This window comes from Ambystoma mexicanum, chromosome 11, assembly GCF_040938575.1.
Source record: "Ambystoma mexicanum isolate Mex_15411 chromosome 11, UKY_AmexF1_1, whole genome shotgun sequence".
Taxonomy (NCBI): Eukaryota; Metazoa; Chordata; class Amphibia; order Caudata; family Ambystomatidae; genus Ambystoma; species Ambystoma mexicanum.
Genome location: NC_090934.1, coordinates 1201749437 through 1201893615, shown reverse-complemented (window position 1 = coordinate 1201893615; position 144179 = coordinate 1201749437).

Sequence of the window (144179 nt, the reverse complement as noted above, 5' to 3'; positions counted from 1 at the left end):
GAATTCTGGTTGCTGTAGTCATTCAAGTAGCCAGGAACCATCTCACCCTCCAATTACAAAGTGTAAAACCCCAGTTGGGGGGAGGGGGGAAAACCAACAGTGTGGCTCTCCTGAGTAGGGGCATGTGTCACCCCGGTGCCGCCGCCCCTGGAGCCCGGGACTCCCAAAGAACATTTGACAGAAAAGGGTGTGAGGGGCGCACTCTGGGTCCCAGCTAGGTGTACCTTTCCACAGTCCAGATGATGTTCTCCTCCTAGCGCGCTTTCTTGCCTCTTGCAATCATCAGGGAGGCAGTCTGTTCAGGTGTTTGTACAGGTGTTGATGGTTACTACCAGTGATGGCCTCAGGGAATTCTGGTTGCTGTAGTCATTTAAGTAGCCAGGAACCAACTCACCCTCCAATTACAAAGTGTAAAACCCCAGTTGGGGGCAGTGGGGAAAACCAACAGTGTGGCTCTCCTGAGTAGGGGCATGTGTCACACCGGTGCCGCCGCCTCTGGAGCCCGGGACTCCCAAAGAACATTTGACAGAAAAGGGTGTGAGGGGCGCACTCTGGGTCCCACCTAGGTGTACCTTTCCACAGTCCAGATGATGTTCTCCTCCTAGCGCGCTTTCTTGCCTCTTGCAATCATCAGGGAGGCAGTCTGTTCAGGTGTTTGTACAGGTGTTGATGGTTACTACCAGTGATGGCCTCAGGGAATTCTGGTTGCTGTAGTCATTTAAGTAGCCAGGAACCAACTCACCCTCCAATTACAAAGTGTAAAACCCCAGTTGGGGGGAGGGGGGAAAACCAACAGTGTGGCTCTCCTGAGTAGGGGCATGTGTCACCCCGGTGCCGCCGCCCCTGGAGCCCGGGACTCCCAAAGAACATTTGACAGAAAAGGGTGTGAGGGGCGCACTCTGGGTCCCAGCTAGGTGTACCTTTCCACAGTCCAGATGATGTTCTCCTCCTAGCGCGCTTTCTTGCCTCTTGCAATCATCAGGGAGGCAGTCTGTTCAGGTGTTTGTACAGGTGTTGATGGTTACTACCAGTGATGGCCTCAGGGAATTCTGGTTGCTGTAGTCATTCAAGTAGCCAGGAACCAACTCACCCTCCAATTACAAAGTGTAAAACCCCAGTTTGGGGGAGGGGGGAAAACCAACAGTGTGGCTCTCCTGAGTAGGGGCATGTGTCACCCCGGTGCCGCCGCCTCTGGAGCCCGGGACTCCCAAAGAACATTTGACAGAAAAGGGTGTGAGGGGCGCACTCTGGGTCCCACCTAGGTGTACCTTTCCACAGTCCAGATGATGTTCTCCTCCTAGCGCGCTTTCTTGCCTCTTGCAATCATCAGGGAGGCAGTCTGTTCAGGTGTTTGTACAGGTGTTGATGGTTACTACCAGTGATGGCCTCAGGGAATTCTGGTTGCTGTAGTCATTTAAGTAGCCAGGAACCAACTCACCCTCCAATTACAAAGTGTAAAACCCCAGTTGGGGGAGGGGGGAAAACCAACAGTGTGGCTCTCCTGAGTAGGGGCATGTGTCACCCCGGTGCCACCACCTCTGGAGCCCGGGACTCCCAAAGAACATTTGACAGAAAAGGGTGTGAGGGGCGCACTCTGGGTCCCAGCTAGGTGTACCTTTCCACAGTCCAGTTGATGTTCTCCTCCTAGCGCGCTTTCTTGCCTCTTGCAATCATCAGGGAGGCAGTCTGTTCAGGTGTTTGTACAGGTGTTGATGGTTACTTCCAGTGATGGCCTCAGGGAATTCTGGTTGCTGTAGTCATTCAAGTAGCAAGGAACCAACTCACCCTCCAATTACAAAGTGTAAAACCCCAGTTGGGGGGAGGGGGGAAAACCAACAGTGTGGCTCTCCTGAGTAGGGGCATGTGTCACCCTGGTGCCACCACCTCTGGAGCCCGGGACTCCCAAAGAACATTTGACAGAAAAGGGTGTGAGGGACGCACTCTGGGTCCCAGCTAGGTCTACCTTTCCACAGTCCAGTTGATGTTCTCCTCCTAGCACGCTTTCTTGCCTCTTGCAATCATCAGGGAGGCAGTCTGTTCAGGTGTTTGTACAGGTGTTGATGGTTACTACCAGTGATGGCCTCAGGGAATTCTGGTTGCTGTAGTCATTCAAGTAGCCAGGAACCAACTCACCCTCCAATTACAAAGTGTAAAACCCCAGTTGGGGGCAGGGGGGAAAACCAACAGTGTGGCTCTCCTGAGTAGGGGCATGTGTCACCCCGGTGCCACCGCCTCTGGAGCCCGGGACTCCCAAAGAGCATTTGACAGAAAAGGGTGTGAGAGGCGCACTCTGGGTCCTAGCTAGGTGTACGTTTCCACAGTCCAGTTGATGTTCTCCTCATAGCGCGCTTTCTTGCCTCTTGCAATCATCAGGGAGGCAGTCTGTTCAGGTGTTTGTACAGGTGTTGATGGTTACTTCCAGTGATGGCCTCAGGGAATTCTGGTTGCTGTAGTCATTCAAGTAGCCAGGAACCAACTCACCCTCCAATTACAAAGTGTAAAACCCCAGTTGGGGGGAGGGGGAAAACCAACAGTGTGGCTCTCCTGAGTAGGGGCATGTGTCACCCCGGTGCCACCACCTCTGGAGCCCGGGACTCCCAAAGAACATTTGACAGAAAAGGGTGTGAGGGACGCACTCTGGGTCCCAGCTAGGTGTACCTGTCCACAGTCCAGTTGATGTTCTCCTCCTAGCGCGCTTTCTTGCCTCTTGCAATCATCAGGGAGGCAGTCTTTTCAGGTGTTTGTACAGGTGTTGATGGTTACTACCAGTAATGGCCTCAGGGAATTCTGGTTGCTGTAGTCATTCAAGTAGCCAGGAACCAACTCACCCTCCAATTACAAAGTGTAAAACCCCAGTTGGGGCTAGGGGGGAAAACCAACAGTGTGGCTCTCCTGAGTAGGGGCATGTGTCACCCCGGTGCTGCCGCCTCTGGAGCCCGGGACTCCCAAAGAACATTTGACAGAAAAGGGTGTGAGGGGCGCACTCTGGATCCCACCTAGGTGTACCTTTCCACAGTCCAGTTGATGTTCTCCTCCTAGCGGGCTTTCTTGCCTCTTGCAATCATCAGGGAGGCAGTCTGTTCAGGTGTTTGTACAGGTGTTGATGGTTACTTCCAGTGATGGCCTCAGGGAATTCTGGTTGCTGTAGTCATTCAAGTAGCCAGGAACCAACTCACCCTCCAATTACAAAGTGTAAAACCCCAGTTGGGGGGAGGGGGAAAACCAACAGTGTGGCTCTCCTGAGTAGGGGCATGTGTCACCGCGGTGCGGCCACCTCTGGAGCCCGGGACTCCCAAAGAACATTTGACAGAAAAGGGTGTGAGGGACGCACTCTGGGTCCCTGCTAGGTGTACCTTTCCACAGTCCAGTTGATGTTCTCCTCCTAGCGCGCTTTCTTGCCTCTTGCAATCATCAGGGAGGCAGTCTGTTCAGGTGTTTGTACAGGTGTTGATGGTTACTACCAGTGATGGCCTCAGGGAATTCTGGTTGCTGTAGTCATTCAAGTAGCCAGGAACCAACTCACCCTCCAATTACAAAGTGTAAAACCCCAGTTGGGGGAGGGGGGAAAACCAACAGTCTGGCTCTCCTGAGTAGGGGCATGTGTCACCCCGGTGCCGCCGCCTCTGGAGCCCAGGACTCCCAAAGAACATTTGACAGAAAAGGGTTTGAGGGGCGCACTCTGGGTCCCAGCTAGGTGTACCTTTCCACAGTCCAGTTGATGTTCTCCTCCTAGCGCGCTTTCTTGCCTCTTGCAATCATCAGGGAGGCAGTCTGTTCAGGTGTTTGTACAGGTGTTGATGGTTACTACCAGTGATGGCCTCAGGGAATTCTGGTTGCTGTAGTCATTCAAGTAGCCAGGAACCAACTCACCCTCCAATTACAAAGTGTAAAACCCCAGTTGGGGGCAGGGGGGAAAACCAACAGTGTGGCTCTCCTGAGTAGGGGCATGCGTCACCCCGGTGCTGCCGCCTCTGGAGCCCGGGACTCCCAAAGAACATTTGACAGAAAAGGGTGTGAGGGGCGCACTCTGGATCCCACCTAGGTGTACCTTTCCACAGTCCAGTTGATGTTCTCCTCCTAGCGCGCTTTCTTGCCTCTTGCAATCATCAGGGAGGCAGTCTGTTCAGGTGTTTGTACAGGTGTTGATGGTTACTTCCAGTGATGGCCTCAGGGAATCCTGGTTGCTATAGTCATTCAAGTAGCCAGGAACCAACTCACCCTCCAATTACAAAGTGTAAAACCCCAGTTGGGGGGAGGGGGGAAAACCAACAGTGTGGCTCTCCTGAGTAGGGACATGTGTCACCCCGGTGCCACCACCTCTGGAGCCCGGGACTCCCAAAGAACATTTGACAGAAAAGGGTGTGAGGGGCGCACTCTGGGTCCCAGCTAGGTGTACCTTTCCACAGTCCAGTTGATGTTCTCCTCCTAGCGCGCTTTCTTGCCTCTTGCAATCATCAGGGAGGCAGTCTGTTCAGGTGTTTGTACAGGTGTTGATGGTTACTACCAGTGATGGCCTCAGGGAATTCTGGTTGCTGTAGTCATTCAAGTAGCCAGGAACCAACTCACCCTCCAATTACAAAGTGTAAAACCCCAGTTGGGGGGAGGGGTGAAAACCAACAGTGTGGCTCTCCTGAGTAGGGGCATGTGTCACCTCGGTGCCGCCGCCTCTGGAGCCCGGGACTCCCAAAGAACATTTGACAGAAAAGGGTGTGAGGGGCGCACTCTGGGTCCCAGCTAGGTGTACCTTTCCACAGTCCAGTTGATGTTCTCCTCCTAGCGCGCTTTCTTGCCTCTTGCAATCATCAGGGAGGCAGTCTCTTCAGGTGTTTGTACAGGTGTTGATGGTTACTACCAGTGATGGCCTCAGGAATTCTGGTTGCTGTAGTCATTCAAGTAGCCAGGAACCAACTCACCCTCCAATTACAAAGTGTAAAACCCCAGTTGGGGGCAGGGGGGAAAACCAACAGTGTGGCTCTCCTGAGTAGGGGCATGTGTCACCCCGGTGCTGCCGCCTCGGGAGCCCGGGACTCCCAAAGAACATTGGACAGAAAAGGGTGTGAGGGGCGCACTCTGGATCCCACCTAGGTGTACCTTTCCACAGTCCAGTTGATGTTCTCCTCCTAGCGCGCTTTCTTGCCGCTTGCAATCATCAGGGAGGCAGTCTGTTCAGGTGTTTGTACAGGTGTTGATGGTTACTACCAGTGATGTCCTCAGGGAATTCTGGTTGCTGTAGTCATTCAAGTAGCCAGGAACCAACTCACCCTCCAATTACAAAGTGTAAAACCCCAGTTTGGGGGTGGGGGGAAACCAACATTGTGGCTCTCCTGAGTAGGGGCATGTGTCACCCCGGTGCCGCCGCCTCTGGAGCCCGGGACTCCCAAAGAACATTTGACAGAAAAGGGTGTCAGGGGCGCACTCTGGGTCCCAGCTAGGTGTACCTTTCCACAGTCCAGTTGATGTTCTCCTCCTAGCGCGCTTTCTTGCCTCTTGCAATCATCAGGGAGGCAGTCTGTTCAGGTGTTTGTACAGGTGTTGATGGTTACTACCAGTGATGGCCTCAGGGAATTCTGGTTTCTGTAGTCATTCAAGTAGCCAGGAACCAACTCACCCTCCAATTACGAAGTGTAAAACCCCAGTTGGGGGGAGGGAGGAAAACCAAGAGTGTGGCTCTCCTGAGTAGGGGCATGTGTCACCCCGGTGCCGCCGCCTCTGGAGCCCGGGACTCCCAAAGAACATTTGACAGAAAAGGGTGTGAGGGGCGCACTCTGAGTCCCAGCTAGGTGTACCTTTCCACAGTCCAGTTGATGTTCTCCTCCTAGCGCGCTTTCTTGCCTCTTGCAATCATCAGGGAGGCAGTCTGTTCAGGTGTTTGTACAGGTGTTGATGGTTACTTCCAGTGATGGCCTCAGGGAATTCTGGTTGCTGTAGTCATTCAAGTAGCCAGGAACCAACTCACCCTCCAATTACAAAGTGTAAAACCCCAGGTGGGGGGAGGGGGAAAACCAACAGTGTGGCTCTCCTGAGTAGGGGCATGTGTCAGCCCGGTGCCGCCGCCTCTGGAGCCCGGGACTGCCAAAGAACATTTGACAGAAAAGGGTGTGAGGGGCGCACTCTGGGTCCCAGCTAGGTGTACCTTTCCACAGTCCAGTTGATGTTCTCCTCCTAGCGCGCTTTCTTGCCTCTTGCAATCATCAGGGAGGCAGTCTGTTCAGGTGTTTGTACAGGTGTTGAAGGTTACTACCAGTGATGGCCTCAGGGAATTCTGGTTGCTGTAGTCATTCAAGTAGCCAGGCACCAACTCACCCTCCAATTACAAAGTGTAAAACCCCAGTTGGGGAGGGGTGAAAACCAACAGTGTGGCTCTCCTTAGTAGGGGCATGTGTCACCCCGGAGCCGCTGCCTCTGGAGCCTGGAACTCCCAAAGAACATTTGACAGAAAAGGGTGTGAGGGGCGCACTCTGGGTCCCAGCTAGGTGTACCTTTCCACAGTCCAGTTGATGTTCTCCTCCTAGCGCGCTTTCTTGCCTCTTGCAATCATCAGGGAGGCAGTCTGTTCAGGTGTTTGTACAGGTGTTGATGGTTACTTCCAGTGATGGCCTCAGGGAATTCTGGTTGCTATAGTCATTCAAGTAGCCAGGAACCAACTCACCCTCCAATTACAAAGTGTAAAACCCCAGTTGTGGGGAGGGGGGAAAACCAACCGTGTGGCTCTCTTGAGTAGGGGCATGTGTCACCCCGGTGCCACCACCTCTGGAGCCCGGGACTCCCAAAGAACATTTGTCAGAAAAGGGTGTGAGGGGCGCACTCTGGGTCCCAGCTAGGTGTACCTTTCCACAGTCCAGTTGATGTTCTCCTCCTAGCGCGCTTTCTTGCCTCTTGCAATCATCAGGGAGGCAGTCTGTTCAGGTGTTTGTACAGGTGTTGATGGTTACTTCCAGTGATGGCCTCAGGGAATTCTGGTTGCTGTAGTCATTCAAGTAGCCAGGAACCAACTCACCCTCCAATTACAAAGTGTAAAACCCCTGTTGGGGGGAGGGGGGAAAACCAACAGTGTGGCTCTCCTGAGTAGGGGCATGTGTCACCCCGGTGCCACCACCTCTGGAGCCCGGGACTCCCAAAGAACATTTGACAGAAAAGGGTGTGAGGGGCGCACTCTGGGTCCCAGCTAGGTGTACCTTTCCTCAGACCAGTTGATGTTCTCCTCCTAGCGCGCTTTCTTGCCTCTTGCAATCATCAGGGAGGCAGTCTGTTCAGGTGTTTGTACAGGTGTTCATGGTTACTACCAGTGATGGCCTCAGGGAATGCTGGTTGCTGTAGTCATTCAAGTAGCCAGGAACCAACTCACCCTCCAATTACAAAGTGTAAAACCCCAGTTGGGGGGAGGGGTGAAAACCAACAGTGTGGCTCTCCTGAGTAGGGGCATGTGTCACCCTGGTGCCGCTGCCTCTGGAGCCTGGAACTCCCAAAGAACATTTGACAGAAAAGGGTGTGAGGGGCGCACTCTGGGTCCCAGCTAGGTGTACCTTTCCACAGTCCAGTTGATGTTCTCCTCCTAGCGCGCTTTCTTGCCTCTTGCAATCATCAGGGAGGCAGTCTGTTCAGGTGTTTGTACAGGTGTTGATGGTTACTTCTAGTGATGGCCTCAGGGAATTCTGGTTGCTATAGTCATTCAAGTAGCCAGGAACCAACTCACCCTCCAATTACAAAGTGTAAAACCCCAGTTGGGGGAGGGGGGAAAACCAACAGTGTGGCTCTCCTTAGTAGGGGCATGTGTCACCCCGGTGCCGCTGCCTCTGGAGCCTGGAACTCACAAAGAACATTTGACAGAAAAGGGTGTGAGGGGCGCACTCTGGGTCCCAGCTAGGTGTACCTTTCCACAGTCCAGTTGATGTTCTCCTCCTAGCGCGCTTTCTTGCCTCTTGCAATCATCAGGGAGGCAGTCTGTTCAGGTGTTTGTACAGGTGTTGTTGGTTACTTCCAGTGATGGCCTCAGGGAATTCTGGTTGCTATAGCCATTCAAGTAGCCAGGAACCAACTCACCCTCCAATTACAAAGTGTAAAACCCCAGTTGGGGGGAGGGGGGAAAACCAACCGTGTGGCTCTCCTGAGTAGGGGCATGTGTCACCCCGGTGCCACCACCTCTGGAGCCCGGGACTCCCAAAGAACATTTGACAGAAAAGGGTGTGAGGGGCGCACTCTGGGTCCCAGCTAGGTGTACCTTTCCACAGTCCAGATGATGTTCTCCTCCTAGCGCGCTTTCTTGCCTCTTGCAATCATCAGGGAGGCAGTCTGTTCAGGTGTTTGTACAGGTGTTGATGGTTACTACCAGTGATGGCCTCAGGGAATTCTGGTTGCTATAGTCATTCAAGTAGCCAGGAACCAACTCACCCTCCAATTACAAAGTGTAAAACCCCAGTTGGGGCTAGGGGGGAAAACCAACAGTGTGGCTCTCCTGAGTAGGGGCATGTGTCACCCCGGTGCTGCCGCCTCTGGAGCCCGGGACTCCCAAAGAGCATTTGACAGAAAAGGGTGTGAGAGGCGCACTCTGGGTCCTAGCTAGGTGTACGTTTCCACAGTCCAGTTGATGTTCTCCTCATAGCGCGCTTTCTTGCCTCTTGCAATCATCAGGGAGGCAGTCTGTTCAGGTGTTTGTACAGGTGTTGATGGTTACTTCCAGTGATGGCCTCAGGGAATTCTGGTTGCTGTAGTCATTCAAGTAGCCAGGAACCAACTCACCCTCCAATTACAAAGTGTAAAACCCCAGTTGGGGGGAGGGGGAAAACCAACAGTGTGGCTCTCCTGAGTAGGGGCATGTGTCACCCCGGTGCCACCACCTCTGGAGCCCGGGACTCCCAAAGAACATTTGACAGAAAAGGGTGTGAGGGACGCACTCTGGGTCCCAGCTAGGTGTACCTGTCCACAGTCCAGTTGATGTTCTCCTCCTAGCGCGCTTTCTTGCCTCTTGCAATCATCAGGGAGGCAGTCTTTTCAGGTGTTTGTACAGGTGTTGATGGTTACTACCAGTAATGGCCTCAGGGAATTCTGGTTGCTGTAGTCATTCAAGTAGCCAGGAACCAACTCACCCTCCAATTACAAAGTGTAAAACCCCAGTTGGGGCTAGGGGGGAAAACCAACAGTGTGGCTCTCCTGAGTAGGGGCATGTGTCACCCCGGTGCTGCCGCCTCTGGAGCCCGGGACTCCCAAAGAACATTTGACAGAAAAGGGTGTGAGGGGCGCACTCTGGATCCCACCTAGGTGTACCTTTCCACAGTCCAGTTGATGTTCTCCTCCTAGCGGGCTTTCTTGCCTCTTGCAATCATCAGGGAGGCAGTCTGTTCAGGTGTTTGTACAGGTGTTGATGGTTACTTCCAGTGATGGCCTCAGGGAATTCTGGTTGCTGTAGTCATTCAAGTAGCCAGGAACCAACTCACCCTCCAATTACAAAGTGTAAAACCCCAGTTGGGGGGAGGGGGAAAACCAACAGTGTGGCTCTCCTGAGTAGGGGCATGTGTCACCGCGGTGCGGCCACCTCTGGAGCCCGGGACTCCCAAAGAACATTTGACAGAAAAGGGTGTGAGGGACGCACTCTGGGTCCCTGCTAGGTGTACCTTTCCACAGTCCAGTTGATGTTCTCCTCCTAGCGCGCTTTCTTGCCTCTTGCAATCATCAGGGAGGCAGTCTGTTCAGGTGTTTGTACAGGTGTTGATGGTTACTACCAGTGATGGCCTCAGGGAATTCTGGTTGCTGTAGTCATTCAAGTAGCCAGGAACCAACTCACCCTCCAATTACAAAGTGTAAAACCCCAGTTGGGGGAGGGGGGAAAACCAACAGTCTGGCTCTCCTGAGTAGGGGCATGTGTCACCCCGGTGCCGCCGCCTCTGGAGCCCAGGACTCCCAAAGAACATTTGACAGAAAAGGGTTTGAGGGGCGCACTCTGGGTCCCAGCTAGGTGTACCTTTCCACAGTCCAGTTGATGTTCTCCTCCTAGCGCGCTTTCTTGCCTCTTGCAATCATCAGGGAGGCAGTCTGTTCAGGTGTTTGTACAGGTGTTGATGGTTACTACCAGTGATGGCCTCAGGGAATTCTGGTTGCTGTAGTCATTCAAGTAGCCAGGAACCAACTCACCCTCCAATTACAAAGTGTAAAACCCCAGTTGGGGGCAGGGGGGAAAACCAACAGTGTGGCTCTCCTGAGTAGGGGCATGCGTCACCCCGGTGCTGCCGCCTCTGGAGCCCGGGACTCCCAAAGAACATTTGACAGAAAAGGGTGTGAGGGGCGCACTCTGGATCCCACCTAGGTGTACCTTTCCACAGTCCAGTTGATGTTCTCCTCCTAGCGCGCTTTCTTGCCTCTTGCAATCATCAGGGAGGCAGTCTGTTCAGGTGTTTGTACAGGTGTTGATGGTTACTTCCAGTGATGGCCTCAGGGAATCCTGGTTGCTATAGTCATTCAAGTAGCCAGGAACCAACTCACCCTCCAATTACAAAGTGTAAAACCCCAGTTGGGGGGAGGGGGGAAAACCAACAGTGTGGCTCTCCTGAGTAGGGACATGTGTCACCCCGGTGCCACCACCTCTGGAGCCCGGGACTCCCAAAGAACATTTGACAGAAAAGGGTGTGAGGGGCGCACTCTGGGTCCCAGCTAGGTGTACCTTTCCACAGTCCAGTTGATGTTCTCCTCCTAGCGCGCTTTCTTGCCTCTTGCAATCATCAGGGAGGCAGTCTGTTCAGGTGTTTGTACAGGTGTTGATGGTTACTACCAGTGATGGCCTCAGGGAATTCTGGTTGCTGTAGTCATTCAAGTAGCCAGGAACCAACTCACCCTCCAATTACAAAGTGTAAAACCCCAGTTGGGGGGAGGGGTGAAAACCAACAGTGTGGCTCTCCTGAGTAGGGGCATGTGTCACCTCGGTGCCGCCGCCTCTGGAGCCCGGGACTCCCAAAGAACATTTGACAGAAAAGGGTGTGAGGGGCGCACTCTGGGTCCCAGCTAGGTGTACCTTTCCACAGTCCAGTTGATGTTCTCCTCCTAGCGCGCTTTCTTGCCTCTTGCAATCATCAGGGAGGCAGTCTCTTCAGGTGTTTGTACAGGTGTTGATGGTTACTACCAGTGATGGCCTCAGGAATTCTGGTTGCTGTAGTCATTCAAGTAGCCAGGAACCAACTCACCCTCCAATTACAAAGTGTAAAACCCCAGTTGGGGGCAGGGGGGAAAACCAACAGTGTGGCTCTCCTGAGTAGGGGCATGTGTCACCCCGGTGCTGCCGCCTCGGGAGCCCGGGACTCCCAAAGAACATTGGACAGAAAAGGGTGTGAGGGGCGCACTCTGGATCCCACCTAGGTGTACCTTTCCACAGTCCAGTTGATGTTCTCCTCCTAGCGCGCTTTCTTGCCGCTTGCAATCATCAGGGAGGCAGTCTGTTCAGGTGTTTGTACAGGTGTTGATGGTTACTACCAGTGATGTCCTCAGGGAATTCTGGTTGCTGTAGTCATTCAAGTAGCCAGGAACCAACTCACCCTCCAATTACAAAGTGTAAAACCCCAGTTTGGGGGTGGGGGGAAACCAACATTGTGGCTCTCCTGAGTAGGGGCATGTGTCACCCCGGTGCCGCCGCCTCTGGAGCCCGGGACTCCCAAAGAACATTTGACAGAAAAGGGTGTCAGGGGCGCACTCTGGGTCCCAGCTAGGTGTACCTTTCCACAGTCCAGTTGATGTTCTCCTCCTAGCGCGCTTTCTTGCCTCTTGCAATCATCAGGGAGGCAGTCTGTTCAGGTGTTTGTACAGGTGTTGATGGTTACTACCAGTGATGGCCTCAGGGAATTCTGGTTTCTGTAGTCATTCAAGTAGCCAGGAACCAACTCACCCTCCAATTACGAAGTGTAAAACCCCAGTTGGGGGGAGGGAGGAAAACCAAGAGTGTGGCTCTCCTGAGTAGGGGCATGTGTCACCCCGGTGCCGCCGCCTCTGGAGCCCGGGACTCCCAAAGAACATTTGACAGAAAAGGGTGTGAGGGGCGCACTCTGAGTCCCAGCTAGGTGTACCTTTCCACAGTCCAGTTGATGTTCTCCTCCTAGCGCGCTTTCTTGCCTCTTGCAATCATCAGGGAGGCAGTCTGTTCAGGTGTTTGTACAGGTGTTGATGGTTACTTCCAGTGATGGCCTCAGGGAATTCTGGTTGCTGTAGTCATTCAAGTAGCCAGGAACCAACTCACCCTCCAATTACAAAGTGTAAAACCCCAGGTGGGGGGAGGGGGAAAACCAACAGTGTGGCTCTCCTGAGTAGGGGCATGTGTCAGCCCGGTGCCGCCGCCTCTGGAGCCCGGGACTGCCAAAGAACATTTGACAGAAAAGGGTGTGAGGGGCGCACTCTGGGTCCCAGCTAGGTGTACCTTTCCACAGTCCAGTTGATGTTCTCCTCCTAGCGCGCTTTCTTGCCTCTTGCAATCATCAGGGAGGCAGTCTGTTCAGGTGTTTGTACAGGTGTTGAAGGTTACTACCAGTGATGGCCTCAGGGAATTCTGGTTGCTGTAGTCATTCAAGTAGCCAGGCACCAACTCACCCTCCAATTACAAAGTGTAAAACCCCAGTTGGGGAGGGGTGAAAACCAACAGTGTGGCTCTCCTTAGTAGGGGCATGTGTCACCCCGGAGCCGCTGCCTCTGGAGCCTGGAACTCCCAAAGAACATTTGACAGAAAAGGGTGTGAGGGGCGCACTCTGGGTCCCAGCTAGGTGTACCTTTCCACAGTCCAGTTGATGTTCTCCTCCTAGCGCGTTTTCTTGCCTCTTGCAATCATCAGGGAGGCAGTCTGTTCAGGTGTTTGTACAGGTGTTGATGGTTACTTCCAGTGATGGCCTCAGGGAATTCTGGTTGCTATAGTCATTCAAGTAGCCAGGAACCAACTCACCCTCCAATTACAAAGTGTAAAACCCCAGTTGTGGGGAGGGGGGAAAACCAACCGTGTGGCTCTCTTGAGTAGGGGCATGTGTCACCCCGGTGCCACCACCTCTGGAGCCCGGGACTCCCAAAGAACATTTGTCAGAAAAGGGTGTGAGGGGCGCACTCTGGGTCCCAGCTAGGTGTACCTTTCCACAGTCCAGTTGATGTTCTCCTCCTAGCGCGCTTTCTTGCCTCTTGCAATCATCAGGGAGGCAGTCTGTTCAGGTGTTTGTACAGGTGTTGATGGTTACTTCCAGTGATGGCCTCAGGGAATTCTGGTTGCTGTAGTCATTCAAGTAGCCAGGAACCAACTCACCCTCCAATTACAAAGTGTAAAACCCCTGTTGGGGGGAGGGGGGAAAACCAACAGTGTGGCTCTCCTGAGTAGGGGCATGTGTCACCCCGGTGCCACCACCTCTGGAGCCCGGGACTCCCAAAGAACATTTGACAGAAAAGGGTGTGAGGGGCGCACTCTGGGTCCCAGCTAGGTGTACCTTTCCTCAGACCAGTTGATGTTCTCCTCCTAGCGCGCTTTCTTGCCTCTTGCAATCATCAGGGAGGCAGTCTGTTCAGGTGTTTGTACAGGTGTTCATGGTTACTACCAGTGATGGCCTCAGGGAATGCTGGTTGCTGTAGTCATTCAAGTAGCCAGGAACCAACTCACCCTCCAATTACAAAGTGTAAAACCCCAGTTGGGGGGAGGGGTGAAAACCAACAGTGTGGCTCTCCTGAGTAGGGGCATGTGTCACCCTGGTGCCGCTGCCTCTGGAGCCTGGAACTCCCAAAGAACATTTGACAGAAAAGGGTGTGAGGGGCGCACTCTGGGTCCCAGCTAGGTGTACCTTTCCACAGTCCAGTTGATGTTCTCCTCCTAGCGCGCTTTCTTGCCTCTTGCAATCATCAGGGAGGCAGTCTGTTCAGGTGTTTGTACAGGTGTTGATGGTTACTTCTAGTGATGGCCTCAGGGAATTCTGGTTGCTATAGTCATTCAAGTAGCCAGGAACCAACTCACCCTCCAATTACAAAGTGTAAAACCCCAGTTGGGGGAGGGGGGAAAACCAACCGTGTGGCTCTCCTGAGTAGGGGCATGTGTCACCCCGGTGCCACCACCTCTGGAGCCCGGGACTCCCAAAGAACATTTGACAGAAAAGGGTGTGAGGGGCGCACTCTGGGTCCCAGCTAGGTGTACCTTTCCACAGTCCAGATGATGTTCTCCTCCTAGCGTGATTTCTTGCCTCTTGCAATCATCAGGGAGGCAGTCTGTTCAGGTGTTTGTACAGGTGTTGATGGTTACTACCAGTGATGGCCTCAGGGAATTCTGGTTGCTGTAGTCATTCAAGTAGTCAGGAACCAACTCACCCTCCAATTGCAAAGTGTAAAACCCCAGTTGGGGGGAGGGGTGAAAACCAACAGTGTGGCTCTCCTTAGTAGGGGCATGTGTCACCCCGGTGCCACCACCTCTGGAGCCCGGGACTCCCAAAGAACATTTGACAGAAAAGGGTGTGAGGGGCGCACTCTGGGTCCCAGCTAGGTGTACCTTTCCACAGTCCAGATGATGTTCTCCTCCTAGCGCGCTTTCTTGCCTCTTGCAATCATCAGGGAGGCAGTCTGTTCAGGTGTTTGTACAGGTGTTGATGGTTACTACCAGTGATGGCCTCAGGGAATTCTGGTTGCTATAGTCATTCAAGTAGCCAGGAACCAACTCACCCTCCAATTACAAAGTGTAAAACCCCAGTTGGGGGGATGGGGAAAACCAACAGTGTGGCCCTCCTGAGTAGGGGCATGTGTCACCCCGGTGCCACCACCTCTGGAGCCCGGCACTCCCAAAGAACATTTGACAGAAAAGGGTGTGAGGGGCGCACTCTGGATCCCAGCTAGGTGTACCTTTCCACAGTCCAGTTGATGTTCTCCTCCTAGCGTGCTTTCTTGCCTCTTGCAATCATCAGGGAGGCAGTCTGTTCAGGTGTTTGTACAGGTGTTGATGGTTACTACCAGTGATGGCCTCAGGGAATTCTGGTTGCTGTAGTCATTCAAGTAGCCAGGAACCAACTCACCCTCCAATTACAAAGTGTAAAACCCCAGTTTGGGGGAGGGGGGAAAACCAACAGTGTGGCTCTCCTGAGTAGGGGCATGTGTCTCCCAGGTGCCGCCGCCTCTGGAGCCCAGGACTCCCAAAGAACATTTGACAGAAAAGGGTGTGAGGGGCGCACTCTGGGTCCCACCTAGGTGTACCTTTCCACAGTCCAGATGATGTTCTCCTCCTAGCGCGCTTTCTTGCCTCTTGCAATCATCAGGGAGGCAGTCTGTTCAGGTGTTTGTACAGGTGTTGATGGTTACTTCCAGTGATGGCCTCAGGGAATTCTCGTTGCTGTAGTCATTCAAGTAGCCAGGAACCAACTCACCCTCCAATTACAAAGTGTAAAACCCCAGTTGGGGGGAGGGGGGAAAACCAACAGTGTGGCTCTCCTGAGTAGGGGCATGTGTCACCCTGGTGCCACCACGTCTGGAGCCCGGGACTCCCAAAGAACATTTGACAGAAAAGGGTGTGAGGGGCGCACTCTGGGTCCCAGCTAGGTGTACCTTTCCACAGTCCAGTTGATGTTCTCCTCCTAGCGCGCTTTCTTGCATCTTGCAATCATCAGGGAGGCAGTCTGTTCAGGTGTTTGTACAGGTGTTGATGGTTACTTCCAGTGATGGCCTCAGGGAATTCTGGTTGCTGTAGTCATTCAAGTAGCAAGGAACCAACTCACCCTCCAATTACAAAGTGTAAAACCCCAGTTGGGGGGAGGGGGGAAAACCAACAGTGTGGCTCTCCTGAGTAGGGGCATGTGTCACCCTGGTGGCACCACCTCTGGAGCCCGGGACTCCCAAAGAACATTTGACAGAAAAGGGTGTGAGGGACGCACTCTGGGTCCCAGCTAGGTGTACCTTTCCACAGTCCAGTTGATGTTCTCCTCCTAGCGCGCTTTCTTGCCTCTTGCAATCATCGGGGAGGCAGTCTGTTCAGGTGTTTGTACAGGTGTTGATGGTTACTACCAGTGATGGCCTCAGGGAATTCTGGTTGCTACAGTCATTCAAGTAGCCAGGAACCAACTCACCCTCCAATTACAAAGTGTAAAACCCCAGTTGGGGGGAGGGGGGAAAACCAACAGTGTGGCTCTCCTGAGTAGGGGCATGTGTCACCCCGGTGCCGCGGCCTCTGGAACCCGGGACTCCCAAAGAACATTTGACAGAAAAGGGTGTGAGGGGCACACTCTGGGTCCCTCCTAGGTGTACCCTTCCACAGTCCAGATGATGTTCTCCTTCTAGCGCGCTTTTTTGCCTCGTGCAATCATCAGGGAGGCAGTCTGTTCAGGTGTTTGTACAGGTGTTGATGGTTACTACCAGTGATGGCCTCAGGGAATTCTGGTTGCTGTAGTCATTTAAGTTGCCAGGAACCAACTCACCCTCCAATTACAAAGTGTAAAACCCCAGTTGGGGGCAGGGGGGAAAACCAACAGTGTGGCTCTCCTGAGTAGGGGCATGTGTCACCCCGGTGCCGCCGCCTCTGGAGCCCGGGACTCCCAAAGAACATTTGACAGAAATGGGTGTGAGGGGCGCACTCTGGGTCCTAGCTAGGTGTACGTTTCCACAGTCCAGTTGATGTTCTCCTCCTAGCGCGCTTTCTTGCCTCTTGCAATCATCAGGGAGACAGTCTGTTCAGGTGTTTGTACAGGTGTTGATGGTTACTACCAGTGATGGCCTCAGGGAATTCTGGTTGCTGTAGTCATTCAAGTAGCCGGGAACCAACTCACCCTCCAATTACAAAGTGTAAAACCCCAGTTGGGGGTAGGGGGGAAAACCAACAGTGTGGCTCTCCTGAGTAGGGGCATGTGTCACCCCGGTGCTGCCGCCTCTGGAGCCCGGGACTCCCAAAGAACATTTGACAGAAAAGGGTGTGAGGGGCGCACTCTGGATCCCACCTAGGTGTACCTTTCCACAGTCCAGTTGATGTTCTCCTCCTAGCGCGCTTTCTTGCCTCTTGCAATCATCAGGGAGGCAGTCTGTTCAGGTGCTTGTACAGGTGTTGATGGTTACTTCCAGTGATGGCCTCAGGGAATTCTGGTTGCTGTAGTCATTCAAGTAGCCAGGAACCAACTCACCCTCCAATTACAAAGTGTAAAACCCCAGTTGGGGGGAGGGGGAAAACCAACAGTGTGGCTCTCCTGAGTAGGGGCATGTGTCACCCCGGTGCCACCACCTCTGGAGCCCGGGACTCCCAAAGAACATTTGACAGAAAAGGGTGTGAGGGACGCTCTCTGGGTCCCAGCTAGGTGTACCTGTCCACAGTCCAGTTGATGTTCTCCTCCTAGCGCGCTTTCTTGCCTCTTGCAATCATCAGGGAGGCAGTCTGTTCAGGTGTTTGTACAGGTGTTGATGGTTACTACCAGTGATGGCCTCAGGGAATTCTGGTTGCTGTAGTCATTCAAGTAGCCAGGAACCAACTCACCCTCCAATTACAAAGTGTAAAACCCCAGTTGGGGGTAGGGGGGAAAACCAACAGTGTGGCTCTCCTGAGTAGGGGCATGTGTCACCCCGGTGCTGCCGCCTCTGGAGCCCGGGACTCCCAAAGAACATTTGACAGAAAAGGGTGTGAGGGGCGCACTCTGGATCCCACCTAGGTGTACCTTTCCACAGTCCAGTTGATGTTCTCCTCCTAGCGCGCTTTCTTGCCTCTTGCAATCATCAGGGAGGCAGTCTGTTCAGGTGTTTGTACAGGTGTTGATGGTTACTACCAGTGATGGCCTCAGGGAATTCTGGTTGCTGTAGTCATTCAAGTAGCCAGGAACCAACTCACCCTCCAATTACAAAGTGTAAAACCCTAGTTGGGGGAGGGGGGAAAACCAACAGTCTGGCTCTCCTGAGTAGGGGCATGTGTCACCCCGGTGCCGCCGCCTCTGGAGCCCAGGACTCCCAAAGAACATTTGACAGAAAAGGGTTTGAGGGGCGCACTCTGGGTCCCAGCTAGGTGTACCTTTCCACAGTCCAGTTGATGTTCTCCTCCTAGCGCGCTTTCTTGCCTCTTGCAATCATCAGGGAGGCAGTCTGTTCAGGTGTTTGTACAGGTGTTGATGGTTACTACCAGTGATGGCCTCAGGGAATTCTGGTTGCTGTAGTCATTCAAGTAGCCAGGAACCAACTCACCCTCCAATTACAAAGTGTAAAACCCCAGTTGGGGGCAGGGGGGAAAACCAACAGTGTTGCTCTCCTGAGTAGGGGCATGTGTCACCCCGGTGCTGCCGCCTCTGGAGCCCCGGACTCCCAAAGAACATTTGACAGAAAAGGGTGTGAGGGGCGCACTCTGGATCCCACCTAGGTGTACCTTTCCACAGTCCAGTTGATGTTCTCCTCCTAGCGCGCTTTCTTGCCTCTTGCAATCATCAGGGAGGCAGTCTGTTCAGGTGTTTGTACAGGTGTTGATGGTTACTTCCAGTGATGGCCTCAGGGAATCCTGGTTGCTATAGTCATTCAAGTAGCCAGGAACCAACTCACCCTCCAATTACAAAGTGTAAAACCCCAGTTGGGGGGAGGGGGGAAATCCAACAGTGTGGCTCTCCTGAGTAGGGACATGTGTCACCCCGGTGCCACCACCTCTGGAGCCCGGGACTCCCAAAGAACATTTGACAGAAAAGGGTGTGAGGGGCGCACTCTGGGTCCCAGCTAGGTGTACCTTTCCACAGTCCAGTTGATGTTCTCCTCCTAGCGCGCTTTCTTGCCTCTTGCAATCATCAGGGAGGCAGTCTGTTCAAGTGTTTGTACAGGTGTTGATGGTTACTTCCAGTGATGGCCTCAGGGAATTCTGGTTGCTGTAGTCATTCAAGTAGCCAGGAACCAACTCACCCTCCAATTACAAAGTGTAAAACCCCAGGTGGGGGGAGGGGGAAAACCAACAGTGTGGCTCTCCTGAGTAGGGGCATGTGTCACCCCTGTGCCGCCGCCTCTGGAGCCCGGGACTCCCAAAGAACATTTGACAGAAAAGGGTGTGAGGGGCGCACTCTGGGTCCCAGCTAGGTGTACCTTTCCACAGTCCAGTTGATGTTCTCCTCCTAGCGCGCTTTCTTGCCTCTTGCAATCATCAGGGAGGCAGTCTGTTCAGGTGTTTGTACAGGTGTTGATGGTTACTACCAGTGATGGCCTCAGGGAATTCTGGTTGCTGTAGTCATTCAAGTAGCCAGGAACCAACTCACCCTCCAATTACAAAGTGTAAAACCCAAGTTGGGGAGAGGGGGGAAAACCAACATTGTGGCTCTCATGAGTAGGGGCATGTGTCACCCCGGTGCCGCCGCCTCTGGAGCCCGGGACTGCCAAAGGACATTTGACAGAAAAGGGTGTGAGGGGCGCACTCTGGGTCCCAGCTAGGTGTACCTTTCCACAGTCCAGTTGATGTTCTCCTCCTAGCGCGCTTTCTTGCCTCTTGCAATCATCAGGGAGGCAATCTGTTCAGGTGTTTGTACAGGTGTTGAAGGTTACTACCAGTGATGGCCTCAGGGAATTCTGGTTGCTGTAGTCATTCAAGTAGCCAGGCACCAACTCACCCTCCAATTACAAAGTGTAAAACCCCAGTTGGGGGAGGGGTGAAAACCAACAGTGTGGCTCTCCTTAGTAGGGGCATGTGTCACCCCGGAGCCGCTGCCTCTGGAGCCTGGAACTCCCAAAGAACATTTGACAGAAAAGGGTGTGAGGGGCGCACTCTGGGTCCCAGCTAGGTGTACCTTTCCACAGTCCAGTTGATGTTCTCCTCCTAGCGCGCTTTCTTGCCTCTTGCAATCATCAGGGAGGCAGTCTGTTCAGGTGTTTGTACAGGTGTTGATGGTTACTTCCAGTGATGGCCTCAGGGAATTCTGGTTGCTATAGTCATTCAAGTAGCCAGGAACCAACTCACCCTCCAATTACAAAGTGTAAAACCCCAGTTGTGGGGAGGGGGGAAAACCAACCGTGTGGCTCTCTTGAGTAGGGGCATGTGTCACCCCGGTGCCACCACCTCTGGAGCCCGGGACTCCCAAAGAACATTTGACAGAAAAGGGTGTGAGGGGCGCACTCTGGGTCCCAGCTAGGTGTACCTTTCCACAGTCCAGTTGATGTTCTCCTCCTAGCGCGCTTTCTTGCCTCTTGCAATCATCAGGGAGGCAGTCTGTTCAGGTGTTTGTACAGGTGTTGATGGTTACTTCCAGTGATGGCCTCAGGGAATTCTGGTTGCTGTAGTCATTCAAGTAGCCAGGAACCAACTCACCCTCCAATTACAAAGTGTAAAACCCCTGTTGGGGGGAGGGGGGAAAACCAACAGTGTGGCTCTCCTGAGTAGGGGCATGTGTCACCCCGGTGCCACCACCTCTGGAGCCCGGGACTCCCAAAGAACATTTGACAGAAAAGGGTGTGAGGGGCGCACTCTGGGTCCCAGCTAGGTGTACCTTTCCTCAGACCAGTTGATGTTCTCCTCCTAGCGCGCTTTCTTGCCTCTTGCAATCATCAGGGAGGCAGTCTGTTCAGGTGTTTGTACAGGTGTTCATGGTTACTACCAGTGATGGCCTCAGGGAATGCTGGTTGCTGTAGTCATTCAAGTAGCCAGGAACCAACTCACCCTCCAATTACAAAGTGTAAAACCCCAGTTGGGGGGAGGGGTGAAAACCAACAGTGTGGCTCTCCTGAGTAGGGGCATGTGTCACCCTGGTGCCGCTGCCTCTGGAGCCTGGAACTCCCAAAGAACATTTGACAGAAAAGGGTGTGAGGGGCGCACTCTGGGTCCCACCTAGGTGTACCTTTCCACAGTCCAGATGATGTTCTCCTCCTAGCGCGCTTTCTTGCCTCTTGCAATCATCAGGGAGGCAGTCTGTTCAGGTGTTTGTACAGGTGTTGATGGTTACTACCAGTGATGGCCTCAGGGAATTCTGGTTGCTGTAGTCATTTAAGTAGCCAGGAACCAACTCACCCTCCAATTACAAAGTGTAAAACCCCAGTTGGGGGAGGGGGGAAAACCAACAGTGTGGCTCTCCTGAGTAGGGGCATGTGTCACCCCGGTGCCACCACCTCTGGAGCCCGGGACTCCCAAAGAACATTTGACAGAAAAGGGTGTGAGGGGCGCACTCTGGGTCCCAGCTAGGTGTACCTTTCCACAGTCCAGTTGATGTTCTCCTCCTAGCGCGCTTTCTTGCCTCTTGCAATCATCAGGGAGGCAGTCTGTTCAGGTGTTTGTACAGGTGTTGATGGTTACTTCCAGTGATGGCCTCAGGGAATTCTGGTTGCTGTAGTCATTCAAGTAGCAAGGAACCAACTCACCCTCCAATTACAAAGTGTAAAACCCCAGTTGGGGGGAGGGGTGAAAACCAACAGTGTGGCTCTCCTGAGTAGGGGCATGTGTCACCTCGGTGCCGCCGCCTCTGGAGCCCGGGACTCCCAAAGAACATTTGACAGAAAAGGGTGTGAGGGGCGCACTCTGGGTCCCAGCTAGGTGTACCTTTCCACAGTCCAGTTGATGTTCTCCTCCTAGCGCGCTTTCTTGCCTCTTGCAATCATCAGGGAGGCAGTCTCTTCAGGTGTTTGTACAGGTGTTGATGGTTACTACCAGTGATGGCCTCAGGAATTCTGGTTGCTGTAGTCATTCAAGTAGCCAGGAACCAACTCACCCTCCAATTACAAAGTGTAAAACCCCAGTTGGGGGCAGGGGGGAAAACCAACAGTGTGGCTCTCCTGAGTAGGGGCATGTGTCACCCCGGTGCTGCCGCCTCGGGAGCCCGGGACTCCCAAAGAACATTGGACAGAAAAGGGTGTGAGGGGCGCACTCTGGATCCCACCTAGGTGTACCTTTCCACAGTCCAGTTGATGTTCTCCTCCTAGCGCGCTTTCTTGCCGCTTGCAATCATCAGGGAGGCAGTCTGTTCAGGTGTTTGTACAGGTGTTGATGGTTACTACCAGTGATGTCCTCAGGGAATTCTGGTTGCTGTAGTCATTCAAGTAGCCAGGAACCAACTCACCCTCCAATTACAAAGTGTAAAACCCCAGTTTGGGGGTGGGGGGAAACCAACATTGTGGCTCTCCTGAGTAGGGGCATGTGTCACCCCGGTGCCGCCGCCTCTGTAGCCCGGGACTCCCAAAGAACATTTGACAGAAAAGGGTGTCAGGGGCGCACTCTGGGTCCCAGCTAGGTGTACCTTTCCACAGTCCAGTTGATGTTCTCCTCCTAGCGCGCTTTCTTGCCTCTTGCAATCATCAGGGAGGCAGTCTGTTCAGGTGTTTGTACAGGTGTTGATGGTTACTACCAGTGATGGCCTCAGGGAATTCTGGTTTCTGTAGTCATTCAAGTAGCCAGGAACCAACTCACCCTCCAATTACGAAGTGTAAAACCCCAGTTGGGGGGAGGGAGGAAAACCAAGAGTGTGGCTCTCCTGAGTAGGGGCATGTGTCACCCCGGTGCCGCCGCCTCTGGAGCCCGGGACTCCCAAAGAACATTTGACAGAAAAGGGTGTGAGGGGCGCACTCTGAGTCCCAGCTAGGTGTACCTTTCCACAGTCCAGTTGATGTTCTCCTCCTAGCGCGCTTTCTTGCCTCTTGCAATCATCAGGGAGGCAGTCTGTTCAGGTGTTTGTACAGGTGTTGATGGTTACTTCCAGTGATGGCCTCAGGGAATTCTGGTTGCTGTAGTCATTCAAGTAGCCAGGAACCAACTCACCCTCCAATTACAAAGTGTAAAACCCCAGGTGGGGGGAGGGGGAAAACCAACAGTGTGGCTCTCCTGAGTAGGGGCATGTGTCAGCCCGGTGCCGCCGCCTCTGGAGCCCGGGACTGCCAAAGAACATTTGACAGAAAAGGGTGTGAGGGGCGCACTCTGGGTCCCAGCTAGGTGTACCTTTCCACAGTCCAGTTGATGTTCTCCTCCTAGCGCGCTTTCTTGCCTCTTGCAATCATCATGGAGGCAGTCTGTTCAGGTGTTTGTACAGGTGTTGAAGGTTACTACCAGTGATGGCCTCAGGGAATTCTGGTTGCTGTAGTCATTCAAGTAGCCAGGCACCAACTCACCCTCCAATTACAAAGTGTAAAACCCCAGTTGGGGGAGGGGTGAAAACCAACAGTGTGGCTCTCCTTAGTAGGGGCATGTGTCACCCCGGAGCCGCTGCCTCTGGAGCCTGGAACTCCCAAAGAACATTTGACAGAAAAGGGTGTGAGGGGCGCACTCTGGGTCCCAGCTAGGTGTACCTTTCCACAGTCCAGTTGATGTTCTCCTCCTAGCGCGCTTTCTTGCCTCTTGCAATCATCAGGGAGGCAGTCTGTTCAGGTGTTTGTACAGGTGTTGATGGTTACTTCCAGTGATGGCCTCAGGGAATTCTGGTTGCTATAGTCATTCAAGTAGCCAGGAACCAACTCACCCTCCAATTACAAAGTGTAAAACCCCAGTTGTGGGGAGGGGGGAAAACCAACCGTGTGGCTCTCTTGAGTAGGGGCATGTGTCACCCCGGTGCCACCACCTCTGGAGCCCGGGACTCCCAAAGAACATTTGTCAGAAAAGGGTGTGAGGGGCGCACTCTGGGTCCCAGCTAGGTGTACCTTTCCACAGTCCAGTTGATGTTCTCCTCCTAGCGCGCTTTCTTGCCTCTTGCAATCATCAGGGAGGCAGTCTGTTCAGGTGTTTGTACAGGTGTTGATGGTTACTTCCAGTGATGGCCTCAGGGAATTCTGGTTGCTGTAGTCATTCAAGTAGCCAGGAACCAACTCACCCTCCAATTACAAAGTGTAAAACCCCTGTTGGGGGGAGGGGGGAAAACCAACAGTGTGGCTCTCCTGAGTAGGGGCATGTGTCACCCCGGTGCCACCACCTCTGGAGCCCGGGACTCCCAAAGAACATTTGACAGAAAAGGGTGTGAGGGGCGCACTCTGGGTCCCACCTAGGTGTACCTTTCCTCAGACCAGTTGATGTTCTCCTCCTAGCGCGCTTTCTTGCCTCTTGCAATCATCAGGGAGGCAGTCTGTTCAGGTGTTTGTACAGGTGTTCATGGTTACTACCAGTGATGGCCTCAGGGAATGCTGGTTGCTGTAGTCATTCAAGTAGCCAGGAACCAACTCACCCTCCAATTACAAAGTGTAAAACCCCAGTTGGGGGGAGGGGTGAAAACCAACAGTGTGGCTCTCCTGAGTAGGGGCATGTGTCACCCTGGTGCCGCTGCCTCTGGAGCCTGGAACTCCCAAAGAACATTTGACAGAAAAGGGTGTGAGGGGCGCACTCTGGGTCCCAGCTAGGTGTACCTTTCCACAGTCCAGTTGATGTTCTCCTCCTAGCGCGCTTTCTTGCCTCTTGCAATCATCAGGGAGGCAGTCTGTTCAGGTGTTTGTACAGGTGTTGATGGTTACTTCTAGTGATGGCCTCAGGGAATTCTGGTTGCTATAGTCATTCAAGTAGCCAGGAACCAACTCACCCTCCAATTACAAAGTGTAAAACCCAAGTTGGGGGGAGGGGGGAAAACCAACAGTGTGGCTCTCCTGAGTAGGGGCATGTGTCACCCCGGTGCCACCACTTCTGGAGCCCGGGACTCCCAAAGAACATTTGACAGAAAAGGGTGTGAGGGGCGCACTCTGGGTCCCAGCTAGGTGTACCTTTCCACAGTCCAGTTGATGTTCTCCTCCTAGCGCGCTTTCTTGCCTCTTGCAATCATCAGGGAGGCAGTCTGTTCAGGTGTTTGTACAGGTGTTGATGGTTACTACCAGTGATGGCCTCAGGGAATTCTGGTTGCTGTAGTCATTCAAGTAGCCAGGAACCAACTCACCCTCCAATTACAAAGTGTAAAACCCCAGTTGGGGGGAGGGGGGAAAACCAACAGTGTGGCTCTCCTGAGTAGGGGCATGTGTCACCCCGGTGCCGCCGCCTCTGGAGCCCGGGACTCCCAAAGAACATTTGACAGAAAAGGGTGTGAGGGGCGCACTCTGGGTCCCAGCTAAGTGTACCTTTCCACAGTCCAGTTGATGTTCTCCTCCTAGCGCGCTTTCTTGCCTCTTGCAATCATCAGGGAGGCAGTCTGTTCAGGTGTTTGTACAGGTGTTGATGGTTACTACCAGTGATGGCCTCAGGGAATTCTGGTTGCTGTAGTTATTAAAGTAGCCAGGAACCAACTCACCCTCCAATTACAAAGTGTAAAACCCCAGTTGGGGGTAGGGGGGAAAACCAACAGTGTGGCTCTCCTGAGTAGGGGCATGTGTCACCCCGGTGCTGCCGCCTCTGAAGCCCGGGACTCCCAAAGAACATTTGACAGAAAAGGGTGTGAGGGGCGCACTCTGGATCCCACCTAGGTGTACCTTTCCGCAGTCCAGTTGATGTTCTCCTCCTAGCGCGCTTTCTTGCCTCTTGCAATCATCAGGGAGGCAGTCTGTTCAGGTGTTTGTACAGGTGTTGATGGTTACTACCAGTGATGGCCTCAGGGAATTCTCATTGCTATAGTCATTCTAGTAGCCAGGAACCAACTCACCCTCCAATTACAAAGTGTAAAACCCCAGTTGGGGGGAGGGGGGAAAACCAACCCTGTGGCTCTCCTGAGTAGGGGCATGTGTCACCCCGGTGCCGCTGCCTCTGGAGCCCAGGACTCCCAAAGAACATTTGACAGAAAAGGGTGTAAGGGGCGCACTCTGGGTCCCAGCTAGGTGTACCTTTCCACAGTCCAGTTGATGTTCTCCTCCTAGCGCGCTTTCTTGCCTCTTGCAATCATCAGGGAGGCAGTCTGTTCAGGTGTTTGTACAGGTGTTGATGGTTAGTACCAGTGATGGCCTCAGGGAATTCTGGTTGCTGTAGTCATTCAAGTAGCCAGGAACCAACTCACCCTCCAATTACAAAGTGTAAAACCCCAGTTGGGGGCAGGGGGGAAAACCAACAGTGTGGCTCTCCTGAGTAGGGGCATGTGTCACACCGGTGCCGCCGCCTCTGGAGCCCGGGACTCCCAAAGAACATTTGACAGAAAAGGGTGTGAGGGGCGCACTCTGGATCCCAGCTAGGTGTACCTTTCCACAGTCCAGTTGATGTTCTCCTCTTAGCGCGCTTTCTTGCCTCTTGCAATCATCAGGGAGGCAGTCTCTTCAGGTGTTTGTACAGGTGTTGATGGTTACTTCCAGTGATGGCCTCAGGGAATTCTGGTTGCTATAGACATTCAAGTAGCCAGGAACCAACTCACCCTCCAATTACAAAGTGTAAAACCCAAGTTGGGGGGAGGGGGGAAAACCAACAGTGTGGCTCTCCTGAGTAGGGGCATGTGTCACCCCGGTGCCACCACTTCTGGAGCCCGGGACTCCCAAAGAACATTTGACAGAAAAGGGTGTGAGGGGCGCACTCTGGGTCCCAGCTAGGTGTACTTTTCCACAGTCCAGTTGATGTTCTCCTCCTAGCGGGCTTTCTTGCCTCTTGCAATCATCAGGGAGGCAGTCTGTTCAGGTGTTTGTACAGGTGTTGATGGTTACTTCCAGTGATGGCCTCAGGGAATTCTGGTTGCTGTAGTCATTCAAGTAGCCAGGAACCAACTCACCCTCCAATTACAAAGTGTAAAACCCCAGTTGGGGGGAGGGGGAAAACCAACAGTGTGGCTCTCCTGAGTAGGGGCATGTGTCACCGCGGTGCGGCCACCTCTGGAGCCCGGGACTCCCAAAGAACATTTGACAGAAAAGGGTGTGAGGGACGCACTCTGGGTCCCTGCTAGGTGTACCTTTCCACAGTCCAGTTGATGTTCTCCTCCTAGCGCGCTTTCTTGCCTCTTGCAATCATCAGGGAGGCAGTCTGTTCAGGTGTTTGTACAGGTGTTGATGGTTACTACCAGTGATGGCCTCAGGGAATTCTGGTTGCTGTAGTCATTCAAGTAGCCAGGAACCAACTCACCCTCCAATTACAAAGTGTAAAACCCCATTTGGGGGAGGGGGGAAAACCAACAGTCTGGCTCTCCTGAGTAGGGGCATGTGTCACCCCGGTGCCGCCGCCTCTGGAGCCCAGGACTCCCAAAGAACATTTGACAGAAAAGGGTTTGAGGGGCGCACTCTGGGTCCCAGCTAGGTGTACCTTTCCACAGTCCAGTTGATGTTCTCCTCCTAGCGCGCTTTCTTGCCTCTTGCAATCATCAGGGAGGCAGTCTGTTCAGGTGTTTGTACAGGTGTTGATGGTTACTACCAGTGATGGCCTCAGGGAATTCTGGTTGCTGTAGTCATTCAAGTAGCCAGGAACCAACTCACCCTCCAATTACAAAGTGTAAAACCCCAGTTGGGGGCAGGGGGGAAAACCAACAGTGTGGCTCTCCTGAGTAGGGGCATGTGTCACCCCGGTGCTGCCGCCTCTGGAGCCCGGGACTCCCAAAGAACATTTGACAGAAAAGGGTGTGAGGGGCGCACTCTGGATCCCACCTAGGTGTACCTTTCCACAGTCCAGTTGATGTTCTCCTCCTAGCGCGCTTTCTTGCCTCTTGCAATCATCAGGGAGGCAGTCTGTTCAGGTGTTTGTACAGGTGTTGATGGTTACTACCAGTGATGGCCTCAGGGAATTCCGGTTGCTGTAGTCATTCAAGTAGCGAGGAACCAACTCACCCTCCAATTACAAAGTGTAAAACCCCAGTTGGGGGCAGGGGGGAAAACCAACAGTGTGGCTCTCCTGAGTAGGGGCATGTGTCACCCCGGTGCCGCTGCCTCTGGAGCCCGGAACTCCCAAAGAACATTTGACAGAAAAGGGAGTGAGGGGCGCACTCTGGGTCCCAGCTAGGTGTACCTTTCCACAGTCCAGTTGATGTTCTCCTCCTAGCGCGCTTTCTTGCCTCTTGCAATCATCAGGGAGGCAGTCCGTTCAGGTGTTTGTACAGGTGTTGATGGTTACTACCAGTGATGGCCTCAGGGAATTCTGGTTGCTATAGTCATTCAAGTAGCCAGGAACCAACTCACCCTCCAATTACAAAGTGTAAAACCCCAGTTGGGGGGATGGGGAAAACCAACAGTGTGGCTCTCCTGAGTAGGGGCATGTGTCACCCCGGTGCCACCACCTCTGGAGCCCGGGACTCCCAAAGAACATTTGACAGAAAAGGGTGTGAGGAACGCACTCTGGGTCCCAGCTAGGTGTACCTTTCCACAGTCCAGTTGATGTTCTCCTCCTAGCGCGCTTTCTTGCCTCTTGCAATCATCAGGGAGGCAGTCTGTTCAGGTGTTTGTACAGGTGTTGATGGTTACTACCAGTGATGGGCTCAGGGAATTCTGGTTGCTGTAGTCATTCAAGTAGCCAGGAACCATCTCACCCTCCAATTACAAAGTGTAAAACCCCAGTTGGGGGGAGGGGGGAAAACCAACAGTGTGGCTCTCCTGAGTAGGGGCATGTGTCACCCCGGTGCCGCCGCCCCTGGAGCCCGGGACTCCCAAAGAACATTTGACAGAAAAGGGTGTGAGGGGCGCACTCTGGGTCCCAGCTAGGTGTACCTTTCCACAGTCCAGATGATGTTCTCCTCCTAGCGCGCTTTCTTGCCTCTTGCAATCATCAGGGAGGCAGTCTGTTCAGGTGTTTGTACAGGTGTTGATGGTTACTACCAGTGATGGCCTCAGGGAATTCTGGTTGCTGTAGTCATTTAAGTAGCCAGGAACCAACTCACCCTCCAATTACAAAGTGTAAAACCCCAGTTGGGGGCAGTGGGGAAAACCAACAGTGTGGCTCTCCTGAGTAGGGGCATGTGTCACACCGGTGCCGCCGCCTCTGGAGCCCGGGACTCCCAAAGAACATTTGACAGAAAAGGGTGTGAGGGGCGCACTCTGGGTCCCACCTAGGTGTACCTTTCCACAGTCCAGATGATGTTCTCCTCCTAGCGCGCTTTCTTGCCTCTTGCAATCATCAGGGAGGCAGTCTGTTCAGGTGTTTGTACAGGTGTTGATGGTTACTACCAGTGATGGCCTCAGGGAATTCTGGTTGCTGTAGTCATTTAAGTAGCCAGGAACCAACTCACCCTCCAATTACAAAGTGTAAAACCCCAGTTGGGGGGAGGGGGGAAAACCAACAGTGTGGCTCTCCTGAGTAGGGGCATGTGTCACCCCGGTGCCGCCGCCCCTGGAGCCCGGGACTCCCAAAGAACATTTGACAGAAAAGGGTGTGAGGGGCGCACTCTGGGTCCCAGCTAGGTGTACCTTTCCACAGTCCAGATGATGTTCTCCTCCTAGCGCGCTTTCTTGCCTCTTGCAATCATCAGGGAGGCAGTCTGTTCAGGTGTTTGTACAGGTGTTGATGGTTACTACCAGTGATGGCCTCAGGGAATTCTGGTTGCTGTAGTCATTCAAGTAGCCAGGAACCAACTCACCCTCCAATTACAAAGTGTAAAACCCCAGTTTGGGGGAGGGGGGAAAACCAACAGTGTGGCTCTCCTGAGTAGGGGCATGTGTCACCCCGGTGCCGCCGCCTCTGGAGCCCGGGACTCCCAAAGAACATTTGACAGAAAAGGGTGTGAGGGGCGCACTCTGGGTCCCACCTAGGTGTACCTTTCCACAGTCCAGATGATGTTCTCCTCCTAGCGCGCTTTCTTGCCTCTTGCAATCATCAGGGAGGCAGTCTGTTCAGGTGTTTGTACAGGTGTTGATGGTTACTACCAGTGATGGCCTCAGGGAATTCTGTTTGCTGTAGTCATTTAAGTAGCCAGGAACCAACTCACCCTCCAATTACAAAGTGTAAAACCCCAGTTGGGGGAGGGGGGAAAACCAACAGTGTGGCTCTCCTGAGTAGGGGCATGTGTCACCCCGGTGCCACCACCTCTGGAGCCCGGGACTCCCAAAGAACATTTGACAGAAAAGGGTGTGAGGGGCGCACTCTGGGTCCCAGCTAGGTGTACCTTTCCACAGTCCAGTTGATGTTCTCCTCCTAGCGCGCTTTCTTGCCTCTTGCAATCATCAGGGAGGCAGTCTGTTCAGGTGTTTGTACAGGTGTTGATGGTTACTTCCAGTGATGGCCTCAGGGAATTCTGGTTGCTGTAGTCATTCAAGTAGCAAGGAACCAACTCACCCTCCAATTACAAAGTGTAAAACCCCAGTTGGGGGGAGGGGGGAAAACCAACAGTGTGGCTCTCCTGAGTAGGGGCATGTGTCACCCTGGTGCCACCACCTCTGGAGCCCGGGACTCCCAAAGAACATTTGACAGAAAAGGGTGTGAGGGACGCACTCTGGGTCCCAGCTAGGTCTACCTTTCCACAGTCCAGTTGATGTTCTCCTCCTAGCACGCTTTCTTGCCTCTTGCAATCATCAGGGAGGCAGTCTGTTCAGGTGTTTGTACAGGTGTTGATGGTTACTACCAGTGATGGCCTCAGGGAATTCTGGTTGCTGTAGTCATTCAAGTAGCCAGGAACCAACTCACCCTCCAATTACAAAGTGTAAAACCCCAGTTGGGGGCAGGGGGGAAAACCAACAGTGTGGCTCTCCTGAGTAGGGGCATGTGTCACCCCGGTGCCACCGCCTCTGGAGCCCGGGACTCCCAAAGAGCATTTGACAGAAAAGGGTGTGAGAGGCGCACTCTGGGTCCTAGCTAGGTGTACGTTTCCACAGTCCAGTTGATGTTCTCCTCATAGCGCGCTTTCTTGCCTCTTGCAATCATCAGGGAGGCAGTCTGTTCAGGTGTTTGTACAGGTGTTGATGGTTACTTCCAGTGATGGCCTCAGGGAATTCTGGTTGCTGTAGTCATTCAAGTAGCCAGGAACCAACTCACCCTCCAATTACAAAGTGTAAAACCCCAGTTGGGGGGAGGGGGAAAACCAACAGTGTGGCTCTCCTGAGTAGGGGCATGTGTCACCCCGGTGCCACCACCTCTGGAGCCCGGGACTCCCAAAGAACATTTGACAGAAAAGGGTGTGAGGGACGCACTCTGGGTCCCAGCTAGGTGTACCTGTCCACAGTCCAGTTGATGTTCTCCTCCTAGCGCGCTTTCTTGCCTCTTGCAATCATCAGGGAGGCAGTCTTTTCAGGTGTTTGTACAGGTGTTGATGGTTACTACCAGTAATGGCCTCAGGGAATTCTGGTTGCTGTAGTCATTCAAGTAGCCAGGAACCAACTCACCCTCCAATTACAAAGTGTAAAACCCCAGTTGGGGCTAGGGGGGAAAACCAACAGTGTGGCTCTCCTGAGTAGGGGCATGTGTCACCCCGGTGCTGCCGCCTCTGGAGCCCGGGACTCCCAAAGAACATTTGACAGAAAAGGGTGTGAGTGGCGCACTCTGGATCCCACCTAGGTGTACCTTTCCACAGTCCAGTTGATGTTCTCCTCCTAGCGGGCTTTCTTGCCTCTTGCAATCATCAGGGAGGCAGTCTGTTCAGGTGTTTGTACAGGTGTTGATGGTTACTTCCAGTGATGGCCTCAGGGAATTCTGGTTGCTGTAGTCATTCAAGTAGCCAGGAACCAACTCACCCTCCAATTACAAAGTGTAAAACCCCAGTTGGGGGCAGGGGGGAAAACCAACAGTGTGGCTCTCCTGAGTAGGGGCATGCGTCACCCCGGTGCTGCCGCCTCTGGAGCCCGGGACTCCCAAAGAACATTTGACAGAAAAGGCTGTGAGGGGCGCACTCTGGATCCCACCTAGGTGTACCTTTCCACAGTCCAGTTGATGTTCTCCTCCTAGCGCGCTTTCTTGCCTCTTGCAATCATCAGGGAGGCAGTCTGTTCAGGTGTTTGTACAGGTGTTGATGGTTACTTCCAGTGATGGCCTCAGGGAATCCTGGTTGCTATAGTCATTCAAGTAGCCAGGAACCAACTCACCCTCCAATTACAAAGTGTAAAACCCCAGTTGGGGGGAGGGGGGAAAACCAACAGTGTGGCTCTCCTGAGTAGGGACATGTGTCACCCCGGTGCCACCACCTCTGGAGCCCGGGACTCCCAAAGAACATTTGACAGAAAAGGGTGTGAGGGGCGCACTCTGGGTCCCAGCTAGGTGTACCTTTCCACAGTCCAGTTGATGTTCTCCTCCTAGCGCGCTTTCTTGCCTCTTGCAATCATCAGGGAGGCAGTCTGTTCAGGTGTTTGTACAGGTGTTGATGGTTACTACCAGTGATGGCCTCAGGGAATTCTGGTTGCTGTAGTCATTCAAGTAGCCAGGAACCAACTCACCCTCCAATTACAAAGTGTAAAACCCCAGTTGGGGGGAGGGGTGAAAACCAACAGTGTGGCTCTCCTGAGTAGGGGCATGTGTCACCTCGGTGCCGCCGCCTCTGGAGCCCGGGACTCCCAAAGAACATTTGACAGAAAAGGGTGTGAGGGGCGCACTCTGGGTCCCAGCTAGGTGTACCTTTCCACAGTCCAGTTGATGTTCTCCTCCTAGCGCGCTTTCTTGCCTCTTGCAATCATCAGGGAGGCAGTCTCTTCAGGTGTTTGTACAGGTGTTGATGGTTACTACCAGTGATGGCCTCAGGAATTCTGGTTGCTGTAGTCATTCAAGTAGCCAGGAACCAACTCACCCTCCAATTACAAAGTGTAAAACCCCAGTTGGGGGCAGGGGGGAAAACCAACAGTGTGGCTCTCCTGAGTAGGGGCATGTGTCACCCCGGTGCTGCCGCCTCGGGAGCCCGGGACTCCCAAAGAACATTGGACAGAAAAGGGTGTGAGGGGCGCACTCTGGATCCCACCTAGGTGTACCTTTCCACAGTCCAGTTGATGTTCTCCTCTTAGCGCGCTTTCTTGCCGCTTGCAATCATCAGGGAGGCAGTCTGTTCAGGTGTTTGTACAGGTGTTGATGGTTACTACCAGTGATGTCCTCAGGGAATTCTGGTTGCTGTAGTCATTCAAGTAGCCAGGAACCAACTCACCCTCCAATTACAAAGTGTAAAACCCCAGTTTGGGGGTGGGGGGAAACCAACATTGTGGCTCTCCTGAGTAGGGGCATGTGTCACCCCGGTGCCGCCGCCTCTGGAGCCCGGGACTCCCAAAGAACATTTGACAGAAAAGGGTGTCAGGGGCGCACTCTGGGTCCCAGCTAGGTGTACCTTTCCACAGTCCAGTTGATGTTCTCCTCCTAGCGCGCTTTCTTGCCTCTTGCAATCATCAGGGAGGCAGTCTGTTCAGGTGTTTGTACAGGTGTTGATGGTTACTACCAGTGATGGCCTCAGGGAATTCTGGTTTCTGTAGTCATTCAAGTAGCCAGGAACCAACTCACCCTCCAATTACGAAGTGTAAAACCCCAGTTGGGGGGAGGGAGGAAAACCAAGAGTGTGGCTCTCCTGAGTAGGGGCATGTGTCACCCCGGTGCCGCCGCCTCTGGAGCCCGGGACTCCCAAAGAACATTTGACAGAAAAGGGTGTGAGGGGCGCACTCTGAGTCCCAGCTAGGTGTACCTTTCCACAGTCCAGTTGATGTTCTCCTCCTAGCGCGCTTTCTTGCCTCTTGCAATCATCAGGGAGGCAGTCTGTTCAGGTGTTTGTACAGGTGTTGATGGTTACTTCCAGTGATGGCCTCATGGAATTCTGGTTGCTGTAGTCATTCAAGTAGCCAGGAACCAACTCACCCTCCAATTACAAAGTGTAAAACCCCAGCTGGGGGGAGGGGGAAAACCAACAGTGTGGCTCTCCTGAGTAGGGGCATGTGTCAGCCCGGTGCCGCCGCCTCTGGAGCCCGGGACTGCCAAAGAACATTTGACAGAAAAGGGTGTGAGGGGCGCACTCTGGGTCCCAGCTAGGTGTACCTTTCCACAGTCCAGTTGATGTTCTCCTCCTAGCGCGCTTTCTTGCCTCTTGCAATCATCAGGGAGGCAGTCTGTTCAGGTGTTTGTACAGGTGTTGAAGGTTACTACCAGTGATGGCCTCAGGGAATTCTGGTTGCTGTAGTCATTCAAGTAGCCAGGCACCAACTCACCCTCCAATTACAAAGTGCAAAACCCCAGTTGGGGGAGGGGTGAAAACCAACAGTGTGGCTCTCCTTAGTAGGGGCATGTGTCACCCCGGAGCCGCTGCCTCTGGAGCCTGGAACTCCCAAAGAACATTTGACGGAAAAGGGTGTGAGGGGCGCACTCTGGGTCCCAGCTAGGTGTACCTTTCCACAGTCCAGTTGATGTTCTCCTCCTAGCGCGCTTTCTTGCCTCTTGCAATCATCAGGGAGGCAGTCTGTTCAGGTGTTTGTACAGGTGTTGATGGTTACTTCCAGTGATGGCCTCAGGGAATTCTGGTTGCTATAGTCATTCAAGTAGCCAGGAACCAACTCACCCTCCAATTACAAAGTGTAAAACCCCAGTTGTGGGGAGGGGGGAAAACCAACCGTGTGGCTCTCTTGAGTAGGGGCATGTGTCACCCCGGTGCCACCACCTCTGGAGCCCGGGACTCCCAAAGAACATTTGTCAGAAAAGGGTGTGAGGGGCGCACTCTGGGTCCCAGCTAGGTGTACCTTTTCACAGTCCAGTTGATGTTCTCCTCCTAGCGCGCTTTCTTGCCTCTTGCAATCATCAGGGAGGCAGTCTGTTCAGGTGTTTGTACAGGTGTTGATGGTTACTTCCAGTGATGGCCTCAGGGAATTCTGGTTGCTGTAGTCATTCAAGTAGCCAGGAACCAACTCACCCTCCAATTACAAAGTGTAAAACCCCTGTTGGGGGGAGGGGGGAAAACCAACAGTGTGGCTCTCCTGAGTAGGGGCATGTGTCACCCCGGTGCCACCACCTCTGGAGCCCGGGACTCCCAAAGAACATTTGACAGAAAAGGGTGTGAGGGGCGCACTCTGGGTCCCAGCTAGGTGTACCTTTCCTCAGACCAGTTGATGTTCTCCTCCTAGCGCGCTTTCTTGCCTCTTGCAATCATCAGGGAGGCAGTCTGTTCAGGTGTTTGTACAGGTGTTCATGGTTACTACCAGTGATGGCCTCAGGGAATGCTGGTTGCTGTAGTCATTCAAGTAGCCAGGAACCAACTCACCCTCCAATTACAAAGTGTAAAACCCCAGTTGGGGGGAGGGGTGAAAACCAACAGTGTGGCTCTCCTGAGTAGGGGCATGTGTCACCCTGGTGCCGCTGCCTCTGGAGCCTGGAACTCCCAAAGAACATTTGACAGAAAAGGGTGTGAGGGGCGCACTCTGGGTCCCAGCTAGGTGTACCTTTCCACAGTCCAGTTGATGTTCTCCTCCTAGCGCGCTTTCTTGCCTCTTGCAATCATCAGGGAGGCAGTCTGTTCAGGTGTTTGTACAGGTGTTGATGGTTACTTCTAGTGATGGCCTCAGGGAATTCTGGTTGCTATAGTCATTCAAGTAGCCAGGAACCAACTCACCCTCCAATTACAAAGTGTAAAACCCCAGTTGGGGGAGGGGGGAAAACCAACCGTGTGGCTCTCCTGAGTAGGGGCATGTGTCACCCCGGTGCCACCACCTCTGGAGCCCGGGACTCCCAAAGAACATTTGACAGAAAAGGGTGTGAGGGGCGCACTCTGGGTCCCAGCTAGGTGTACCTTTCCACAGTCCAGATGATGTTCTCCTCCTAGCGTGCTTTCTTGCCTCTTGCAATCATCAGGGAGGCAGTCTGTTCAGGTGTTTGTACAGGTGTTGATGGTTACTACCAGTGATGGCCTCAGGGAATTCTGGTTGCTGTAGTCATTCAAGTAGTCAGGAACCAACTCACCCTCCAATTGCAAAGTGTAAAACCCCAGTTGGGGGGAGGGGTGAAAACCAACAGTGTGGCTGTCCTTAGTAGGGGCATGTGTCACCCCGGTGCCGCTGCCTCTGGAGCCTGGAACTCACAAAGAACATTTGACAGAAAAGGGTGTGAGGGGCGCACTCTGGGTCCCAGCTAGGTGTACCTTTCCACAGTCCAGTTGATGTTCTCCTCCTAGCGCGCTTTCTTGCCTCTTGCAATCATCAGGGAGGCAGTCTGTTCAGGTGTTTGTACAGGTGTTGTTGGTTACTTCCAGTGATGGCCTCAGGGAATTCTGGTTGCTATAGTCATTCAAGTAGCCAGGAACCAACTCACCCTCCAATTACAAAGTGTAAAACCCCAGTTGGGGGGAGGGGGGAAAACCAACCGTGTGGCTCTCCTGAGTAGGGGCATGTGTCACCCCGGTGCCACCACCTCTGGAGCCCGGGACTCCCAAAGAACATTTGACAGAAAAGGGTGTGAGGGGCGCACTCTGGGTCCCAGCTAGGTGTACCTTTCCACAGTCCAGATGATGTTCTCCTCCTAGCGCGCTTTCTTGCCTCTTGCAATCATCAGGGAGGCAGTCTGTTCAGGTGTTTGTACAGGTGTTGATGGTTACTACCAGTGATGGCCTCAGTGAATTCTGGTTGCTATAGTCATTCAAGTAGCCAGGAACCAACTCACCCTCCAATTACAAAGTGTAAAACCCCAGTTGGGGGGATGGGGAAAACCAACAGTGTGGCCCTCCTGAGTAGGGGCATGTGTCACCCCGGTGCCACCACCTCTGGAGCCCGGCACTCCCAAAGAACATTTGACAGAAAAGGGTGTGAGGGGCGCACTCTGGATCCCAGCTAGGTGTACCTTTCCACAGTCCAGTTGATGTTCTCCTCCTAGCGTGCTTTCTTGCCTCTTGCAATCATCAGGGAGGCAGTCTGTTCAGGTGTTTGTACAGGTGTTGATGGTTACTACCAGTGATGGCCTCAGGGAATTCTGGTTGCTGTAGTCATTCAAGTAGCCAGGAACCAACTCACCCTCCAATTACAAAGTGTAAAACCCCAGTTTGGGGGAGGGGGGAAAACCAACAGTGTGGCTCTCCTGAGTAGGGGCATGTGTCTCCCAGGTGCCGCCGCCTCTGGAGCCCAGGACTCCCAAAGAACATTTGACAGAAAAGGGTGTGAGGGGCGCACTCTGGGTCCCACCTAGGTGTACCTTTCCACAGTCCAGATGATGTTCTCCTCCTAGCGCGCTTTCTTGCCTCTTGCAATCATCAGGGAGGCAGTCTGTTCAGGTGTTTGTACAGGTGTTGATGGTTACTTCCAGTGATGGCCTCAGGGAATTCTCGTTGCTGTAGTCATTCAAGTAGCCAGGAACCAACTCACCCTCCAATTACAAAGTGTAAAACCCCAGTTGGGGGGAGGGGGGAAAACCAACAGTGTGGCTCTCCTGAGTAGGGGCATATGTCACCCTGGTGCCACCACCTCTGGAGCCCGGGACTCCCAAAGAACATTTGACAGAAAAGGGTGTGAGGGGCGCACTCTGGGTCCCAGCTAGGTGTACCTTTCCACAGTCCAGTTGATGTTCTCCTCCTAGCGCGCTTTCTTGCATCTTGCAATCATCAGGGAGGCAGTCTGTTCAGGTGTTTGTACAGGTGTTGATGGTTACTTCCAGTGATGGCCTCAGGGAATTCTGGTTGCTGTAGTCATTCAAGTAGCAAGGAACCAACTCACCCTCCAATTACAAAGTGTAAAACCCCAGTTGGGGGGAGGGGGGAAAACCAACAGTGTGGCTCTCCTGAGTAGGGGCATGTGTCACCCTGGTGGCACCACCTCTGGAGCCCGGGACTCCCAAAGAACATTTGACAGAAAAGGGTGTGAGGGACGCACTCTGGGTCCCAGCTAGGTGTACCTTTCCACAGTCCAGTTGATGTTCTCCTCCTAGCGCGCTTTCTTGCCTCTTGCAATCATCGGGGAGGCAGTCTGTTCAGGTGTTTGTACAGGTGTTGATGGTTACTACCAGTGATGGCCTCAGGGAATTCTGGTTGCTACAGTCATTCAAGTAGCCAGGAACCAACTCACCCTCCAATTACAAAGTGTAAAACCCCAGTTGGGGGGAGGGGGGAAAACCAACAGTGTGGCTCTCCTGAGTAGGGGCATGTGTCACCCCGGTGCCGCGGCCTCTGGAACCCGGGACTCCCAAAGAACATTTGACAGAAAAGGGTGTGAGGGGCACACTCTGGGTCCCTCCTAGGTGTACCCTTCCACAGTCCAGATGATGTTCTCCTTCTAGCGCGCTTTTTTGCCTCGTGCAATCATCAGGGAGGCAGTCTGTTCAGGTGTTTGTACAGGTGTTGATGGTTACTACCAGTGATGGCCTCAGGGAATTCTGGTTGCTGTAGTCATTTAAGTTGCCAGGAACCAACTCACCCTCCAATTACAAAGTGTAAAACCCCAGTTGGGGGCAGGGGGGAAAACCAACAGTGTGGCTCTCCTGAGTAGGGGCATGTGTCACCCCGGTGCCGCCGCCTCTGGAGCCCGGGACTCCCAAAGAACATTTGACAGAAAAGGGTGTGAGGGGCGCACTCTGGATCCCACCTAGGTGTACCTTTCCACAGTCCAGTTGATGTTCTCCTCCTAGCGCGCTTTCTTGCCTCTTGCAATCATCAGGGAGGCAGTCTGTTCAGGTGCTTGTACAGGTGTTGATGGTTACTTCCAGTGATGGCCTCAGGGAATTCTGGTTGCTGTAGTCATTCAAGTAGCCAGGAACCAACTCACCCTCCAATTACAAAGTGTAAAACCCCAGTTGGGGGGAGGGGGAAAACCAACAGTGTGGCTCTCCTGAGTAGGGGCATGTGTCACCCCGGTGCCACCACCTCTGGAGCCCGGGACTCCCAAAGAACATTTGACAGAAAAGGGTGTGAGGGACGCTCTCTGGGTCCCAGCTAGGTGTACCTGTCCACAGTCCAGTTGATGTTCTCCTCCTAGCGCGCTTTCTTGCCTCTTGCAATCATCAGGGAGGCAGTCTGTTCAGGTGTTTGTACAGGTGTTGATGGTTACTACCAGTGATGGCCTCAGGGAATTCTGGTTGCTGTAGTCATTCAAGTAGCCAGGAACCAACTCACCCTCCAATTACAAAGTGTAAAACCCCAGTTGGGGGTAGGGGGGAAAACCAACAGTGTGGCTCTCCTGAGTAGGGGCATGTGTCACCCCGGTGCTGCCGCCTCTGGAGCCCGGGACTCCCAAAGAACATTTGACAGAAAAGGGTGTGAGGGGCGCACTCTGGATCCCACCTAGGTGTACCTTTCCACAGTCCAGTTGATGTTCTCCTCCTAGCACGCTTTCTTGCCTCTTGCAATCATCAGGGAGGCAGTCTGTTCAGGTGTTTGTACAGGTGTTGATGGTTACTTCCAGTGATGGCCTCAGGGAATTCTGGTTGCTGTAGTTATTCAAGTAGCCAGGAACCAACTCACCCTCCAATTACAAAGTGTAAAACCCCAGTTGGGGGGAGGGGGAAAACCAACAGTGTGGCTCTCCTGAGTAGGGGCATGTGTCACCGCGGTGCCGCCACCTCTGGAGCCCGGGACTCCCAAAGAACATTTGACAGAAAAGGGTGTGAGGGACGCACTCTGGGTCCCTGCTAGGTGTACCTTTCCACAGTCCAGTTGATGTTCTCCTCCTAGCGCGCTTTCTTGCCTCTTGCAATCATCAGGGAGGCAGTCTGTTCAGGTGTTTGTACAGGTGTTGATGGTTACTACCAGTGATGGCCTCAGGGAATTCTGGTTGCTGTAGTCATTCAAGTAGCCAGGAACCAACTCACCCTCCAATTACAAAGTGTAAAACCCTAGTTGGGGGAGGGGGGAAAACCAACAGTCTGGCTCTCCTGAGTAGGGGCATGTGTCACCCCGGTGCCGCCGCCTCTGGAGCCCAGGACTCCCAAAGAACATTTGACAGAAAAGGGTTTGAGGGGCGCACTCTGGGTCCCAGCTAGGTGTACCTTTCCACAGTCCAGTTGATGTTCTCCTCCTAGCGCGCTTTCTTGCCTCTTGCAATCATCAGGGAGGCAGTCTGTTCAGGTGTTTGTACAGGTGTTGATGGTTACTACCAGTGATGGCCTCAGGGAATTCTGGTTGCTGTAGTCATTCAAGTAGCCAGGAACCAACTCACCCTCCAATTACAAAGTGTAAAACCCCAGTTGGGGGGAGGGGGGAAATCCAACAGTGTGGCTCTCCTGAGTAGGGACATGTGTCACCCCGGTGCCACCACCTCTGGAGCCCGGGACTCCCAAAGAACATTTGACAGAAAAGGGTGTGAGGGGCGCACTCTGGGTCCCAGCTAGGTGTACCTTTCCACAGTCCAGTTGATGTTCTCCTCCTAGCGCGCTTTCTTGCCTCTTGCAATCATCAGGGAGGCAGTCTGTTCAAGTGTTTGTACAGGTGTTGATGGTTACTTCCAGTGATGGCCTCAGGGAATTCTGGTTGCTGTAGTCATTCAAGTAGCCAGGAACCAACTCACCCTCCAATTACAAAGTGTAAAACCCCAGGTGGGGGGAGGGGGAAAACCAACAGTGTGGCTCTCCTGAGTAGGGGCATGTGTCACCCCTGTGCCGCCGCCTCTGGAGCCCGGGACTCCCAAAGAACATTTGACAGAAAAGGGTGTGAGGGGCGCACTCTGGGTCCCAGCTAGGTGTACCTTTCCACAGTCCAGTTGATGTTCTCCTCCTAGCGCGCTTTCTTGCCTCTTGCAATCATCAGGGAGGCAGTCTGTTCAGGTGTTTGTACAGGTGTTGATGGTTACTATCAGTGATGGCCTCAGGGAATTCTGGTTGCTGTAGTCATTCAAGTAGCCAGGAACCAACTCACCCTCCAATTACAAAGTGTAAAACCCAAGTTGGGGAGAGGGGGGAAAACCAACATTGTGGCTCTCATGAGTAGGGGCATGTGTCACCCCGGTGCCGCCGCCTCTGGAGCCCGGGACTGCCAAAGGACATTTGACAGAAAAGGGTGTGAGGGGCGCACTCTGGGGCCCAGCTAGGTGTACCTTTCCACAGTCCAGTTGATGTTCTCCTCCTAGCGCGCTTTCTTGCCTCTTGCAATCATCAGGGAGGCAATCTGTTCAGGTGTTTGTACAGGTGTTGAAGGTTACTACCAGTGATGGCCTCAGGGAATTCTGGTTGCTGTAGTCATTCAAGTAGCCAGGCACCAACTCACCCTCCAATTACAAAGTGTAAAACCCCAGTTGGGGGAGGGGTGAAAACCAACAGTGTGGCTCTCCTGAGTAGGGGCATGTGTCACCCCGGTGCTGCCGCCTCTGGAGCCCCGGACTCCCAAAGAACATTTGACAGAAAAGGGTGTGAGGGGCGCACTCTGGATCCCACCTAGGTGTACCTTTCCACAGTCCAGTTGATGTTCTCCTCCTAGCGCGCTTTCTTGCCTCTTGCAATCATCAGGGAGGCAGTCTGTTCAGGTGTTTGTACAGGTGTTGATGGTTACTTCCAGTGATGGCCTCAGGGAATCCTGGTTGCTATAGTCATTCAAGTAGCCAGGAACCAACTCACCCTCCAATTACAAAGTGTAAAACCCCAGTTGGGGGGAGGGGGGAAATCCAACAGTGTGGCTCTCCTGAGTAGGGACATGTGTCACCCCGGTGCCACCACCTCTGGAGCCCGGGACTCCCAAAGAACATTTGACAGAAAAGGGTGTGAGGGGCGCACTCTGGGTCCCAGCTAGGTGTACCTTTCCACAGTCCAGTTGATGTTCTCCTCCTAGCGCGCTTTCTTGCCTCTTGCAATCATCAGGGAGGCAGTCTGTTCAAGTGTTTGTACAGGTGTTGATGGTTACTTCCAGTGATGGCCTCAGGGAATTCTGGTTGCTGTAGTCATTCAAGTAGCCAGGAACCAACTCACCCTCCAATTACAAAGTGTAAAACCCCAGGTGGGGGGAGGGGGAAAACCAACAGTGTGGCTCTCCTGAGTAGGGGCATGTGTCACCCCTGTGCCGCCGCCTCTGGAGCCCGGGACTCCCAAAGAACATTTGACAGAAAAGGGTGTGAGGGGCGCACTCTGGGTCCCAGCTAGGTGTACCTTTCCACAGTCCAGTTGATGTTCTGCTCCTAGCGCGCTTTCTTGCCTCTTGCAATCATCAGGGAGGCAGTCTGTTCAGGTGTTTGTACAGGTGTTGATGGTTACTACCAGTGATGGCCTCAGGGAATTCTGGTTGCTGTAGTCATTCAAGTAGCCAGGAACCAACTCACCCTCCAATTACAAAGTGTAAAACCCAAGTTGGGGAGAGGGGGGAAAACCAACATTGTGGCTCTCATGAGTAGGGGCATGTGTCACCCCGGTGCCGCCGCCTCTGGAGCCCGGGACTGCCAAAGGACATTTGACAGAAAAGGGTGTGAGGGGCGCACTCTGGGTCCCAGCTAGGTGTACCTTTCCACAGTCCAGTTGATGTTCTCCTCCTAGCGCGCTTTCTTGCCTCTTGCAATCATCAGGGAGGCAATCTGTTCAGGTGTTTGTACAGGTGTTGAAGGTTACTACCAGTGATGGCCTCAGGGAATTCTGGTTGCTGTAGTCATTCAAGTAGCCAGGCACCAACTCACCCTCCAATTACAAAGTGTAAAACCCCAGTTGGGGGAGGGGTGAAAACCAACAGTGTGGCTCTCCTGAGTAGGGGCATGTGTCACCCCGGTGCCACCACCTCTGGAGCCCGGGACTCCCAAAGAACATTTGACAGAAAAGGGTGTGAGGGGCGCACTCTGGGTCCCAGCTAGGTGTACCTTTCCTCAGACCAGTTGATGTTCTCCTCCTAGCGCGCTTTCTTGCCTCTTGCAATCATCAGGGAGGCAGTCTGTTCAGGTGTTTGTACAGGTGTTCATGGTTACTACCAGTGATGGCCTCAGGGAATGCTGGTTGCTGTAGTCATTCAAGTAGCCAGGAACCAACTCACCCTCCAATTACAAAGTGTAAAACCCCAGTTGGGGGGAGGGGTGAAAACCAACAGTGTGGCTCTCCTGAGTAGGGGCATGTGTCACCCTGGTGCCGCTGCCTCTGGAGCCTGGAACTCCCAAAGAACATTTGACAGAAAAGGGTGTGAGGGGCGCACTCTGGGTCCCAGCTAGGTGTACCTTTCCACAGTCCAGTTGATGTTCTCCTCCTAGCGCGCTTTCTTGCCTCTTGCAATCATCAGGGAGGCAGTCTGTTCAGGTGTTTGTACAGGTGTTGATGGTTACTTCTAGTGATGGCCTCAGGGAATTCTGGTTGCTATAGTCATTCAAGTAGCCAGGAACCAACTCACCCTCCAATTACAAAGTGTAAAACCCCAGTTGGGGGAGGGGGGAAAACCAACCGTGTGGCTCTCCTGAGTAGGGGCATGTGTCACCCCGGTGCCACCACCTCTGGAGCCCGGGACTCCCAAAGAACATTTGACAGAAAAGGGTGTGAGGGGCGCACTCTGGGTCCCAGCTAGGTGTACCTTTCCACAGTCCAGATGATGTTCTCCTCCTAGCGCGCTTTCTTGCCTCTTGCAATCATCAGGGAGGCAGTCTGTTCAGGTGTTTGTACAGGTGTTGATGGTTACTACCAGTGATGGCCTCAGGGAATTCTGGTTGCTGTAGTCATTCAAGTAGTCAGGAACCAACTCACCCTCCAATTGCAAAGTGTAAAACCCCAGTTGGGGGGAGGGGTGAAAACCAACAGTGTGGCTCTCCTTAGTAGGGGCATGTGTCACCCCGGTGCCGCTGCCTCTGGAGCCTGGAACTCACAAAGAACATTTGACAGAAAAGGGTGTGAGGGGCGCACTCTGGGTCCCAGCTAGGTGTACCTTTCCACAGTCCAGTTGATGTTCTCCTCCTAGCGCGCTTTCTTGCCTCTTGCAATCATCAGGGAGGCAGTCTGTTCAGGTGTTTGTACAGGTGTTGATGGTTACTTCCAGTGATGGCCTCAGGGAATTCTGGTTGCTATAGTCATTCAAGTAGCCAGGAACCAACTCACCCTCCAATTACAAAGTGTAAAACCCCAGTTGGGGGGAGGGGGGAAAACCAACCGTGTGGCTCTCCTGAGTAGGGGCATGTGTCACCCCGGTGCCACCACCTCTGGAGCCCGGGACTCCCAAAGAACATTTGACAGAAAAGGGTGTGAGGGGCGCACTCTGGGTCCCAGCTAGGTGTACCTTTCCACAGTCCAGATGATGTTCTCCTCCTAGCGCGCTTTCTTGCCTCTTGCAATCATCAGGGAGGCAGTCTGTTCAGGTGTTTGTACAGGTTTTGATGGTTACTACCAGTGATGGCCTCAGGGAATTCTGGTTGCTATAGTCATTCAAGTAGCCAGGAACCAACTCACCCTCCAATTACAAAGTGTAAAACCCCAGTTGGGGGGATGGGGAAAACCAACAGTGTGGCCCTCCTGAGTAGGGGCATGTGTCACCCCGGTGCCACCACCTCTGGAGCCCGGCACTCCCAAAGAACATTTGACAGAAAAGGGTGTGAGGGGCGCACTCTGGATCCCAGCTAGGTGTACCTTTCCACAGTCCAGTTGATGTTCTCCTCCTAGCGTGCTTTCTTGCCTCTTGCAATCATCAGGGAGGCAGTCTGTTCAGGTGTTTGTACAGGTGTTGATGGTTACTACCAGTGATGGCCTCAGGGAATTCTGGTTGCTGTAGTCATTCAAGTAGCCAGGAACCAACTCACCCTCCAATTACAAAGTGTAAAACCCCAGTTTGGGGGAGGGGGGTAAACCAACAGTGTGGCTCTCCTGAGTAGGGGCATGTGTCTCCCAGGTGCCGCCGCCTCTGGAGCCCGGGACTCCCAAAGAACATTTGACAGAAAAGGGTGTGAGGGGCGCACTCTGGGTCCCACCTAGGTGTACCTTTCCACAGTCCAGATGATGTTCTCCTCCTAGCGCGCTTTCTTGCCTCTTGCAATCATCAGGGAGGCAGTCTGTTCAGGTGTTTGTACAGGTGTTGATGGTTACTTCCAGTGATGGCCTCAGGGAATTCTGGTTGCTGTAGTCATTCAAGTAGCCAGGAACCAACTCACCCTCCAATTACAAAGTGTAAAACCCCAGTTGGGGGGAGGGGGGAAAACCAACAGTGTGGCTCTCCTGAGTAGGGGCATGTGTCACCCTGGTGGCACCACCTCTGGAGCCCGGGACTCCCAAAGAACATTTGACAGAAAAGGGTGTGAGGGACGCACTCTGGGTCCCAGCTAGGTGTACCTTTCCACAGTCCAGTTGATGTTCTCCTCCTAGCGCGCTTTCTTGCCTCTTGCAATCATCGGGGAGGCAGTCTGTTCAGGTGTTTGTACAGGTGTTGATGGTTACTACCAGTGATGGCCTCAGGGAATTCTGGTTGCTACAGTCATTCAAGTAGCCAGGAACCAACTCACCCTCCAATTACAAAGTGTAAAACCCCAGTTGGGGGGAGGGGGGAAAACCAACAGTGTGGCTCTCCTGAGTAGGGGCATGTGTCACCCCGGTGCCGCGGCCTCTGGAACCCGGGACTCCCAAAGAACATTTGACAGAAAAGGGTGTGAGGGGCACACTCTGGGTCCCTCCTAGGTGTACCCTTCCACAGTCCAGATGATGTTCTCCTCCTAGCGCGCTTTTTTGCCTCGTGCAATCATCAGGGAGGCAGTCTGTTCAGGTGTTTGTACAGGTGTTGATGGTTACTACCAGTGATGGCCTCAGGGATTTCTGGTTGCTGTAGTCATTTAAGTTGCCAGGAACCAACTCACCCTCCAATTACAAAGTGTAAAACCCCAGTTGGGGGCAGGGGGGAAAACCAACAGTGTGGCTCTCCTGAGTAGGGGCATGTGTCACCCCGGTGCCGCCGCCTCTGGAGCCCGGGACTCCCAAAGAACATTTGACAGAAATGGGTGTGAGGGGCGCACTCTGGGTCCTAGCTAGGTGTACGTTTCCACAGTCCAGTTGATGTTCTCCTCCTAGCGCGCTTTCTTGCCTCTTGCAATCATCAGGGAGACAGTCTGTTCAGGTGCTTGTACAGGTGTTGATGGTTACTTCCAGTGATGGCCTCAGGGAATTCTGGTTGCTGTAGTCATTCAAGTAGCCAGGAACCAACTCACCCTCCAATTACAAAGTGTAAAACCCCAGTTGGGGGGAGGGGGGAAAACCAACAGTGTGGCTCTCCTGAGTAGGGGCATGTGTCACCCCGGTGCTGCCGCCTCTGGAGCCCGGGACTCCCAAAGAACATTTGACAGAAAAGGGTGTGAGGGACGCACTCTGGATCCCACCTAGGTGTACCTTTCCACAGTCCAGTTGATGTTCTCCTCCTAGCACGCTTTCTTGCCTCTTGCAATCATCAGGGAGGCAGTCTGTTCAGGTGTTTGTACAGGTGTTGATGGTTACTTCCAGTGATGGCCTCAGGGAATTCTGGTTGCTGTAGTTATTCAAGTAGCCAGGAACCAACTCACCCTCCAATTACAAAGTGTAAAACCCCAGTTGGGGGGAGGGGGAAAACCAACAGTGTGGCTCTCCTGAGTAGGGGCATGTGTCACCGCGGTGCCGCCACCTCTGGAGCCTGGGACTCCCAAAGAACATTTGACAGAAAAGGGTGTGAGGGACGCACTCTGGGTCCCTGCTAGGTGTACCTTTCCACAGTCCAGTTGATGTTCTCCTCCTAGCGCGCTTTCTTGCCTCTTGCAATCATCAGGGAGGCAGTCTGTTCAGGTGTTTGTACAGGTGTTGATGGTTACTACCAGTGATGGCCTCAGGGAATTCTGGTTGCTGTAGTCATTCAAGTAGCCAGGAACCAACTCACCCTCCAATTACAAAGTGTAAAACCCTAGTTGGGGGAGGGGGGAAAACCAACAGTCTGGCTCTCCTGAGTAGGGGCATGTGTCACCCCGGTGCCGCCGCCTCTGGAGCCCAGGACTCCCAAAGAACATTTGACAGAAAAGGGTTTGAGGGGCGCACTCTGGGTCCCAGCTAGGTGTACCTTTCCACAGTCCAGTTGATGTTCTCCTCCTAGCGCGCTTTCTTGCCTCTTGCAATCATCAGGGAGGCAGTCTGTTCAGGTGTTTGTACAGGTGTTGATGGTTACTACCAGTGATGGCCTCAGGGAATTCTGGTTGCTGTAGTCATTCAAGTAGCCAGGAACCAACTCACCCTCCAATTACAAAGTGTAAAACCCCAGTTGGGGGCAGGGGGGAAAACCAACAGTGTTGCTCTCCTGAGTAGGGGCATGTGTCACCCCGGTGCTGCCGCCTCTGGAGCCCCGGACTCCCAAAGAACATTTGACAGAAAAGGGTGTGAGGGGCGCACTCTGGATCCCACCTAGGTGTACCTTTCCACAGTCCAGTTGATGTTCTCCTCCTAGCGCGCTTTCTTGCCTCTTGCAATCATCAGGGAGGCAGTCTGTTCAGGTGTTTGTACAGGTGTTGATGGTTACTTCCAGTGATGGCCTCAGGGAATCCTGGTTGCTATAGTCATTCAAGTAGCCAGGAACCAACTCACCCTCCAATTACAAAGTGTAAAACCCCAGTTGGGGGGAGGGGGGAAATCCAACAGTGTGGCTCTCCTGAGTAGGGACATGTGTCACCCCGGTGCCACCACCTCTGGAGCCCGGGACTCCCAAAGAACATTTGACAGAAAAGGGTGTGAGGGGCGCACTCTGGGTCCCAGCTAGGTGTACCTTTCCACAGTCCAGTTGATGTTCTCCTCCTAGCGCGCTTTCTTGCCTCTTGCAATCATCAGGGAGGCAGTCTGTTCAGGTGTTTGTACAGGTGTTGATGGTTACTACCAGTGATGGCCTCAGGGAATTCTGGTTGCTGTAGTCATTCAAGTAGCCAGGAACCAACTCACCCTCCAATTACAAAGTGTAAAACCCCAGTTGGGGGGAGGGGTGAAAACCAACAGTGTGGCTCTCCTGAGTAGGGGCATGTGTCACCTCTGTGCCGCCGCCTCTGGAGCCCGGGACTCCCAAAGAACATTTGACAGAAAAGGGTGTGAGGGGCGCACTCTGGGTCCCAGCTAGCTAGGTGTACCTTTCCACAGTCCAGTTGATGTTCTCCTCTTAGCGCGCTTTCTTGTCTCTTGCAATCATCAGGGAGGCAGTCTCTTCAGGTGTTTGTACAGGTGTTGATGGTTACTTCCAGTGATGGCCTCAGGGAATTCTGGTTGCTACAGTCATTCAAGTAGCCAGGAACCAACTCATCCTCCAATTACAAAGTGTAAAACCCCAGTTGGGGGGAGGGAGGAAACCAACAGTGTGGCTCTCCTGAGTAGGGGCATGTGTCACCCCGGTGCCACCACCTCTGGAGCCCGGGACTCCCAAAGAATATTTGACAGAAAAGGGTGTGAGGGGCGCACTCTGGGTCCCAGCTTGGTATACCTTTCCACAGTCCAGTTGATGTTCTCCTCCTAGCGCGCTTTCCAGCCTCTTGCAATCATCAGGGAGGCAGTCTGTTCAGGTGTTTGTACAGGTGTTGATGGTTACTACCAGTGATGGCCTCAGGAATTATGGTTGCTGTAGTCATTCAAGTAGCCAGGAACCAACTCACCCTCCAATTACAAAGTGTAAAACCCCAGTTGGGGGCAGGGGGGAAAACCAACAGTGTGGCTCTCCTGAGTAGGGGAATGTGTTACCCCGGTGCTGCCGCCTCTGGAGCCCGGGACTCCCAAAGAACATTGGACAGAAAAGGGTGTGAGGGGCGCACTCTGGATCCCACCTAGGTGTACCTTTCCACAGTCCAGTTGATGTTCTCCTCCTAGCGCGCTTTCTTGGTGCTTGCAATCATCAGGGAGGCAGTCTGTTCAGGTGTTTGTACAGGTGTTGATGGTTACTTCCAGTGATGGCCTCAGGGAATTCTGGTTGCTATAGTCATTCAAGTAGCCAGGAACCAACTCACCCTCCAATTACAAAGTGTAAAACCCCAGTTGGGGGGAGGGGGGAAAACCAACAGTGTGGCTCTCCTGAGTAGGGGCATGTGTCACCCCGGTGCCACCACCTCTGGAGCCCGGGACTCCCAAAGAACATTTGACAGAAAAGGGTGTGAGGGGCGCACTCTGGGTCCCAACTAGGTGTAAATTTCCACAGTCCAGTTGATGTTCTCCTCCTAGCGCGCTTTCTTGCCTCTTGCAATCATCAGGGAGGCAGTCTGTTCAGGTGTTTGTACAGGTGTTGATGCTTACTACCAGTGATGGCCTCAGGGAATTCTGGTTTCTGTAGTCATTCAAGTAGCCAGGAACCAACTCACCCTCCAATTACAAAGTGTAAAACCCCAGTTGGGGGCAGGGGGGAAAACCAACAGTGTGGCTCTCCTGAGTAGGGGCATGTGTCACCCCGGTGCTGCCGCCTCTGGAGCCCGGGACTCCCAAAGAACATTGGACAGAAAAGGGTGTGAGGGGCGCACTCTGGATCCCACCTAGGTGTACCTTTCCACAGTCCAGTTGATGTTCTCCTCCTAGCGCGCTTTCTTGCTGCTTGCAATCATCAGGGAGGCAGTCTGTTCAGGTGTTTGTACAGGTGTTGATGGTTACTTCCAGTGATGGCCTCACGGAATTCTGGTTGCTATAGTCATTCAAGTAGCCAGGAACCAACTCACCCTCCAATTACAAAGTGTAAAACCCCAGTTGGGGGGAGGGGGGAAAACCAACAGTGTGGCTCTCCTGAGTAGGGGCATGTGTCACCCCGGTGCCATCACCTCTGGAGCCCGGGACTCCCAAAGAACATTTGACAGAAAAGGGTGTGAGGGGCGCACTCTGGGTCCCAACTAGGTGTAAATTTCCACAGTCCAGTTGATGTTCTCCTCCTAGCGCGCTTTCTTGCCTCTTGCAATCATCAGGGAGGCAGTCTGTTCAGGTGTTTGTACAGGTGTTGATGGTTACTACCAGTGATGGCCTCAGGGAATTCTGGTTTCTGTAGTCATTCAAGTAGCCAGGAACCAACTCACCCTCCAATTACAAAGTGTAAAACCCCAGATGGGGGGAGGGGGGAAAACCAAGAGTGTGGCTCTCCTGAGTAGGGGCATGTGTCACCCCGGTGCCACCGCCTCTGGAGCCCGGGACTCCCAAAGAACATTTGACAGAAAAGGGTGTGAGGGGCGCACTCTGGGTCCCAGCTAGGTGTACCTTTCCACAGTCCAGTTGATGTTCTCCTCCTAGCGCGCTTTCTTGCCTCTTGCAATCATCAGGGAGGCAGTCTGTTCAGGTGTTTGTACAGGTGTTGATGGTTACTTCCAGTGATGGCCTCAGGGAATTCTGGTTGCTGTAGTCATTCAAGTAGCCAGGAACCAACTCACCCTCCAATTACAAAGTGTAAAACCCCAGTTGGGGGGGAGGGGGAAAACCAACAGTGTGGCTCTCCTGAGTAGGGGCATGTGTCACCCCGGTGCCACCACCTCTGGAGCCCAGGACTCCCAAAGAACATTTGACAGAAAAGGGTGTGAGGGACGCTCTCTGGGTCCCAGCTAGGTGTACCTGTCCACAGTCCAGTTGATGTTCTCCTCCTAGCGCGCTTTCTTGCCTCTTGCAATCATCAGGGAGGCAGTCTGTTCAGGTGTTTGTACAGGTGTTGATGGTTACTACCAGTGATGGCCTCAGGGAATTCTGGTTGCTGTAGTCATTCAAGTAGCCAGGAACCAACTCACCCTCCAATTACAAAGTGTAAAACCCCAGTTGGGGGTAGGGGGGAAAACCAACAGTGTGGCTCTCCTGAGTAGGGGCATGTGTCACCCCGGTGCTGCCGCCTCTGGAGCCCGGGACTCCCAAAGAACATTTGACAGAAAAGGGTGTGAGGGGCGCACTCTGGATCCCACCTAGGTGTACCTTTCCACAGTCCAGTTGATGTTCTCCTCCTAGCGCGCTTTCTTGCCTCTTGCAATCATCAGGGAGGCAGTCTGTTCAGGTGTTTGTACAGGTGTTGATGGTTACTACCAGTGATGGCCTCAGGGAATTCTGGTTGCTGTAGTCATTCAAGTAGCCAGGAACCAACTCACCCTCCAATTACAAAGTGTAAAACCCTAGTTGGGGGAGGGGGGAAAACCAACAGTCTGGCTCTCCTGAGTAGGGGCATGTGTCACCCCGGTGCCGCCGCCTCTGGAGCCCAGGACTCCCAAAGAACATTTGACAGAAAAGGGTTTGAGGGGCGCACTCTGGGTCCCAGCTAGGTGTACCTTTCCACAGTCCAGTTGATGTTCTCCTCCTAGCGCGCTTTCTTGCCTCTTGCAATCATCAGGGAGGCAGTCTGCTCAGGTGTTTGTACAGGTGTTGATGGTTACTACCAGTGATGGCCTCAGGGAATTCTGGTTGCTGTAGTCATTCAAGTAGCCAGGAACAAACTCACCCTCCAAATACAAAGTGTAAAACCCCAGTTGGGGGCAGGGGGGAAAACCAACAGTGTTGCTCTCCTGAGTAGGGGCATGTGTCACCCCGGTGCTGCCGCCTCTGGAGCCCCGGACTCCCAAAGAACATTTGACAGAAAAGGGTGTGAGGGGCGCACTCTGGATCCCACCTAGGTGTACCTTTCCACAGTCCAGTTGATGTTCTCCTCCTAGCGCGCTTTCTTGCCTCTTGCAATCATCAGGGAGGCAGTCTGTTCAGGTGTTTGTACAGGTGTTGATGGTTACTTCCAGTGATGGCCTCAGGGAATCCTGGTTGCTATAGTCATTCAAGTAGCCAGGAACCAACTCACCCTCCAATTACAAAGTGTAAAACCCCAGTTGGGGGGAGGGGGGAAATCCAACAGTGCGGCTCTCCTGAGTAGGGACATGTGTCACCCCGGTGCCACCACCTCTGGAGCCCGGGACTCCCAAAGAACATTTGACAGAAAAGGGTGTGAGGGGCGCACTCTGGGTCCCAGCTAGGTGTACCTTTCCACAGTCCAGTTGATGTTCTCCTCCTAGCGCGCTTTCTTGCCTCTTGCAATCATCAGGGAGGCAGTCTGTTCAGGTGTTTGTACAGGTGTTGATGGTTACTTCCAGTGATGGCCTCAGGGAATTCTGGTTGCTGTAGTCATTCAAGTAGCCAGGAACCAACTCAACCTCCAATTACAAAGTGTAAAACCCCTGTTGGGGGGAGGGGGGAAAACCAACAGTGTGGCTCTCCTGAGTAGGGGCATGTGTCACCCCGGTGCCACCACCTCTGGAGCCCGGGACTCCCAAAGAACATTTGACAGAAAAGGTTGTGAGGGGCGCACTCTGGGTCCCAGCTAGGTGTACCTTTCCACAGTCCAGTTGATGTTCTCCTCCTAGCGCGCTTTCTTGCCTCTTGCAATCATCAGGGAGGCAGTCTCTTCAGGTGTTTGTACAGGTGTTGATGGTTACTTCCAGTGATGGCCTCAGGGAATTCTGGTTGCTACAGTCATTCAAGTAGCCAGGAACCAACTCATCCTCCAATTACAAAGTGTAAAACCCCAGTTGGGGGGAGGGAGGAAACCAACAGTGTGGCTCTCCTGAGTAGGGGCATGTGTCACCCCGGTGCCACCACCTCTGGAGCCCGGGACTCCCAAAGAATATTTGACAGAAAAGGGTGTGAGGGGCGCACTCTGGGTCCCAGCTTGGTATACCTTTCCACAGTCCAGTTGATGTTCTCCTCCTAGCGCGCTTTCTTGCCTCTTGCAATCATCAGGGAGGCAGTCTGTTCAGGTGTTTGTACAGGTGTTGATGGTTACTACCAGTGATGGCCTCAGGAATTATGGTTGCTGTAGTCATTCAAGTAGCCAGGAACCAACTCACCCTCCAATTACAAAGTGTAAAACCCCAGTTGGGGGCAGGGGGGAAAACCAACAGTGTGGCTCTCCTGAGTAGGGGCATGTGTCACCCCGGTGCTGCCGCCTCTGGAGCCCGGGACTCCCAAAGAACATTGGACAGAAAAGGGTGTGAGGGGCGCACTCTGGATCCCACCTAGGTGTACCTTTCCACAGTCCAGTTGATGTTCTCCTCCTAGCGCGCTTTCTTGCCGCTTGCAATCATCAGGGAGGCAGTCTGTTCAGGTGTTTGTACAGGTGTTGATGGTTACTACCAGTGATGGCCTCAGGGAATTCTGGTTTCTGTAGTCATTCAAGTAGCCAGGAACCAACTCACCCTCCAATTACAAAGTGTAAAACCCCAGTTGGGGGGAGGGGGGAAAACCAAGAGTGTGGCTCTCCTGAGTAGGGGCATGTGTCACCCCGGTGCTGCCGCCTCTGGAGCACGGGACTCCCAAAGAACATTGGACAGAAAAGGGTGTGAGGGGCGCACTCTGGATCCCACCTAGGTGTACCTTTCCACAGTCCATTTGATGTTCTCCTCCTAGCACGCTTTCTTGCCTCTTGCAATCATCAGGGAGGCAGTCTGTTCAGGTGTTTGTACAGGTGTTGATGGTTACTTCCAGTGATGGCCTCAGGGAATTCTGGTTGCTGTAGTTATTCAAGTAGCAAGGAACCAACTCACCCTCCAATTACAAAGTGTAAAACCCCAGTTGGGGGGAGGGGGAAAACCAACAGTGTGGCTCTCCTGAGTAGGGGCATGTGTCACCGCGGTGCCGCCACCTCTGGAGCCCGGGACTCCCAAAGAACATTTGACAGAAAAGGGTGTGAGGGACGCACTCTGGGTCCCTGCTAGGTGTACCTTTCCACAGTCCAGTTGATGTTCTCCTCCTAGCGCGCTTTCTTGCCTCTTGCAATCATCAGGGAGGCAGTCTGTTCAGGTGTTTGTACAGGTGTTGATGGTTACTACCAGTGATGGCCTCAGGGAATTCTGGTTGCTGTAGTCATTCAAGTAGCCAGGAACCAACTCACCCTCCAATTACAAAGTGTAAAACCCTAGTTGGGGGAGGGGGGAAAACCAACAGTCTGGCTCTCCTGAGTAGGGGCATGTGTCACCCCGGTGCCGCCGCCTCTGGAGCCCAGGACTCCCAAAGAACATTTGACAGAAAAGGGTTTGAGGGGCGCACTCTGGGTCCCAGCTAGGTGTACCTTTCCACAGTCCAATTGATGTTCTCCTCCTAGCACGCTTTCTTGCCTCTTGCAATCATCAGGGAGGCAGTCTGTTCAGGTGTTTGTACAGGTGTTGATGGTTACTTCCAGTGATGGCCTCAGGGAATTCTGGTTGCTGTAGTTATTCAAGTAGCCAGGAACCAACTCACCCTCCAATTACAAAGTGTAAAACCCCAGTTGGGGGGAGGGGGAAAACCAACAGTGTGGCTCTCCTGAGTAGGGGCATGTGTCACCGCGGTGCCGCCACCTCTGGAGCCCGGGACTCCCAAAGAACATTTGACAGAAAAGGGTGTGAGGGACGCACTCTGGGTCCCTGCTAGGTGTACCTTTCCACAGTCCAGTTGATGTTCTCCTCCTAGCGCGCTTTCTTGCCTCTTGCAATCATCAGGGAGGCAGTCTGTTCAGGTGTTTGTACAGGTGTTGATGGTTACTACCAGTGATGGCCTCAGGGAATTCTGGTTGCTGTAGTCATTCAAGTAGCCAGGAACCAACTCACCCTCCAATTACAAAGTGTAAAACCCTAGTTGGGGGAGGGGGGAAAACCAACAGTCTGGCTCTCCTGAGTAGGGGCATGTGTCACCCCGGTGCCGCCGCCTCTGGAGCCCAGGACTCCCAAAGAACATTTGACAGAAAAGGGTTTGAGGGGCGCACTCTGGGTCCCAGCTAGGTGTACCTTTCCACAGTCCAATTGATGTTCTCCTCCTAGCACGCTTTCTTGCCTCTTGCAATCATCAGGGAGGCAGTCTGTTCAGGTGTTTGTACAGGTGTTGATGGTTACTTCCAGTGATGGCCTCAGGGAATTCTGGTTGCTGTAGTTATTCAAGTAGCCAGGAACCAACTCACCCTCCAATTACAAAGTGTAAAACCCCAGTTGGGGGGAGGGAGGAAACCAACAGTGTGGCTCTCCTGAGTAGGGGCATGTGTCACCCCGGTGCCACCACCTCTGGAGCCCGGGACTCCCAAAGAATATTTGACAGAAAAGGGTGTGAGGGGCGCACTCTGGGTCCCAGCTTGGTATACCTTTCCACAGTCCAGTTGATGTTCTCCTCCTAGCGCGCTTTCTTGCCTCTTGCAATCATCAGGGAGGCAGTCTGTTCAGGTGTTTGTACAGGTGTTGATGGTTACTACCAGTGATGGCCTCAGGAATTATGGTTGCTGTAGTCATTCAAGTAGCCAGGAACCAACTCACCCTCCAATTACAAAGTGTAAAACCCCAGTTGGGGGCAGGGGGGAAAACCAACAGTGTGGCTCTCCTGAGTAGGGGCATGTGTCACCCCGGTGCTGCCGCCTCTGGAGCCCGGGACTCCCAAAGAACATTGGACAGAAAAGGGTGTGAGGGGCGTACTCTGGATCCCACCTAGGTGTACCTTTCCACAGTCCAGTTGATGTTCTCCTCCTAGCGCGCTTTCTTGCCGCTTGCAATCATCAGGGAGGCAGTCTGTTCAGGTGTTTGTACAGGTGTTGATGGTTACTTCCAGTGATGGCCTCAGGGAATTCTGGTTGCTATAGTCATTCAAGTAGCCAGGAACCAACTCACCCTCCAATTACAAAGTGTAAAACCCCAGTTGGGGGGAGGGGGGAAAACCAACAGTGTGGCTCTCCTGAGTAGGGGCATGTGTCACCCCGGTGCCACCACCTCTGGAGCCCGGGACTCCCAAAGAACATTTGACAGAAAAGGGTGTGAGGGGCGCACTCTGGGTCCCAACTAGGTGTAAATTTCCACAGTCCAGTTGATGTTCTCCTCCTAGCGCGCTTTCTTGCCTCTTGCAATCATCAGGGAGGCAGTCTGTTCAGGTGTTTGTACAGGTGTTGATGGTTACTACCAGTGATGGCCTCAGGGAATTCTGGTTTCTGTAGTCATTCAAGTAGCCAGGAACCAACTCACCCTCCAATTACAAAGTGTAAAACCCCAGTTGGGGGGAGGGGGGAAAACCAAGAGTGTGGCTCTCCTGAGTAGGGGCATGTGTCACCCCGGTGCCACCGCCTCTGGAGCCCGGGACTCCCAAAGAACATTTGACAGAAAAGGGTGTGAGGGGCGCACTCTGGGTCCCAGCTAGGTGTACCTTTCCACAGTCCAGTTGATGTTCTCCTCCTAGCGCGCTTTCTTGCATCTTGCAATCATCAGGGAGGCAGTCTGTTCAGGTGTTTGTACAGGTGTTGATGGTTACTTCCAGTGATGGCCTCAGGGAATTCTGGTTGCTGTAGTCATTCAAGTAGCCAGGAACCAACTCACCCTCCAATTACAAAGTGTAAAACCCCAGTTGGGGGGGAGGGGGAAAACCAACAGTGTGGCTCTCCTGAGTAGGGGCATGTGTCACCCCGGTGCCACCACCTCTGGAGCCCGGGACTCCCAAAGAACATTTGACAGAAAAAGGTGTGAAGGACGCACTCTGGGTCCCAGCTAGGTGTACCTTTCCACAGTCCAGTTGATGTTCTCCTCCTAGCGCGCTTTCTTGCCTCTTGCAATCATCAGGGAGGCATTCTGTTCAGGTGTTTGTACAAGTGTTGATGGTTACTACCAGTGATGGCCTCAGGGAATACTGGTTGATTTAGTCATTCAAGTAGCCAGGAACCAACTCACCCTCCAATTACAAAGTGTAAAACCACAGTTGGGGGGAGGGGGGAAAACCAACAATGTGGCTCTGCTGAGTAGGGGCATGTGTCACCCCTGTGCCGCCGCCTCTGGAGCCCGGGACTCCCAAAGAACATTTGACAGAAAAGGGTGTGAGGGGCGCACTCTGGGTCCCAGCTAGGTGTACCTTTCCACAGTCCAGTTGATGTTCTCCTCCTAGCCCGCTTTCTTGCCTCTTGCAATCATCAGGGAGACAGTCTGTTCAGGTGTTTGTACAGGTGTTGATGGTTACTACCGGTGATGGCCTCAGGGAATTCTGGTTGCTGTAGTCATTCAAGTAGCCAGGAACCAACTCACCCTCCAATTACAAAGTGTAAAACCCAAGTTGGGGAGAGGGGGGAAAACCAACATTGTGGCTCTCATGAGTAGGGGCATGTGTCACCCCGGTGCCGCCGCCTATGGAGCCCGGGACTGCCAAAGAACATTTGACAGAAAAGGGTGTGAGGGGCGCACTCTGGGTCCCAGCTAGGTGTACCTTTCCACAGTCCAGTTGATGTTCTCCTCCTAGCGCGCTTTCTTGCCTCTTGCAATCATCAGGGAGGCAGTCTGTTCAGGTGTTTGTACAGGTGTTGATGGTTACTACCAGTGATGGCCTCAGGGAATTCTGGTTGCTGTAGTCATTCAAGTAGCCAGGAACCAACTCACCCTCCAATTACAAAGTGTAAAACCCCAGTTGGGGGGAGGGGTGAAAACCAACAGTGTGGCTCTCCTTAGTAGGGGCATGTGTCACCCCGGTGCCGCTGCCTCTGGAGCCTGGAACTCCCAAAGAACATTTGACAGAAAAGGGTGTGAGGGGCGCACTCTGGGTCCCAGCTAGGTGTACCTTTCCACAGTCCAGTTGATGTTCTCCTCCTAGCGCGCTTTCTTGCCTCTTGTAATCATCAGGGAGGCAGTCTGTTCAGGTGTTTGTACAGGTGTTGATGGTTACTTCCAGTGATGGCCTCAGGGAATTCTGGTTGCTATAGTCATTCAAGTAGCCAGGAACCAACTCACCCTCCAATTACAAAGTGTAAAACCCCAGTTGGGGGGAGGGGGGAAAACCAACAGTGTGGCTCTCCTGAGTAGGGGCATGTGTCACCCCGGTGCCACCACCTCTGGAGCCCGGGACTCCCAAAGAACATTTGACAGAAAAGGGTGTGAGGGACGCACTCTGGGTCCCTGCTAGGTGTACCTTTCCACAGTCCAGTTGATGTTCTCCTCCTAGCGCGCTTTCTTGCCTCTTGTAATCATCAGGGAGGCAGTCTGTTCAGGTGTTTGTACAGGTGTTGATGGTTACTTCCAGTGATGGCCTCAGGGAATTCTGGTTGCTATAGTCATTCAAGTAGCCAGGAACCAACTCACCCTCCAATTACAAAGTGTAAAACCCCAGTTGGGGGGAGGGGGGAAAACCAACAGTGTGGCTCTCCTGAGTAGGGGCATGTGTCACCCCGGTGCCGCCGCCTATGGAGCCCGGGACTGCCAAAGAACATTTGACAGAAAAGGGTGTGAGGGGCGCACTCTGGGTCCCAGCTAGGTGTACCTTTCCACAGTCCAGTTGATGTTCTCCTCCTAGCGCGCTTTCTTGCCTCTTGCAATCATCAGGGAGGCAGTCTGTTCAGGTGTTTGTACAGGTGTTGATGGTTACTACCAGTGATGGCCTCAGGGAATTCTGGTTGCTGTAGTCATTCAAGTAGCCAGGAACCAACTCACCCTCCAATTACAAAGTGTAAAACCCCAGTTGGGGGGAGGGGTGAAAACCAACAGTGTGGCTCTCCTTAGTAGGGGCATGTGTCACCCCGGTGCCGCTGCCTCTGGAGCCTGGAACTCCCAAAGAACATTTGACAGAAAAGGGTGTGAGGGGCGCACTCTGGGTCCCAGCTAGGTGTACCTTTCCACAGTCCAGTTGATGTTCTCCTCCTAGCGCGCTTTCTTGCCTCTTGCAATCATCAGGGAGGCAGTCTGTTCAGGTGTTTGTACAGGTGTTGATGGTTACTTCCAGTGATGGCCTCAGGGAATTCTGGTTGCTGTAGTCATTCAAGTAGCCAGGAACCAACTCACCCTCCAATTACAAAGTGTAAAACCCCAGTTGGGGGGGAGGGGGAAAACCAACAGTGTGGCTCTCCTGAGTAGGGGCATGTGTCACCCCGGTGCCACCACCTCTGGAGCCCGGGACTCCCAAAGAACATTTGACAGAAAAAGGTGTGAAGGACGCACTCTGGGTCCCAGCTAGGTGTACCTTTCCACAGTCCAGTTGATGTTCTCCTCCTAGCGCGCTTTCTTGCCTCTTGCAATCATCAGGGAGGCATTCTGTTCAGGTGTTTGTACAAGTGTTGATGGTTACTACCAGTGATGGCCTCAGGGAATTCTGGTTGATGTAGTCATTCAAGTAGCCAGGAACCAACTCACCCTCCAATTACAAAGTGTAAAACCACAGTTGGGGGGAGGGGGGAAAACCAACAATGTGGCTCTGCTGAGTAGGGGCATGTGTCACCCCTGTGCCGCCGCCTCTGGAGCCCGGGACTCCCAAAGAACATTTGACAGAAAAGGGTGTGAGGGGCGCACTCTGGGTCCCAGCTAGGTGTACCTTTCCACAGTCCAGTTGATGTTCTCCTCCTAGCGCGCTTTCTTGCCTCTTGCAATCATCAGGGAGGCAGTCTGTTCAGGTGTTTGTACAGGTGTTGATGGTTACTACCGGTGATGGCCTCAGGGAATTCTGGTTGCTGTAGTCATTCAAGTAGCCAGGAACCAACTCACCCTCCAATTACAAAGTGTAAAACCCAAGTTGGGGAGAGGGGGGAAAACCAACATTGTGGCTCTCACGAGTAGGGGCATGTGTCACCCCGGTGCCGCCGCCTATGGAGCCCGGGACTGCCAAAGAACATTTGACAGAAAAGGGTGTGAGGGGCGCACTCTGGGTCCCAGCTAGGTGTACCTTTCCACAGTCCAGTTGATGTTCTCCTCCTAGCGCGCTTTCTTGCCTCTTGCAATCATCAGGGAGGCAGTCTGTTCAGGTGTTTGTACAGGTGTTGATGGTTACTACCAGTGATGGCCTCAGGGAATTCTGGTTGCTGTAGTCATTCAAGTAGCCAGGAACCAACTCACCCTCCAATTACAAAGTGTAAAACCCCAGTTGGGGGGAGGGGTGAAAACCAACAGTGTGGCTCTCCTTAGTAGGGGCATGTGTCACCCCGGTGCCGCTGCCTCTGGAGCCTGGAACTCCCAAAGAACATTTGACAGAAAAGGGTGTGAGGGGCGCACTCTGGGTCCCAGCTAGGTGTACCTTTCCACAGTCCAGTTGATGTTCTCCTCCTAGCGCGCTTTCTTGCCTCTTGCAATCATCAGGGAGGCAGTCTGTTCAGGTGTTTGTACAGGTGTTGATGGTTACTACCAGTGATGGCCTCAGGGAATTCTGGTTGCTGTAGTCATTCAAGTAGCCAGGAACCAACTCACCCTCCAATTACAAAGTGTAAAACCCCAGTTGGGGGGAGGGGTGAAAACCAACAGTGTGGCTCTCCTTAGTAGGGACATGTGTCACCCCGGTGCCGCTGCCTCTGGAGCCTGGAACTCCCAAAGAACATTTGACAGAAAAGGGTGTGAGGGGCGCACTCTGGGTCCCAGCTAGGTGTACCTTTCCACAGTCCAGTTGATGTTCTCCTCCTAGCGCGCTTTCTTGCCTCTTGTTATCATCAGGGAGGCAGTCTGTTCAGGTGTTTGTACAGGTGTTGATGGTTAATTCCAGTGATGGCCTCAGGGAATTCTGGTTGCTATAGTCATTCAAGTAGCCAGGAACCAACTCACCCTCCAATTACAAAGTGTAAAACCCCAGTTGGGGGGAGGGGGGAAAACCAACAGTGTGGCTCTCCTGAGTAGGGGCATGTGTCACCCCGGTGCCACCACCTCTGGAGCCCGGGACTCCCAAAGAACATTTGACAGAAAAGGGTGTGAGGGGCGCACTCTGGGTCCCAGCTAGGTGTATCTTTCCACAGTCCAGTTGATGTTCTCCTCCTAGCGCGCTTTCTTGCCTCTTGCAATCATCAGGAAGGCAGTCTGTTCAGGTGTTTGTACAGGTGTTGATGGTTACTACCAGTGATGGCCTCAGGGAATTCTGGTTGCTGTAGTCATTCAAGTAGCCAGGAACCAACTCACCCTCCAATTACAAAGTGTAAAACCCCAGTTGGGGGGAGGGGTGAAAACCAACAGTGTGGCTCTCGTGAGTAGGGGCATGTGTCACCCCGGTGCCGCTGCCTCTGGAGCCTGGAACTCCCAAAGAACATTTGACAGAAAAGGGTGTGAGGGGCGCACTCTGGGTCCCAGCTAGGTGTACCTTTCCACAGTCCAGTTGATGTTCTCCTCCTAGCGCGCTTTCTTGCCTCTTGCAATCATCAGGGAGGCAGTCTGTTCAGGTGTGTGTACAGGTGTTGATGGTTACTACCAGTGATGGCCTCAGGGAATTCTGGTTGCTGTAGTCATTCAAGTAGCCAGGAACCAACTCACCCTCCAATTACAAAGTGTAAAACCCCAGTTGGGGGAATGGGGGAAAACCAACCGTGTGGCTCTCCTGAATAGGGACATGTGTCACCCCGGTGCCACCACCTCTGGAGCCCGGGACTCCCAAAGAACATTTGACAGAAAAGGGTGTGAGGGGCGCACTCTGGGTCCCAGCTAGGTGTACCTTTCCACAGTCCAGTTGATGTTCTCCTCCTAGCGTGCTTTCTTGCCTCTTGCAATCATCAGGGAGGCAGTCTGTTCAAGTGTGTGTACAGGTGTTGATGGTTACTACCAGTGATGGCCTCAGGGAATTCTGGTTGCTGTAGTCATTCAAGTAGCCAGGAACCAACTCACCCTCCAATTACAAAGTGTAAAACCCCAGTTGGGGGGAGGGGTGAAAACCAACAGTGTGGCTCTCCTGAGTAGGGGCATGTGTCACCCCGGTGCCGCTGCCTCTGGAGCCTGGAACTCCCAAAGAACATTTGAAAGAAAAGGGTGTGAGGGGCGCACTCTGGGTCCCAGCTAGGTGTACCTTTCCACAGTCCAGTTGATGTTCTCCTCCTAGCGCGCTTTCTTGCCTCTTGCAATCATCAGGGAGGCAGTCTGTTCAGGTGTTTGTACAGGTGTTGATGGTTACTTCCAGTGATGGCCTCAGGGAATTCTCGTTGCTATAGTCATTCAAGTAGCCAGGAACCAACTCACCCTCCAATTACAAAGTGTAAAACCCCAGTTGGGGGGAGGGGGGAAAACCAACCGTGTGGCTCTCCTGAGTAGGGGCATGTGTCACCCCGGTGCCGCTGCCTCTGGAGCCTGGAACTCCCAAAGAACATTTGAAAGAAAAGGGTGTGAGGGGCACACTCTGGGTCCCAGCTAGGTGTACCTTTCCACAGTCCAGTTGATGTTCTCCTCCTAGCGCGCTTTCTTGCCTCTTGCAATCATCAGGGAGGCAGTCTGTTCAGGTGTTTGTACAGGTGTTGATGGTTACTTCCAGTGATGGCCTCAGGGAATTCTGGTTGCTGTAGTCATTCAAGTAGCCAGGAACCAACTCACCCTCCAATTACAAAGTGTAAAACCCCAGTTGGGGGGAGGGAGGAAACCAACAGTGTGGCTCTCCTGAGTAGGGGCATGTGTCACCCCGGTGCCACCACCTCTGGAGCCCGGGACTCCCAAAGAATATTTGACAGAAAAGGGTGTGAGGGGCGCACTCTGGGTCCCAGCTTGGTATACCTTTCCACAGTCCAGTTGATGTTCTCCTCCTAGCGCGCTTTCTTGCCTCTTGCAATCATCAGGGAGGCAGTCTGTTCAGGTGTTTGTACAGGTGTTGATGGTTACTTCCAGTGATGGCCTCAGGGAATCCTGGTTGCTATAGACATTCAAGTAGCCAGGAACCAACTCACCCTCCAATTACAAAGTGTAAAACCCCAGTTGGGGGGAGGGGGGAAATCCAACAGTGTGGCTCTCCTGAGTAGGGACTTGTGTCACCCCGGTGCCACCACCTCTGGAGCCCGGCACTCCCAAAGAACATTTGACAGAAAAGGGTGTGAGGTGCGCACTCTGGGTCCCAGCTAGGTGTACCTTTCCACAGTCCAGTTGATGTTCTCCTCCTAGCGCGCTTTCTTGCCTCTTGCAATCATCAGGGAGGCAGTCTGTTCAGGTGTTTGTACAGGTGTTGATGGTTACTACCAGTGATGGCCTCAGGGAATTCTGGTTGCTGTAGTCATTCAAGTAGCCAGGGACCAACTCACCCTCCAATTACAAAGTGTAAAACCCCAGTTGGGGGGAGGGGTGAAAACCAACAGTGTGGCTCTCCTGAGTAGGGGCATGTGTCACCTCTGTGCCGCCGCCTCTGGATCCCGGGACTCCCAAAGAACATTTGACAGAAAAGGGTGTGAGGGGCGCACTCTGGGTCCCAGCTAGGTGTACCTTTCCACAGTCCAGTTGATGTTCTCCTCCTAGCGCGCTTTCTTGCCTCTTGCAATCATCAGGGAGGCAGTCTCTTCAGGTGTTTGTACAGGTGTTGATGGTTACTTCCAGTGATGGCCTCAGGGAATTCTGGTTGCTACAGTCATTCAAGTAGCCAGGAACCAACTCATCCTCCAATTACAAAGTGTAAAACCCCAGTTGGGGGGAGGGAGGAAACCAACAGTGTGGCTCTCCTGAGTAGGGGCATGTGTCACCCCGGTGCCACCACCTCTGGAGCCCGGGACTCCCAAAGAATATTTGACAGAAAAGGGTGTGAGGGGCGCACTCTGGGTCCCAGCTTGGTATACCTTTCCACAGTCCAGTTGATGTTCTCCTCCTAGCGCGCTTTCTTGCCTCTTGCAATCATCAGGGAGGCAGTCTGTTCAGGTGTTTGTACAGGTGTTGATGGTTACTACCAGTGATGGCCTCGGGAATTATGGTTGCTGTAGTCATTCAAGTAGCCAGGAACCAACTCACCCTCCAATTACAAAGTGTAAAACCCCAGTTGGGGGCAGGGGGGAAAACCAACAGTGTGGCTCTCCTGAGTAGGGGCATGTGTCACCCCGGTGCTGCCGCCTCTGGAGCCCGGGACTCCCAAAGAACATTGGACAGAAAAGGGTGTGAGGGGCGCACTCTGGATCCCACCTAGGTGTACCTTTCCACAGTCCAGTTGATGTTCTCCTCCTAGCGCGCTTTCTTGCCGCTTGCAATCATCAGGGAGGCAGTCTGTTCAGGTGTTTGTACAGGTGTTGATGGTTACTTCCAGTGATGGCCTCAGGGAATTCTGGTTGCTATAGTCATTCAAGTAGCCAGGAACCAACTCACCCTCCAATTACAAAGTGTAAAACCCCAGTTGGGGGGAGGGGGGAAGACCAACAGTGTGGCTCTCCTGAGTAGGGGCATGTGTCACCCCGGTGCCACCACCTCTGGAGCCCGGGACTCCCAAAGAACATTTGACAGAAAAGGGTGTGAGGGGCGCACTCTGGGTCCCAGCTAGGTGTACCTTTCCACAGTCCAGTTGATGTTCTCCTCCTAGCGCGCTTTCTTGCCTCTTGCAATCATCAGGGAGGCATTCTGTTCAGGTGTTTGTACAAGTGTTGATGGTTACTACCAGTGATGGCCTCAGGGAATTCTGGTTGATGTAGTCATTCAAGTAGCCAGGAACCAACTCACCCTCCAATTACAAAGTGTAAAACCACAGTTGGGGGGAGGAGGGAAAACCAACAGTGTGGCTCTGCTGAGTAGGGGCATGTGTCACCCCTTTGCCGCCGCCTCTGGAGCCTGGAACTCCCAAAGAACATTTGACAGAAAAGGGTGTGAGGGGCGCACTCTGGGTCCCAGCTAGGTGTACCTTTCCACAGTCCAGTTGATGTTCTCCTCCTAGCGCGCTTTCTTGCCTCTTGTAATCATCAGGGAGGCAGTCTGTTCAGGTGTTTGTACAGGTGTTGATGGTTACTTCCAGTGATGGCCTCAGGGAATTCTGGTTGCTATAGTCATTCAAGTAGCCAGGAACCAACTCACCCTCCAATTACAAAGTGTAAAACCCCAGTTGGGGGGAGGGGGGAAAAACAACAGTGTGGCTCTCCTGAGTAGGGGCATGTGTCACCCCGGTGCCACCACCTCTGGAGCCCGGGACTCCCAAAGAACATTTGACAGAAAAGGGTGTGAGGGGCGCACTCTGGGTCCCAGCTAGGTGTACCTTTCCACAGTCCAGTTGATGTTCTCCTCCTAGCGCGCTTTCTTGCCTCTTGCAATCATCAGGGAGGCAGTCTGTTCAGGTGTTTGTACAGGTGTTGATGGTTACTTCCAGTGATGGCCTCAGGGAATTCTGGTTGCTGTAGTCATTCAAGTAGCCAGGAACCAACTCAACCTCCAATTACAAAGTGTAAAACCCCTGTTGGGGGGAGGGGGGAAAACCAACAGTGTGGCTCTCCTGAGTAGGGGCATGTGTCACCCCGGTGCCACCACCTCTGGAGCCCGGGACTCCCAAAGAACATTTGACAGAAAAGGGTGTGAGGGGCGCACTCTAGGTCCCAGCTAGGTGTATCTTTCCACAGTCCAGTTGATGTTCTCCTCCTAGCGCGCTTTCTTGCCTCTTGCAATCATCAGGAAGGCAGTCTGTTCAGGTGTTTGTACAGGTGTTGATGGTTACTACCAGTGATGGCCTCAGGGAATTCTGGTTGCTGTAGTCATTCAAGTAGCCAGGAACCAACTCACCCTCCAATTACAAAGTGTAAAACCCCAGTTGGGGGGAGGGGTGAAAACCAACAGTGTGGCTCTCGTGAGTAGGGGCATGTGTCACCCCGGTGCCGCTGCCTCTGGAGCCTGGAACTCCCAAAGAACATTTGACAGAAAAGGGTGTGAGGGGCGCACTCGGGGTCCCAGCTAGGTGTACCTTTCCACAGTCCAGTTGATGTTCTCCTCCTAGCGCGCTTTCTTGCCTCTTGCAATCATCAGGGAGGCAGTCTGTTCAGGGGTTTGTACAGGTGTTGATGGTTACTTCCAGTGATGGCCTCAGGGAATTCTGGTTGCTATAGTCATTCAAGTAGCCAGGAACCAACTCACCCTCCAATTACAAAGTGTAAAACCCCAGTTGGGGGGAGGGGGAAAACCAACCGTGTGGCTCTCCTGAGTAGGGGCATGTGTCACCCCGGTGCCACCACCTCTGTAGCCCGGGACTCCCAAAGAACATTTGACAGAAAAGGGTGTGAGGGGCGCACTCTGGGTCCCAGCTAGGTGTACCTTTCCACAGTCCAGATGATGTTCTCGTCCTAGCGCGCTTTCTTGCCTCTTGCAATCATCAGGGAGGCAGTCTGTTCAGGTGTTTGTACAGGTGTTGATGGTTACTACCAGTGATGGCCTCAGGGAATTCTGGTTGCTGTAGTCATTCAAGTAGCCAGGAACCAACTCACCCTCCAATTACAAAGTGTAAAACCCCAGTTGGTGGGAGGGGTGAAAACCAACAGTGTGGCTCTCCTTAGTAGGGGCATGTGTCACCCCGGTGCCGCTGCCTCTGGAGCCTGGAACTCCCAAAGAACATTTGACAGAAAAGGGTGTGAGGGGCGCACTCTGGGTCCCAGCTAGGTGTACCTTTCCACAGTCCAGTTGATGTTCTCCTCCTAGCGCGCTTTCTAGCCTCTTGCAATCATCAGGGAGGCAGTCTGTTCAGGTGTTTGTACAGGTGTTGATGGTTACTTCCAGTGATGGCCTCAGGGAATTCTGGTTGCTATAGTCATTCAAGTAGCCAGGAACCAACTCACCCTCCAATTACAAAGTGTAAAACCCCAGTTGGAGGGACGGGGGAAAACCAACCGTGTGGCTCTCCTGAGTAGTGGCATGTGTCACCCCGGTGCCACCACCTCTGGAGCCCGGGACTCCCAAAGAACATTTGACAGAAAAGGGTGTGAGGGGCGCACTCTGGGTCCCAGCTAGGTGTACCTTTCCACAGTCCAGTTGATGTTCTCCTCCTAGCGCGCTTTCTTGCCTCTTGCAGTCATCAGGGAGGCAGTCTGTTCAGGTGTGTGTACAGGTGTTGATGGTTACTTCCAGTGATGGCCTCAGGGAATTCTGGTTGCTGTAGTCATTCAAGTAGCCAGGAACCAACTCACCCTCCAATTACAAAGTGTAAAACCCCAGATGGGGGGAGGGGGGAATACCAACTGTGTGGCTCTCCTGAGTAGGGACATGTGTCACCCCGGTGCCACCACCTCTGGAGCCCGGGACTCCCAAAGAACATTTGACAGAAAAGGGTGTGAGGGGCGCACTCTGGGTCCCAGCTAGGTGTACCTTTCCACAGTCCAGTTGATGTTCTCCTCCTAGCGCGCTTTCTTGCCTCTTGCAATCATCAGGGAGGCAGTCTGTTCAAGTGTGTGTACAGGTGTTGATGGTTACTACCAGTGATGGCCACAGGGAATTCTGGTTGCTGTAGTCATTCAAGTAGCCAGGAACCAACTCACCCTCCAATTACAAAGTGTAAAACCCCAGTTGGGGGGAGGGGTGAAAACCAACAGTGTGGCTCTCCTGAGTAGGGGCATGTGTCACCCCGGTGCCGCTGCCTCTGGAGCCTGGAACTCCCAAAGAACATTTGAAAGAAAAGGGTGTGAGGGGCGCACTCTGGGTCCCAGCTAGGTGTACCTTTCCACAGTCCAGTTGATGTTCTCCTCCTAGCGCGCTTTCTTGCCTCTTGCAATCATCAGGGAGGCAGTCTGTTCAGGGGTTTGTACAGGTGTTGATGGTTACTTCCAGTGATGGCCTCAGGGAATTCTGGTTGCTATTGTCATTCAAGTAGCCAGGAACCAACTCACCCTCCAATTACAAAGTGTAAAACCCCAGTTGGGGGGAGGGGGAAAACCAACCGTGTGGCTCTCCTGAGTAGGGGCATGTGTCACCCCGGTGCCACCACCTCTGTAGCCCGGGACTCCCAAAGAACATTTGACAGAAAAGGGTGTGAGGGGCGCACTCTGGGTCCCAGCTAGGTGTACCTTTCCACAGTCCAGTTGATGTTCTCCTCCTAGCGCGCTTTCTTGTCTCTTGCAATCATCAGGGAGGCAGTCTGTTCAGGTGTTTGTACAGGTGTTGATGGTTACTTCCAGTGATGGCCTCAGGGAATTCTCGTTGCTATAGTCATTCAAGTAGCCAGGAACCAACTCACCCTCCAATTACAAAGTGTAAAACCCCAGTTGGGGGGAGGGGGGAAAACCAACCGTGTGGCTCTCCTGAGTAGGGGCATGTGTCACCCCGGTGCCGCTGCCTCTGGAGCCTGGAACTCCCAAAGAACATTTGAAAGAAAAGGGTGTGAGGGGCGCACTCTGGGTCCCAGCTAGGTGTACCTTTCCACAGTCCAGTTGATGTTCTCCTCCTAGCGCGCTTTCTTGCCTCTTGCAATCATCAGGGAGGCAGTCTGTTCAGGTGTTTGTACAGGTGTTGATGGTTACTTCCAGTGATGGCCTCAGGGAATTCTGGTTGCTGTAGTCATTCAAGTAGCCAGGAACCAACTCACCCTCCAATTACAAAGTGTAAAACCCCAGTTGGGGGGAGGGAGGAAACCAACAGTGTGGCTCTCCTGAGTAGGGGCATGTGTCACCCCGGTGCCACCACCTCTGGAGCCCGGGACTCCCAAAGAATATTTGACAGAAAAGGGTGTGAGGGGCGCACTCTGGGTCCCAGCTTGGTATACCTTTCCACAGTCCAGTTGATGTTCTCCTCCTAGCGCGCTTTCTTGCCTCTTGCAATCATCAGGGAGGCAGTCTGTTCAGGTGTTTGTACAGGTGTTGATGGTTACTACCAGTGATGGCCTCAGGAATTATGGTTGCTGTAGTCATTCAAGTAGCCAGGAACCAACTCACCCTCCAATTACAAAGTGTAAAACCCCAGTTGGGGGCAGGGGGGAAAACCAACAGTGTGGCTCTCCTGAGTAGGGGCATGTGTCACCCCGGTGCTGCCGCCTCTGGAGCCCGGGACTCCCAAAGAACATTGGACAGAAAAGGGTGTGAGGGGCGCACTCTGGATCCCACCTAGGTGTACCTTTCCACAGTCCAGTTGATGTTCTCCTCCTAGCGCGCTTTCTTGCCGCTTGCAATCATCAGGGAGGCAGTCTGTTCAGGTGTTTGTACAGGTGTTGATGGTTACTTTCAGTGATGGCCTCAGGGAATTCTGGTTGCTATAGTCATTCAAGTAGCCAGGAACCAACTCACCCTCCAATTACAAAGTGTAAAACCCCAGTTGGGGGGAGGGGGGAAAACCAACAGTGTGGCTCTCCTGAGTAGGGGCATGTGTCACCCCGGTGCCACCACCTCTGGAGCCCGGGACTCCCAAAGAACATTTGACAGAAAAGGGTGTGAGGGGCGCACTCTGGGTCCCAACTAGGTGTAAATTTCCACAGTCCAGTTGATGTTCTCCTCCTAGCGCGCTTTCTTGCCTCTTGCAATCATCAGGGAGGCAGTCTGTTCAGGTGTTTGTACAGGTGTTGATGGTTACTACCAGTGATGGCCTCAGGGAATTCTGGTTTCTGTAGTCATTCAAGTAGCCAGGAACCAACTCACCCTCCAATTACAAAGTGTAAAACCCCAGTTGGGGGGAGGGGGGAAAACCAAGAGTGTGGCTCTCCTGAGTAGGGGCATGTGTCACCCCGGTGCCACCGCCTCTGGAGCCCGGGACTCCCAAAGAACATTTGACAGAAAAGGGTGTGAGGGGCGCACTCTGGGTCCCAGCTAGGTGTACCTTTCCACAGTCCAGTTGATGTTCTCCTCCTAGCGCGCTTTCTTGCCTCTTGCAATCATCAGGGAGGCAGTCTGTTCAGGTGTTTGTACAGGTGTTGATGGTTACTTCCAGTGATGGCCTCAGGGAATTCTGGTTGCTGTAGTCATTCAAGTAGCCAGGAACCAACTCACCCTCCAATTACAAAGTGTAAAACCCCAGTTGGGGGGGAGGGGGAAAACCAACAGTGTGGCTCTCCTGAGTAGAGGCATGTGTCACCCCGGTGCCACCACCTCTGGAGCCCGGGACTCCCAAAGAACATTTGACAGAAAAAGGTGTGAAGGACGCACTCTGGGTCCCAGCTAGGTGTACCTTTCCACAGTCCAGTTGATGTTCTCCTCCTAGCGCGCTTTCTTGCCTCTTGCAATCATCAGGGAGGCATTCTGTTCAGGTGTTTGTACAGGTGTTGATGGTTACTACCAGTGATGGCCTCAGGGAATTCTGGTTGATGTAGTCATTCAAGTAGCCAGGAACCAACTCACCCTCCAATTACAAAGTGTAAAACCACAGTTGGGGGGAGGGGGGAAAACCAACAGTGTGGCTCTGCTGAGTAGGGGCATGTGTCACCCCTGTGCCGCCGCCTCTGGAGCCCGGGACTCCCAAAGAACATTTGACAGAAAAGGGTGTGAGGGGCGCACTCTGGGTCCCAGCTAGGTGTACCTTTCCACAGTCCAGTTGATGTTCTCCTCCTAGCGCGCTTTCTTGCCTCTTGCAATCATCAGGGAGACAGTCTGTTCAGGTGTTTGTACAGGTGTTGATGGTTACTACCAGTGATGGCCTCAGGGAATTCTGGTTGCTGTAGTCATTCAAGTAGCCAGGAACCAACTCACCCTCCAATTACAAAGTGTAAAACCCAAGTTGGGGAGAGGGGGGAAAACCAACATTGTGGCTCTCATGAGTAGGGGCATGTGTCACCCCGGTGCCGCCGCCTCTGGAGCCCGGGACTGCCAAAGAACATTTGACAGAAAAGGGTGTGAGGGGCGCACTCTGGGTCCCAGCTAGGTGTACCTTTCCACAGTCCAGTTGATGTTCTCCTCCTAGCGCGCTTTCTTGCCTCTTGCAATCATCAGGGAGGCAGTCTGTTCAGGTGTTTGTACAGGTGTTGATGGTTACTACCAGTGATGGCCTCAGGGAATTCCGGTTGCTGTAGTCATTCAGGTAGCCAGGAACCAACTCACCATCCAATTACAAAGTGTAAAACCCCAGTTGGGGGGAGGGGTGAAAACCAACAGTGTGGCTCTCCTTAGTAGGGGCATGTGTCACCCCGGTGCCGCTGCCTCTGGAGCCTGGAACTCCCAAAGAACATTTGACAGAAAAGGGTGTGAGGGGCGCACTCTGGGTCCCAGCTAGGTGTACCTTTCCACAGTCCAGTTGATGTTCTCCTCCTAGCGCGCTTTCTTGCCTCTTGCAATCATCAGGGAGGCAGTCTGTTCAGGTGTTTGTACAGGTGTTGATGTTTACTTCCAGTGATGGCCTCAGGGAATTCTGGTTGCTATAGTCATTCAAGTAGCCAGGAACCAACTCACCCTCCAATTACAAAGTGTAAAACCTCAGTTGGGGGGAGGGGGGAAAACCAACAGTGTGGCTCTCCTGAGTAGGGGCATGTGTCACCCCGGTGCCACCACCTCTGGAGCCCGGGACTCCCAAAGAACATTTGACAGAAAAGGGTGTGAGGGGCGCACTCTGGGTCCCAGCTAGGTGTACCTTTCCACAGTCCAGTTGATGTTCTCCTCCTAGCGCGCTTTCTTGCCTCTTGCAATCATCAGGGAGGCAGTCTGTTCAGGTGTTTGTACAGGTGTTGATGGTTACTTCCAGTGATGGCCTCAGGGAATTCTGGTTGCTGTAGTCATTCAAGTAGCCAGGAACCAACTCAACCTCCAATTACAAAGTGTAAAACCCCTGTTGGGGGGAGGGGGGAAAACCAACAGTGTGGCTCTCCTGAGTAGGGGCATGTGTCACCCCGGTGCCACCACCTCTGGAGCCCGGGACTACCAAAGAACATTTGACAGAAAAGGGTGTGAGGGGCGCACTCTGGGTCCCAGCTAGGTGTATCTTTCCACAGTCCAGTTGATGTTCTCCTCCTAGCGCGCTTTCTTGCCTCTTGCAATCATCAGGAAGGCAGTCTGTTCAGGTGTTTGTACAGGTGTTGATGGTTACTACCAGTGATGGCCTCACTGAATTCTGGTTGCTGTAGTCATTCAAGTAGCCAGGAACCAACTCACCCTCCAATTACAAAGTGTAAAACCCCAGTTGGGGGGAGGGGTGAAAACCAACAGTGTGGCTCTCGTGAGTAGGGGCATGTGTCACCCCGGTGCCGCTGCCTCTGGAGCCTGGAACTCCCAAAGAACATTTGACAGAAAAGGGTGTGAGGGGCGCACTCGGGGTCCCAGCTAGGTGTACCTTTCCACAGTCCAGTTGATGTTCTCCTCCTAGCGCGCTTTCTTGCCTCTTGCAATCATCAGGGAGGCAGTCTGTTCAGGGGTTTGTACAGGTGTTGATGGTTACTTCCAGTGATGGCCTCAGGGAATTCTGGTTGCTATAGTCATTCAAGTAGCCAGGAACCAACTCACCCTCCAATTACAAAGTGTAAAACCCCAGTTGGGGGGAGGAGGGAAAACCAACCGTGTGGCTCTCCTGAGTAGGGGCATGTGTCACCCCGGTGCCACCACCTCTGGAGCCCGGGACTCCCAAAGAACATTTGACAGAAAAGGGTGTGAGGGGCGCACTCTGGGTCCCAGCTAGGTGTACCTTTCCACAGTCCAGATGATGTTCTCGTCCTAGCGCGCTTTCTTGCCTCTTGCAATCATCAGGGAGGCAGTCTGTTCAGGTGTTTGTACAGGTGTTGATGGTTACTACCAGTGATGGCCTCAGGGAATTCTGGTTGCTGTAGTCATTCAAGTAGCCAGGAACCAACTCACCCTCCAATTACAAAGTGTAAAACCCCAGTTGGGGGGAGGGGTGAAAACCAACAGTGTGGCTCTCCTTAGTAGGGGCATGTGTCACCCCGGTGCCGCTGCCTCTGGAGCCTGGAACTCCCAAAGAACATTTGACAGAAAAGGGTGTGAGGGGCGCACTCTGGGTCCCAGCTAGGTGTACCTTTCCACAGTCCAGTTGATGTTCTCCTCCTAGCGCGCTTTCTTGCCTCTTGCAATCATCAGGGAGGCAGTCTGTTCAGGTGTTTGTACAGGTGTTGATGGTTACTTCCAGTGATGGCCTCAGGGAATTCTGGTTGCTATAGTCATTCAAGTAGCCAGGAACCAACTCACCCTCCAATTACAAAGTGTAAAACCCCAGTTGGGGGGAGGGGGGAAAACCAACCGTGTGGCTCTCCTGAGTAGGGGCATGTGTCACCCCGGTGCCACCACCTCTGGAGCCCGGGACTCCCAAAGAACATTTGACAGAAAAGGGTGTGAGGGGCGCACTCTGGGTCCCAGCTAGGTGTACCTTTCCACAGTCCAGTTGATGTTCTCCTCCTAGCGCGCTTTCTTGCCTCTTGCAATCATCAGGGAGGCAGTCTGTTCAGGTGTGTGTACAGGTGTTGATGGTTACTACCAGTGATGGCCTCAGGGAATTCTGGTTGCTGTAGTCATTCAAGTAGCCAGGAACCAACTCACCCTCCAATTACAAAGTGTAAAACCCCAGTTGGGGGGAGGGGGGAAAACCAACCGTGTGGCGCTCCTGAGTAGGGACATGTGTCACCCCGGTGCCACCACCTCTGGAGCCCGGGACTCCCAAAGAACATTTGACAGAAAAGGGTGTGAGGGGCGCACTCTGGGTCCCAGCTAGGTGTACCTTTCCACAGTCCAGTTGATGTTCTCCTCCTAGCGCGCTTTCTTGCCTCTTGCAATCATCAGGGAGGCAGTCTGTTCAAGTGTGTGTACAGGTGTTGATGGTTACTACCAGTGATGGCCTCAGGGAATTCTGGTTGCTGTAGTCATTCAAGTAGCCAGGAACCAACTCACCCTCCAATTACAAAGTGTAAAACCCCAGTTGGGGGGAGGGGTGAAAACCAACAGTGTGGCTCTCCTGAGTAGGGGCATGTGTCACCCCGGTGCCGCTGCCTCTGGAGCCTGGAACTCCCAAAGAACATTTGAAAGAAAAGGGTGTGAGGGGCGCACTCTGGGTCCCAGCTAGGTGTACCTTTCCACAGTCCAGTTGATGTTCTCCTCCTAGCGCGCTTTCTTGCCTCTTGCAATCATCAGGGAGGCAGTCTGTTCAGGTGTTTGTACAGGTGTTGATGGTTACTTCCAGTGATGGCCTCAGGGAATTCTCGTTGCTATAGTCATTCAAGTAGCCAGGAACCAACTCACCCTCCAATTACATCGCATTTTCCTCTTCTTGGGGGTTTCCTGGGCAGATGAGTCACATCAGTGAGGTCAAAGTGGAAGGCACTCTACAGACTATGACAGTGCTGTGGTTCAGGATTATGTCCAACAAAAGAGCGGGTGCCCTAAAACAGCACAGACCCGGCTGGGTGGTCTTGGTTTGTTCAGTGGTCTTGGTGTAGACCCCATGCTGTGTGGTCTTGCACGTGGTGCATACAGCCGGACATTTTGTGGCTGCTTTGCACACCCCTAACAGCCTTTTAATGCTACACCAGTGAGAAATGTATGTATAGTGCTTCTTCAGTGGTTTGGGACTCAAGCACTTCAGCAGTGCCTACCAGCACAGCAGCACCACACCAACAGCAACAGCACAACTGAAGCAACACAACCACCTTCCAGATGTTGCCTCTCAGCAGTAGGGAAATAGTGTGATATAAGCGTGATGTGCAGCTGCACACATAAGGGTCCTACACAGGCCTAATCCTGGTGCCCATCGCCCAGACTGCACACATTCTACTGATATCAAATACCACCCACGCCTAATGCTAGGATGCAGCTACCATCAGGCAATCGCTCCAGCTGCACACATAATCGGTGCACCCAAGCACCCTATGTCACCTTACTCTCTCAACTGACCTGGACTTCGGTCCCTGAGGGCGTTCAACCTACCAGCGCTTTGAGGTCATACCAATGATATGTAGAGTGCTATATATATGGCAAAAAACATAACAACATAAAATATGGACGGCTGCAGTGAGTACCTCATCCTATCAATGTGCAAGTGCTTCATCTGTGCGAGCTTGCTGATAGCAGAGAACTTCAAGAGCAATGCTCTCTCGGTGCTACACCTTCTGCAGTGCTCAGCCAGTAACGTGAGCTTGCTCACAGTTGGGCAAGTGAGCAAGATAAGCGATTGAGCATAGCACCCATACTGAATCACCGTTAGGCATTTGACCAAAGCTTATGCAAACGGAAGGGAATGTTAAGCAGCGCCAATGGATGGAGACTAGATAGGTGGTGTTTCCAAGTACGTTTTAAAGGAAGTAGTTTCACAGTAGATTCGATTTCCAGAGGCGTTGCAGGCACAACTGAGGAGACAATTGAAAAGACGTGGTTCCCAGGCCTCGCAGATTTTGATATGTGTCTGTCTCACCCTGTTATTTGTCTGTCATTACGCAATGTCACGACGGTGAATGGGACAATAAGGGGTTTTGTGAGGCGATATAACATCACACAAACAGTTTTGCGTAATTGCATCACAAGTAAGGAGAGCTATCAGTTACTGTGATGAACTGCCTGTACCCAGTGCCGTGTATAATTAAAGTGGCATTTATTTGTCTGGAACGGCGTCGGGACTATCAAACATTTCAGCTGAAATGGGCCCGGGGCACTAGGGGGCCCAGCACCTGTCCCTTTATGGCAGTTTTATGACATAATTATACTCCTTTAATTCAGGGCATTAAACGTGAACAGCGACCACGTCACAGGCTACCTTTGCTGGTGCCCTCAGGTCATCACCTTCCTATTGTAGTTTCCAGCAAAGTTATCAACCTTGTTCACTTTTGACTCCAGTTTCCTTGCATTAGAATCTAGCTGTCGAAGAGCGATTGATTGCTTTCCAGCGGACATTCAGTTTTTCAGCTCCCTGTTGGCTGCCGGTTCCATGGTAATCTGCAGCTATTAACCCCGTTGCTCTATTCTTTTGCCCTCAGAAGCTGTATGGCAAAGTGGCTTTCAAACATCATTTTGAAATGTGCCACCAACAGCCCTGATAGTGTAGTTACTGCAATGCAGGTAATACAAGGAGGGGTTCCGTGATTCCTCCTGTGGACAAAAAGCCAAAGGCGCAAGGTTGCAGAGTGGATGGAATAATGGGCGTAGTGGTGAGCCACAAAATAACGCCCAGCACAATGACCCGCTACCATGACCCAATCTTGCCACCAGGAATAGTGTAGATTTCATCAAGGTGCTCAAATCCTGCCCGATTCAATGAAGCAATTCAATAAAAAGCAAAGCGGGGGAGTAGCTCTGTCTTAAGAGACATCAACCTAAACAATGGCAGAGAATCTGCTCACTAGAGAAGAGGACAGAGCTGCCCTTTAGCACCCAAGGGGAACATGAGTAACGCTTTCAGTAGCATTTATAGTACTACTGAAACCTTACAACACAAATGTATAAAATTAGAGCGATTGTCCAAAAAAGAAGTAAACAAATATTGGGAACAGGCCTCCATGACTAACTACTTAGAAAATGATAAGATCGCAAGGGGCCTGAGGATCCTCATTTTACCAAACTTTGGAAAGAAGGAGATCAAGTTCTGGCTGACTAGTGGGAAGCCAATCTCAACCACAGGTCTAAGGTCATGATACAGCTTTTGATAGAACATGCAACTAGACAACATACGAGAATTCAGAACCAGATTCAGAATGTAAAAAATGAGATTCAAGAAATGACCAATGCAGAAAGTACTAAACAAAAGAACTATGGTAAAATGTATACTATTCTTAAAGCATATCAAGATAAAATCAAGATTTGGAAATTTAGAAATACTATCGAGATGATCGTGACTATCACAAAGATAGAGTGTACACTTTCCAACCAAAATTTGATGGTTCTTATCGACCCAAATCTAGAGATAGCACCCCAAATACAACCCTGGGTATTGAATCGGGTGGGTCACTAATCAAGGTAGAGGATCTAACACGACCACTGAGACACAGGAACAAAACACAACTAAGAGGAGTTTTTTAGATCAAATAAGAAGATAGAGGAAGATACAGGAAGGGGACACAGAGGAACATCACACAAGTCAGATTTCAAAACCCTCTAGTTACAAACACATCTATTCAGAACACTCCACACGGGGTAGGAGGCGATGAGAAAGGAAGCTCAGATGAGGACCAACGACTAACAAGATCGGGTGCAAAGAAACAAATGGGGAAACACCCATAGATAATCTGGTTACCAATTTATCAGATCGCACAATTACAAATATAAGACAGAGCTGAAGACGACAATTTCAAAGCACACCTAATATGGTTATACCATATGAGAACCATAGCCTTGAAAAAGACGGAAAGTCAAAACATGTGTTGGCTGTTCAATCAATGTTGAATTTGGAGTGAATAAACCCACACATCAAGAATAGCACTAATTACAATAATTCTTCCAGAAATAGTTTGGAACTGAAACTTTGTATGCTATTTGTGGCTATAAATGGAAATATGGCACCCTTTCTAAGAGTGTGTAATTATAACCTTCTACATTTAGGCTAAGCGTGAGGTGCTAGTAGTATTCCTACACTGCCTATATGTATGCCTTCCAAATTTGCACCTGGGCCAAACCCATCAAGCCTGGAGCTTTCTTGTTTAGCAGAGCCTTAGCACCTCTAATCCTCTCAACAACGGTGTTTCCTTTTTCCTGCTCTTCTATTTCAGAAACACCCAGAGAGGAGGGGTGACCTTCTTCATGAAACCGCTTAGAGTCCAAGTTCTCTCTTGTGTATAGAATGGTGTTAAAGTGTATGCATGTGCGTACCGGATTTATAAAGTACAAGCCTAGCTGGGTAGAAACAGAGCACAACAGAAAGCTGTAGAAAGGAATCACCCCCATGGGATTTGAAGTAGTGTGCAGGAGTAGAAGAGGAGCTGGGATGGGAAGGGGATTGGGGGGGACTCTAGAGTAGGACAATAGGACTGACTGGAGGGATCAGTAATCGGAGAAAGGTTCTTTGAAGAGCAGGGTCCTCAGGTCCTTCCTGAAGTGTAGAAAAAAGGCTTTCCAATCCCAATCCTCGCACTGTTTTTTAAATTGTGTTTTGGGTTACAGCAAACTTTTCACATAGATTTTAATAAAATAACTTGACTTTAAAAAAAGAACAGAATAATTAATAATGCAAATTCATATATTACTGCAAAAGCACAGATTTCCATGTTAATAGTAAACATACTTAAGCACAACATTATGACATTTTAAAATCCAATTTAAATGTCTTAATTTACATGTAGATATTAAACACATATAAGACATTATGACATTTTAAAATCCTAAATAAAATATTATCATAGTTCTAGACTTTATATTCTGACCCGCAGATGTGCAAGCTCAGCTAAATCAAAATGATACGATACTTGGAAAGCAGAAAAAGAAAATAAAAAATAAAGGGAAGAAAAAACATATATACTAGAAAACACAGTTAATGAACATAATTTTTTGTTATTTTCTGTGAGACCCACAGTATCTTCTGTACTGGGTAGTGATAGCACTTATGCTTAATGCAACTGTGTCTTTTCCTGATTGACATTCCTCCATATGCCAATACAATTGCATACTCATTCATCTATGGCCCAGGGTCAGTGGCTCTCCGCTTTTGTACTCACTAGTTAGCAGCAGCAGCTAAATCTAATGTGCACCAGGACCCCAACCGGCCCATAGAGCTGGGGGTTACCCAATAGCATTTTAAGATGAGACAGCAGCACCAACGAGATGAATGGGGATGCAGATTAATACTCTCGCATCAAATCAATAATGACAACTCAGTGGTTTGGCAAAGGGGAGTCCGTTTAATGACAAGTACAAAAAACGGGGAGTTAGTGAATATCAGCAATCGCTCGATCTTCCATCTGGCTTCAACTCCAATTAATTTAATAAAAAACACATCATTTATACTAAAAACTCATCATCGCTGACATGTATCGCTTAAAATGTTGCATGCAATTCTACTGGTTCTTCTAGGAAGGTAGCTTGAATATAGGTGCTATTTCTGCATATGGTAACGAAGTGAGAGGATTGGATAAACAGTGTCAGGTGGGGCATCTAAGCCTTTCCTTCAAAATGGCTACTGTAGACGTAACTAAAAGTACAACGTCTCATTGGTTCTACTAACTATAGGACCCTAAATTACTCGGTCCACTATGATTGGGTTGGCATCAAACCCACTCATACTTTTCCACTAGCCTAGCAGCGTGCAGAATAGCCGGCCAGGTGCAGGGAGTTCGTCTGTACCCCCAGCCTCCCTCCAATTATTACAACAATCAATCATCACTCCAGTGGTCATGTGTGAATTATTTCTTTGTATTTTGGCCTCAAGACTGCTTATTGGTCTGGAAAAGTTAAGGCGTCTGGGCATGGCACAAATCCATGCGTAGGTGTGAAAGTTTCATCCCTTCTGCTTGCTCGCTCACGTGATTTCGACACAGTGAAATCGTCTTATTTTCCATGTCATTTGTGTATTTATTTAATTTTGCCAGCCATCTGTCTTCTGTGGCTTATCTTGACCTTTCAGAATAGGATAAGCTGTTCTTCTCTTCATTAATTGTATCCATTTTGGGCTATTTCAGCTCGTACGACCTTGGCTTATGGGCATGACTTGCCTTCATCTGAGTTTCTCTCTGTCTTTAATTCTCGATTTGTTTGCTGCGAAGCTCTACTCTTGAGACCTTAAGTAACCTTGGTTGGTTCTGCTCTTGTGCATAGTGGCAGTATACTTATATAAAGTGCTCCTTTTGAGGTAGATATATATATAAGTGGCGCTTGCCGCAATCTATCTTACTACTAAGCATAGCAAGCCTCATGATTTTATTAGCTTCTTGTGGTTCCTTACATATGTACACGTGTAAACTGGCTGAATATTTTCATCAAGCTCATGGCATACGTTTCTTACATTTGACATCAATTGTTTCACTTTAAACTCAGGATGTCATTTATCCATGGTGTTTCGTCTCTTTTCATCATTCACAGGTCGTCATATCTTCTATATGTGAGTCAGTCCGGGTACTTGTGACTTCACCATTCGTCTTCATTTAGTACCTTCTTGGCTTCTTCGGGTATTGCATTTTGACAATCATCATTCTGTCTCATTTGTCGATATGGTTTTCTCAATGGGTACCTCACTGTCCAGGTTTTCTTAGATGTTGGTACTTCAATAGGTGCTGTCAGTCTGATAGGTACTGTACAGAGCCCCACTGCGGCTCTCTTCTGGTTTATTTGCTCATCATACATCACGTATTTCGGCGTGAACGTTCCTGGTACTTCAAAATGGGTTGTAGGGGTGCAAATCATGCTTGGGACCTTCTCTACAATCCCCCCTCTGAGCAATTCATCGCCCACTTTCACTTCTTCTTTTGTATCCACCTTCCCTTTATCTTCTGGATCCATTTTTTCTTTATCTACTGGGTCCATTGTTCCTTCATCCTCTGGGTCCATACATTGAGGTCTGAAGAAGTGTCTCTTTGGAGTCCATATTTTTATGACTCCCTTTAAGCTTCCTGCTGTTCTCACTTGTTCGTCTTTATTCCATGTTATTAGTTGGCATTGTCCACTTGGGCTGCAATAGATCCATCTTCCCACATAGTTTCTTTGTTTACTTGGATACCGAAACTTTGTTCCTTCTGGTGCATGAATGCTAGCTTTCACAAAGTCTCCTATTTCTTCATCAGTCTGGTCCTTGGGCTTCCATCCTGGTTCGATATAAATCATGATCTTCATCCCTATGGCTTTTCTTGCAGTTTTCTGGCACTATTATCTTGATAACACAGAATCCGAGCAATATCATCACTAGCAGGGCTCGTAGGAATTTAAATGCATCTGCCATCCATTGTGGAACCCATGAAAATAGTAATCCAAACAAGCTGTCATCAACTTTGTCAGCTTCGTCGATCATCTGATTCTGTAACTTTGTCAGCATACCTATGGCCTCTGTTAAAGTTCCATTTTCTTCATTGTGAGATGGTATATAAATGTGCAACATGATTCTCCGATTTTTACACAAACACCTCCATCCATAGCTTTAATCATGTCAAGGACATATCTGTTCTATAGAGTCATTAGTCAAATTGCCTTCCGTTCTTCTCTGATTGCATTGAATCCTTTTATGTTCGTGTTGATGGTCTGCAGTAACTCCAATCTGGTTATCTGCAACCATTTAGTATTTGCTCCAACCTGAATTCTTGGCATGAAAATTGTTGTGAACACGGATGAGGTCTGACTGAACAGTCTATGTTCATATGGGATAGCATCAAAAGCTTCTATAGATTTGTCAGAAAAGTAATTCTCTCGCTTTATTCGGCTCATCAGTTCCACAGATCTCTTCTTCATCAGGTGAGCATCTGCTTCCGGTAAACTGTCAATATTCAGATCACTTTTTGGAATCACCAGTTTTGGAACATGGACATTCACTGTGGTGCATATACCTCCCCAATTCTTCGGCAGCCTGATATATGCTTTGGATCCACATGCCCAATAATGATCCATGATCACTGCAGTACCGTGTACTATTCCTGGAGCGTCAAAGACTCGGCCACAATTCTGATTCTCTCCCATTTTTCTTGTACCATTATTCCAGAAGCAGAATTTTGGATTCTCAAATAGCACTATCTGTAAGGGTCCTCCTCTGTCTTCGACCCATGTCAATAGTTTAGCAGGTTTTGGCCATAATAGCTTGTATCCATTTCGTACTATGTTGATGGTAGGCTCATTGTGACCGAAGACCACCCATGCTCTGCAGATCACTACTCCATTCTCCCATCCGTCTGGTGAAAGCACTGTTACCCAAATTTGCATTTGACCTCTGTTCTTCCACTTTTTAACTTCTTCTGGCGTCTTTCCTTGAACGTTCAGTTTGTGATTTGCTTCTCTTCTGATCTCTGCTCCTTTAATTCCAGGCTTCTCATATCTGATCACAATGGGCCTCATTAGGACCCAGGCGGAGTGGGTTTCCGCCAGCGCTAATCGCGGCGGACCCGTCCGCCGTACTACGAGTTCCCTTAGCGCCATGGAGGTTTTCTCCGCCTGGTTTTACCAGGCGGAGAAAACCATGGCGCTACGGGACCTCGTTGTTAATTACGCCACTGTATTTTACGGTGGCGTAATTAACTCCTTCCCCACTCCCATTATACCCTATGGGGCAAGAATGGGAATGGGGAAGGGCAGAATGGGGATTGGGGATTTACCGCTCCGCCGAGGTCGGAATGGGGCGGTAAATCCGCCAACCCCCATGGCGCTATCGACGGCTTTCCGCCGTGCTTCGCGGTGCATTTAGCACCGCGAAATCCGCCTGGGTCCTAATGAGGCCCAATGTGTTTTGTTTTTCCATAGTTTCTTGACTTTATGTCTTGGACATAATCGTCTTCATTTGGATCCGTTGCTTCTGTTGCCCATTTGAGTGAAGCATCACTTCCCACGAACTGGCCTCTGGTCGTGCACATTGCTACATGTGATAGACAGTGTGCTGTCTGGACATCAATTTCCACAGCTACGAAAATCTTTGACTTCCCCATGCTGTAAGGTAGGAGTGCACAAACAAAGCATTCCCCCTCTGAATTTCGTCGTCCAACTTCTTTGATGTGTTGGTACCATATGTTATTTCCCAAGTGTGCTGTCCTGTCCAGGTAGTCGTTTAGTTTATTGTCCTCTCCTTGTATGCTTCTCTTTATTCTCAAGATTTTCATGCAGTTTGCTATCATCAAATCCTTAATAGCATCCATGTAGCTTCTTCTAACTGGAGGATTCTCAGGTATCTCAATCCATGGTTCAGGCATCTTCACCTGTGCCAGTCGAGTAGACGGAAGTCTGGCAATTCTTTCTTTGTCCTCTTGCATCTTTTTTTCTTCTGGATATAAATGTCCATATCCATTCTGCCACTGGTCCAGTATATGGCTGTATTGTAGAACGTGTACTTGTCCCCTTCATTGGATCAGGTGTGCTTGTCAATGCTGTCTCTGTTGGTTTATTCTCCAACTCCTTTTGTCTCTTTAAAAGTTCAGCTTTCTCCATTTGTCTTTTCACTTCACTTGTAGTAGATCTTCTCATAGTAGGCAGTCCAAACTGTCCCCCTTCTTTGGCCTGTGCTTCTGCAGTTATTGACACTAGACCTGGTGTATGTGCACTCAATGTTTGTGTGTATGTATTTTTCATTAACCTTTTCTCATGCTTGCTCTGCCAACCCTGTCTCCGGCTTTTCAGTTTGCTTGTAACCAAATGTGTGTGTGTGTCATTGCTAATCACACCCATTTCAAGTTCACTCACTATGACTATAAAAGGTCTGGGTGCCTTTGTGGGTGTCATGCGTACATCATTAGGTGGGTGCACTGGAATCAGAACACTTTGTGCACCTATGAAAAATGCAGTTCGAATTATCAATGACAGTAAAACAACGCTGAATACAATGCATAGGTACATGATCACTCCGCAGGTCAGTCGACAGCATTTAGTTCTGGAACAGTATGAGCGCCTCTCCTCTTGAGGGATGACAACGTTACTCCTTAGGTTGACCATCTCTATCATTTTAAGGAAAGAAAACTAATTTTAAATAAATTCTAGGCAATATTATCTCTGGATTCTGCTTTTTCTGCTCGTAGGTTTCAGGTACTGGAACGATTGTCCTTCTTTGCCTGTCGACTAGATTGTCTCTTGTTTCTGGAAACAGTTCTCTTTTCTGTATACGAAAAATGACAACTATTGCAATAAGTTCAGCAAGTCTTTTTTTCTGGGCATGTTCAAAATACATAGGCTCCCAATCGATTCCTCTTATCTGTTTCACTCCAGAAGACATGTTGTGTCCTTGTTAGTATAAACAAGAGTGAAGTCTCCAGCAACACTTTCTCGATCTGTCCCTCGGCGGAAAGTTTACAGTCTCCTCTGGAAATTCTGATGATGATTAGAAAGTTCAAATTGCAGTACAATACCATGCAGGAGCATGCTCATCTGTGTAGAGTTTGCTGGGTCTTTGATGAAAGTGAGGACGTCAACACCGGCAGGCCTCCCCACAAGTTCTGGAAAGTCTTCAATTAGGCGAAAGAAGACATTGCTTGCCAATCTGCTATCTTCTGGTGACAGGGACATTTGTCTAGTCCTTGCTGAATTCTGGAACTGCTTGGTACTTACTGTGAGCAGCTTCTGTGATTTCGATGAGCGTGAAGAACAACCTGAATTATGATTCCGTTCAGGATTATGCTCAAACTTTCTGTGTTTGCTGGATCTCGAAGAAATGTCAAGACAACAGCGTGTCTCCCAGCAAGAACTGGACAGTCTTCAATTAAGTGAAACAATAGCACGCTGACAAGCCTATTTGCTGCTTCCTCTGCTTGGGACATTTGTCTCATCCTCCCTGTATCCCGGAAGCAGGGGGAACTGCTCGGCAATCACGATGAGCAGCCTCCTTATTGCCTTTTCGTTTTCAGGGTCTTGAAGAAATTCAGTGATGTTAGTGAGCCGTCCCACTAACGATGGATACAATCTCAATACTAGTTTGAAGTAAATTAGAACGTCTTTAGTGATGTCGCTGCTGTGGGACACCATAAGTGAGTCCAAATAACGCTCCTGTTTGGAAAGAGTCTGGGTACTGTATTTTCTTCCAGTCTGTGTGTCCTCGATCAACATTTGGCATATCCTTTTTTTATAAGGGCTTCAGTGACCTTCAGTCCAAAGTCAACAGAATATGTTATGGCTTATACGTGCAATTTTCTTCTTCACCCTGCAACTAGGATGCACAGAGTGGCCGTGTTTTATGACCCTATCCTCTTTTTTGCTCACAGGAAATGTCCAATTTTAAGCCACAACTTGCACAAAAGTTATTTATCTTTGTTTTGCTGGTCATGCATCCTTCTTCCTCGTCATGGATCTCGTCTGCACTTGCTGTGGTTCTTCCCTGTCGTCTGTAGCCTCTACGCTTTGGGGTGCGGACAGGGGGCCTCTCTGATGTATGGCTTGATATCACCCAGGAATAGCCAAGCTCTTCTTCCTTCTAGCTTGGCTACAGAGGGAGTAACGTTCTCCACTCTGAATGGACAGTTGAATCTTGGCTCGTCCCACTTCTTTCTCGTGTGGTTTCTCACCAGGACCGTGTCCCCAGGGAAAACTGGTGGTAGATGTAAACTTTGAATCAGGCCTGTTGTAGTTTTTCCTTCTGTGTTCTCTGCTGCCCTGAGCCCTTTTGTAGTTGCTGCAGCTGTCCTGAAATTACAGTAAGACAAGATGTCATGCAATTCAAGTAATTTTGCATTTCAGACCCTAAAACTTCTCCTGTTGGCTAAGCATCACATCTAGCTCTATCTCGGGGTGTCAGTGGCGTGTGCATCCTTCTGCCTGTTATGATCTTGTGAGGCGTAAGGTGATGGTCAGAACGAGGCTGGTTTCTGAGTGCATACAGTGCAAGTGGAAAGCAGTGTAGCCATTGCTTTTTTAGAGTCAGCTTCAGCTTGGTTATCCTTTCCTTTAACAAGCAGTTGAGCTTTTCACATATTCTGTTACCTTGGGGATGATACGCCAAAGAGAACTTGTGCTTTATACCAAGCAACACGCTAATCTGTTCAAAGACTGCATTAACAAAGTGAGGCCTATTATCTGATCTCATGACCTCACACTCTCCCCATCTGGGAAAAACCTCTCTTACCAAAAATGTGGCCGCACGGGTAGAGTCTGGGTGTGTACATGGACCTGCTTCTATCCATCTAGATAATGGACACACCACAATTAGATACCTGTACCCGTTACATACTTGAATCATATCGACATAAGCGACATGCAAGTGCTGAAAAGGTCCATTAGGCCTTGGGATGACTCCTCTAATTACTCTTAGTGTATGCCCACCCGTGAATTGTTGGCAGATTATACAGTTCACCATACAAAATGCAACATGCTCCACTTAGTTCAGTATAAACCAGCCTTCAGTGATCATTGCTGCTAAATTTTCTTTTCACATGTGCGCTGGATAATGCAACTGTTCCATTGCTATCTTCAATAGGGCTATATGCATCACCGGTTTACCAGTGCTTTCTTGTCACCACAAGCTCTCGTAGGGGTTTAAAGAACACCCTTGCTGCTGCCAGAGATTCTTTTCCTCCTGTGGTGCTTCCCCTTGGAGTTCCATTAACTGGGTTTTCTCCACGTTGCTATAACTGTCTGGTTCACTTCGTGCAACAATCATTCTCTCATGCACATCAGTTATTTCCACATCCATTTTGACTTTGGGCCTCATTACACGGAAGGCGGTAATGGTTAACGGCCACCGTTAATGGTAACGGTGACCGTTAACCATTACCGCCTTACTACGAGGTCCCTTAGCGGGTTGGTGCTTTAACGCCTGCTTTTTGCAGGCGTTAAAAACCAACCCGCTAAGGGACCTCGGAGCTAATTACGGCACCGCAAAATTGCGGTGCCGTAATTAGCGCCTTCCCCATTCCCATAGAGCCCTATGGGGCAGAAATGGGAATGGGGAAGGGCAATGGCGGAAGGGGGATTTACCACCCCTCCAACCTTGGAATGGGGCGGTAAATCCCCTTTCCGCCAAGGCGGTGCCGGTATTTTACCGACATGAGCCATGGCGCTTATAGCGCCATGGCTCACTGCCTTCCGTGTAATGAGGCCCTCTGTCTTTTATTGACACACGCTTGGCTTCTGTGTCTGCTGCTTGATTTCCTCGTGAGATAAAATCTGTCCCTTTGGTGTGGGTGGTGCATTTCACGACCTCTCTGCCCACTGGGAGCTGTAGTGCTTTAATCTGTCTGTCCAATAGGGCTGCGTGCTGCACTGGCGTGCCGTCCGCTCTAAGGTAGCCCGTCCTTTTCCAGAGCGCTAGGCCTGTGTGCACTGTCAATGTAACATAGTCGGAGTCGCTGTACACCGTTACTTCCTGGTCTGTGTGATCCTTGAGTGCGAGTATCAACGGCAATAATAATTTAAGCACCCCACTAGTGCCTCAGACTGTTTTCTGAAGCTGTATGGCAAAGTGACTCTCATACATCACGTTGAAATGTGCCCCCAGCAGCCCTGACACATCTTCAGCTGGTCCTGCCTAGTGTAGTTACTTCAATGCACGTAAAACAAGGAGGGGTTTGGTGATTCCTCCTGTGGACAAAAAGCCAAAGGCGCAAGGTTGCAGAGTGAAGGGAATAATGGGCTTAGTGGTGAGCCACAAATGACTGCCCAGCACAATGACATGATACCAGGACCCAATCTTGCCACTAAGAAAAGTGTAGATATCATCAAGGTGCTCACATCCTGCCTGATTCAATGTAGCAATTCAGTAAACAGCGAAGTGGGGGAGTAGCTCTGCCTTAAGAGACATCAACCCAAACAATGTCAGAGTACCTGCTCACTAGAGAAGAGGACAGAGCTGCCCTTTAGCACCCAAAGGGAACATGAGTAATGCTTTCGGTAGCATTTCTAGAACTACTGGAACCTTACAACAGAAATGTATAAAATTAGAGCGATTGTCCAAAAAAGAAGTAAACAAATATTGGGAACAGGCCTCCATGACTAACTACTTAGAAAATGATAAGAACGCAAGGGGCCTGAGGATCCTCATTTTGCCAAACTTTGGAAAGAAGGAGATCAAGTTGTGGCTGACCAGTGGGGGCCAATCTCAACCACAGGTCTAAGGTCATGATACAGCTTTTGATAGAACATGCAACTAGACAACATATGAGAATTCAGAACCAGATTCAGAATGTAAAAAAGGAGAGTCAAGAACTGACCAATGCAGAAAGTACTAAACAAAAGAACTATGGCAAAATGTGTACTATTCTTCTTAAAGCATATCAAGATGAAATCAAGATTTGGAAATTTAGAAAATACTATTGGGACGATCGCGAATATCACGAAGATAGAGTGTACACTTTCCAACCAAAATGTGATGGTTCTTATCGACCCAAATCTAGTGATAGCACTCCAAATACAACCCCAGGTAGCTCAGATACTGAATCTGGTGGGACACTAATCAAGGTAGATAATCTAACATGGCCACTGAGACACAGGGACAAAACACAACTAAGAGGAGTTTTGTAGATCAAATAAGAAGATACAGGAAGGGGACACAGAGGAACATGACACAACAAGTCAGATTTTTCAAAACCCTCTAGTTACAAACACATCTGTTCAGAAGACTCCACAAGGGGTAGGAGGCGATGAGAAAGGAAGCTCAGATGAGGACCAAAGACCAACAGGAAGACTAACAAGATCAGGTACAAAGAAACAAGTGGGGAAACATCCATAGCTAATCTGGTTACCAATTTATCAAAACGCACAATTACAGATATAAGACAGAGCTGAAGACGACAATTTCAAAGCACACCTAATATGGTTATACCATATGAGAACCATAGCCTTGAAAAAGACGGAAAGTCAAAACATGTGTTGGCTGTTCAATCTATGTTGAATTTGGAGTGAATAAACCCACACATCAAGAATACCACTAATTCAAATAATTCTTTCAGAAATAGTTTGCAACTGCAACTTTGTATACTATTTGTGGCTATAAATGGACATATGGCACCCTTTCTAAGAGTGTGTAATTATAACCTTCTACTTTTAGGCTAAGCGTGAGGTGCTAGTAGTATTCCTACACTGCCTATATGTATGCCTTCCAAATTTGCAACTGGGCCAAACCCATCAAGCCTGGAGCTTTCTTGTTTAGCAGAGCCTTAGCACCTCTAATCCTCTCAACAACGGTGTTACCTTTTTCCTGCTCTTCTATTTCAGAAGAACCCAGAGAGGAGGGGTGACCTTCTTCATGAAACCGCTTAGAGTCCAAGTTCTCTCTTGTGTATAGAATGGTGTAAAAGTGTATACATGTGCGTACCGGATTTATAAAGTACAAGCCTAGCTGGGTAGAAACAGAGCACAACAGAGAGCTGTAGAAAGGAAGCACCCGATGGGATTTGAAGTAGTCTGCAGGAGTAGAAGAGGAGCTGGGATGGGAAGGGGATTGGGGGGGGGACTCTAGAGGAGGAACATAGGACTGAGTGAAGGGATCAGTAATCAGAGAAAGTTTCTTTGAAGAGCAGGGTCTTCAGGTCATTCCTGAAGTGTAGGAAAAAAGCTTTCCAATCCCAATCCTCGCACTGTTTTGTAAATTGTGTTTTGGGTTACAGCAAACGTTTCACATAGATTTTAACAAAATAACTCGACTTTAAAAAAAGAACAGAATAATTAATAATGCAAATTCATATATTACTGCAAGAGCACAGATTTCCATGTAAATAGTAAATATATTTATGCACATTATGACATTTTAAAATCCAATTTAAATTTCTTAATTTCCATGTAGATATTAAGACATTATGACATTTTAAAATCCTAAGTAAAATATTAGCATAGTTCTAGACTTTATATTCTGTCCCACACATGTGCAAGCTCAGCTAAATCAAAATGAACGATAGTTGGAAAGTAGAATAAGAAAATAAAAAATAAAGGGAAGAAAAAAACATATATATTAGAATCACAATTAATTAACATTATTTTTGTTCTTAATGTGTGAATGACGTCTTCTCATAGTGCCCAAAACTTGATTTAAGTCCTATATAGAGACTAGAGAGATACAACATTGTTGTAATGTGTATTCTAATGCTTGGTTAAGCAGCATAGGTACCCACACCCGTGATTATTTAAGTGCATCTGTTACACAAGTGTGCTGACACGCTATCATGGGCAGGTGATCAATGTACCCATGAAACATGGTTCCAGGCGTGAAACAGTACCTTTAAATATGAGCTCACAATTGAATTCTCTCCCATGTCGGTATTTGTTTTAAATGACAGATCCCTGAAAAATTATAGACGGTGTCATCTATTATTATCTCATCTATCTAGTATATTGTGTAGTATCTTTAACATGATACCTATGCTACTTAACCAAGCATTATAATACACATTAGAACAATGTTGTATCTCTCTAGTCTCCATTTAGGACTTAAATCAAGTTTTGGGCACTATGAGAAGATTAATGTCATTCACACATTAAGAACAAAAATAATGTTCATTAATTGTGATTCATATATATATGTTTTTTTCTCTTCTCCTGCATTTTCATATCTTCACTCTTCCAAACATCCTCAATGGTAATGTTTTTAATATTTGTATTTGCAATGCTATGATATAATTATGTCATGTATGTTATCTTTGTATATTATATTAAGTTACTAATCCAATGGAATGCCTTGAACATGACCCAAGGTCGAAAGACGTCTCGGCAAATTAAACAAACCTGCATGCATTAAATGACATATTTTGAAATTGGATACAGAATTGATTATATTCTTAGATAAGCACAATATCGGCAAAGTATCTACACCTGTTACTTATCTCGGGAGTCGGGGGTCTAATCCCTACTTTGCACTGGTTTGCAGCTTTCACTTTGCATACTAGATATCCATTACCCAAGCGCATTCACTGTCTAGCCCTTCATATATCTCTCTCTCTTGATAGTTGGAAAGTCTTTCATCAGTCAAACCCTGTAGAGAATGTACAGGGATTGTGATTTTTTTCCTCTGTAAGTGGTGTGGTGCTCACTACATGTTCCTCATCTCCTCAATGTGATTACTTCTCCTTTTTATGCAGATTTGATATTCCTGAAGGCTTTCTGCCATATCCCCGATTTCAGAATATGTCTGTCAGATGTTTCTCAGCTGTGGCAGCCAGGTTTTTGTGCTTAAATTCTAACTCATGGGCTTATTTTTCTGATTCTATTGTGCAGGCTTCATCAGCTGTGTGCGGGGCAGCGTCTGCTCAGTGCTTTTTCTTCCTATCACCACATTTTCCTCATCCATGTTTTGCCCCATGAGAACCCAAGTGTGGTGTTTCATTCAGAGTATTTTTGAATACTCTGTGCTAATTTTTCTTTGAAGACCAGGTCTTAAGGACCTTGTCATTCATTGCCTTTGGATGGTGGAACTGCTCCTCGCTGATCACACGTTAAGTTGCGAACAAAGATCGGTCAAAAAGCATCCTGCTAAGGATGCCTGCGTCTACAAATAACTTCTCCACGCTTTTTGCCACCCATACACAGTCAGATTTTGATAATTCATCATGAACATGGGAGCACAAAGTGTAATCACAGAACTCTGGGGCCAGAATCTGCTGAATTTCAAAAACCTCTGTCTTGAAACAAATTCCCAGAGAGGCCCTCCTTGTTAATGCACTCCTGGGAGATTTTACCAATTTTGGGCCTAACAAAATGGATGTTCCATCCCGAGATCATATTTGCTTATGCTAGGTCTGCTCATGTTTCATTATAAATCTGCTGTTGATAGTCTATAGAAATGTTGTAGGAGAAACAGTGTACCTCATTACGAGTCGGGCAGTCTGGTCAAGATGTGGCGGTATTCGTGGATACCAATACTTTACTGGACCGCACGACTACAGGTTTGCCGGTGGGGCACACCCTAACGGCAAAAAGAGCCCTCCTTACCGGCACAACGGCAAATCCTCTCATGGAGTGCATGAATGGGACTCCATGAACGGGGATTTACGCCATCATTCTGGCACTTGGAATCCAGCAGCAATACCGCCTGGCTAAGTGCCAAAAACGGTATCTCTATTTGCCAGTATCTGGCACCTCTACCGCCAGGATACCATCAATCTCGTAATGAGGCCCACGGTGTCTTCTGTACTGGGCTAGTGATAGGAATTATGCCTAATGCAGCTGTGTCCTTCCCTGATTGGCATTCCTCCATATGCCAATACAATTGCATACTCGTTCATTTATGGCCCGGGGTCGGTGGCTCTCTGCTTTTGTACTCACTAGTTAGCTGCAGCAGCTAAATCTAATGTTTCAAAAAAGAAACTCAAAGCTAAATTCCCAAATGATCGCTACACGTCGGCTGTCATTTATGCACTGCAACTGAATATCTTTGACAACAATCAAGGGTATATTTAAGGGTTGGGGCAATTAATCAGAGGTAGACGTCTTAAAAAATCACAAGTTAATCACTGAATTCAAGAAGTCTATTAGTAACTGGAGAAGGACTTCAGTAACCTATCAGGAAAATAAGAATATGCAGGCACTAAAGCAGGGGCCTGCAACCTGCGGTTCCCCAGATGTTTTGGACTACGATTCCCATGACCCCTCAGCATTGACTATCCTGGCTATTACCTGTGGGATTTGTAGTCCAAGACATCTGGAGAGCCAGAGGTTCCAGACCCCTGCACTATAGGATCGGCAGTACATAGAGACCAATTGTTACGCTCACTTGGCTCCCACAGGGGCGTCGGTCGGACCCGGACTGCTGCAGCCTCCACCCACGTGATGCGTAGTGCAGCAATGACTGACTGGATCCCCCCTCCAATTCTTGTTTGCTTGACTCGAAGAAATATTCTCCTACAAGTGGAGAGATGGATTTAGCTGCTTGTGGATTCAAGTGATAGCACCCCCACTGTCCTCCCCTCTAATCACCACTGAAGTGCCCTCTCAGCAATCTCACCTTATATTCTTGAAGGAAGAGCCCTCCATCCTGCGAAGTACGCAGGGGCACGTTGATGACCAGTTACTTCACTGGCCTGAAGATATTGGAAGAGTTGTAGATGAATCCTGACTCCAAAAGGTCCTGGCGAAGAGCCGTAAATATATAGTTCATAAGAGTTAAAAATGTCTGGAATTCACTCCTGCTTTCTCCTTTTCTCACAGGTGCGGCATAAGAAGAGGTGGCGTGCTGATGAATAATACCTCCGGCCGTAAAATCAGGTAAGCATATGGCGGCTAAAGAGATTGTCTCTGTCTGTTCTCTCTGCTCACCTTGTTGTTTCTTGTCCCCCTTGGGTGCCGGAATTTGGCGATGTAAAGATGGAGACAGTGCCGGATCGAAGAGATGCTGCGTGGAACAGTGAGTATGGCGTGGTGCTGCTGTTGGCGATGCGACGCGTTTAAAACAAAGTCTTTCCTCAGGTTTGAAGATGCGATGAAACCGGGATCAGGTAAGAAATCAGGTAATATTCTTGTTCTAACCTTTGCTTCTTTCCTTCTTTCTAGGTGCTCCAGGTTCGAGGCGGGCGTGGCAGAAGGCTGGATGCTGCTGCTGGCATGGTGAACGTTACACTGCTGGATGCAGAATAACACGAAGCGCGTGCTGCTCTTCGGGAGTGGTTTAAATAGCATCCAAAGTAGTCCCAGGTAGGTGTTCCTCCCCGACCACACCCGAGTAACAAAATAGTCCCTAAGGTAAAGTAGTCCCTTCCAGGCCTCACATGGGCTTGGATCTTCTTGCAGCATGGTCTGCATCAGGTAAGTGTGCACTTATGAGCCTGGCGCCTATGGCACCAGGACTGAACCCAGACAGCCCCTAGCAGGGGTTGCTGGGTTTCCTCAAGGCAACATGATGCCTGCTCCCGGGGCTGATGGACGTGGTCTGGATGCCCGGGGGTATGCATCATGACACCAATTGCATTAGCTTCCAATAACCTATAATGCTGAGCCCACCAAGATGCCAAGGCTCAAAATGTGCACTGGCTACTAGCCAATGGTGGGTGATAATGTATTCTTGGCATGTAAGAAATGGCGTCCGGTGTGAATGTAGAGAATTGAGGAGGAAAGTTACTTTTTATGGTTGGCTAGTATCTCGCAACTTGAAATGTTATCCCCTTGTATCCACTGAGTTTCAGCATCAAAATAGTATTGTACGTCCTGAAGAAGAGCCAGTGCTTGAAACACATGTAGATGGTGTGATATATTAGTACAAAAATGCATGTATTTGTGGCTATACGGTGAAATGAAGATAACAACTTTAGAATTTACCTTGTACAGCAGTTTTTAAAACATTAGATTTAGCTAGTGTAGCTTCTTTCCCCACGTATCACTGCACAGCGCACTTGGCCAGGGATAGGATGGGAATCCCACAGCAAGTAGCACAGAGAAATAAAAAATGAAAAAAGCAGGCCAAGAGACTAGGTTAGGGTCGCAAGGAGTGAAAATAATGGTGTCAGGTCGAACAAGCCCTGCGGAACACAAAAGATGCAGAATTGTGGGCCACCATGAGAGATACCGTGAGGACCAGTTAAGGTGAGTGTAGCGCCGCTTAAGAGACGTCATGTTGTTACACCATCAGTGAACCGCAAAAATAAACTGGCAGGTACGGAAGTGTCACGAAAGTTCAGTAGGGTCAAACACAATACAGACAGGTTGAGACTCTCCCAGGGGCCATCCACGTAAGAACAGGTCAATGAGCCAAGTTTGTGCCGCTAGAGGGACTCCCAGAACCCCCCTTGTTTAGCATATTAAGCTTCTTTGAGTCTCATCCTAAGTTACCAGGGCAATCCAGACATGGACCTCTTTCTCACTGTTCATAGAGAGGCACAGCTCCACCTCTCTGATGAGGGCCGACTAGGCTGAAACACGTGTTGGGAGTTGCTGTTGGTACTCTTGTCCAGTAGGGAGTTGCCTAGCATTTCGGTGCTGGACTGCCCCTTGGCATGACAAAGACTGATATGCTGGGAAAGGTCACCTCTGTGAAAGGGACAGTGAGCTAAAGACTTGGTTGAGACTCTGCCGGGGGTCAACCACACAAGAAGAGGTCAATGGGCTGTGTTCGAGCCAGGAGAGTGACGCCCAGAAATGGGGGGCCTTGTTTTACAATACAGACATCATTTAGTAGGTTTGACCAAAGGTTTATTAGGGCAAGGTACAGAGTTGAGGTAGACTAAATAAATGCAACATAAAACTTCAACTACTACAGGATAGTTTCTCCTTAGTTTCAACAGTTCAAATCTTTAGTTGCCAAATCTCAAGCAGAACTGCCTCTCCAGGGTCGATGAGAGGTTCAAAGTCACTCACAGTGCATGGGGTTTTAAGCATCCCTCTCACTTCTTTCTTGTCTTCTTGGTCTGTAGCTTTTGGTCATCTGCTTCTCATCCGTGGTGCTGAGGAGACCCCTGCCAGATTCTTTGGGCCATTGGCACACGCTCAAAATGGGTGAACAAGGTGAGCGGTTGGGGCAGAATAGTGCTTCCAAAATCCCTGGAGTACTACCAGGGGACTTGTCACCTTAGTTTGGCTAGAAGCTTCACTTCAATTGTGTTGCTTCCTTCCTGTCCCAGAGTCTTACTCTCTATCCCAAAATCCTATCCTCACGTTCTCCCTAAGTGGGTCACCACAAACTCGCGCCAATGGGGACCTTTCTTGTATCCCTTGTAGTCCTCTTTTCACTCTCTACTGAGTATAATATGCAGGTGCTCTTTAAAAGGTTTTTGAACAGTAAAATTGTTATTTTTCTAAACAACTTGGGGCACTCATATTTGAGTCTACATGAACAGTTCTGGGATTTTACAAAATAGACTCAAATATCAATGTAATAAAAATAACACACTTTACAGCCAAGAGCTGAGTAGTGCAAAATACGTTTTCTCCATGCACTTTGACAAAGCGTTCACTCCAAGCTCAAAAGTAACACGCACAAAAAAACAGCAAATAACTGAATGTGGAGCACGACTCAGGATAACAGGAATGATGTATTTCCCTCTCAATGGGCAACTGTTCTAAATTGAGCTATGAAAGAAGAGAACATATAATTTGGGTGCAAGTGGAAAATCCCAGTAGCTTTAATACCAAAACTGACACGGGTGTGAGTTTTATTATTTGGGGAAAGAAGACTTAGAGTCTAAAGATAAAATGCAGCATTTACAAACAAAAAAACGCAAAAACAATTACCTTAAGTAAATAAGTGAATTGTGCACGTCTCCAATGTATATAAAAGAAATATACATCCATCACACGTGGCTCATGTGAGAAGTTTTCTGAGTCAGCCTATCACAGGGATTTACTTCCTTAATTAAATTCTCGCCCAAATATCTACTTAGTTCCGCCCGGGAGGATAGCTCAGCGGAAACGTGCTGGTCTTGGAACCAAGACGGAACCAAGACGACAAAACGATGCAGAGCAATCTACACAGGTTTGATCCCTGAGTCCGCGCTTAGAAATATCTGGGTATTAAGCATGTAATAAATAACCTATGATAGTTGTGACATTAATTAATCGTCTTAAACGATTAGCGCATAAATGCTGCTTTGCTGGATTTGAGCCTCAGGAACTAACTCAATAGAGCTCTCATAAATTTTGCGTGGGGGTAATACTTCTGCTTTTTTCTCTGAAAATCCTGGCACTGTATAGGCAAACCCTGTTCGCTTACCTTACCTACACAATTCTGATTCTATTCTTTTTTCCTCTATCCTAGTTGCAAACAAATCTGACCTGGTTGAGAACAATGCTAAAAAAAGACAAGGCAGCCATTTGTTTTTCCCGGTCTATGTATGCGTTGTGCCTTCCATGATGTTCCTCAGATAACCGGGACATCCAGAGAATGTATAATATGAAACCGGATCTCCTCTGAATGACCGTCCTGTGTCCCCCCAGCAAACATCCCCTCATCCTAAGCGTCTCCTGTCTACTGCTCTTACTGGGTCAGGAAACCTTTTCTGGACCCTGGGAATATTCTGGCAGGCTGCAAAAACTTTGGTTAATAAATTGGCTGAGGCGCCTGAATCTGACACGGCCGCTCTAGCTAGTGCTATGAGCACCAGAGACAGAACACTTGCAAGAAGAAGAGACGTTTATTTGGAATGGGATCAAAATGTTCTATCCTTGCAGCTGAAACATTGGGTAAGCACCTCCGTTATGAGGGAGGGGGTAAGTAGAGGTAGTTGACAGAGTGGGAAAAGGCAATTACAGATGGTGTGACCAATAGAGAGTTTATTTCAACTCTCTGCAAAATCCTGTTTGGTGCGGTCGAGCAAGGTCCGTTGCTGACAAAGGGCAAGTGGGATGCAGATGCAGACAGGCAATTCTCTGACAAAGTGTGGTACCAGGCAGTCGGTGTCACATGTCTCTCCCCTTCTCACCTGTTTTTCCTGTTTGCTTGCGACCTTCTTCAGTGATTTCTTTTGCACGGTCTGGGATTTATATAATTCTGTGTGCTGGTCTTCGGATTCCAGCGTGAAAATGATGTTTCAACTCCAGGATACATTCAGAAGTCGAGGACGGAACCAGGAAAGAACAGTGTCCGAGCTCGGAGGCACGGAATGCCGTGACTCGAGCGCAGGTGAAAATCCAGGAAAGTTCAGAGGTAAGTTTGAGGAAAGGAAGGAAAGAGGAAAAAGCCACGAGCGAACTCCGGCAACACACGTCCAACTACACCGAGCGGTAGCGTTGAGACGCGCAGAGCCGCGGGGGTGTGTCTGTTTAGTAGTACGCAGAACGTGGAGCGCAAAGACTGGCAAGCTGCGTTCCGCATCAGGCGGCCATTTTGGGAGGATTACTGCATTCAACCTCTATGGGTCACGGACCACGAAGTCCAGAATGGATGCAGGTGACGGTTCATGACAGTATGCCACCTCTGAAGCCCAGCTCCTCTGGGTTTGCCTGGATGGATAAAATGGTATCTTCGAATCAACCTGGGGGCGTTCATGTTTGACATGGGTTCCCAGGTGCGCTCACTAGGCGGATACCCCTTCCATTCGAACAAATATTGCAGTTGATCACGTCGGTACCTAGAGTCACAAATTCTGGAGACTTTGTATTTGGTCATTGACAATCCATGGGGTAGATCTTGGGGCAGTTCGAGAGGGCTGAACATATGGTTTCAACAGAGAAGTGTGGAAGACTGGATGGATCCTCTTCCATGATTCTGGTAGTCGGAGTCGAAAGGCCACTGGATTGACAATTTCTTTTATAGAAAAGGGTCCGTAATACCTGGGAGCCAATTTATTTGGTCGTAGGTGACGTGGAAGGAGTTTTGAGGATAACCAGACCTTATCGCCCATTGAATAGGAAGGCCCTGGTCTTCTTTTGGAGTCAGCATAATGTTTAACGTCTCTTCCGGCCTTTTCTAGGTGTTCCTTAGCTTCCTTGTGCACATTGATTAGTGTTTCAATCCAGGAATCAACCGCAGGAACTGGGGTAGGGTGAGGAAGAATGGACTGCAGGACTGAAGGATGAAATCCTTGACTACAGAAGAAAGGACTGATCTTGAGAGCTGAATGATCCGAATTGTTGTATGCAAATTCGGCCACAGGTATTAAGAGTGACCAATCATCCTGGAGCTTGGTGGCGAAGCAACAAAGATATTGTTCCAGGGTTTGGTTTACTCGTTCAGTAGCTCCATTGGTCTGTGGGTGATAACCCGAAGACAAGACACATTGGATTCCCAGTATATGACATAACTGTTTCCAGAACTGGGATATGTACTGGGGTCCTCGGTCAGAAATGATCTTGGAAGGTAGCCCATGAAGCCGGAATATGTGTTCTAGGAAAATCCCAGCAAGTTCGGATGAGGATGGTAGCTTGTTTAAAGGCGTAAAATGAGCCATATGTGTGAACAGATCAATGGTAAACAATATGGCTGCGTAGCCTCTGGAAGACGGTAGTTCCACGGTAAAATCTGTGGTGATGATTTCCCAGGGTCTTGTTGGTATTGCTGGTTGGAGCAGGAGACCTGCTGGTCTTTTATTGTCGTGTTTGTTCTGATTGCAGACTGCACAAGTTTGGACATAGATATTGATATCGTCCTTCATCCTGGGCCACCAAAACTGTCTTTATATTAGATGTGTTGGTGATGCCACGGTGTCCTGAATGGAATATATCATGACATAGGCTTGTGATCTTTTGTCTCAGTCCTGGAGTTGGGATAACCAACCGATTACCCTTGAATAGATATCCGTCTTTCATTTTGAGTTTCCATCGGTTGTTTCTCTTAAACTCCTTCCAAGGTTCCGAGGACTGAGTTTGGATTCAAATGTCCTCCAGGAGAGTAATTGCTTGAGCAACAAATATAGTGTTCTGAACCATCTTAGGGAAGGTTCGATCTCCAAGGGGTTCATAATCAGGACGTCTGGATAAGGCATTGGCTATAATGTTATGTGTTCCAGGGAAATGGTGGATTTGAAATTGGTATTGGGCAAAAAAGAAGGCCCAGCAGGCTTGGCGACTGTTTCTACAGTCTAGGGATTGTAGAACTTGAAGATTCTGATGGTCCGTGCGGACTTGTACGGGTGTTTGGCTCCCAGAAGGAGATGACGCCAATCAGTGAAGGCCTGACGGATGGCTAACAATTCCTTCTCCAGGACGGAATAATGAGTTTCACTGGGTGTCAAAGTGCGGGAGAGATAGGCGATGGGGTGTTCTAACTTGTCATCAAGTTCCCGTTTCAGGACTGCCCAAATGGCGTAGTTGGAGGCATCAGTTTCAACAATGAAGGGTCGGTCAGTGTCGGGTTGAGGTAGGATGGGAACTTGTGTGAACTCCGACTTCAATCGTTGAAACGCCGAATCTTGGGCTGAGGTCCACTGAAAAGGGGTGTCTTTCTTTAATAATGTAACTATGGGATGCATGATCTCAGAAAAGGTTGGAATTAATTTTCTGTAGAAGTTAGCAAGCCCCAGGAAGGATTGAATTTGCTTTACAGTAGTGGGAACAGGCCAAGATAGAATGGAATCAACCTTCGAAGAGTCCATTCCAATCCCCTTTTTGCTAAGAACGAATCCAAGATAGTGAACAGTAGATACATGGAAAAGGCACTTCTCGGGTTTGGCCAGGAGCTTATGTACATGTAGACGTTGTAAGACTGCCCTTACATGCTCTTCAAGTTTGTATGGTCCTTGGAGTAGATCATTATGTCGTCTAGATATACAATGATGAAAAGGAACAGCATATCAGAAAATGCCCGATCCATAAAACGTTGGAAGACTGCTGGGGCATGAGCAAGTCCAAAGGGCATAACCAGGTATTCAAAATGGCCGAAGGGTGTTATAAAGGCTGTTTTCCATTCTTCACCTTCTTTTATGTGAATAAGATGGCAGGCGCCCTGAGATCTAGTTTTTTGAAGATGACTGCACCTCTGACTGCATCCAGGATGTCCGAGATGAGAGGAAATGGATAACGGTCCTTGAGAGTGCATTGGTTAAGGCCACGGTAATCTAGACATGGTCTAAGCTCCTTGGAATCCTTCTTGGGAACATAAAATAGAGAAGCACCCACCGGGGACTTGGATGTTCGAATGGTTCCATTTTCCAAATTGGTATCCAGGTATTCCCGCAGGGCCCTTTTTTCAGTTTCTGACAAAATAAACATTCTTCCGAAAGGAATTACTGCTGAAGGTTCGGTATCGATGGCACAATCCTCAGGTCTGTGGGGTGGTAGAGCTTGAACAATGGCTGTCGAGAATACATCTGTGTAAGCCTGGTAGGCCCTGGGAATCTGGATGACGTTAGAGACGGTGACTGGTATTTGTTGAGTTTCTTGGAAGTCTTCAGAGGGTTTTGGTAAGGTGTTTAGGGACAAACAATGGGACATGCAATGTTCTGAACCAAGAAACAAGGAGCCTGCTGCCCAATTGATGTAGGGGTTGTGCTTCTGTAACCAGGGCATGCCTAGAACCATTGGACAGTGGGCAGATCTTATAATATCAAATTTAATCCTCTCTTGGTGGTTGTTTATAGAAAGAAGAAGCTCCTTGATTTGAAGGGTTATGGGTCCTGAAGACAGGGGTCTCCCATCGATAGCTTCAACAGGCTGCATAGTCTCTCGTGTTTCGCATGGAATGTGATGAGTAGTGACCCAATCATGTTCTATGTGTTCTATGAATATGCCCATGGCTCCGCAGTCCACTAATGCCAGGATGGGGTAAGATTCTTTCTTGGAAGGCGATAGGAATGCCTGTAGAATCACAAGGTTATTTTGTCCCGGAAAGTTGTAGGAAGTAATTGATGTGGAGCAGACACCACTCTCCCGAAACTGTGCCCCATCTAGGATCGGGAGCTGGCGTTTCCCGAACGCCGTGGAGGAGCGATAGGGCACTCTCTCACAAGATGTTTATTGGAGGCGCAATTCATGCCGAGACCAGTGTGAATACGGCGCATCCTTTCTTGTGGGGTAATGGGTCCACGGAATGCCCCCAGTTGCATGGGTTCTGGATCCTGGGTCGGAGAAGCTGCGGGCTCTGGACTGGAAGGATGGTCTATGGCAGCCTTTTGGAATGATGACTTAGACTTCTTTTTCTCCGCCTTTCTTTCCTGGATTTGAAAATCGATTTGCAGGGAAAGGTCCAAAAGGGCCTGGAAGGAATTAGGGTGAGCTACCCTGGCTAACTTGTCCTTTATTTCTTCATTCAGGCCTCTTTGAAAGAGGGTGAAGCTGGCCTCTTGGGACCAATCAGCTTCCTTCACAAGTTGTTTGAAACGGGTCACATAGGTAAGCATATCCTGGGATCCTTGTTGAAAATCAAGTAGACGTTCTTGAGCGCTTTAAACCTGTTGAGGACAATCAAACATGGCTTTTAGGGCTTGCACGAACCCATCATAATCATCTAGGAGGGCGTCACTCGAATTGACTAGGGGGGTTGCCCAGGTCAAAGCGTTACCAGTGAGGTGTGATATCATAAACCCCACCTTTGCTCTAGCGGTGGAAAAGTATTAGGGCTTGAAGGTGAAATGTACCAAACATGAATCAAGGAAGGCACGAAGGGTCTTTGGGGAACCATCATATTTGTCCACTACTCCACCCAATAACACACTTTCCTTAGTAGCAGAATCACGAGACAAGACTAGCTGCTTTAAAGCAGCATTCTCTGCCTTAAGGTTTTGAACTTCTGTGGTAAGTTCCTGCATGCCTCGCATGAGATCCTGAACCGCGGCTTCCATCTCTGTATTTGTATCGTTCTTTTGGCGTCTCAATTTGTCACAAGTCTCTCCCCTTCTCACCTGTTTTTCCTGTTTGCTTGCGACCTTCTTCAGTGATTTCTTTTGCACGGTCCGAGATTTATATAAGTCGTGTGCTGGTCTTCGGATTCCAGCGTGAGAATTATGTTTCAACTCCAGGATACGTTCAGAAGTCCAGGACGGAACCAGGAAAGAACAGTGTCCGAGCTCAGGGGCACGGAACTCCGTGACTCGAGCGCAGGCGAAAATCCGGAAAGTTCGGAAGTAAGTTTGAGGAAAGGAAGGAAAGGAGGAGGATTCAAGGAACCGGGAAACAGGATTCAGGAAAAAGCCCCGAGCGAACTCTGGCAACACACGTCCAACTACAGCGACCGGTAGCGTTGAGACGTGCAGAGCCACGGGTGCGTGTCTGTTTAGTAGTACGCAGAACGTGGAGCGCAAAGACTGGCAAGCTGCGTTCCGTATCAGGCGGCCATGTTGGGAGGATTACTGCATTCAATCCTCTATGGGTCAGGGACCACGAAGTCCAAAATGGACGCAGGCGACGGTTGATGACAGTCGGGGGCTGGGGGGTTTGGGCCATTCACTTCGGCGCAAAACCAAGAATTGCAGTATGAACTCCTACACAGATGGCACTACACACCACAGAAGTTAAATACAATGAGAAGTTCCAATTCCCCGCTATGCTGGCAAGCGTGTGGGGAGGAGGGGACGTGAAGTACATTTGGTGGGGATGCCCGCAACTGGAACACTTCAGGCAGGAGGTGAAATCAAAGGTCGGGGAGATTCTGGGAGACACCTTTGATTTCGATCTGGTGCTACTGAACATCCATGCAGCAGGGGAGGTGGCGCCAAGGGGACGGAGGGGGTTTGCTGTGTGCAAACCTGCTGTTAGGGGGTAAGAGATGCATTGCAAGGATGTGGTGGAAGAGGGAGGCGCTCTCCATTGCACAATGGTACTATGCACGATGGGATGTCATTAGTATGGAGAGAGTGACAGCAATCATACGTGATAACTTGGCACTGCTTGGGAAAGTTTGGGCTCCCTTCATAGAGTATGCCCTGAAAGATACAAACCGGCTGTACATCCCCACGAAGCTATGTTTGTTGGACATTCTTCCGGAAGAAGGAGAGTAAATGCTCGACCGAATGCTGATGGGGGTTGCAAACTGCTATATGTGACCTTAACCTGAAGGGGGAGCGGAAGGGGACGGGGAAATTATATGTACTTAAAGAGGTGGAGATGGTAGCATGCAGAGTAGGTAGAGGAGGAATGCAGAAGTATGCATTACTGTTGCCTGTGTGACCTGAGGAATCGATACATGGTTGGCAGCCACGGTTGTTGCTCGTCCTTTGCGATCCTTATGGTCTTATTCAGTGATCCCATGAAACTTTCTGCATCTCTGTTTGCTTGCGGCCAACCTGGGGTGATCTTCTGGTGTCTTATGCTGAGGCTTTTTAGGAACTGTCGTAGTTCGTGGCAGGTAAAAGGAGCCCATTGTTACTCTTCATTTTCCGTGGTATGCCATGTATGGCAAACACTTTTTCCAAGGCAGTTATAACTGATGCAGCATCTTTGGATCTGATGTGTTCGACATCTAGGGAACTGCTGAATTTGTTTATTCGGACAAATAGGTAGCCTTCACTAGCAGTAGTACAGGAGTCTACACTGACTGATTCCCACCTTGTGTTGCTTGTGGGCACATTTGCGATGGGTTCTGGCACCATTTGTCTCCTTGTGGAATGGCACACCTCACAGGTCTCAATCAGTTCAACTACTCTACTCTGTAATTTGCATCCACACCAAGTACTTGAGATATGCTTGAGTTTTCACGATGCCTCGGCACCCCTAGTGTGCTAGCCGGAGGGCTCTCTCTTCCAGAATCTCTGGCATGATGACACAGTGTCCCTTTAGAATGACCCCTTCGTCCGACATGGTCAGTTTGTGTCTGATGCCGAACAAGGCTATTAGTTTATCTTGTGCTGTCGCAGTGCAATGTGCTACTGCTGATCAAAAGTTGTACCAGCCCCCAGACAGTATGGTGTGTTTTGAGTATTGGAGGCAAGCATTGCTTCAGTCTCTTCTGCTATTTCCTGTAGTTTCATCACCTTCGGACGGCCGGAAGCTAGCACATGGCATACATGTTGTTCCGTTTCCTTAGCGTGTTCTCTTTCTTGAAGGGTGGCTGGTCGTGGGTGGCGGGACAGGTAATCTGAAGCGTTGTCTGCTCTTGCTCAGTATATCGCCTCAATGTTGAATGGTTGTAGCTGCAGCATCCACTTCTCTAGGCATGCTGGAGGGTGTGGGGCTGAGCCCTTGAAGATTGGTATTAGGGGTTTATGGTCTGTAAATATCTTCTCTGGTTGACCCAGGAGGTAAACTTGAAAATGGAGACACCCCACAGAATTGCTAGTGCCTCCTTTTCTATGTGGGCGTAGTTTTGCTCTGTCTTAGTAAGCGGTCGGCTGGCAAAAGCAACCGGGAATACGTTGCTCTCCTGATCGATTTGTGTCAACACAGCTCCTAGTCCTACCGAGCTAGTATCAACCAGCAGTTTAGTGGTGTGTTGGTGTTCTTCGGACCATTCCCATGGTGTTTGTTTCTGGGTCAGCCTTCTTAAGGGGGCAGCAATGGTGGCTAAGTCTGGCATGAATCTGGCACAGTATGTAGACATTCCCATGAAACTCCTAATCTCCGATGCAGTTGTGGGGTCTTTGGCTTCTTTGATATCTGCCACCTTGGTCAGGTCTGGTAACACTCCCTCTGCGTTGATCACATAGCCAAAGAAATTTAGTTTGCTCCTGCCAAATTCACACTTTTTTGCATGTAGGGTGAGGCCGGACTAGGCGTTGTAGAACGTTGCTAGCCAGTCATGGTGTTCTTCTGTTTTTGCTCCGTACACTAGGATGTCATTACTGATGTTGGTGGGGCCCGCAAGGCCATTCAGGAATGTACGGATTTCGTTTTGAAAAACATCTGTGGCTGAGGATATCCTGAAGTTCAACCTCTGGTATCTCCTGAGGCCTAGGTGGGACGAGAATGTTGTGATATAACGTGATTCTCAGGCTAGGCATATTTGTTGATAGGATGAGCGTAAGCCTAATTTGCTGAAGATCTTTGCTCCTGTTAGATCTACAGTTAGCTCATCGATCGTTGGGGTTACGTGTTACTCACGCCCTATGGCTACATTGTGTCACCGCATATCAATGCAGATTCTGACTGCGTTTGGTTGTCGTGGTTTCTGAACTACAACCAAGGAGATACCCATGGTGTCGGCCCGGAGGTCTTCTCAATTATCCCTTGGGTTTCTAGCTTCTCTAGTTCTCTTTTTCTACTGCCTTGTACAGGTGAAAGGGAACCCAGCTGTGTCTCACAACCCTGGTTTCTATTGTTGGGTCAATGTGTAGTTTGACTGTTCTCCCTCAGAGGCATCCTATGCCTTGGGACACCTTGTTGTGTCTTGCTGGAAGGGTGTCGATGTCAGGTGTGTTGAGCCTGAACGCAAACTGCACTAGCCTCAGCTTTATGGCAGTACAGCAGCTCAGGGGTGTCTCCAACCCTGTGTCTACCACATAGATCCTGGCTCGGCACATTGTACCATTGTGTGTTAGGTCTGAGTGGAATGATCCAGCCACTGGTAGCAGCTTTTTGCATCCATATGCAAGTAGTTGCACATGTCTGTCTTGGAGCCGGGGCATTGGTTAATTATTTTGAACTTTAACAGAGCATGACGCTAACCATAACTACAGTGTTGATTACAACCTTGATGGGGGTCCGGTCAGCTAAAATGATGCAGGAGTGTCATCTGGACTCCTTCCCTCTGAGTTTGATTTTCCAGGGCTTGATGGCGGATATCATATGGACGCATTCCGGCTTCTTCTTTGGTCAGTAGAAGTGTCTTTCTGGGGATGCCTCCTCTTCTGAGGTATCATCCGTGCCACTGCTGCTGGATGATCTTCTCGTGGTGGTTATGGCCCTTGCCCTGCCCTACTCCTTACGTCTGGGGTTTGATGCCTCTGGTTGTTCTCTTCCCTTTCGATAGGGTGGATTGAGGTAGAATGCAGCAAAATGTTTCAGTCTCCTGCACTTGCGACAGGTGACCCCTAATGCTGGGCAGGGAACTCCTCTATGCAAGGGTCCTCAGCACCACTTGCATGAGTCCTGCCACTTTGGTGTCAGCCCAAATGTGGTGTTGGCGGGTCGTCTCCCTTACGGGCTTTCTCTGACAGCTGCTATCTCATCTGCTTTCTGGACGCTGTCGAGTGGAAGCCGCTGCTTGGCAGCCTCCATTATTGCTACTTGGTCATCAGTGCGTTCCCGCAGTCTGCCCATGGCTAGGATGCAGTCTAGGGGAATGTTCTTCTCAGAGAGCACCGCTCTGCGTAGTTTGCCTGGTGAGATCTCATTGATAATTTGTTGGCAGACAGAAAATTCTTCACCTGGGAATTTGCATCCTAGTGCCATTTCCCTGAGGCGCACATGGAAATCATTGATGTTCTCTTATGCCCTTTGTCTGGTCATGCTGAACTGGAACCTTTCGTAATCTGGGTTTAACTCAGGTTTGAATTTGTTATTCAGCGCTGCCTTCGCCGCATCGTAGTCATCTGCTGCACCTGTGTTAGGCAGTGTTGAGCAGTCTGAGTTCTAGAGTGCTGAGGTTAAGTAATAGGAAGGTTTGCAGGTTCTTTGCTCCCGTTATATCCGTAGCTTGCATGTTTAATTCAAATTGTTGGAGCCATATCTCCCGCTCCTGTAGCATAAGGGTCAAACGGTCTCATACATTTCCCATACATGGCGTCTGGTCCTGGTATTGGCCTCTCCACTCTCACTGAGCTTCTCCGCTTCTCCTGGAGATTCTGCTGCTGCCCTCTCTAATTGGGCTGCTTTGTGGGCTTACCATGAGTGTAGGCGTGTGTGTCTGCCCTTAATCCTCTGGCTGCGTGCTTATTAGGGACTCAGTGACCTTGTTGTCAGTGATATGGTGCCTCTCCCGCATGTTCACAGCTCGGGCAGGCTGGCGTGCCACAGCGCTCTTCTCCTTCTCCTGTAATTATGAGTGTGGCCTTGTCATGATTCCTGCCCCTCATGTCCCCAGCCCTCCAAGATGTCAGGCTGGAGCCAGGCCACGATCACCTACATGGCCCTCAAGGGCCTCTCCATCCCTCCAAAGACCCACTTGGAGTCAGACTTGGCGCTTGTCGCACCAGACTCACTCACTCCCATAGGATAACATTGGGAATTGGACTTGTAGTGCATTGATGGGGATAAGATGGATGCCCCCACATATTTCGGTTCCCAGAACTGCATGTGCAGTCTAGTCTTTTGGGTGTGGTTCAGCCCAGAGACACCTGGGATACCCAGAGACTATTTAAGCCACGCCCAGGCTGGGAAACATGCTTTGCGTTTTCTGCACCTGCAGCTTGACACTCACTGTGTTCGAATCGGTCTCTAGTAAGCCTGCATCTTTCTTCTGCGCTCAGCTTCTGCAAGAACAAGAACGCCGTTAGGAACAGCCTTACCTTGCAGCGCTTCTGCCCATCATTCATCGCTCCTTCTGTTCTGCGAGCATCTTCGGCGGTGTCATTCCCATCCCGGCACTCTGCTTCCTGAGGAAAAGGGAAAAGAACAGAAAAATGGCATTAGTAAGCATTCAGCAAATCTTAGCTCATTTTTAAAGACTGTTCCAGCTTCAAACGCTTACCTGAATCCCAGCCGCTCTGGGGGAACTCTGTCTCCAGAACTTCTCATCAATCTGCAAGAGGGAAAAGACACTCCAGGTTATCGTGGAAACATCTAGAGGCGCCGCATACCGCACTTACTCACCGCATTTCTTCTTCATAACCGGCACCCACGCTGAAAACATCACGGCACCTAAAAGACACAGAAAAAGAACTCAGTTCAATACAAATACGAAAGGGTTGCATTGCGCATCGCGCTCTCACTCACCTTCAGCGCTACTCATCTCAGAAGCACGTCGGCATCCCCGGATGCCGGCCATCATCTAAGGAAGGAAAGGAACGAAGTTAGAGAACTGTTCAAAAGACTCATTATACTTAGCTGTCGGACTCTTGCCAGTGAAGTAACTAGGCAGCAACAAGCCTGCATCAATCAACGCGCCCTGCGCTGAAAGCAGGACGGAGAGCACACTTTCCAAGAAAACAAGGTGAGTTGTGGATCAAAGGGAAGGGTTGGACCCCGGGGAAGTAGGGGTTCAAGCACACAGAGACAATAGGGAGTTAAACTCTACCAATCCTGTGTTTCAGGCCCAGTCTCCAGTCGAGTAGACTCCAGGGAAGGGTTCGAGGTCGTAAGAGGTCAGAACAGGCTGAGTGACGTCCCTGTGGATAACAGGTGAGCATTACAGGCCTTTGATGGCGCATTGTTATTCCGGATTCTTGTCTTCCCGGATGAGCTGGCAGCTGTAGCGTGGAGCAACCAATGCTGTGCGGCAGGACATAGTGCACATGGAGTCGGTTGATCCTCGTCGCCAGCGTGATGATCACTACTCGACCTCCAGATATCAGCGGGGAGCTCGGGGTGACTTTAAATAAGTAGCGCGCACATGCGGTTAGGAGCGCTAATGAAATGCAACCACACGCATGTCTGTGTTACTCGGCTGTGCACATTTCCGGTCATCACTGCCTCTTTATTTTCTGCCCCTCTCTCCCCTGTCACGTGAGGTGTGCTCCCCCTCACTCACGTGACTCGGGGTATGTACAAACACCTCAGCTACCAACAGGAGAGTTCACCCAGGGGAGACTAGTTCCAGCAGTGTGGGGGACTATATGCATATTTCATAGTTAACTGGTGGTATAATGGTATGCAATTTTTTGCCCGCAATCTATTAATCGTGGGGAAAAAAGACAGCATACCATTAGATGCAATTTGTCTGGCCACAGAGGTCGAGCTACGCTCCCACGCTGCACAAGTGTGCACGCTTGGGCTCACAGGTGCTTCCTCAAGAAGGCGCAAGGTGCAGAGAGCAGGTAAGTGTATGAATGTGTCTGTTGCATTTGTGTGTGTTGCGGGGGAGGGCAGTGGGGGGCAGTGGCACAGTTTTTGTGGGAGGGGTGTGTATGTTTGAGAATCTGTGTGGGTGCGTTTGGGAGTGTGCGGCGCAATGCTTGTGGCAGTGTGTGTGAGTGTGTGGTTGGGGGCGGGAGGGCAATATTTTTTAGAGAGGAGGATGGGGGTGGTGGAGCGAAAGGGGAGGCTCAGGGGGTCCAATCCCGCCCTCCATAGGAAACATTTCCCACCAAAACTGGAGATAAATGGGGCTGGGAGGCGGGGGGGGGCAGTTGAAGGAGTAGCTCCAAGAGGGTGGGGAGGTTGGGAAGGTTAACCACCCCCAAATCGGGTCTACTCTAAATCAGCCTAAAAAAGCAGCGTTGTTTGGATGAAGCCTACAACGTGCGGGAGTTTGACATGGGACGGGTACCCTTCTTAAATAGGACACGTTGACTACGTTGCCCTTGTGACAAGTCCCTGCCAAACCTACAGTTGGGGATGGAGTGAAACAGGGGATCCTCCTTATGCTGCTAACCCCGGGGCCTGAATAAGACAGAGGGTCCCCTTGGTTACCGTTGCCTTTAGAGCAAGGCAGAGCTCTTCCTCACATCTGTCCTGCAGACAAATCCTTGTCAGTTTTAATGACGAGGGCTCATTTGCGGGACTGAAGTAGCAACCTCTCCATAATGCAAGGGCAGTGTCCCATCACCCATTGGCCATGAGCCACCATTGATCTAACATAAAGTACAATCCTGCACTACATTATTTACAAATCTGCATTTTAGCATTTATACTAATGGAGTTGTGCAGTTTTACAATATGTTTACATTCTAATGATAAGTCCCATGTCAAGTAGGGCTGAGGCAAGGCTATTGGGTAAAACCTCCAGGTGCTGCATCTGAAGCCACACCCTAAATATCACTAGAAATACATGCACCATGTAGATGTTGTGGCAGGTAGTGTGATGTCTTGGTGTGCAAATAAAGGCCCCACTGCCACTATGGAGCGGGAGATTTCAGCAGGACTTTACCAGCACCACTCAATTCCAGTTACTTAGTGTTCCACCATTAATGAAAAAGCTGTCCATACTCAACAAATGGTTACAGGGATTGGCATGTATAGGCTTCAGTGCATATCATAGGCACATATATATTCCAGAACCAGCAATAGCGACTCTGTGGTTGTGATTATGTTGCACTTCACATAGGAAGAGCACGTTTGGGCAGCTTATAACTTTGACACTGATTAATATGCCCAAAACCTAGTGTGACCAGATTTAAAAAGTAAAAAAGTGGGACAGGGCAACTAACATAAAAGTAGGACTGACTCGTGAAAGTGGCTGTTAAGGCTGTAGACTTCAGTAGCGTTTGGGGGGTTTAAGTGTTACTGTGCAAATAAACACATATTGTAATTAATTTATCACAAACTAACTCTATCTTAAGTTGTAAAATGCAGCATTTCTTTTGCGCGAGATTTCGCATTCCTGCCTTCCAGCTGTGAAGACCTACTACTACAAAAAAAGGAACAATGCAGTTTACAATGGGAACATAATCTTGATAAAGGGGGACAGAGCACCAAATAGCGAGACAGTCCCGGCAAAACCAGGACATCTGGTCAACCTAACAAAACCTTCTAAATTAAAATAAACACCGGATTATAATTATTTTCTGATGGTTTTGTGTGTGGCTTTGTCAAGGGAGGGCGAAGTTATAGGGGGACAAAAATTAACATTTCCTGTTCCTTCTCCATAGGCAAACATTTGCTCTCACCTACAGCCTGATCCGCTGGACAAACTCATGCAAAACTTACACAAGGAGCAGGTTTGTTGCTCAAACAATGCTTTTCACAAATGTGGTACAAATCTGTCCATTACCTGTATATGGATTCACCCAGTGTAATCCGCAGACCTAGTTAAAGTCAGTTAGCTACCTGATTAGCTACTTTTGGTTTTATCCCCCTGTGCTTTCTTCTGGGGAATGTAAATTCGGGCCCCTAAACCCAGTAAGGGACAACCAGATTTAGGGCCAAATTCATCGAAAAAACGCTAAATCTACTCTAATTACTTTGCGCCATAAACAACGTTGCGCCAACTTTGCGTGCAAAAATGTTATCTCTGTTCGCTGATTCATGTATTCCAAAGCACAAAGTAACCCACAGCGTAAATAACGAGTTGCACCTAGAACGGCCACAACACGCCCCCGCACAAACAAAAACTAGCACCAACAACCTTTGCACCTGCCTTTACACCATCATCCAGCACCCCGGCAAAACTGTGGATTGTCCCCTGTAACTTAAGTCACAAACCCAGCCAAACTGCAAACCGTCCCCTCTAACACAAGGCAGCACCACGGCAAAACTGTGGACTGTCCTCTGTAACGCAAGTCAGCACCCCGTTCAAACTGAGGACCGTCCCCCGTAACTGAAAGCAGCACCCCAGTGAAACTGCAGATTGTCACCCCTAAGTCATAGCAGCCCCCTAAAGTCCTGACACCTCCCAGTACCCCCAATCATCTCCACCCTAACCCAATGCAGCCCCCTGCTAGTCTGCCCTGCTCCCACAACCACCATTCACCTCTGCCCTAACCCCACGCAGCCCGCTGCTAGTCTGCCCTAGTCCCACCACCCCCATTCACCTTCGCCTCAACCCCAGGCAGCCCCCTGCTAGTCTGCCCTATTCAAACCACTCCCACTTCACCCTGCCCGAACCCCAGGCATTCCCCTGCTAGTCTGCCCTACTCCCACTACCCTCAATCACCTCTGCCCATCACCCCTCGCACCTCCCTCACGTCTTGACACCTCCCACTACCGCCACTCACCTCTGCCCATTAACCATGGCAGCCCTTTGCTAGTCGACCCTACTCCCACTACCCCACTCACCTCTGTCCATCACTCCTGGCAGCCCCCTTAAGTACTGACACCTCCCACTACCCCCACTCAACTCTCCCCATCACACCTGGCAGCCCCCTCAAGTCCTGACACCTCCCACCACTCCCACTCACCTCTGCAACAACCCCAGGCAACAACCCCCTGCTAGTCTGCCCTACTCCCACTATCCAAACTCACCTTTGCCCCAACCCCAGGCAGCCCCCTGCTAGTCTGCCCTACTCCCACCACCCCACTCACCTCTGCCCCAACCCCAGGCAGCCCCCTGCTAGTCTACCCTACTCCCACCACCCAGCTCACCTCTGCCCCAACCGCAGGCAGCCCCATGCTGGTCTGCCCGACTGCCACTGCCCCCACTCACATCTCTCCATCACTCCTGGCAGCCCCCTCAGGTCATGATACATCTCACTAGCCCCACTCACCTCTACTCCAACACTTGGTAGCCCCCTGCTAGTCCGCCCTACTCCCACTACCCCCACTCACCTCCACCAGAACCCCAAGCAGCCCCCAGCTCGTCCACACACCTACCAGTCAAATGTGGAGCAACAACCTATCACAACTTCTCAGGCTGCCTCCACCATGAAGTACATCTGCCACATATCCTCCACCAACACGATCTACTGGTAGCACTGATGCTGAATCCAGTACTGTAGCTTATTCAAAGACTCCCTGGTACACCACACTCAGCATGCTGTTGCACCACCTACACTTCCACCACTCCCTGTACATGTGACATAGTAAGGCAATATAAAGCAATGTGGCATTTGTATAGTGCTGTTCTGACATTGCAATGGACTCAAAGTGCTGTAGCAGAATGCCCAGGAGGATCCAAGTCTGAGGAATAACTAATTGGTCTGAGTCATCAAGAATGTCTGTGTGCATTTCAGCCTGTACTATGGTAGGTAGGTAGGTGTGGCAAAGTTCACACCAGTCGCCCAGGCCTGTGGATGGGTGATGTGAAGGATGTCAGAGTGCCACTCAAGGAGACCGATAATGTGTCCAGCTATACTGTACAATGAATCATGGGACTCATTCCAGTGGCAGAAGTGATGCATGATTTGAGAGCAGGTAGTGGCTGATTGCAGATGTGGGAAGTGGAGTGGGAGGGATATAGCAATCTCCCGTTGATGCACACATGATGAGTGTAGCCCACTAATCCACAGTGAACACCCACAATGTGAAATACCCATAGCAATGAATGAAGTGTCAGCACTTCCAAATTGACAAGCAAGTGCCAAAGGAACACTGAAACATCAGTGGACCAGAAAGTAACTCAACATACAATAAACTCAAACTCCAGTAGCCAATGTGCAAAGGTAAATGAGATATCACCAGATACAACACGCAATTTGGAACATGTGGCAATACACATGAACAAGTGAGTATCCATCTCCACTGAAAGACCCCCAAACACCATCATCACATATCTCTCACATCACCACAACCAGCCCTGCATGCACAGCATTACACACATACCAAAAAACGTCAGTCCAACAACACCAACACACTGACACTAAACACACAGTGACCTTGCATAAGGAAAGGAATCAGATAAGCAGCTATTTCCACATCAAGCCATCTGATGGCCCCACTCCTACATGTGAAATGCATGTGCACATGTCCAAGTCAATTAAAAGAAGGCCAATATGTCAAGCACTGACAAAACAAAACATCAACAAACTCATTCACCAATGGAGTACAAACTCAACCATTCCATATGACTATCACACACACATCCACACCATGTATACAATTGAACAACATGCCTGTATTTCAAAGCAGGCAAGTTGTCAAGCAACATGTGTGCATGACAAACCTGTCAGAAACTTAAATCCAAGTACATCGAGCACAGGTGCAACACCCATCACACACAAGGAGCATGCGCACATGTCCCCCAGCAAACATCGCAGTAACATGACACACACAGTGAGGCCCCAACCCACATGACTGCCATATGACCTATGCACTTGGAGAATATGGAAAAAGTAAAAGTGCACATCGTCAAAGAGACTGCAACAAGTGTGGTATGAATAACATGAAAACTTGTATTAAAACTATTTACACATAAATAAGGGGAAGGAAAAATGTCCATGGATAAAAATAAATAAAAGTAAAAAATGAAACTTAACACTATGAAACTATGTACACTGGCAGCAGGCTAGTCCCATGGGATGTCAGCTAGGGCTTCCACCAGGTCCGACTCCACCACAGCATCCTCATCCTGGACGCGGGCCTCCATACTTTCCTGTTAGGCTTGCAGGGTGTTAAAAAAATCTCCCTCTGCCTCCACCACCCTGCAGGACACCACCAGGATGCCAGTCTACCCCCTTGCCCTTCTCTCATCCACCTCAGCCCTGGCTCTCCGAATGGCCACATCCCTTGCCCGCCACCTCCTGCTGCATTGCAAAATGCAAAATGACCGACACCAGATTAGCCAGCTGGATCCGGACCCCTGCCTCAGTTGTGCACCTGCGTGCCACAGTGCCTCCTCTCTGTGGCAATGCCCTGTAGTATGCGCTTTCTCAGAGCCTCCATCTGCCGCTGCCTGACAGTGAATGCCCTAAGAAAGGACTCCCGCCGACCAGATGACAGTTGTCATTGGCGGAGTATGGCACCTGCACCATCCTGAAGTGCTTGCTGTTCCTCCATTGCCTGTTCCTGTATGGGCTTCTGGGTAGGCTCAGTGACCACCCCTATTGACGATGTAGGGACTTCCACCTTAGCCAGGGACATGGGCACAGCAAGACAGGGTGGTGGTGGGACTGGTGCACAGGGAGTCATGGTGGGAAGTGGTACGGAAGCTGCAGTGGAGGGCAACTGGGTCACAGAGGAGGAGGAGGTGGATGGAGCCATTGCACTACCCAGCCCAGAGACACCCCCAAGAGGAGTGCAGTCATGGCATGGGTACTAAAATTCAGTGGCAACGTGCTAATCTTGGAAGCAAGAGAACGCAGAGCAACACATGTTCAAATCCTAGGTCTGCGCTAGTAACCACTTCGGTATTAAGCGCATTATAAATAACCAATTATAATTATAACTGGGCCAGGAATATGGATATCTGCTTGTGATGCCGTACACAATCCATGTGAGAAACCTGTACGGCATCCCGAATAGCTGCCGTCTGCCTGGCAATACCTGCCAGCAGGTGCTGCACTGCTACTCAGAAGGCCTCATCAGCCACAAGTGGGGGATCAATCTGGGTGGAGGCATCACAGAAGGTGGTCACTGCTGCAGCAGATGGCCCATGGACAGGAGGGTGCGCAGAACCCTCCACCGTGTACTGCACATTCTCATGTCTCTCGGCCAGGGATAAAGCCTGTACACCATCTACGATACCCCGCCTGACCTCGTGGGCTGGGCTGTAATGGTCCCCTTCCCCACCTCCACCCCATCACGCCTGAAGCTTCCAGAGAACGCTCTGTCCCCTAGCTAGCCGCCCCTGTGTGGCAGTACCCTGTCCCACCACTGCTGGGAAGTCCCCCACGACAACCACCTCCTGAGACTTACCCTCAGCAGCCTTGCCCGGTAGAATTGGGGCTCCTCCAGTCACATCACTCTCTGAAGAGGTGGTGTCAATGGTGGGTGGCTGGGTTTGCACCTGAGTCTGGAGGTCCTGTCCCTGCTCCTCTGCTCCAGAGCACTGCTTCGGCCCTCTTTGCCAGCTGCAGAAACTGTGGAAAAGGGGGCAAAAAACATAGACATCAGTCAACAGTGACAGTGCATGTGTCACATACAGAGCATTAACAGTACCATGCATTCAGTACGAGTCAACCATCAACTGCCACATACACACACATGCCCTGGCAATCAGCATGGATACTGACACACAAGTGTAGGCCCAACAATGATTTTCAATCATTAGACATGCGCATGTCAACCCAGCACATCAACGTGGGGCCACATATACATTTCAACAAATAATCACACGCCACTACACCAATGCCAAAGTGACCCAAGATGTACCTGCAGGCAGGATCATGGGAACTGCACCTGGACACATGTCTCAGTACCACCATTGCATGGCTCGCAAGATCACCTTGTCTGCTCGCATAGACATGTAGTGTAGGAAAGGATACAAATAGCACATCCACAAGGAGTCACTCTTGGGACAGGGAAATTGACAGCCATGGTTTACACAGTGGCACAGAAGTGTGAGGCCATGACGTGCACAACCGGTTCCATGCCATTAATGCTGCAGAGCAATACCCTTGCGAGTAGCCTGGGGACCCTGACTGCATTATGGAGCTCTACTAGCACTTCCCTGGGACACCTATCAGAGTACGTGTCCTGCCTGGCCCTTCAACTGCTGGCCTTGCCTAGCCACTCCCACAGCGGCCATGACTTTAGTAACACACTTACTCTGGTGCTCCGGTACCAGCTCAGAGGAGCCCACCAAGCCCCCATGCCACATGTCCGTCTCACAGGGAGACACCACAGACGACAATGCATGCACTAGGTGGGGTCCATGGAGCTTTGTTGTAGACAAATGTGGGACCTAGCTGGGCCAGCTGCAACTCAGGACATCTGATGGGCCAGGCCCGGCCACATGGGCAGTCGGGCCTGGCTGAAGGAACTGGTAAAGGAACAGATGGACGTGGGGCCATGAGGCAGGGCCATCCATAAAGACACCATCCAGGGTCCGGCCTTGAGCCACCAATACTGTGCCTTTGTCTGCTAGTAGCATAACACTGTTTGCGTGGCCAGCTCGATACAAAACAGGCTAGTGCCCCCAGAGCATTGCTGGGATGTTGGTCTGATTACATCATGTTCCCCGTGTTTGCTGTTGGATGCAAAACTAGCATTGTGCACTGTGGACATCCCACATCCCTCGGGTTGACAGAGGGACTCCTGGACATGTAATGATGATCTATTCTAGTAACTTGTCTTCATTCAAGTAACTTGCCTTAACGTAGCAGTACGCCACATCGGACAAGAGTATGTAACCAGGTGACCATAGCCTGGGTGGCTGGCCTTGGGATGAGCATCATACCATCAGGCCTGTCTGTGTGACCTCAGTGTCAGTTGATGGCCCAATGGTGCAGGTTCGGGTTCCCTCTTGGTCACTCATGTGCCAAGGACCCAGCAGGCACCAATCTTGCGTGAAGGGGGTGGCTGGTCACACGCTCACCCCACCAGTGTGGGGAAGGGTGATCTGCCACCCTGTGGAACTGTCATCACCCAAGATTGCAGTTGAAAAATGAGTTTGTATGGGAAGTGCAGGGGCATGGCTTTCGAGGGTCAAAACCCACTGTGTTTTGTGCTGGCCCTGTGATCAGACCACCGTCCTTTCACTCCCACATTGGGGTACTGCTGCACTGCCCTGCCTCTGCACAGCTTGGAGGGGAGAGCCCCTCATGTAAGGGGGCACTCCCAGAGGGAGCATGTTCTAGTGTGAACACTGTCCCAGCACCAGTGGCATGTTAATGTCTGTCTCAATGGCCATGGATGGACAAGCGGTCCAACCCAAGTTGAACCAAGTGTGCAAAATGAACCTATGGATTGCAGGCAGCAACACGGACAGGCTACCTTGCTGTTGCGGTGCAAGTAATCCGAGGTTGTTTTGTGAGCCAGGCACCCTGCTGGGCTGCAAATGAACTTGGCCACACAGAAGAGCACCCCCGCAGGTTAAGCTCTTTTGGCACTTTGCATGTGGCAAGGCCTTCATCCATCTTGGAGATTTGCATAGCGTGGGTGTATCCGCAAGTACCAGGAGGGCACACAGGACCCTTACACACTGTCACCAGTAAGAAGGAGGAAGGCAACTATGCTTACATGTAAACTGTGCACCCTGGGTGACAGAGGAGGTGGTTTGGGCAAATGTGTCATGCCTCCTCATAGTCACAACAGGAGTACTTTCCAAATTGGAGCCCATCCGGACCTCCGGAGCTGGCCAGCCCTCTGGACCTACCATGCATTCCCCATGTCCACCATCAGATGAGTAGACATGGAGAGTGGACAACCAACAATTCAAAGGACCATGATAGGCACAGGTGGCCCATGGCCCTGGCCTCTTGGCAAATACCACTCCCTGTCCCCCTGCAGCATGGCCCGGGAGGCAGAACACAGGGGTAGAAGGGTGGGCAGTGGGTTCCTTGGGAGTGGGGCCAAACACTGAATGCATGGGAGCATAGCAGGTCCGGGGGACCTCCCATGGCAAGCAGAGTGCACTGCTGGACACACCATAGCTGGCAGTCCACCCAGTTCCATGCAGGGCCCCTTGAGCCAGCCATGCATTGATTATGCACAGCATGGCCATGAGTGTGGCGGTGAGGTCTCATGACACCTGCTTAGGCACTTTTACATCCAATTACATGTAGCAACATGCACTCATGTCAGTTTGAGCTGAAAGCATGCAACACACAGGCACCCATTGCTGAGGTACACACACCTATGGTATTGCCCCCAGCCCAAACAAATGGCATGATCACATGTCATCTCCTGTTACTCATGCATTGGACTGACAGATCACACTGTGGTCCCTGAGAGGTTGATGCTCCAACATGTCATTTCCACACATCCATACACTTGTGTCAGACTCAGCGGTTGAGCAAGGATGATGCAATCTTCAATAGCAAATGTGTGACCCATAGACGTCTTGTGCATGTATGTCCCTCACATGCCCCCAAAATCGCAATCTGTCATCTGTACCTATATGAGTACATGTAGTCATCGACTCACATTGCATGCGCACAAGTGCACCAACTCATCAAAAACTGACAGTGCACATACCTACTCTTATCCACATCCCAGATCTCTGGCATCACATACACAAAACATTGGCATGATGCTGCATTCCGGTGTAGAGCAGTGGAACACACATTCTGTGTACAGGAGGGAGTACATGCAATCATGCATAACCATGCAGAACACACATACAGTGTAAAGCAGTGCACCACAGTGGTGCTCACCCGCAGCTTCCAGCCAAGACTGCCACTCAAGGATTTGGGAGTGGAGCGCTGGGTAAAACCTCTGCAGTACCCGGAGCTGAAGGGGTGTCATCCGATGGCACTTGCATCGAGGGCTGCCTACGCCTTCTCGTAGCTTCGGTGCTTCAGGTCATCCCAGCGCTTATTCATGGTTTCGATGGAACAGACTGCCACTTCCTCCGCGCTGATGGCAGCCGTGATGCCCTGCCAGATCCTCATACGTCTGGCCTTCCCGAGCTGAGTTGCTGCATTGAAGAGGGCATCGAAGTTGGTCAGGACCTGATTCAACAGGATGACATCTTCGGTGGAGGTGAAGTTGGAGATGAAGTTGGCAGCCCTCTGCCTCACGGCGAGGATGCCCTGGGGTGGATGGAGGGAAGGATGGGCCATACAGGGCAACCCTGAGAGAGGTGTGGGACAGCTGAGCCCAGTGGCCCACGGCCATGTAGCGGGGGTTGTGGAACAGGGAGGTGGAAGTCCCTTGTCCGCAATAGAGGTGGTCACAGAGGGTCACAGGTGAGCCACAGGAGAACAGGCAATGGGTGAACAGCAGGCACTCCAAGACAGTGCTGGCGGGCAACAGACTCACAAACAATAGGCAGCAGCAGATGGTGGCAGTACAGGGCGGGAGGAGGCAAAATAAATGGCACGAAGCCAGGAGGAAAAAGATTATGTCATTGGGCCTCATTCCGAGATTGGAGCCATGGCTGCCTCCAATACCGGGTCTGGGTCCGGGTCCGGGTCCAGTCTGGTTGTATGGGGACTTACCTGGTCATTCTGACCCTGGAGGACCTGATATGACCCCATTCAACCAACCATTCCCTATTCCATTTGAGCCCCCATAGGGCTCAATGGGATTGGGGAAGGTGCTAATAACGGGTCCGCAAATAGCAGGCCCGTTATTAGCACCCTGGTCCCTTAGCGGGACCCGTAAAGGACGTGTGGTCAGACCACACGCTCTTTGCGGCTCCCGCTAAGGGACCTGGGAATTGGGCGGTAAGGGTTTACCGGCACCGGTCTCCTTACCGGTGCACGGTATCCCTTACCGCCCAACTCGGAATAATGCCTATTGACTCACAAGGCAGCGTGGAGAGGAGAGTAAAGGGACTCAGGGTGTGAGTTATAGGCTACGCGCTGCACACCTCCATGGCCTACAGCAGCGATTTAAGAGGTGTGACGCCCAATCCCATTTGCACACAAGAAGGTATGGAGACGGTGGATTTACTATCACTGAGACACATTTGGGGGTGCTTTCCAAGCCGTTGCCTTCAAATTACGCGTACCACTTTTTTGAGGTTTGGGGTGCCTCTACGGCATTGTGTACATATTCTTTAGGTTGGGGTCGCTCTACGGCATTTTGTACATGTTCACATTTCGTTTGCTGAGGAGCACTCTGTGCATTGCATAACACATTTTGGGGTTAGGGGTGACTCTACGGTATTGTATACACATTTATTGGGTTTGGGGGCCTCTACGGCATCGCACATGAATTTTCTTTGCTGAGAACCCTCCATGCATCACATAATGCATTGTTTGGATGTGGAGTACCTCTATGGCATCACCTATGCACTTTCCTTTCTGAGTGGCCCACTACACATTGTGTAATGCATTTTTGGCAATTGGGGTGCCTCAACGGCATCAGATACACATTTTCTTTGTTGGGGGGCCCTCTTTACATCAAGAAATGCATTTTTTGTGGGGTGCCCTGGAGCTTTACAGGACCCTCTATGTAGTCCATAACGTAGCCTGTATATTTATTGGGGTGTGCTTCTCTGTTCTCTGGAACCATGAGTGGGAAGGCTCCGAAAGGGAGAGGACGGGCGTGTGGTGAGGTTGTTGTGGAACAGGGAGGTGGAAGTCCCTTGTCCGCAATAGAGGTGGTCACAGAGGGTCACAGGTGAGCCACAGGAGAACAGGCAATGGGTGAACAGCAGGCACTCCAGGACAGTGTTGGTGGGCAGCAGACACTCACAGACAATAGGCAGCAGCAGATGGTGGCAGTACAGGGTGGGAGGAGGCAAAATAAATGGCACGAAGCCAGGAGGAAAAAGATTATGTCATTGGGCCTCATTCCGAGATTGGAAGCGCGTGGTGTGGATACACATGCCCCAGACCCAGGATGTGGTGAGCCTCAGCCCACAAGTGACCCGACACCAGGAGGACAAAATGGTCTTGGCCTAGAGGTGGCCCGGCACCACCAAGAGCCACTAGGGCCAAGAGGGGACACTCTACAGAGCAGCAAGAGACACCACCCTATGATCAGGCACAGGTGAAGGAGATGGGCCACCAAGGAACAAGCACTTCATCAATGATGAGCTTGAAATCCTCACGGACTATACAGAGGAACACAATGTGGAACTCTACCCTGCGGCTGGAAGCACCCATACTGCCGCTCGGAGAATGAGGATGTGGCAGGAGGTCACGAATCTCATCAACGCTTGTGGTGTGGAGTGTATTACTGCTAAACAGGTCCACAAGTGGATGGAGGACCTCATTCGAAGGACAAAGGAGAATCTCAGTGGCAATCTGGCCTCTGCCCAGGCCACTGGAGGGGGCCCACGAGAAGAGGAGGAGCTGACTCCTTTTGAAGAGGTTGCAAGTGGAATGATCAACAGTGGGCAGGTGCTTGACATGGGAGGCATGGACACCTACGTCGACACACCTGATGAGTGGCATTTGTGCATATTGCATGTGCTGATCATTTTGAAAGACATGCTCACATATTTGACGAGTACAGTTGGCTGCAATTGCAGCCATCCATGAGCACTGCATGAAGGCTACCGTTTACATTTCTAACACCTGACCTGCATTCAGGGAGGTGGTTGTGTGGTTTCTGTGAGTGGTGCATGTTGGTGTCACAGTACACATCACTGTCTGCTGCCTTTCACTGCTGTGCCAGTACTCGTATGTGTGGCAATGGCATGCAACACACATCTCATTGTCCACATTCACATGAGTATCTTCTATTGTGAATGCCAGTCAGGACTCACGTAGAATCACAGCAATGTGTGCATGATTTTACAGTAGTCCTTTCACTTGCCCTGGCTGCCAGTGGACATGTATGAGCAACAATCTCTGTGCATAGACCCACGAGGCCATCTTATAGACGGAAACGAGAAGTGGATGGCCAAAATGTTTCAGTGTAGTACATTCCACATTCGGAGTGTCAATGGGACAGTAGCCCTGCAAGTATGCCTTGGTCAGTTCCATGTCGCAGTCTCCTCACACATGGGCCCTGATTCATGTAAAAAATGTGTCCCCTGTTTGACAAATGGGGATTTGCAGGCAAAATGGCATGCAAATCCCCGATTTACATGCAAATAATTCCATGAATCAGGGCCATGGTTGTGATGCATGTGATTGGGACCGACCATGTATCTTGCGGGGGGCCATGTTGCAATGGAGATTGTGGAGATGATGGCAACACATTTACCTGCATGAAATTTTGGACGATCAGATGTACAGGTCACACTTACACATGTTGTAACAAGAAATGTTGGGTGTAGAGTAGGGGCTCACTGATGATGCACAGACCTCCAGCCTTCCACTGATGGGAATCACTCTCAATCGGGACTTGTGTATGTATGCACTCATGATCGCACAACTCATCCCATGTTTCACAGTCTGATATGCCCAACCATATTTGCAAAGGTCATCAAATGCCATTCATCTGTGCTGTACAGGTCACAGTGTGCTCAGTCACAATGTGTGATGTATGTGTTGCTGGCCATTTTGTGTCTGTATGCATTGTAATGCACATATGCATGTTCTGCCAGGTACTCATGCATCACAATGTTGTTGTCTGTCTTTGTGAAAGTAATGATGCAGCAGATGAAGAGGTGGCGTGGGCACACGACATACCACCAGTTGAGGCCAGGTGTCATGCCCCTTTAGTATGCCCTGGTGCTGCAGGCAGTCCTCGGTAGGGCTGCAGACTCACTCCTGACTCTTCAGACTCTTCACGCAAAGCTGCTGATTCAGATGTGGAGGACTTGTGGAGGGACATGGAGGGTTCCCCAATGGGCAGCCTGAGGAGCTGAGCGAGGAGTCACGGGTCCGGTCAGTGGGAAGCGCCATGTTGCAGCAGCATGTTGTGGATGTGTGCATGACGGACAGTCAAAGTGGGAGCAGGAGATGTTGCGTGTAACCATCTGACATGGCGACGCCATGCAGGAGATTGCCAGGGTCATCCATCGCCTGGCTGGGAATACGACTGGACCTTTAGCTGGTGCAATCCAATGTCCTATGTTGTTGAAGGCATCTTGCCTCATCCAATACCTGCACTCCCTGAGAGGTCCACCCAGCTCAATTTTCCACCCTACTCCTCATACCCTCTGCTGGACACTGGCCCTTAATGCCCTAATTCGGAGTCACAGTGTTAGTTGGAGGTGGTGAGGGAATCACAGCAGAACAGCTCTGCCATCAGGTTAGGTTGTGCACTGCCAATCATGTTCATAACTGGTGATGTTTCCACCCCAAGAGTAGCATGCAGTGTCACATGTTGGGTTTCTATAGATTATGTGATTTGCTGATGGTGATTGTTACTGAAGATGTGAGTTGGGTGACATGTCTGCGTGCATGCATATCCCCTTGATCATCCATGCTTGTGCTTTATGTTTCTGGTTGCATTTCCACAAAGGGCAGCAAACTCAGAAGTCTGTGCTGCACTTATCCTCCTTGACCCATCGGCAGCCTCTGACACCATCAACGACAGCATCCTCATTGAAAGACTCAACTCCCTAAGCAGCATGGGGCCTCATTCCAAGTGTGGCGTTCTGGAAATAAGGGTGCTGGTTGCGCTGTACCAGAACCCTTTCTAGAGTGCCACATGCCAACTCTGCCTCCTGGGACCGTTGCCCCCGGCAGGTCTGACCTAGCAACGGTGCTTCTGTGTCCACATTCCCATGGAGTCCTATGGGACTCCTCTGTGTCCCCAATCCCATGGAGTGCTATCAGGATTTACACTTTCCACCGCCTGATATCCCGGGGCACCAGGACTTGTTATATCTAGGTGGCACCGGGATATCAGGCGCCGGAAACAGTGTTACAAGTTCAACGGCAACCCGCCAGAAGCACCAGGGGGTTAACGCTGTACTTGTAATGAGGCCCCATGACTCTGCATGGTTCACCTCTTACCTCGTGGACCATTCACAAATCTTCTTCCTGCCGCCCTTCTCCTCTCCTGCCACCCTGTCTCCAACAGGGTCCTGCAGGGGGACTCCCTATCTAACTTACTTTTTAACCTGTGCCTGAGCCCCCACCCCACACTTATCCACTCAGATGACCTGTCCCGCTACAACTACTCAAATGACACCCAGATTCTTCCAAGACCCCCAAGATCCCAGCTAATCCACGTCCTGACCTCGCCTTAGGACGCATAGATTTCAAACCACTGCCTGACAGCTAACCATCTCCTCATAAATCCAGCTCAAAGTGAAATCCTGATTTGCGGTAATGCAGCACTCTTCCAGCAACCCAGACCCTAGCTGTGCTTCCTAATCCTCACTCCCACAGCATCCAGCTCAGTATAGGACCTGGGATGCACCATGGATTCTAACAGAACACTCTCTCCCACATTTATGCTGCTTGTAGATCTTGCCATTTACACCTCCACATCCTTAGATGATCCTTCCCTTGCCTATCCTACCCTCACTGAGTCACTGCAATGTTGGCTACCATCCTCTTCCACCTAGACTGCTCTGATTCCATTCATGCGGGCACCCCTGCCTATCAGCCTACAGAGCTACAACAGACCCAGTACAACAAAACCTGCCTCATCCTTGCACTAACACCCAGGGAACAAATGAGTCATGTACTGCAGGTGCTCCAATGGCTTCCCATTGTCTGCCATACCACCTTCAGGGCCATTTGCATCACCAACTATGTCCTCCCAAGATGTACCTTGAATTCATCCAACACTGACTCATAGGCTACCAACAAAACAGAAACCTCACATCAGGCTCTGCACTCCCCCTTGTGATCTCTTCCTTCAATTCCACTCAAATTGGAGGTACCTCTTTCTCCGTCCTACTGACTAACACTCTGAAACTCCCTCCAACTCAGCATCCGCCAAGTGGAGGACCACCTTACCTTCCGGAAGGCACTCAAAACCTGCCTCTTTCCTTGGCCAAGCCAGACAAAGGCCACACCACATGCAATGTCCCAGCACAGATTGCCCTGCTGGGGGCACCCTGCCAGCCCATGACAGTGTTGTACTGCATGTCATGCCTGTGTTGGGTTTCAGGAGTCCAGTTTTTTTTTGAGACAGCAGGGTGCCTGGAGAAAAGGAGTGCACCAGCATACTTGCACACAGATGGCAGGGTAGCCTGCCCATATATGTCTCCCTGCATTCCGCAGAACCAATTTAGTGCACAAGGACCATCTAGATGTGTGCTGCTTATCACATGTGGACCCCTGACAGCCTTTACCTGTGTTGCACATACAAGTAACTTGTTGTTTACTGTTGGTCTGCTGTTTGTTTTGTCATCTTCAATGTACTGCATGACTTTGCTTTTCAACATTTCTGTTCAAATCTTGCACAGTGGGTGACTGCACTGTATGTGACTGTATTTTGTGGGTGCACACATGTGAAACATCACCCCCTCCCCACAGCTTCTTTTCAGCTGTTGTCCCTGCAAGTGTTTGCACTACACCCTACAAATCCTGCACCCTTCCTGGGAACAGCTTCTCCTGGGTGTGGGCTCTGATTAAGGGGGAAGCGATGGCTGGGGAGTTATGAACTGTCCATGAACTATTGTGTCCAACAGGGGTGATAGGTGTGTGGGGCTGAGTCTGGAGTGGGAGTGGAACTGCCTTTTATGTGTGGGGATTTAGGGACCTTGGATTCTTTCTAGGTTGCCTGCCATGGTGGGTTGACCATGTGGGTTGGAGGATGAGAAGCTGAGCCGTACTGTTCAGCCTTTGCCACCGCAGCAGCAATTCAGAACAACCGTTATGTGGGGTGCCAACCCCCTTACCAAACTGGTGGTGATGCATAGCAGGACCCCTCCCACTTCCAGTTGTGAGTGAGGCCACTCTCTCCCCTTCCAACACCCCCCCCCCATTCAAGCTGGCCTGCTTGTGCACATACAGTTGACCTGTCCACCCCCCCCCCCGAGTGTCGGGGCTGTGCATTCTCTCTCGCTTCTCTACCACAGAAGTCCCAGAGGGCATGCAGATCAGCCCAAGGCGGTTGCAAAGCACACCCATTGCTACGCTGAGGCAGGTGCAGCTACTGTGAGGATCCAGCCTGTAGCATATGCTTGGCTCAATGAGTGAGCCATACATATGTTTGTACACATGGCTAGTATGCTGACAGTGCATATGGTTCGTTGTGTTAGTGATGTCACCTTTGATGGCTGGCTCAGTTACCTTGATATTTGTGGTGGATGTGTAGCTAATGCATGCCAGCAGATGCTGACCTCCTGGGGTGCGCCCATTAATCAGACCTAGAACAATATGGCATATCATGGTCGCTTAGGTGACTGTAGATATACTTGGACAGATTGCACCTCCCTGTGACGGCAAACAAACATACATAGTGATGCCTGGTCAGTCAACTTCCTGCGCCTACCATGGTGCTCTGAGGTAAGGGTGAATTATGTTTTAGTTCAAGTGGATGACCCTGACAAACAGCCACCACATCAAGGGAAGGCAGCAGGCATGCTAATTTGGCACTCCCAATTTGGGGAGGTAGTGACTTGAATCAATGTCACAGGATTCCTTTTATTCCCTATGACTGGAATGTGTCGATTCAGATCCTTTAATGGGGAATCATAAGAAGGTAAGTCTGGTGGCAGCAGCCATGGTGAGTCCAGGTCCACATGCATATGTTACAGTTGCTGCACTTGTAATTGGCCCTTGTTGGATCGTCTGATGGGACTGGTGGTCTTCCGCAAGGCATGCATATACCTGTCCCAGCCCTGGCCACTGTCATCATGTGAAGGGCCGTCATGCTACCACAGTGGCCAGCATGCAGACTTAGAAGGCAGTGCACCAGGAACACGTTTGTTGTGTTCCACAATGGTCTTGTTTGACTCTGAATTGTGGATGCTGAAAGGGGCATGAGTCTGTCTCGCCAAGCAGGCCGGACTGCTGGTGCTGCCTCCCCACAACCTCTCCAGCACCAGCAGGTTCTGGATGACACCTGAACGGATGAAAGTTGTCTGTGACTTTTGTTGGTGGAGTACTCAGTTCACACATCAATGAAAAATGCAACTGGCTGCAATTTGTATCTGGAGAGCACATTGATCATCATCACTGCAATCTCACCTTGCAACTCCATGTTCCTTCTGAAGCTATGCCGGTCTGAGCGTCACTTTAACATGAATTGCCCCAGGGCCCTCCCTGGGGTGCAGCTGTGGCTGTCACAGTGTCCCTGTTGCCTTTGTACCCCTAAGCTCAGGCCCAGATCAGCACTGTTACTGCTGAATCCACGGACCTGGTGCAATTACTTGTTTCCGGGGCCTCCTGCCGCCCCAGTTTCACAACTCATGGGATCAGGTGAGGCATGCCCACAGCATGCACCTGGTAATGGTGTTGGTAGGTTGTATCCCCCAACTCACATTCCCCTAGCCAAGGGTAGCTGGCTGTGGCACATGTGGCTGTCTGTGGTGTTCCACGGCTACCAGCATGGGATGGTTGAGGGCGCAGGCCTTGCAACCACATTGCACATTGTCCAGTTACCAAAAAATCCTTAAGGGAAGTCTGGGGCCTGAAAACGCAAGGATCCCAGTCAGTGCACGGTACAGTGATGTACTTTGCGCACTGAAATAAGGTTGTCAAAAGTGGCAACAAAGTCATAAAGCTAAGGGAAACAATGTTTCCCAGTACTGACGGTCAGAAGGACAAGTCAGTTTCCCCAGAATGATGAGAGAAAGCCCAGTGGAGGGCAGCTGAAGGCTGTGCTTCACTGGCAGAAAGTCAGGTCAGGAGACTGAAACAAAAGCAAACATTGGAGGTCCACAAATATGAAGGTAAAACAGCAGTAAGTGAAATGTTACCTAACACTTCCCTCAGCTGGGGTGGCAGGATTCCTGTATGGCCTGAGCAGGATTGTTGAGAGCGGTTAGGCACCATCCACTACAAATGTGGAAATGGTTGTTGTTGGCATTTGTTGTCATGGGCTGTTAATCCCTGTGTCATGTGACTGCTTTCATGTGCGTGATAGTTGCTAATTTTCTTTTTTTTTGGGTTAGTTGTTAAAAACAACTTTTCAAATCTTTAACATTTTTACACCATCAAAACACAATATATAAAAATAAAAACATACAAAATTAAAAATGTACAATTTGATTACATTTTCTCTTCAACAAAATAACACATAAATGACAATCAACACAAGAGGTAAGATAGCCAATCACAAAAATAGTCATGTAGCCTCATCGGCAATAATTAATTATTAAGATAGCTGAAATGAATGTTATTGTGTGGATATGTGAGTGCCGTCTATAGTGATTGAATCCCTTTTTCCTGAGCACATCTTTCCTCCTTCACAGTGTTTGTTATTATGTGATTTCAAATTCTTGGACAGTAGCTTCAAGAACGTGCACAATCACAACCTTTACAGCCAATCTTGGGGATGTAAAAACTAGTTTCCAAATTGTGCCCTCATCCAAGTCAGAGAACAATATGAACACATTTTGAAATAATTTCATGCAGAGTGGTTTTAAACATGGATATGTAACGATCAAATGTTGAAGAGTTTCTTTTTGTTTTTTGTCTAAGCAATATCGGCCGTAATTTTCATTTGGCATGATTACATTTCTCCTCTGTAATACTTTGGGGGTATGCCATAAATTGAATCTGAATCTCATATATTGCCGTCATATATGAGGTGAGGGGCATTTATTTAAATATTCAGCCAAAACTCTGTATCTTTTTGACCCAAATATTGAGACATCAAAGTCCTTATATGTCACACAGGCTGCTAGGTTCCTGATCCAATCACATTCAAAGATTTTTTTTTTGCTTTTTGCTAGATCTGGATTGGACATCAAAATCTCAATACTTTCCACAGCCTCAGCCATTTCATTATATAGTAATGTACGCGACTTGCTGGGGAATCCAGTTGCATTCGAAAGTAAAAAATATGCTACTATACCTAATACATTAGATGCATTATGGCCTAACAAACACTTCCGCAGGAGGGCACACATTTTCCACAAGACCTGCGAATGCAGGGATAATGAGCCCAACTCAAAGCGTATGATAGGAAGGGGCGTACAATTGGGTAGTTGTAACATTTGCCTCCAATATTTGGCCTCTATTTTGTCCCAGTATAATCGATTTTGTGGGCTTCCGGCTTCAACTCCATACAGTAATATTGGGACTACCTTCATTTGATAGAAAGAGAGAGTATGCTTGAATGAAAATTTACCAAATCTAGCAACAAGAATCCTAGTCTGAGAGGTCAAGGTCTGTAATTTGGATTGCAGTTCCCAGGTCTCTATCTTCGATGTAATGGAATTAGTGAAGATGAAGCCTAGATATTTGTATTGTACCACTACTCCAAGTACCTTGCCCTGAACTGTCCAAGCGTAGCTCTTTTTCTTGCACTTGGGAGTATTGTAACAGACTAAACGTGTGACTTAGTTGGATTTATGTGTAAGTGATGGTCTGTGGTATACTGATTCAGCCTGTCTAACATTTGTTGTAGACCATATGGCGTTTGAGACAGCAATACCAAATCATCTGCATAAAGGAGATAGCTGACTTTGTCATTACCCAGTTTTGGGGGGTCACAGCAGATGTTGGTAAAGATGTCTCCCATGTCAAATATGAAAAAATAGAATAAACCTGAGGCCAACGGGCACCCCTGTTTCAATCCTCTTATAGTCATGATGGATGCAGAAAGTATGCCTTCAAGTGTTAAGCATACTTGCATTGTTGTGTTGGAATGCAGTAGCATCACAAGAGCTAGTAAGGAGTTTGGGCAGTTATGCCTTTTGAGTTTCTTGTGGAGGAGAGCCTGATCTATTGAGTCGAACGCTGCCCAAAAGTCAATTAACGCTATGTAAAGTGGCTGGCGTCGGGCAGCATAATGCATTTTAATCAAATTGAGGCATATTATGTTTGGTATTGTCCCCAGACCAGAAACAAAACCAGATTGGTAACTGTCTCTTTCTTGAGCTTCGATGGTTCATGCATTACATTTCTTCAAGAGTATCTGCCAAATATTTTTCCTGGGACATCAAGAAGGGAGATCGGGTGATAGCTACTAGGGGCTTGCCGATCACCCTTCTTGAATATTGGGACAGTAATAGAATGCGTCCATGTTTTTGGGAGGGTTTGAGCTGCATTGATTGCCAAAAAAATGGTGTGTAATATCGATGCCCACAGCTCAGGATGCAATTGTAGAGTATAGTTTGAAAGACCATCTGGTCCTGCTGCTTTAGAATTGGATGCTGATTTGATTAGTGTCAATATGTCTTCATAATCAAACACAAGATTAAAATGACCATTCAAAACAGAAGCATCAAAACCTATGGCACCTTGGGGAACTGAGTATAGGTCAGCAAAGTGCTGTTCCCAAGAATGTTTAGTCACCGCATTTGATTGAACCTGTGGGATGTTTTTACCCATGCATCCAAGCCCTACCATAAAACTGTGCAGTACTGGCATGGAAAACATCATGATGGCCAGAACTCCCCAGAGAGTGCACAGGGAAAACATGAAGAATAGGCTGCCACCCATTTTTGCCTATGTTGTGAGCACAGGAGGGCACTGCCTAAAACCACAATTGGGCTACACACACAGTAGCCTGAAACCATTGGGAATGGCAATGCTGATTGCCAAAAAGCAACTCAGAACTGTGGGGAATTCATTTTCTTAATCCCAAAAATGGTTGCATTACCAGTACTCACCACTATCAGAAAGCCGGCGTTTTAAAACCACCAGACTTTTGTGTAAAACTGAACAAATGAAACAAAGCCAGACCAAGGAAAGACTTGCTAAGAGGTGGATACAATGTAAAACTATATTCTGAAATGACTTGAATGAAGTAATTATTTAATGTATAGGTAAAAATTGTCAGTTTGATTTGAATGTAGAAAACTGGGAACAAAAAGTGACATTTAGCTGAAACCTGGCTTAATGAAACTGAATTCTGCCTGACAACTACCCCCGACAGGAGTTGAAACTGGATCAACAGCCACTCTTCCCAGGCCTAGCTGCATCCTGCTGCCCCTTGCCAAAAGGAGTTGACACCTCTCTGATTAGATTAGGGGCGGAGCACCTGGGAACTGGAAGGGACCGAACAATGCAACTTCCTTGACTCAGGCAAATGTTATATTGGGGGCATCGTAAAATAGCTTCCTCTTGGGAGAAACTGGGGGGCAGCTGTGCCTCTGTGAACAATCTGGCTTAGGGGGAGTGGATAAACCAGTTATTCCACCATGTGATGTGGGAAGCCACAACCCTTTTTGACCAGGGCATAATTTAAAAAAAAGATGGATAGTTCATAGTACGGACTTGTCAGAATTATATAAGTAATACCATTATTCTTGTGATTTTTCGGTGCACATTTTAAGAGGCGTTAGGACCCTGTGGTGTATTCTGTGGGGTTGCTAGCAGAAAATAGGGTCTTACTCCAAATGTCTGCATGTTAAAAATCTGACACTTCATCAATTAATGTCCATACTCCTTGCGCACATGTGTGTAATTTTGGGTAAATGTCCGATATTGCAAAACCAGTTAAAAAGCGCAAAATTTTGTCATTTTTGAATGCAAGCCCCCAGGAAGATCAGAGGCGGACAAGCATGGACCATAAGAAATATATAATGTGTACATGTAATTTCAACAAATTGTGTATCTGGGAAAGATGTATTTGAATCAAATATAGATTTGTGGGCAAACTGACCAGGGGAGGACCCTCTGACCATAAAACCTACAGCATCACTCTGACACTCCATTTCCTTCCCCCAATCATGGGAGAGGGGAGAATTGGGCCAATGACAAGTAGAGAGGGGCAGGCTTAGCTAGGCCCAGGCACACACCCATTTTCAAAACACATAAAAAGAGACTGCTGGGACAGGTAGAGACATTCAATTCCATTTGCTGCGGAGCATGCTGACCGACGACTTCACATCCAGAGATCCAGACTTCAAATCCATCAATCTCCAGAACCTGTAGCAGAAATTAACTCCAGAATTTGTAGCAGAGAGGCCTGAATCCACCAGCTGAATCCTCTTCAGCAGGCCTCAAAACTAACCAAACTATTTAACAGCCGGGCGAGCTGTTTGAATTTTTGCCGAGAATTTTTGCAAGAACCTGTAGCAGTACCCAGAAAGCAGTGTTACATCCAGAATCCAGAGAGGTAGACCAGCAGAGCAGAGCTGACCCAGATCGCTTTGAGCAAAACCGGTGCCTGATTGACCCACCGAGCAGACAGAACCGCAGCCGGACGTGTTGACCAGATCCGTGACGAGGCCTAGTTCAAATTTATATTGTGAGTACCTAGCAGAACTGTGCAGAACCAATCTCTTAGTTAAAATAATCTAATCCAAACTATTTTAACCTAAGTAGAACTGCCTCCTAGAAATCGTGTCATCTGTCATTTTTAAAGCTGCACAACTGTCACCTGTCAATTCTGCAGCTGCAAGCTGTCACCTGTCATTTTGAGTTTACCTTAAATCCGAAAAACTACCTTTATTTAATCGTCTGTATCTCTGGAACCGTTTGGGCTAAGAACGAAACTTTTCCCGTAATCGCGAGACACGCACTCGCGAAATTTACCGCGATTTGCGATTTGGCCTGATTTCTTCATCTGTAGAAATCAGCAGCTTTTTGCTTCTCTTTGCTAAAATTCGTTTGCAATCTGCTAATCATTCATAGAGTATTGTTAAAGTGAGCCTGAACTAATATAAAGTAGCCATCACCTACCCTGAACCTCTAGAGGGAATTAAAAGCAATTTTAGCACCTTTTCACTTCCTTGCAAACCACATTAAAGTAATTTGCCTGTGTTTAAAACTCATCCCTGTTTTCCCTAAGCTTGCTGGCAGAACTGGAACTGTGTATTGCATTATAAAGTGTGATTTGTTGGGATTCTTGAAGACTGTGTGCTCTCCTTCCATTTCTGGTATTGCATAAGGGGGGAGAGAATTGTCAAAAGAAAATGTGATCATATTACCTTTTGCTAAAATCATAACAAGTTATTTCTGTACTGCATTTTATTCCATCTTGCGTTTCCTTGAACCATATAAAGCATTCTTTCCCACCTTGTTCTTCTGTTCCTATTCATAGTTACCTCTTGCTGATTACTGCTCATATTCACAAGTGTAATATCCATTATCAATTTATTTATAGAAGTGTGATATATATATTGTTTAAATTTTCAAATAAACCTTTTAATTTGCAAAACAAACCTACTTCTTGGCTCAGTGGGGTCAGGGGGGTTCTAAGAGGGGGGTGTTATACAAGGGTTGTCATCCAGAGTACTGAACTGGATATAAAAATACATCAATAAGGGTTTTCCTCAGCATCCCAGACTAGGCATTGACTTACCTGTAGTGTTGATTGAATATCGCTGACAAACCGCAATTTGTGAGGACCCAGTGGCACTATTAATTATGGTCCACATTTTTGCAGTATTCTTGGTTGCTAGTGTACTCAGCATTACAGCACCATCGTTTTGGTACATCTTTGCACAATGACTTTTTACCCAGTTAGTATACTTCATCTTGATTTTTATTACAAATAGAGCTCTGATGTCCGGAGGAAGCCTAGAAGCTTGCCTCAACTCAGCACGCTTTTCAGCTTTCCTTAGTTTCATGCCCAAATCAAAACTGTGCCGATGTTTAGTTTTTGATTGCATGTTCAGTTTTGGATTCTGGAAGAGTTGCATTGTGTTACTGTACGGGATGCCCATATTACTCACGTCAGTGGCATTTTGTTGTATTGAATTTAACAAATATTGATTAAATTGATGTAAGGCATCCTCCGACCATCAGAGTCTATTAAGCCCCGGATTAACAAATAAAGAACCTTGACGCTGTGCAATGTGATCAATTTTTCTTAGATCTTTCTGCCACCACTTCATTGCTAAGATGTTCACTCAGTTTAGCATCAACGATCTCAAAACTCTTAACCATAGGGAACAAGGTGTCACTCACAAAAATGTAATCAATAATTGATTCCATTTGAGCATTATGCCATGTTGCCTTTGGAGGTGTGTCTTCTTTGAACATACCATTTAGCATATGCAGATGACGCGATTTGGTGAGCATGTGCCATCTACATGCTCTACGCTCACTTGATGAATTTTTCGTGCTATGGAGATTAATGTTAAGTCTCCAGCGAGTATCAGGTAAGAAACTGAATTATCTAGGGCAACCAGATTAAGTAATGTAATCACATCATAAAAGAACACATTATCACCTATAGCAACTGCATTCCAATATATATTGAGGACAGCATACCCTATTCCCTCAACCCTGACTTTTACCAGAAGCATATGCTTATTTGGACAGGCCCATAGATCCGACGATACTCCCTTTCACATTTTAATAGCAGTAAGTACACCAGAAGATGGTCTACCAGAGGAAGGTCTATAAGCAGAATTGATATGAATGTCAAAGCCATTCCAGGCTTTAGCCATGTCTCTTGCAAAAGAATTAAATCATACATTCCAAGCTGATTTGCGTCATTATTAAGAAGGTGAGTAAACCCTCTAGTGTTTCAACTCAACAAAGAAACCTGATCCTGCATATGAGTAAGACCCAGTTAAAGCTGTTCCTGGGAGCATTTACAGTTACATTTGTTGACCTTTACGGTTTCCCCATTACCTCCCCGCTTGGGTATTTGTTACGCTCACCTGGTACCCACAGGGACGCCACCCAGCCAGGTTATTCACTGGTATGCTTCTCAGCTTTGCCCTGATGTGGTCTGCGGGTAAGGTTCTGTCTGAAAATACAGGAGGACTGTGTTCAAGACTGACCGACTGGGGTAAGTATCCTCCCACCACCCCCGTATGATTTCAGTCCCTCTAGTGCCCTCTCCTCACCTTGTGGTAGAATTAGGCGTGCTCTCCGTCCTGCCTTCTTTGCAGGGGCGCGTTGTCTTTCATGGGCGAGTGCGGTTGTTACTTCACTGACGCCGGCCTGTTTGATATTGTTCAGGTAGGTCTTATTGCTGTTCTTTAGTTTTGTTGCTATCCTGCATGCCTTTCTTTGTTTAAAATGTCTCTATTTTCTCCCTTAGGTATGCGGAGCTTCAGCGCAGCTAACTGGCTTGTTTGAGCCCCGCTGGTAAATGATGGCGCATTAAGAGCGCTATGATGCGGTAAGTAAGCACTATGCGCAGCGCTGCGAAGTCTTTCCTTTGCTAACCTGTGTTTTCCTTCCTTGTAGGTCACGGTGTTCTTCTGCGCGAGTGGAATGTCCGGAGTGGTGCCAGCCGAGAGGCGACCAGCCAGGTAAGCCTTTTGAACAGTTCGTAATTTGTAAATGTCTCTACTGCTTTCTTTAATGTTGCCTCTATCTTCCTCTTTCAGGTCGTTCTGTCCGGGAGGCGTGCAGATTCGAGGAAGCTATTCTCAGTAGCTGCAAGTGTTTAAAGATGAAGAATGCAGGTAAGATGCTGCTGCTAATGATGTTCCTTTTGTCTCCTTGCAGGTTCTGCTTCTCCGAGGTTCGAGGGAATGGCTGGACACGGTGAGCGTCACGTTGCAAGCTGCAAAGTAACGCAAAGCGTGTTGTCTTGCTCGGGTGTGGTTTAAATAGCCCCAACAAAATAGTCCAGGTAAAGTAGTCCCTAGGCTACCACACCGAAAACACTAGGCCGCATAACTTGGTTCTTATGAACCAAGCTATGTGGATGCCTCCATGTTGGCTGACAATACAATAAAGTAGTTCCCAAGCACATTGTTTTTCATGGTGTATGAGCCTGGCGACATAGGCGCCAGGACTGGCCCCATGAGGGCTTTTGAAGAGGATGCCAGGCTCTAGAGGCCCGAGTCCTGACCCCACCTGGCCAATGGGTTTGCCAGAGGGGGTTTTGGGCGAGGGTCGTGACAGTATCTCCCCTGTTTGATTCACTGAGGGAGCTTGGTAATTAGTCGAGGCTGGACTTGTTGTATTATTTTCTGCTATAAGCTCGAAGCCCAGATTGTATAAATGGGCTTTTGCTGACCAAATAAGATTTTGCACCAACCTAGAGTTCAACCACAATCTCACAATGTTGAGGTTCTCATCTCTCATAAACTCCACATACTCAATGTCAGCTGAGTTGATATCTTCCAACTGCACCACTTCAGAGAATATGGCCATGACAGATCTTCTGTTAAGGACATATTGCTTACACAGTGCTGATCTGCAAGCCAAAATTAATGAATAAGGCGCCAGTCTTTTTTTCACCTATGGTTTTGGCATCGGGGGTGAAGGGGTATGGTTATTACTGTTATTATCTCTCGATAGATCATTTTTTGTTTTCGCCTGTATTTGTTTTAGGGCAATCTCTACTAACCCCATCATTTCAGCTGCCACATCGAGCCCCTGTGGATGAGGATCTCGAGGTGCTATTTTCTTGTGCAGGCTTCCCGTAGAGTCTATATCATCTCCTGCTAATAGGGCGCTAGATGTTACAAGCGGTTGAAATAAGGGCATGTTCAATTGTGTACCACCCCCTCTAACTTGTGGAGGGTCCATAAACTTTGAGACACTTTGATGTGACTCAGACCTTGCATCCTGCTCAATCACTCTACTAGGTGCAAAAGACCTTATTGAAGGCTCATTACCTGACCTTGATGGTATTGATAAGCAATGGCCAGACATGGATGCATCCACTGCCGTTCTAATTTCATGTCTATATGCCTGCATGGCTTCTTCATTCCTGGTGTCTATCAGATTAACTTTGGACACTTTGGAAGACTCGATTGGAGCCCCCCCAAGTTACTTTCTGTTGGTGTGAGGCTCTATGAAGGTTCACTTCATTCATTAGTGCATCCAAAGGTGCATAATCTACGGTCTGAGATAGAGTGTTAGACTGCATAGTTTTAGCATGCATCTGTTGTTTATATTTTTTCTTTATTACTTGTGATGCCACAATCATACTCTTCTTAGGAAGTTTAAGTGCCTTAAAAAAATGCTTGGTGCATGAGTTCGCTACAATTTTGGGAGTACTCTGATTTTTAGATAATTTACCATTGGCCACGTTTTTATTTGTGTTCATGTTGGCGGGGGTGAAGATGGTATACACCTTTTTTTGTCGATGTGATTATAGGGACCACCAGATTAGCTTCAGAAATGCTAACAGGTTCGCTGCCAGACACGACACTCCCATTCACAGGGGTCTCTAGAATAATCCCATCAATGAGAGGAATAACACAATCTAGTTTTTGCGTTATTGCAGACGTTTGGACAGCTACTGATGACATCGCTGTCTTTTTTTGTCTGGGTAGACATGAAATATGTGAGTTGCCAATTGCCATCCCAGTGGTATTTTGCCAGGTGTTCAGTGGTTCGAGCAAGACAGGCTGTTTCGTTAGTTTAATATCAAGTGTCTCAAACAATTTACCTAGTGTTTGTATAGCAAAATTCATGGCTTGCAAAGTGGCTTCCAGCAGCCGCTCATTTTGTGAACCTGATTGTGCTATACTCCTTTTGCTTGGAGGAGGAGATGTGGGTCTCCTTGGAGTGGGGTGCATGAAGGACACACTTATAGGGGAACTTGTATAATTGGGTTCCTGTGTTTCAAAGAGGACTGGTGACGCTGACAAATTATCAGGTATAGTGTGCCCAGAAAACCCAGACCCCATATCCTCAAGATCAATTACCGGTACATCCTGTATACACTTCTCATCCAATTCTTTTGTGATATTTAGTTTTGCAGTAGGAGGGAGCACTTTTAGCATGATGCTATCGCTTACAGATGGATTATTAGGTAGCATTTTAGAATCCTTGGACAATTTAGAGTCAATCATATTATTCACAACAGAAGGGGAAGAAGCGGGCAACTTACACCTCTCCATCCCATTTAAATGTTCGCATTTTGTGTCCATAGTTACCTTTGTTTCCAATGTGGTTTCAGTCGAGGACTTGGGAGTATTCGGCACCAACTTAGAAGCTTGCGTTATTGTCTATGGTTTGATGGGTGCGCAAGACCTCCCCGTGATGTCCTTGTAAAAGGTGCGAATGTCTGCGTCCTTTAGTACTTTGTCAGTTAATTGCAGCACTTTCTTATCTGTGCGCGCAGCTGGCGTGGAAGATAAGGGAGTGGCAACATGTGCGTGCCCATTTGGCGCCGACATGCCTCCCCCTCGAGGTAGATGAGGACCTACAAGCGTTTGCACCAAACTGTGCTTAGCGGAATGCAATTGCAATGCATACCACAATTCAAGCACGAGACACTAGCACCTGAAGGACCTCCGCACCACACCCCTGCAACTCAGCGGCGAAGAGGCAAAGAGGTACTTCAGGTACTTCCCCTGGTGCACGCACACTGGTGCGTGTGAACTGCTGAATTTAACCACTTCCTGCCAAGAGGGGCGGGGCTACTGCAGATAAAGCCGTATAGCAGCAATTTGCCAACTAAAATAAGAAAAGAAAAACACTTATAAGTGGTTGTAAGTATAGAAGGTCCAAATAAACGTCTCCAGGTATGTTGTGGCAGTGAAATATACCGTTGACAGCAGCGAGTACAGCACAGATCCCAAGACTTCCAGAGCAGTGTGCGAGGCAAAGAGGTACTTCAGGTACTTTACCTGGTGCGCGCCAATGAGCCAAGTGTTGCCAAAGGTTCCCAATGCCAGGGCCTAGTACAGCGGTGAATGGCGGTAAATGAAGCTAATATGGGTGCTTCAAGGGAAATTTGCATTCATATGCATGATAACTTCCTTTGCAACACAGATAAACTGTGCATTGATTGAATGCCAATGCTTCCAGTTGTGGTACATGTGCTCCGCAACATGCATGCAATCAGTGGCTCCCAGTACCCGTGGGAAGTGTGCTATGGCAAAAACCTCCTGGCACACTCTCTGCCTTGCCTGTGGTGTTTGCGTGGCATATATATGTGCCAAAGCACATGTGATGTAATGCAGCACAATACATGGTGTAGGCACCAGGATTGCGTGGCTTGCGATATGCCCCCAAAAAGGGCAGGGGTATGCTGGAATGAGCCTGTAGCCAAATGATGTAGGGCTGTCAGCACTTTTTCCAAGGGTGTGAGTGCATGGAAGCATACAGTGGGTGATGCAAGGTCTTCCTCCCACTTCCTGACCAGGTCTAGGATGACATGGGTAGGGAATCTCTACCTTGCATACACTTCCTCATCTGGCATTCCAAAAAGTGTTGTGCGAGGATGGAAAATCCTGTCCCTCACCATCATCCTCCTCCTCCTTCTTCCATGAACATGTACGATCGCTGCCACTACAGCAGGATTCATCCTGGAAGTGCAACTTTGAAATGGTGTGCATTTTGGTTTATATACGTATCCTTTGGGCGTTTTACATTGCGTCACGCATCAAGTGGCGGTTAGATCACGTGGTTTGCATGTGCCTTTTTGCTCTGGGAAGTTGCGAGTAGTAATCGATGTATTGGGTTATATTTGCGCTTGACTGGGCGTGTTAGTTTTTTAAGTGGCGCGTCCATCGTTCTTCCTCATTTTGCGCAAGAAATTGGGAATATGCATGTTCAACCCCCTATTTGTTTCTTTGAGCTGGCCCTTCCCACCCTTTGCTCAGTGTGTCACGCAAAGCGCTCAGCACCACGCAAAGTAGTGAAGGACCCTTGCAAAGTGAATGCACCACGCAAAGTCTGATCCATGAATCAGCAACATGAGTTTTGCGTTCCGCAAAGTGCTCTTTTTCAGCGCAAACTGCCTTTGGGCCGCGAAAAACTTTCTATGAATCAGGCCCTTACTCTCTGAATGAGAACTAATCTGGTTTGTGGCCAGGGTAGGGAAATGTCTTTGAGGGGGCCGTAAAAACGTTATCCCAAATGCTTTGCAGGGTCCTGCAGAATCAGTGCTGCAAAACATTTTAAAAGAGGCCAAGGCAAGGTCAGGGGGGGCTCACTGAGAGATAGAGTATACCCGAGAAAAGGCATTAAAAGGCAGGTGTTTTCATGGGGTTGTCAGTAGGCTAGGGAAGGGTCTCATACCTGGCCCAAACTAGTCTCTTGAACCTGCAGACCTAGCCTGGGGCGGGTAGAAGCCTGCTGTTCCACCTGCACCATGTCCGGTAGCCCCTGGGGCTCCAAAAGGGGAATGTGGCCACTGGTCCCACAGGGTGGCTTGGGAAGGTCTGATTTTGGCAGAAGTCATTGTCCTGGACAAAGTGGGCACTCGCCACTGTCAATAGCATGTGAACCTGAGATAGGGGGCTATGAATGTAGGTTGTGTTACCGTTAAACGTGCTAGACTAAAGCCAGGTTTACCGCCATCTTAGATGAAAATACCTGCTCTTTGTTCCTCAATTGACATTCTGGAAAGGCTGCACTTCTTTCTAATGTACGCTGTCGAAATAGCCCAGCCTATTGTGGAAAGCCTGCAGGCCCATGTCTGCTCTGCATTTCATAGTTTATGTCGGGGACTTGTGCTCATTGTGAAGTCAGTGCTCTCTGTCAGTCCAAAGTGCTTGAAAGGGCAACTACATATGACATAATACTCAAATTACTTTGTTTTCTCAGAGCACAGTAGGCCCTGAGACATGGGAATGATTCGTCCCCACGTTCCCAGAGGCCCCACTCCTCAGTCGTTATCTACTTATGATCATTCCCCATGATTGAATGTTTCCTGCCCGTTTGGGCCGAGCCCTTCTGGAGGGAGGGGAATAATCACTGCAGTCAGGGACGCACAGTTCCCCATGGAATCGTCCAACTGGTGTCCGTTGGAGTTAGACCTTTATCTGTAGGACTAATAGTTAGGAATTCTATTTGCTTGCTAAAATTAGAGAGTCCTCCGCCCAAAACTTGAATTGTTGGCAGAAATAAAGAATGCAAAGCATGGCATCCAGTGGCTCCTTCAAGCTCTGATAACGTGCTGGTCTTGGAAGCAAGATCACCCAGAGCAACAGGGGTTCGAATCCCGGATCTGCAGATCTGCACTTAGAAACCGAACTCTGGTATTAAGCATGTCATAAACAAACAATTAAATTAAATTAAGCACCGGAGCAATTCCTTGGTTAAATTGCTAGAGTAATGATATTGTGACTACTCTTAAGTAGCCCCTATCTTAGCAGAGCTAGTTCTATTTATGCCACTTAGCATTCAGCCTTGAGCATCTTGTCTAAGTGGACTCAGCCAAAAAGAACTCTGTGAAACAAAAGTTTGAGCAGGTAGGAAAATACCATTGTTTTTAGAGTTTTAACATACCTTCCGGGGTCATCTAGGTGCTTATGAAGTAGGAGGCTGTTCCGTGCCATTGTTCTTAGGAGGGTAAAACGGGAAACTATCAGACGGTGTTCATCCTTTGCAGTTCAGGGTTTGCAGTGGAGTGTGCATGCCAGTATTTCGCAGTCTGTACTGATTATACCCACTTGAAATGCTAAGCCTTCACTGGCATTATAACCTGGGCATTTGTCCATTATTATACCAATATACATTACTTTTGCTCACTCCGCTCCGCCCCTTTCTTCTCCCCATCATTAAGGTGCAGAATGAGACATGTCTTCATTTTGGCATAAAAGGCCACAGATGTAAGATGTATTTTCACACATAATAGAAAACACAGCAAACAATTGTTAAAAAGTTCCAAAGGTGCAGCGACTGCTCCGTGTCCAAAACCTGCTTCCCCCTTTTCCCAAAAATACACAGTAGGCCCAACTCTCCCGACCATTCATGCCTGAGACCAGCCTGCCCCTGCAGGTGTTCCTGGGCTGGGAGAGAGCGCTGTTTGTTTGGGGGAAGCTGAGCCCTCATTGCTACCACCAGCTGCCCCCGCCGCTTAGGCTCCCAAGAGGCGCTGGTCCGAGAAGAGCGAAGACCCTTTCCGGCTGTGCAATGGCTCATTCGGAGTCGGTCTCTTGTCACTGGTCGCCACAACACTGCCTCGCCATCCTGCAACATCAACGGCCAGGCCTCGCCGTAGTTGTCCCTTATGCAGGGTGGGTGGGTAGAAAACAAAAAATACTTCTGGTCTTCGGCGGGCGTCCTTCTGCTGCAGGCTGTAGTCTGTGCAGCCAGAGCCTGCCACTTATATGGGGCTTGGCCCGTCCCTTTCTTTTGTTGCCCTTTCGCGGGCTTTCCCAGCGCTTTTGGCCCGTTTTTGGCTTACCCCTCCCGCTTACCCAGGGAGGAGGAGGAGGACCCTGCCTGGGTTATCGATGTGCCGCCTCCATCTTATTCTCTCTTTTCCGTCATCACCTTCACTATCCGCCCAGACGCTTGAGGCCTGGCTACACATGACATGTATGCCGCGCTCCCAGTCTGTGCCTGTCACAGAAATTACACTGGAAGAAAGTGTGGTGCTGTCCGGTATGACACACACATTAATTGCAGGGACATCAATTCACCAAAACGCCCGTGTTACTGAATGTTTATGTCACTCTGGATGACATCACAGTGAGTGGCATGGCATGCCGTTTTAACCTCCATAGTATCTTGGGATCTGATGTTATGGGACCTTTGACCCCGATAACATCATAGGAAGTGAAATTCTTGATACAAAAATATACAACTTTTAAAAGGTTGTTTAAATATCAAAAAGTTATGTAAGGCGCCACATCGTTTTTTTTTTATTTACCAATTGTGTATTAACTAGAGTGCTGCTTACATGGGCCTTGGGTATGGTCATTATTTGTTAGTGGCACATACAGCAGAGGTAAGAGACACTGCCTTCATATGTTAAATGTTAAATGTTAAAGGTATTTGTACCGCGCACCGTCACCAACGGAGTTGGTCCCCAGGCTATGCCAGCTATACAGTAGTCATCATATGTTATTTCATGCCAAGAAATGCACCATTAGTCAATTATAGCCACAGTATGCATGGCACAGCTTTAGAGAGTCTGTACTGTGAGCATATGCCACAAACAGAATCAAATGCCTACATACTTCCCCTGCCACTAGGAACCACATGCTAGAGGGTGCCAGCATGTGCAAGATCCGGTCGCCCCACGCGGACTGATGTAAATAAACAGTCAAGGTTGCAGTGTATTCGTTGTTTCTAATTTACTGAACAGTCATGCCGGGTAAAGCCGATACTTGATAAGGATCATTCAGCGGTTCCTGACCCCTAGAAGTTGGAAGGCGCAATCACTTTCGCTCTCCGGGGCTCAGGCATCAGACAGAGGACAGGAGGGGCCGGCTGCCTGCTGCTGCAGGGCCCAGGAGAGGGCAGGAATGTTAATAACAAACAGCCCCTTTTCGCTTTCTCTTCTTGTGGCTTTTGCTGGCAGGACGCAGAACATTCCATTCGTTTTGTGAGGGCGTTTTCTTTTCAACCCAGCCCAGCGCTCCGCGGGTCTCAGACTGAAGAGGCATGCTAGTGCTGTCAAATCGTTTGTGGTAAAAAAATAAAAATAAAAAAAAACTCCAGCGTATGCTATTCTGGTGCCTTTTTTGGCATTTTATGGCGACTGCTGGTCCCTCTTGTATGGAACAGTTTTGCAGCCTTGATAGGCAGGCGTTGCCTAGATACTGGAAGGTCTAGGTCCTGTTCCACGGTAAGGTGTTATCACTGGCATAACGGGGGCCCCGCACCCCCAGCGGTGCGCGGGGCCCAACCACCACATGTCCTGTGAGGAGGACCCATTGGACTACAAACAAAACAAAAGCATCTTTTTTTAATTTATTTTTTAGTCACTCTGCCTTCATAAATACATTATTTCTGCGTAACAGAAATAATTTCTTTATGAAGGCAGAGTGACTGATTTATTTTTGAAGTTTGAGGCTACCCCCATCCCATAACATGGAAGCCTCTAGGACTTCAGAAATAAATAGTTTCTTTTTGAAGTCACTCCGCCTTCATCAAGAAATTATTTTCATGGGTCGGTCCTTAATGGAAATAATTTCTTTATGAAGTCGGAGTGACTTCAAAAAGAAACCATTTCCTTTTGAAGTAATATGACTCCCCTCGACCACATGACGCGTGTGAGAGTGTATGGGGAAAGGGGGCACTATTAAAAGTATAGTTGGCTGCCTGGGTGAGTGTATAGTGCAAGGGTGCACAATTAAGTGTATGGGTGGCTGCCTGGATGTAAAAGGGTGCACACTTAAATGTATAAGTGGATGCCTGTGTGAGTGTATGGTGAAAGGGTGCACACTTAAATGTATAGTTGTGTGAATGTATGGTGCAAGACTGCACAATTAAATGTATGGGTGGCTGCCTGGGTGTGAAAGGGTGCACACTTAAATGCATAAGTGGCTGCCTGTGTGAGTGTATGGTGAAAGGGTGCACACTTAAATGTATAGTTGTGTGAGTGTATGGAGAAAGGGTGCACAATTAAATGTGTGGGTGGCTGGGTGTGTGAGCGTATGGTGAAAGGGTGCATACTTAAATGTATGGGTGGCTGGATGTGCATGTGTGTGTATGGTGAATGGAGTGTGTGATTGTGTTCGGGGCGCAACAAAAACTACATTTTTGGGGATAGGTGCAAACCCTTCAAATGTCGGCAGAGGTGCGAACTTCCGAGCGGTGTGCGATGGGCAAACTTATTTGTGTGGGGCATCTAACTTCTTTATGTATTCTAATGAGACTATTCTAGTGCAGCTTCAATGTTACAAGCAGTTAACTCTCTCCTTTAAGTCGAAACCACCAACTTATGGACTGCTGTATGAGTAAGCGGTCTCCTGTCCTCTCTCTACCCTTCCAATCACTTGCCTGGTATGCAAGTACTAAACCCACATCAAGATTTCAATTGCCTAAGGAATTATGCATTTGAATGCAGGTACTAACAGTGAAATGCTTTACGTTAGTATTTGCTGGGTCTTTGTTAACAACGAAACCCAGGTGCAGTTTAACATCTGTGCCCTGTTCTGTCCGGCAATGGCTCTGTAGGCCAGCCAGGTCGAGTCAACATAGACCAAAATTTCAAGGGGGTGTGGGGCTGGGAGGAAGGGCTGAAGCACAGTCAGCTCAATGGTGTTGCACCACTACTTTTGTCTAATTCCTTGGTTACTTATTGGTAATCTTCATTACTCTTAGCCCTATTCTTCCTCATCAAAGTACTTGTGTATGAGGCACTTTGACTCATACGCAAGAACTGGGATGAGGTAGAGGGACATGGAGGTAATGCCTGGCTTAGTTACATATACTCTTCATTACTCCTAATCCCACTCTTCCTCATCCCAGTACTTACCTATGAGGCAAGGAGCCTGATACGCAAGCACTGAGACAAGGAAAATGGATGTGGAGGTATTTCTGGGCCGCAAAGCTGATTTTGGGGGTTGCGGCAGGGGGTGGGAGGGAGAGGGGATTTGTGGGGGGGCCGAGTGGGATGGGGATTGTGCGATAAATCATAATGGTCATCCATGTCCAGGCCAAGCAGGCATAATATGTGGTATTAGTGGCTAGAGAGGCATTTTGGTGCAGACAGTCTAGTAACTTCTTAGTTTTACTTGACTTTGTTTGACTGAGAATCTCTGATAAACCAGTCCTGCTAAGTGCAATTACCTGACTAGGCTGACATTTGGGTGCTGCCAGTCTAGCCATTTCTTAGCATTGTATATTTTTCTGGGCATCTGTGATAAAATAATCATAATAAGTGTTATTGCTTCGAGTGGCATTTTGGTGAAACCAATCTAGGTATGTCCAAATATGGCCTGGAATGCTTTACTGTAATATGTTATTACGTGTCTAGACTGGTCTACATTGTGCAGCAAGTTGGACACGTTTTCATTGTGGCATGGCATTTTTAATAGCAAAGCATTATATTAAAGAATTAATGTTCCTGTGCACTGCTGGTGACTTGCATGTATTGGATCTTTGCATTGTTACCCTACAAAAG